Source organism: Arvicanthis niloticus, chromosome 26, assembly GCF_011762505.2.
Source record: "Arvicanthis niloticus isolate mArvNil1 chromosome 26, mArvNil1.pat.X, whole genome shotgun sequence".
Lineage (NCBI taxonomy): Eukaryota > Metazoa > Chordata > Mammalia > Rodentia > Muridae > Arvicanthis > Arvicanthis niloticus.
The window spans coordinates 28,886,801-29,030,667 of record NC_133434.1 but is presented as its reverse complement, the minus strand read 5'-3'; the positions used below and the strand labels follow the sequence as shown (position 1 = coordinate 29,030,667).

The window sequence follows — 143,867 nt, the reverse complement described above, 5'->3', positions numbered from 1 at the left end:
TACCCCCACAATCTGTGAAAGATTGTTCCAGAGAGATAGCTACTAACTCAGAATTTCTCCAAAGGCATTTAGCTGGAGGTTATTGAAGGTACCCTGGGTTTACCTAACCATGAGCTCCACCACTGGAGGTAAAGAGCACTCCATCACTAGAGGCATCCAAGAAGAAACCAGCTATCAGGGGCTCTATGGGGGTGGGGAGGAGTCCCTGTGTTGAGAAGGATGCTGGACAGAACAGCTCCCTTAGCCCCCACCGTGTCTCAGACGCCATGGTTCAGAAATGCTGTGAATTTGATCTCGTGCTGGGTTGGCATGTCCCATTCAGAAATAACCAGACTAACTTAAAAAAAGAAATCTCTGTGCTTTATTCTATTTCTTTCAAACTCTTTAAATGTCAAGCTCCAGCCCAGTGCTCTGCCTTGCCGGGTGGTTGGATACCAAAGCCATGAGTGCCGGGTTTAGAATAGCGCCTGGCCGGAGGGGGAGGCCGACTCCATTCGTGTCTATTTTTACAGCCACGAGACGTGTTGCCTTCCCTCACTGTTCACATCAATATCACACAGGGACGCTGACACAGGGCCATCTGTCCTCACAGACTCGCTCTTTTGGGGAGGGGAAGCAGAGAGACAGTGAGGGGAGTATGCATTTTTGTTCTAAGTCTGAGAGTTTGGCTTGAGCTGTGATAGCTCCCAAAGCTAGCCAGAGAGGGCTGGGGCTTGGAGGCAGAGTGTCGGTATCCTGTCTTGTCAGCTCCTTCTGAAATTGAGACTTTATATAGGAGAGTCCATTCAAGTTCTCAGTCACAGGATCACTTGCCTGGGACATGCTAGTTCTAGGTCACATAATTCTTTCCCAAGCTGGACATCTCTGGGGGTTCTATGTACCTTGCAGGGGATGAGAAGGTGAGGAGGGACAGGAGCTGGCAGTGGACAGAGGGGACAAGGTTCTTCCAAGACTAGTTGGCATACCCAGGGTGGACCTGTTACTGAAGTTGTCATTGTCATACCTTAACCCCTGCAGCCATAAAAACCTGGGCTTGGGCCACCTCTCCTCAATAGGCCAAGTAAAGACACAGTGAAAAGCAGAGGAGACAAAAGGTTGGCTCAGTGTGGCTACACTGGGAAAAGAGACAAAGTGGTACAGTGGCCCTCCCTCCCACCAAGTCCATCTTGCAGTCCTGGCACGAGGCTAAGGTTTCAATGAGGCAAGAAGTATGCATAGCTAAGTGGTCCTGGCCAAGGGGTGATGCTGCCCATCATCTGAGCTCCAGTCTGTCCTGCAAGGTGGTCTGACAAGGTATGGGAGCTGTGTGAAGTCTCTTCCTAGAAACAATGTCTCCTCTGGTTGGCAACAGCCTTCAGCCTCTTCCTTTTCCCTATGTGAGACTCCTGGAGAAATTTCAATTTTTTTTAGTAGTCTAATTTCCAAAATGAGGGACACAGGTGTCTCTTTAGAAGATCTGCATTCCAGCCCAGATGCTTCCATGCCCGACCCACAAATCCATCCCAGCAGAAGCAGCCCCTGAAGCAAGGGTCTCCAACTCCCACTGAGAGGGCTGAGTCCAGGCCTGAGAGGCCTGTGGGCCTACACAAAGAAGTGGGCCTGCGGGAGCCTACTCACTGGACACTTGCTATGGACTTTAATTCCCAATGTCTTTGTTTGGGCGCTGTGGTGGTTTGAATATGCTTGGCCCAGGGAGTGGCACTATTAGGAGGTGTGGCCTTATTGGAGTGAGTAGGTGTGGACTTGTTGCAAGAAGTGTGTCACTGTGGGGTGGACAATGAGACCTTCCTCCTAACCATGTGAGGGCCAGTCTTCTCCTAGCAGCCTTCAGATGAAGATATAGAACTCTCAGCTCTTCCTGTACCATGCCTGCCTGAACACTGCCATGCTCCCACCTTAATGATAATGGACTGAACCTCTGAACCTGTAAGCCAGCCCCAGTTAAATGTTGTCCTTATAAGAGTTGCCTTGGTTAAGAATGCTTGTTCACAGCAGTTGAACCCTGAGTCAGTGGCCTACCATATGTCTCCTTCTCCTCTTCCTTGACTTGTGGCCCTAAACCTTGCTGATGGTCTGGGGGTCTGTCAATCAGGATACACCACCACTCTCCTTGGTAAAAAATGTAGGTCTGGCCCCATCTCATTCAAATAGTCCCCTGAAGGGGGACATGGTAATGAATTCAGGAGACCCTGGTACTGTCAACATCGCCAATTGTCTTAGTTAGGGTTCAACTGCTATGAACACAGACACCACAACCAAAGCAACTCTTATAAGGACAACATTTAATTGGGGCTGGCTCACAGGTTCAGAGGTTCAGTCCATTATCATCAAGGTGGAAGCACGGCAGCATCCAGGCAGGCATGGTACAGGAAGAGTTGAGAGTTCTACATCTTCATCTGAAGGCTGCTAGCAGAAGACTGGCTTCCAGGCAGCTAGGATGAGGGTTTTAAAGTCCACACCCACAGTGATGCACCTACTCCAGCAAGGCCACATCTACTCCAACAGGGTCACATCTCCTAATAGTGCCACTCCCTGTCTTGGGAGTTTCCCATCATTACCAACCAGGAGATAACATCTCTTAGAAATCAGTGTATAATTGAGAGACCGAGACACCTAGTTCTATCTTTCTAGCTCAATGGGGGGTGGGGGGTGGGGGAACCTAGCCAAGGCCGGATAGGAATATGGCTCAGTTATGCTCTCCTAACATGCACGAAGCCCCAGGTCTGTCCCTAGCACAGTATAAAACTAGGGATGACGGCACAGAGCAGTAATCCCAGCGCTCAAACAGTAGATAAAGCAAGATCAGAAGTTCAAAGTCAGCCTTGGCCACATATTGAGTTGGAGGCCAGCCTGGGCTAGAAGAGAACCTTGGTGCTACCTCCATACCCAAAGAGAAAAAGGAAACACACACACACACTAGCTGTGATGCTTAAAGCCAGCCAGAAGCTACAGAAGGCAAAAGGCAAGAGAAGCCATTTAAAGTAGTGACTTCACGTCGGCTATAGCCATTTACGAATGCTGGTTATTTCCCTCTTGAACAAACTGGTCTTGAACTTACATGTTTCCTTGCTGATTGGACCAGATCCTTCTGGAGCAAGGTTTTGGCAACACTTAGATTCACCCCCAGAGGAAGGGGTGGGAATAGATCAAGAGCAATCTTGGGGTCTCTGCCCGGCCCCTCCCAGCCCTGCTCAGGCCTGACATTACACACTCCTGTCTGCAGCTTCAGCCAGTGAGACAGAGCACATCACAATCTTTGGATGTCCTTGCCTGGGGAGTCTAGGCCACTGAAGCATCTTCTGGGTCTAAGAGTGCTGTCACTCTACTATAGCTCTGGGGACATTGTGGACCAGGATCTTGTACTGTTCAAAAATATCTAGACACGTGGGGCCTCAGAGAAACAGGAGGCCCCTGGGAAATGGCGCCCAGGGAGGAGGCTCAGGCCTGTTCCACAATCCTCACTAAACAGGTATCACTGTGGGTTATGAAGCTGTCTACCTAGTTCTGCACAGCACAGGAGCTTCCTCAGAACCCCAGATCTGAGGGGAGGGAGCAGGGAAGATGACTACAGACAGATCTACGCAGTGACAGACTCTGTCTCAAAAACCAGCATGCAAGGCTGGAGACATTACAATGGTTAACAGCATCTGTCGCTCATACGGAGGACAAGGGTTCGGTTCCCAGCGCCCACATCAGGCAACTCACAACCATCTGTAACTCCAGTTTCAGAGGCTCCAGCACCCCTTTCTGTCCTCTGTGGGTAAGAGGCACACACAGTGTACATACGTATATGCCAGCAAAACATTCATGCGTATAAAAATAAATACCTCTTTTTAAAAAAAGTGGACATCACCAAGTAATGTCAACTGAGGTCCCCTTATGAACACATACATATAAATGTATGTGTATTTGCACATATATAAGCACATATGAATTCTCCAAACTGTACCCAGTCACCAGTGGTACAGGAACACTCCATAACCTGACAACCCCTCTCTGTGGGCCCTTTAGTCACAGGACTAAGAAAGTCACTCTGGGCCACCTTGGTGATGCCTACAAGCTGAAGCCACAGGGATGCTCAGGATCTCCAGCTGACCTGCGTGAGGTGGCTGGACATGGCAGAGCTCTGAGTGCAGGGTACAGGGATGTGTGTTAGGCAGAGGGAAGGAAGGGGTCAAATGCACATGCTGCGAGCTGATGGATCTTAAAGCCACAGGGGAAGGAAACACTCAGCCCGGAGACTGTGATTGGTAAGCCGTTGAAGATTCGAGGTGGATCGTTTTGTAAGAGTGTGTGCAAACAGGTTAATAAGAAAGCCTACCGGAATGGCTGCTGGAGGCGTGAAGGGGGATGGAAAGAGAGGGGTTAAGTGTGGTAAATGAATTAATAAACACAGGGACTTGTAGGAACCAGTCAGTCGCGGTGGAGCCTAGGGCAGGAAATTAAACTCAACCCTCTACACCTGAAGTGACAGGAAGCAGCCCTCTCTTCCACCTAGGTCACTTGGGGTGATACTGCCTACTTCACTGTAGCTTCTGAGGGAAGCTTCCTTCAGGATGACTGATTTGTGGGTGCTAGTGGCTGGTGCTTGGCTCTATTTTGTATACAGACTCATCTTCAGCTCTTCAGCTAGATATCTCTCTCTCTCTCTCTCTCTCTCTCTCTCTCTCTCTCTCTCTCCTGTCTCCTCTCTCTCTGTGTTTCTCTCTATGTCTCTCTCCTGTCTCTCTCTCTCTCCTGTCTCCTCTCTCTCTGTTTCTATGTCTCTCTCCTGTCTCTCTCTCTCTCCTGTCTCCTCTCTCTGTTTCTATGTCTCTCTCCTGTTTCTCTCTCCTGTCTCCCCTCTCTCTGTGTTTCTCTCTATGTCTCTCTCCTGTCTCTCTCTCTCTCCTGTCTCCTCTCTCTCTGTGTTTCTCTCTATGTCTCTCTCCTGTCTCTCTCTGTCTCTGTCTCTCTCTCCTGTCTCCTCTCTCTCTGTGTTTCTCTCTATGTCTCTCTCCTGTCTCTCTCTGTCTCTGTCTCTTTCTCTCCTGTCTCCTCTCTGTGTTTCTCTCTATGTCTCTCTCCTGTCTCTCTGTCTCTGTCTGTCTCTCTCTCTCTCTCTCTCGCTCTCGCTCTCTCCAGACTAGCCCCTGTATGGCACACACTGAGACCCATCCCCTTCCTCTCCAGATCTTCTGCAATAGACTGTCTCCCCAGGAAAACCCACCAGCGCTCAGCCATTCCAATGGCAGATCTCTGCTGCTTTCTCTGCCCTAGATCGACAAGGCCCTCTGGTTGAGATTTGCCACCACCTCCTACACAGATCAAGCTCTCTTGACTGTCAAGCAGGAATATGAAGGGCACTTACTCTTATATCAACTATGACTCTTCAAGTTGCACCAACAGCACACAAACAGTTCAAACGCACTGAAATGAAAAACAGTTGGACGCCTGAGCAAGCCTAGTTTCTAACTCCAGGCTCAGCTCCTGCCCACTTTGGGTGGGAACCGCCCAGCAAACCTCTCAGACACAGTGTCCTCTAGTGGTCACTTCAGGTCTTACACCCTCTGTGATGGCTAGCTTTGGTAAGATCAGAAATCAACTAAGGGCTGTGTCTTTGAGCGGGTGGGTCTATGAAAGCATTTCTGAGAATGATTGACAGCAGGGAGAAAAGACACTGTTCGAGTGGGTGGCGCCCGGATATGAGGCCGAGGTTGAGGGGAGAGCAATGACGCTGGTCTCCTGCCTTGCTTCCGGTTCATGAGTGCATCTACCTCACTGTCCTCGCAGCCGCCTATTGCTGATGTCAGAACTCAGCTTATTGGGTCTTCGGATGTGGTCTGATGACCAATGGCTGTCCAGGAATCCTCCAGGCAGTCCAGGCCAGATGAGTGCCGAGGCATGTAGCCTCATGGACTGATCAAGCCAATAGGCAGACAGTTTTGTCTTTTGTAATATCTATTCGTTCCATCATCCGTTCAGTTCCTCCTCAGCTTGCCATCCTTCAGGCAGAGAGTGATCTCGTTCTAAAACGTGACTTGTTCTCTTTGGGTCATATGACCATCCCAGAACCAACCACCTTGGCCAGGAAAATCTCTGATTGGCTGGGTCTGAATCCCACCTCACAGCTCCGCACAGGGGGTGGAGTCACGATACCTGAGAGTGGGGTCAAATGGAGCTCTCCTGACTCGAGGAATCAGGGAACGGTGAACACGAGAAGGGTATGTGAAACCCGGTGGCTCCGTGGGTGACAACCACCACCATGGTCATAGGACACAGTCAAATGGCATCCCTGACCTAAGGAAGCGCCTCAGCGCATCTGCCAATGGTTGCTTTGGGTCATCTGGCCGCTGCTGACATCAGCTCAGCAATGGTAAGTTTAGGGGTAAAACGGGGGGGCTAGAACATACTGTTTGTCTTTAAAAACTAGAAATTCGAAACCTCAGAAGCTCTGGTAAATGGGAACCCTCACAGTCCTCAAGAGTTCTTGTCAAAGGCGGGTCCTGCAGTCTGTGCACACACAGTTTTGTTTTGCTTTTATACACTGGAAAGGTTTGGGGTTTTGTTTTTGTTTGTTTGTTTGTTTGTTTTTGAGACAAGGTCTCACTGTGTAGCTCTTGCTGGCCTGGAACTCACTATGTAGACCAGGCTGACCTCGAACTCAGAGATCTGCCTGCCTCTGCCTCCCATGTGCTGGGATCAAAGGTATAAGCCACTGTGCTCACCTACTTCCAACTCTTTAATGAATGTACAATGTTTGCATCTCAGAGCAACTGTCTCAAATTAAAGATACTATGTAAGCTGATCAGATTCTAGTTCATCAGAAGTCCTGCTGGGTGTGTGTGTGTGTGTGTGTGTGTGTGTGTGTGTGTGTGTAAGAGCACATTTAGAGACCAGAGGTCAACATCTGTGTCTTCTGTGTCTTCTATTACTCCCCACCTTATTTTTGAGACAGGGTCTCTCATCAAACCTGGAGCTCCCCATTCAAGCTACACTGGCTGGCCACCTATTTTCATGCCTCTCCCCAGCCCTGAGAACTACAGAGAGATGCCACCACACCTGCCTTCTATATGGATACTGAAGACCGGAGTTCAGATTCTCACGCTTGTGCAGTAAGCACTTTGCCTACTGCCTTCCCGGCCCTGTCTCATTCTTGAAGTCCTTTGTATGTCCAGGTCTTCCCCAGTCATCCAAGATGGGTGTTCCAGAAGCCTGAACCCATCCACACATCTTTTGAGTCCCCCAAAGATGCCTGGGAGGGTTATCCCGCCAGCTGACCCACTGTCTGGCTGGCCGTCTGGCTGGCAGTGCAGCCTGGATCCCAGCAGTTGGCGGAGGTCCCATCTGTCTGCACATCCCACACCCCCAGCCCCACTGCCAACCAGGACTTACGCCCCACCATTAGAGACTTCGTTTGTGCCATTAACGGGAGCGTGGGTAACAGCTGCTAGAGCAGGTGCAAAGACAAACAGAGCCCAGCTCTGGAGAGAAATCTTTTGCTTGTTGGAGCCAGCTGTAGAGACAGTGTATGGGAGTGGGAATGGGAGTTCTTTCTGAAAGCCACAGAACAGAGTAAGTAAGTGTGGTCTGGGCCACTGTCATCTTGGAGTCAATCAGTCTGATGGGCCAGCTGGTTGTCCACACAATCACCCCAGAGCTGAATACCCTTATCAGAGCCTGGGATGTTCCCACCTGCTCTTGTCTTTCTACAAAGAAGCTCTGCCGCAAACCCCAAAATTTCATCCAGAAGTTTTCAGAACACGGACTCTCAGGCCCACCCCAGACTTCTGTGACCCAAGTTTACAGCTTAAGTTTTCCCTGACGCACACGAAGGGCCAAGAAGCACTTGTTAGGCAACCAAGAGTCTACTAGCTGCCTGGTGCTATTGCAACCACTGAGGGCACACTGGGGGTCACAGACACTCTTTAGGAGAAGGTTCCAGTTTATCAGAAGTCCTGCAGGACCCCTACGTGACCCCTGACACACACACCAGCTCAAACTCAAGTTCTTGGGGAGCCCAGTAAGGTCAAAGGAGGGACCCGCGCGATGGTTCAGTGGATAAAAGTGATGGATGTCAAGGATAGGACCCACGTAATGGAAGGAAAGAACCAACTTCCCCCAAACTATCCTTTGACCTCCCCATAGAAACTGTGTTTTACTCATGCCACCCCCACTCAAGAAATAAATAAATAAGTATATGTGCAATCTAACAGTGTCAAGGAAGTAAGCATGATGGTTCACGTCTGTGACTCTAACTCTTCAGAGGTGGAGGTAGAAAGATCCTGAATTCATAGGAAGAGCCTGTCTCAGAAAAAAAAAAAACCCACTAGTGAGCAATGAGTGAGAAGGAGGCGGGTATGAGGTATGGGGAGGGAGGGAATACTCAGCAGAGGGAAGGAGAGAAGGTAGCCAATGGTTCTGGCTTATCCAAGACTAAGGGAATTTCTGGGAGGTGAGACTTTCAGTTTGAAAACCAACACAGTGCCAGGCAAACCAGGACAGCGGTCACTCTGCAAAGGTGTAAGTAGATGGACTCAGACGACACGGAGGTGGCACCCGGCTGGCATCTCATTCCCCATGAGACTCTCCAGTTGCAGATTCACAGCCCTGAAGCTCACTGAAATGAAGACTCCTGGGCCCCTGCCAGATATCCTGAATCAGATACGCACCGTCACTAGATTCCTGGGGTTTCTTGTCTGCTTTGGCAAAGATTACTTTGAGGTGGTTAGGGTTTCATCAGGGAGAGAAATAACTGGGTGGAGGAAAGTTTTCTTTGGGCTCACAGGCTCAGAGGCGTCAGTCCGAGATCAGCTGGTCTCATTCTTTTTGGCCTGGGATGAAGCAACAGACACAGCATAAGCCATCTCAGGCCCCAATTGCTTTTTAAGTTATATATCTTCTCCATTTATGTGTGTGTGTGTGTGTGTGTGTGTGTGTGTGTGTGTGTGTGTGTGTGTGTGTGTATGCCATAGCACACATGTGACAACTCGCAGGAGTCACTTCTCTCCTTCCACCCTGTGAGTCCCAGGATTTGAACTCAGGTAATCGGGCTTGGCAGAAAGCACTTCCGCCTGCAGTCACTTTGTCAGTCCCTTTCCCCAGTAAATCACTTCTCAATAAAGGTACCAGCTGGGCACCGAGCCTTCAACTTCTGAGCCCCTTCATCTCCAAACCCCCTGAGTGAAATGGGCCTCTATCTCAGATGAAATGTTACAATGTTTAATAGGCTACCGACTCAGTCATAGCCTGAGAGAGAGGCCTGGGATACGCAGCTGAGGGGTAAGTGTAAGAGTGGCTGCTGGCCCAGCCTGCACACAAGAAAACAGAGGAAATACCGGGTGGTGGTGGCGGCGCACGCCTTTAATCCCAGCACTTGGGAGGCAGAGGCAGGTGGATTTCTGAGTTCGAGGCCAGCCTGGTCTACAGAGTGAGTTCCAGGACAGCCAAGGCTATACAGAGAAACCCTGTCTCGAAAAACCAAAAAAAAAAAAAGAAGAAAAAAGAAAAAAAAAAAAAGAAAACAGAGGAAATGACTGCACTCTAGATAATTCTCAGGGGCAGTGACGCCTTAGGGTTACAGTAAGGGGCACTTCCTCCTAACCCCAGCATCCTCATCTAAGTCACGTGTATCTACCCTGTCTTCCACCAACATATGGGCCTTACATATGGAAGTCCCCATGATGGAGGAATAGACGTGCCTTGGGGACCCATTGCCAAACCAGGTCACATAATGTTCTGTTGGACTCAGGAAGCCCAGGAGGATCAGAAAAGACGAGACTGAGGCAAGGATGGTACTCAGTTCCCAAAAGACCTGTCCTCACATCAAAACTAAATTCCAGTGAACGCAGAGTGACAGACATCCACTAAGAGAGATCCCTAGAGGACAAGAGTAAAGAGTACCCTGACCCACGTAGTCCTGCCAGAGCTCCCAGAGGCCACCTAAGGGCCTCCTCCCCTTGCCTCTTGGGACAAGCCTTGAGAGCCCTCTTCACTGATACCCAACCGTATCTTCTCAGTGAAATCACCCACTCTATTCCCACATTCACCTTTTCTCACCATGACACACCCAACTCCACCATGCCTCCACCCATGTCCTGCCCCAGAAGTAAGCTAGTCACCTTGCTCTGCAGCCTGCCTCTAAAGAGCTGCTACTCTAGTCCTTTCTCTGGCCACAGCCTCCCCACCCCCAATGACTCTGTGTGTGTGTGTATGTATGTGTGTGTACACATGCAGGTATGCATGTGCTTCCTTTTGGGACTGAATCCAGGTGCTCACTCTTGTTCAGCAATTACTTGACCAACTACGCTCTCTTCCCAGCCCCTCTCCCTCTTCTTATAGCAAGCATGGGGTCAAAGAGGTGTTTCCACCACAGCCCTCACACCTCTTCCAGACTCCCTCCAGAATGCTCCAGGACCTAGAAACCTGGAATTCCTGTGCATCTGGGACTTGTTCAGCCTCCTCTCCAGTAAAGCCTACTAAAGGAGGCCAGGTCATATTATAGCGAGGTCAGCTGCACACATGGGGCCGTGTTGGGGACAAGGACATCTTCACTGAAGCGTTTACAGAGAGAAGATTGAATCCGTGGTGGGAAGAGGAGCAATGGTCATGCCCATCGTTGCGAAGATCCTCAACTGAGGCCTGCCCTCTAGATTATTTGCCAGATCAGAGTGTTGAGATGAGCAGATAAGCCTATTTCTCAGGTCAGACTGCTAGTGAGTCCTGCTTTAGTGGATTTAGACATCTGTGCAGTGGCCTCCGTTTACACTTTCACCTTGGGCCTAACAGATGTTCTGGCCAGGTAAATGACACCACTGTGACCCTCTGTGGAATACACCACCCCTCCTCTCCTGGTCCCATCTGATCTGAAATCCAGTCAAAACCCACAGGGATCAGTAGCACGCTGCCTGTACTGGTCCTTTTCAGCTGTTGTCTGAAGCCTCATTTTCTGGAAGAGACTTGTTTGTGGTTTGGTATGACTGAGCTCCTAGTGGCCAGTCTGTTGGAAATGTCACAAAAGACGGCCCAGCACAGGAGGAGGAAAGCAGACCAGTCATGAACAAGGAGGGAAAAAGTCCCTCCCACCGCGCCCCCAAAGAACTCTGCACAAGCCTCTGGACCCAACCACACCAGAACCTCTTCCGCCTCTGAGCTTCCCAATTCCCCAAACCAGTTACCAGCTAGAGCTGAATTTCTAATAGCATCTGTGATTCATAGAATATGTAGGTTTCAGAGCCTGGGGGGGGACTTCAGAAACCTTCATTAAAACTTCAGGAGGCCTGGAGAGATAGCTCAGTGGTTAAACGCACTTTCTGCCTTTCTGTAGGACTCAGGCTTGGTTCCCAGAATACGCATGTCAACTTGCAGTCATCTGTAACTCCAATCCTAGGGCATCTGATGCCTTCCTCTGGCCTCCATAGGTACCAGGCATTCGACACCCATGCAGACAAAACATTCATACATATAAAAAAATGTTTTATTTCTTTTTTAATTCATTAGAAAAGTATTAGCCTTGCAAACACTCTTGAGGACCCAAATTGAAGTCCATGTTTAAAAAAACATCCCGGGGCCAGAGAGAGAGCTCAGCACTTAAGAACACTGGCTGCTCTTCCAGGTTCAATTCCCAGCACCCACATATATATGTGTATATAACCCGTGTGTGAAAAAGTAAAAATTATGGTTTGATCAGCCTATAGACAAACCGTGTTTCTTTGTGTCTTTGCCTGTTTTCCCCCCCACTCTCTTTCAGGTGACCTCCCCGGACCCCTGTTTAATTCCCTGCTGGACAGGACACAGCTCCAGGTCTCTCTCCTCACCATCCCAAGATAAGAGCCATCCTTTCCTTCCCACAACAGAAGATGGAGTGCCTTGACCCCAATCAGCCATTTCTTGTGTTACATTTCTGAAACCAGATCATCCACTGTGTCCCAAACAAGGGACAGCAGAGTTCACTCTATCCGTGATTCACAGGATCAGCCCCAGTCTGGGCACATGACAGGGGAGGAAGCGGGGCTTGCTAGATTTCAAAGCAGAGCCTCCATGTGTGACTGGCTAACCCTCCTCTTTTCCCATCTAACAGACATCTCTGAGATAATGTCTCTCAGCCTCTTTTATCTAACAAGCCATTTCCCAGGCTATTAGCAAAAACTCCAAGTAGCAGGAATGCTCGGAGGCTTCTCTCCGCCTCCATCTCCCTTTGTTTCCCGTGTTCTGCCCACGGTGCTCTTTCCCTCTCCATTCCCTTCTTCTTTCACAGCCCAAGTTGCTAAATTGCACATCGCCAGCTACTCCTGTGAGCTCGGCCCTTAAGTGTTACATGTCTGTAACAGATACCCCGCAAGCTGCACTTATCTTCAGGAGGGGCTGGTGAGGCGTGCGCTAAAATTACATTTCCATTTCGGTGCCTATGTTTTTAAGCTGTTATTTTAGCATTTCTGACTACTTCACAGTTGACACCTACTGATGGAAAATTAAATGAAACTTGGCCAAGAACAAGCCTTCCCTCTCCTCCTCAGGCTGGGATCTAGCTCGTTTTTATAAAGATACCCAGCTGTAGAGGGGCAGAAGGATGCTCAAACATGGAAAACAAGGGTTACCATGCAGTCCCAGCTCCTGCAACTAAAGTCTCCTGGGGCGAAGGTGGGGAGGGTTGCAGGCTACTTGAGCTCTGAATGGTGTCTTCTCACCTGTGGATTGAAACTACACGTGCCCCATAAGGTTTATGAGCTACAAGACACTGGACCATACAATAACTTGAATATTTATTTTCAAAATTGACCCAGCACATGCTAGGTCAATTATTTTTACTCTTATTTTTTTTTCCTCATGGGTGCTATAGGTCCATGTTCATGTGTGCACACATATGCACATGTATATGTGAAGACCAAAGTTCAATATTGGTGTCTTTGTCACTTGGTGCCTGGTGTTTGTTTGTTTGTTCATTTATTTGTTTTTTGAGGCAAGGTCTCACACTGAACTTGGAGCTCACTGGTTGGTGAGGCCGTGTGTCTAGGGGTCCTTTTTTTTCCCCTGCCCCAGCACTAGGGTTATAGACACATACTGCTACACCCAGCTTTTCCAAGGGCACTACAGACCTGACCCAAAGTCCTCATCTGCATGGGAGGCATTTTCCAGACTGAACCCTCCCCCCCCACCCCCAGCCCCTGTCTCTTTTTTCTTTACTATTACATCAGGCAGACAAGGGCTAGACAAGAGCATCAGGGTGGTTGTCAGGGAGAGGCATCTGGGACTGGCTTGTTGTCTAAACTTCTTAAGTGACCTCACAAAATAACTTCCTGCTTAACTTGACAGACTGTGCCTCAAATGCAGGCGACACCATGACCACATGGATGACCTCCACTGAGACCTTTAGCAGACTTCCTGAGAATAGTGCCCAGACTCCAGACAGACACACAGAAATAGAGGTGAGGCTCGGCAATACAGTGCTGGCCCAACATACTTCAGGTTCTGGATTCAACCCCCTGCAATAAAAGCAAGCACAGTTAAGTACTGCTGGGACTCCATGCAGCACACTCCAGCTCCCAGCATCCTCTCCTTCTGCCCACTTCTCCTGTCACACCCCCAAGTATGCTGTGGCAAAAGCAACTTCCCGCCTGCAACCTGGTGGCTCTTCTTCACACGAAGAAGCATTTTCTGTACCTGCTGTCTTTGCGCTTCCCCGACCTGGTGCTTCTCCCTGAGGTCCATCCTGACAGTCTTGTCTAGCTCTTGTCTGTCTGAAATGTCTCTGTGGTGTCACTACAGTTGTCCAGTGTTCCCTGTAGGGCTAGGTGAGCGCTTGTATGAACGTTGGAGGAGTTTGGGGACATACGCTTTTTAAAGCTATAGCAGGGGTAGAGAACAGGACTATGGGATGTGTCTCAACTGACAGAGTGTTTGCCTAGCATGCCAGAGGCCCTGGGCTCAATCTGTAACATCATATAAACCAGGTGGCTCCTGCCTGTAATCCCGTCACTCCGGAGGTAGAGGCAAGAGGATCAGAAGTTCAGGCTCATCCTTGTCTATATGGTCAGTTTGAGGCCATCTTGGGCTACAAACAAAACAAAACAACAACAACAAAAAAAAAACAAAAAACAAAACCCTGTCTCAAGACAAGAGGGAAAACATGAAATGGTGATTGTAATATGAGAAGTTAAGAGAGAGATTCAATATGTAAACACAGAAACTCCTTCAGTTATGTTTAAATATGTGTAAGTCTGTGGTGGTTTGAATGAAGACACCCCCATAGGTTCATATATTTGAATGCTCTGGTCCACATTTGGTGGAACTATTTGAGAAGGAATAGGAGGTACGGCCTTGTCGGAGGAGGTGTGTCACTAGGGATGGGTTTTGAGGTTTCAAATTCCCATATCCTTCAGCTACGGCCCCAGCACCATGCTTACCTGTCTACTGCCATGCTTCCCACCATGATGGTCATGGATTCTAACCCTCTGGAACCATAAACTCCCAAGTTAATCCTTCCTTTAATAAGTTGCCTTGGTCTTGGTGTTTTGTCACTGTAATAGAAAAGCAAGATAAATTCCAATCCAGATTACAGTGGGATATTTTTATGAAGCTTTAAAAGTTTCTAACTTGTAGGCTGTCTGATTTTGAAATGTAAATTCATGAAATGAACAAGAAAGTAATGCAATTTTTTTTTTGTCAACTTGACACAAACTAGAGTCCCCAGGAAGAGAGACCCTCAGTTGGTGAATTGCCTCTATCAGATTGCACTTAGGCAAATCTGTGAGGCATTTTCTTGATTGATAAATGATGGGGAGGCCCAGCGCATTGTGGATGAAGCCATCCCTGGGCAGGTGGTCCTGGGGTCTATAAGAAAGCAGGCTGAGCAAGCCATGGAGAGCAAGCCAGTAAGTAGTGCCCCTCCATGACCTCTGCATCAACTTCTGCCTCCAGGTTCCTGCCTTGAGTTCCAGCCTTGGCGTCCTTCAATAATGAACTGTAAACTAAATAAACCCTTTCCTTCCCAAGTTGGTTTTAAGTCAGGGTTTTATCACAGTAACAATGATAGATAGATAGATAGATAGATAGATAGATAGATAGATAGATACATACATACATACATACATACATAGATACATAGATAGATAGATAGATACATAGATACATAGATACATAGATAGATACATAGATACATAGATAGATAGATAGATACATACATACATACATACATACATACATAGCAAAAAACAGCATTAATAGTTGCTCTACTCAATATCAAAGTATGTCCATAATCATCATCAATTAAAACCGCTAATCTTGGAAGAAGGCACATCAGACAGATGGACTGGACCAAATGTACCAATGTACAATGGCCAGATGTACGACTGCCTCTGTGAGATGTGGCACAGGTGGCCACACATCTATCAGCAAGTAAGAGTAGCTACGGACAAACAGGTGGAGAGTCAACTTCCAGCTGTCTACATGGGAAAAGTAAAAGCCAGATGCCCTCAAGGGTCATGGAGGGCAGGACAGGCTACACTGCAGCCCCATCTCCAGTGTCCCCTTCCTCCCACAGTAGCAGGGGTGCCTGACCCCGCACAGTGTTTTTTCTTATACTGTATTTCTGTAACCAGCTCACCTTCTCCAGTGGGCAGTGTGTCCCGAAGGAAGACCACTAGGCTTCCCTCTCCTGCTGACCTCATGGCAACAGCACCACTCTGGGCAGACTCCCAGGAAGGACCAGGCCTTGCGGTAAGGGCTTTGAGAAACTTCCATGGACTCCTGGTTTGCGAGAGCATTGGGCTGAGGGGCCAGTATTGATCTTAGAACATTGTTGAGCTCGGGGTGAAGTGGAGACAGGGAAAGAGAAGCCCAAAGGGCAACAGAACTTGCAGCTGAGCCTGACTACCAGGGAACCCACTTGACGGGAAGAGAGAACCAATTTCTGTGTGTTGTCCTCTGACCCCCAGGCCTATGCTGTGACATGCACAAGCCTCCCCACCCTGTAAAATAAACAAGTGCCCATCAGAACAGGAGCCCATGGCAACTGAGGTGTTTCTAAGAAGTATAAGAAACCGATACAAGAGTTTGGCAACTGGGAACACAGGAGTAAATGGGGCAAGACATGCTGGCCCCTCCCCCCAGGCACCCAGACTAACCAACATGGAAAATACCCCTTCTCCACTACATAAAAATGGGGACCCTAGCCCTACAGGGATAAAGAGCATCAGTCGGCATAGACAAAATTCACCTTGGTCCCATGCCTGCCGGGTGACCTTGGCAACCTCCACTGCTCCCCCAACTCTTCCCCACCCCCCAGGCTTCAATTCTTGGGCTGTAAATTGAGCTCAACCTTTGATTCCCCTCTTGGCTGCCTTTTGAGGAGAGCACTAGAATTTTCCATGGGGCAGTAGCACAAAGGAGAGCCATTGAGAACTGGAGCTGATGCCTGGTTATGGGGACCCTGGACTGGGCTCTGTTCCTGGGAATGGCACAGGCTGCAGCTGGGGACTACAGGGACGCCTCTGGAGGCCCCACCAGTGGCACCGCCTGCCCAAGAGGCTCCGCTCTTGTCAGAATATTAACACCCTGGGTGCATTTGTGTGTCACTCATGATTGCGACCACGGTTCCAAAAGAATTATGCAGCATGCATATTTATGAGACAAGCCCAGACAAAGACTACCGCATTTTAAAAGATGCAATTATCTCTAAAAAGTTCGGCTTTATTTTCATGCTAATGAATACAATATTTTTAAGCAAACCTAATTGGTTTGCCTGGGCTGCTCTAAAGGCCCTCAACTCATTAGAGCTCCGAGGTCCCCTTCAGAAGGGGCTTTAGAAGGAACCAGGGAATCCAAAGGGGGCTGAGGCACAGTGTCCCAGCCCCCTTCCTGAGCCCTCTGTCTGGGTGACCAGGAGGCCTCCAGGAGGGCCACCCTGGTAGTCTGGGAATGAGGAGATCAGGGAAACTGAGGGGCAAAACGAATATCCTCCCTCCTCTGCAAGGTAGGAGAAGCCATACCACAGAACTTGGAACTCTGGCTTCCTAGCAGTCACTGGAATGATATCTAGAAAGGGAATCTTTTCCTACCAGGCTATCACCCAAGGGTGACATCACCCAAGGGTGGCTAGCCCAACCCGGAACCCTGATTTTTGTTGTCCATTTCTGGGCTGGAGTTGGTGCTAGCTAACTCCAGAGCCACTGTCTGCTGTGGAAGCCTGGCTCTGTGTTTTCTCATCACAGCCTAGTGAGGGTCAGGTTGCTTTCACTACTTTACAAATGAGGAGAAGGAGCCGATGAAACAACCTGCAGATCCTAGGTGTTCTCTGTGACAAGCCTAAATGACCACCCTGCTTCTTTCTGTGTCTCAGGCATCTTCCTGTAGTTTAAGCTGGGTCCTTTGCTTACACTCCTGCTCATGCCCATACCTGCAAATGAACACAGGGCACAATGCACAACTGTGCAGGCTATGCACTATGCAGGCCGTAACACCATGCAGGCTGTACACTGCAGTGCCCACACTGGTGTGGCCTCTGGAATCCCACAGCACCATCCCCAACTCAGCCGACTTTGCTTCCACTAGCTTCCTGTGGGGCCATTTGAGGATCATATGCCTGCAAGTTGTGCAGGAAAGATTTATGGGTCCAACCTGCACATTTCTGCCTGAACACTCCCCTTAACCACATCCTCGGGGCCAAAATCCAGGAGCCTAGTAACAGAATGCTGTTTAGGAAATGACAGACAGGCTGGGGAAGCCAGAAGGCCAAAAAAGTAGAAACCCAGGCAAGCATAGGCTGGGAACCGGGGGCAGGGCAGCCTCCAGCCTAGAGATGCAGAGAGACAGAACAGGCCTGGGGTAGGCCAGCTCCACCTCAGCTTTCCCATCTGCAAATGAGGAGCCTGGGCCTGCTGATCTCTGAGGTTCCGCTCTATGCAGACATCTTTCGTTTCTAGTAAGGCTTTGCACAGAAGAGTGGAGAGAAGAAGCAACATCTCAAAGCCAGAATCGAGCTGTAAAAAAACAAAAAAAAAGGGGGGGGGGTAGCAGGAAAACTGGTGCCAACTCCCAGAAGCTGCCCTTTGACCTCCTTGAGCATACACACACACACACATACACACACCCATTTTTTAAAAATAAAAAGGGAAAAAAAAAGAAACTTTTTATAAATAAGCCACCTATGGTATAATTCTACCCACCCCTGTTGGGGATGCATCCTCCATGTTTGCCTCATAGCTGCAGAACCTCCAGGGAGGGTTGATTCAGGAGAGGAAAAGTAGATGGATCTTAAAACCACAGTCACTGAGCAGTGAGAAGCAAGGAGGTCTCAGCCAGGGCTAGGTCCCAGCAGCACAGCCAAGACTGAGGCAGAAAGCCACAGGCCTGGTCAGACACTACAGAGCAAAGTTTCTGTGGTGCTTGCAATGGCCTAGAAGGGTCATTGCTACCTCAGAGGAAACGTCTCCCACTGTGTGAGGAAGTCACTGGAAAGCAAGAACATCAAGTGGCCGGTCTGAGGCTACCTCGAGACTATCATCTGCCTAACACTGCCTCCCTCCCGTTTGGTTATGGCTTTCACCAAATTACCACAGGCTAGAGAGAGCTACAGGACCTTGAACAAGGAGACGAAGATGCACCCTAGAGGGCTGAGCAGGGTAGAGCAGGCCTGTAATTCCAGCATTCGGGAAGCTGAAGCAGGAAGGTTATGGTGTCAAAGTCATCCGGGCCACGCAGAAAAAATGTCTCAAATAAGCAAGGGCTGGGAGGTGGCTTAGTCATCAAAGTGCTTGTTCCCCAAAATGCAAAGTCCTGAGTTTATATCCCCAGAAACCACACAATTAAAAGTCAGCCATTGCCGGGCAGTGGTGGCGTACGACTTTAATCCCAGCACTTGGGAGGCAGAGGCAGGCGGATTTCTGAGTTCGAGGCCAGCCTGGTCTACAGAGTGAGTTCCAGAACAGCCAGTGCTACACAGAGAAACCCTGTCTGGAAAAATAAATAAATAAATAAATAAATAAATAAATAAATAAATAAAAGTCAGCCATCGTGTTACTTGCCTGTAATCCCAGGCCTGGGGAGGCAGGGACAAGAAGATCCTTGGAATACATCAGCCTAGCTGAACTGGTGAGATCCAGGCTCAATGACTCTATCTCAAAAACACTAAGGTGGAACTCTAGCAACAAAGGCATGAGGGTTAACATACACAAGCACACACACACACACACACAAGCATGTACACACCTACACACATCTCTAAGCAAAGGAATGAACTGAAAACCCTGCTCTGAGAGTGTTTGCATCAGAGGCTGGCTGGGACAGCCTAGCCAGGGTGAACCTGAGTCTGAGTCTGTAGCCACAGGGTACAAGACTCTCTATACTTCTCTCTGTAGAAACTAGGCTTCCTGCTACCCACAGGGCCTTCCAATGGTCAAGTCTGTAAATCAGATGCATCAGGAGCTGGACTCCTGACCTAGGGGTGTCCCAGCAGGGACCTAACCAAAGCTCAGAGCCACCCCCAACCCCCAGAGTCTCTACACCCGCCTAATAAGCTTGGATTTATCAAAGTAATTTTTAAGGGGGAATTTTATATGAAAGTAATTATGCTCCACTGAACTAATTTTATTAAATAGTGCTGCCTTAATGACAAATAAATCTGTTATTAATTTGTAACTGAGCAGCTATTTCTTTCAATTTGTAGCGTCTGTAATGAGCCCTGTGGCCATTGCAGCCCAGAAGCACTGTTGTTTGGGGGAAGCAGCAAGGCCTGGGAGGAGACAGAACCTGGGGCCTGGCCCTAGTGCAGCTAAGGACACCATGTACCTCCAAAGGACCCTTCTCTCTTTGGGCTGTTTTTCTCTGCAAGATGAAAGACTGAGCCGGCAGCGCCCTGGGGATGTCTTCAGGACAGCATTAGGGGCTGACAGTGCTGGGTGGTGCCTCAAATCCCTGATCTACAAACCAGGGAGAACAACAGTGTCTATCAGCAAGTGCTGTGGGCCGAGCATGCTATAAGAGGAAAGTGTCACATAAATCCCTCTCCTCCTTCTCCCTACCTGGAGACTGGCCAGGTAGCTCAGCAGTTCAGAGTACACAGAGCTCTTGCACAGAGTTCAGTTCCCACACTAGATGATTTACAACCTACGTATAACTACAGCTCCAGCCGTCTCATACCCTCAAGCCCACACACTCTTTAAAAAAATAAATGAAATATTTTGAAGTAAAAGTACAGGGACCCAACTAGAGACAGAATGGATTGGAGCCTGTGCCTAACACCATAGTCCATTTTTGTCAACCTAACACAAACCTAAATATACCTGGGAAGAGCGATTCTCAGTTGATGAATTACCTCCATCAGATTGACCTACAGGCAAATCTGTGAGGTATTTTCTTGATTGATGTTTGATATGGGAGGGTCCAGCCCATTGTGGGTGGCACCACCCCTGGGCAGTGGTCCTGGGTCTGATAAGAAAGCAGGCTTAGCAAGATAAAGAAAATAAACCAGTAAGCTCCAAGAAGCCCTTTCCTTCCTATGTTGCTTCTGGCCATGGTTTTATCACAGCAGCAGCAACAGTAGCAGCAGCAGCAGCAACAATACTTAACACCTACCCAATGCTAGCACCTCCTAAATCTGGGTTTTCTTTCATCCACCCCCTTCCGGAGTTCAGAGCTCATCTCCGCTTCTAGAAGGACAACAGCCTTCAGCATAGGTAATAGTATGGAATTCAGCCCCAGCTTCCATCCTTCCCTCAGGTCGCCTTCGGGAGCTATGGCCTCAGCAGTTTTAGCTGTCCAAAGCAGATCATCCAGGCTGGCCTCTGTGTCACCACCATCCTAGGGGACAAACATAATTCGAAATGTGCCTGCGGCTAGAGACAACAAGAACTCCGATGGGAAAATGTGGTCCCCTTGCCCAATGCCCCCAGTGACTCAATCCTCCAGATATCTGCAGCGGGGTGCCCCCTGGAGAACCCCAGGCTCTCTGGAAGTTTTCTGCAGGGTGCTGTATCCTCCAACTGTGCTAGCTTAGAAAAAGGCTAAGAGCTGCATCTGGTGACATGCATCGTCAGGGAACATCTGCCAGCAGATCTCCAGGGTCAGACTCAGGAATGTGTGACTAGGGGTTGGAGCAGGACACAGAGCCAGCTCTGGTTTTAATGTTTTGTGTCTTCTATATAGGTGAGGATGGCTTGACCTCCTGGGCCTCTTGCCTCTACCTTGCAGTGCTGGAATTACAGGCGAGTGCTGCCATGCTTGGTTTATGTGGTGCTGGGGATCGTATCTAAGGCTTTGTTCATGCTAGGCAATCACTCTACCAACTGAGCTGCATCAAGAGAACAGAGCCCAGAGGCCCAATCCCCAGCCTAGAGACAGAGCCTCACTATCCGTGCCCAGGGCAACAGTGCCCCACCCAACTGAAGAAGAGGTCCCCAGCCCCACTTAACGACCTGCGCCTGATTTAATGTGAGCAGCTGATCACTCGGCTTCCATTGCTAGTTTAATTTGGTGGGAAAGCGAGTTGGGGAAGTTCTAATAACACGGAGCCGCAAATAATACCAAAGAGAGTTTGCATTACGATAACTTTCCAATTAAAATGGATTAATGGAGGGGAAACAACGGCGGCGGCGTCTAGACAACATATTACCAAGTCCTTGGAGAGGGACCCGGAAAGGAGTTGGGGGAACGCAGGATCCAAACAGGTGAACTTCAGAAGCCGGAAGAACGTCCCGTGATGTGGCGTTCTGAGGGACCAGCATGGGCACCCAAGCCTGGGTGTCCCATCCCATCCGCTACAGCGCCTGGCTTTCTGCCATTTGGGGGAGAGGTGATAATCAGCCCTTGAGGCCCTAGAGGCCTTTGGTCTCTTATTAAAATGCAAATAGTACTTTCACTCTGATGGCTAGCCCCCCCCCCTCCCCCAGTTGGGAGGAGCCTGCAGCTACCAGAGGGCACTTTCTGTAGGGGCAAAAGCTGTGGAGTCCGGAGTCTGCCTCTGAGTTTCATGGCAGGATCTTGAAGGATTCCCCACATCTGTACTGGAGTCTCCACATCGCTGAGGGATCCAAGAGGTCCACCCTTACTCCACCGAAGCCCCACCCCCTCTCCCTGGAACCTGAGTCTTTGGCCTGAGAGAGACACCAAGATCTGGCCACTAAAGCTTGGACTCCTTGAGGCAGTCACCATCAGGTTAATCAATTCTCCAGGCTATGGGGTGCTATGGCAACCAGGGTCCTCTCCTTTGCAGGCATCTTATTCATTCATTTATTTATCCACTTACTTACATTTATTTATTTATTTTGGTTTTTCGAGATAGGGTTTCTCTGTGTAGCCCTGTAGCCCTGGCTGTCCTGGAACTCACTCTGTAGACCAGGCTGGCCTCGAACTCAGAAATCCGCCTGCCTCTGCCTCCCAAGGGCTGGGATTAAAGACGTGCGCCACTACTGCCCAGCTATCCACTTACTTACTTTGAGCCAGGATCTCATATCTCCGTTGCTGGCCCCCAGCTCAGATGGGTAGCAAACGAAGTTTACCTTGCTTCCTTCCTTCAAGTGGTGGGATTACAGAGGAGTGTTTCACCACACCCCTGATTATGTACCGCTGAGAATTGAACCCAGGACTTCATGCATGCTGAGCAAGTACTCTACCGGTTGAACCACATTCCTGTCCACATGGCCAGGCATCTTCAGGTAGACTTTAGCTAATATGTCACATCTTTTCTGCAGAACTTAGTGTCAGTTGAACTGGCTGGCCTCTGCTTACCTTTCTGTAAATTGGGGACACACATGCCTCTCAGCAGCTTACCTCCTGTGTTGTCAAATGGGACATAAAAATTCCATCTCATTTAGGTCACACTCTTTGAAGAAGGAGATTTTAGTGGTGAGCCTAGGGGGCTGAGGAAAGAGGCTGGCTGGTCTACAGAGGCCAGGAGACCGTGAAGTCTAAGATCCTCCCATTTTCCCTACATCTCCATCCCACAGAACATCTCACCATCCCCAGCTCCTCCCTGAAGTCACCAGTCCCTAGGCCTGGGAAGGCTCTGGTTTCCAAGTAAAGCCCAAGAAGCAGTGAGCTAGTCCTCACCAGTGAAGCGCTGGCCTTGTGCTGCCCCCTGCAGGCCTTTGGTCCTCATTAAGTAGCCAAAGAATTGTGGGGAAAAACAAAACCAAACAAAAAAACAAAAACAAAAACAAAAAAAAACCAAAAAAACAAAAAACAAAACCAAGACTCCAGAGGTCTTTGCCTGGTCTGGATAACTCCTTCCCTGAACCTTAGCTTTCTCCCCTGTAAAACCTGTAAAACAAGGATGTCGGGCACCAGGGTCTCAAAGGCATTTTAGACAGAAGTGCAAGTAGACAGGAGTCACCGAAGTCTGTCTGGGCTGCAGTGAAGTTCACAGCAGCAGGTCGCATCCATCCCTGCTCTGTAGTATCCAGTCCAGGCCCAGAATTTCCCACAGCCAGGAAGCCTCCATTCTGCGCCTTTTAAAAAGTAACAAGTAACTTGGTTACAATTGTGATTATTACAGAATTACTCCTGTGTGGTCCACAAAGCACGTTCACAACTATCTCACTTTGCAGGGAAGAGGAGACTAAGCCCAGAGAACAACTGTCCCCACATCCCTAGCTAAGCTATAAAGTAGTGTGCCCGGTCGGGTCCAGCTGCCTCAGATGCTGGGTGCTCACCAATGAATAACCAGGTAGAGGAAATGGGATGAGAGAAGAAAGGGCCAGAAGAAACTCGCATCCTATATTGATTTAATATCGTTAATTGCAAGGTCTCATAAATGAACAACCATGGGGTGAACTCGGAGAGTAACAAATGGCACACTGACATTTGCAACAGCCCTGTTCTGCTCTGAAATGAAAGACCAATTCAGCCTTCCACTAGCCCTGGGTCTCTCTGTTGCTCAGTGAAGCCTGACTCCCTTCCTCAGTTGCATCCCTTTGCTGGTTGAGGACCCTCTTGAACCACCCCTAAACCCTACCACTCCCTTCTATGTAGACAGGAATGTTATGACTACAAGACAACAGTTTGTCAGAAAGTTAAATATAGAACCATCACACGACCCTCTGCAAGGGTATTTACCCCCAAAGATGAGAACATATGTCCAGGTAGCAACTGCTAAATGATTACTCGTGACAACACTTTCACTAGTTAAGATGTTACAAACAGCCGGGCGGTGGTGGCGCACGCCTTTAATCCCAGCACTTGGGAGGCAGAGGCAGGTGGATTTCTGAGCTCTTCTGAGTTCGAGGCCAGCCTGGTCTACAGAGTTAGTTCCAGGACAGCCAGGACTACACAGAGAAACCCTGTCTCGAAAAACCAAAAAAAAAAAAAAAAAAAAAAAAAAAAAAAAAAAAAGATGTTACAAACGACTTTAAGGTCCCTAAGTCAAGGAGTGGATAAACAAACTTTGATACATCCATTCAATTGAGTAGTATTCAACTAAACAAAAGAAAATATTGTCATATGCTACAAGGTAAATGAACATCAAAAACAGGATGCTGAGTGAGATAAGCCAGACACAGGAGGCCACATGTAATTCCTTCAAAGAAATACTCAGGAAACCCAAAGAAAGCAGGGAAGTGACAGCCAGAATCTGGTAGGGGAAGGCTGGCGGGGATGGAACATTCTATTGGGATAAAGAGTGTAAAATTGCACAGAAAGTGGAATTGCACATTACTGGGAATGTGCTGGGAGCCGCTGGGTTATACATGTTAAGATACTTGGCTATATATCACAGGAGCTCTGTTTCATCTCAATTTCCAAAAACTAAAACACCAAAAGTGACTGGCTGGCAAGACCTCAGACAGGTACTTGCCATCAAGGCTGACCGCCTGGGTTCAAACCCGAGAAACCACACAACAGAAGGTGGGAACAGACTTCCAATTGCCCTGACCCTAACATGCCTTCCCCAACACACACAATAAATACATGTGAAAAATTTAATAAAATATTGTTTTTGTTCAAAATAACCTAGGGCCAGTGAGATGGCTGCATGGGTAAAGACACTTGCTGCCAAGCCTGATGACCTGAATCTGATCCCTGGAACCTGTATGGGAGAGGAGAGGACAGACTTTAGAGTTGTCTTCTGACCTCCATATCCACACTATGGTCTAGTAGTGCATGAACACACACACACACACACACACAGAGTAAATAAATGTAATTTTATAAAAGACCTAGAGATAGCTAAGTCAAAACAGAAACAAGGATGGGGAGAGAGAGAGAGAGAGAGAGAGAGAGAGAGAGAGAGAGAGAGAGAGAGAAAGAGGGAGAGAGGGAGAGAGAGAGAGAGAGAAAGCAATGAACAGTCAGGACAAACCATAGCCCGTTACCAGAAATTTATTTGTGCTGTTCAGTCAGCGGGTTGCCAGCTAAATTTAATATGGATCTATATACAAAGAAAACTCCTTGTTCTACATAATGAATATTTAATCATGCATGGGTCAGGCAATTTCACAGAAGTAATTAAAAGCAGTCTTTTGTTTATTGCTCAAAAATGATAGCAACCTGCTGCCCCAAGCCGCAGACACACTGACATCCTGAAAACATTACCCACTGACACATGTTATTAAAGAAGAATTAAGGGTCACTTTTTTCCTATCCTCTCAGAAGGTAACGGTCCCAAGCCCTTCAGTCTGCTCATATGCAGAGTAGAGTTCCAAGGGAGGCCTTCCCCTAGACAAGGCTAGAGGCTAGGCCAGGCTCAACTGATCCACGCCTTCCCCAGACATAAATCAGAAGATATGTGAGGGACATTTAGGAAGCCAGCAGGAGAGTTGGGTGTGTTGCTCAGTTGGAAGTGTTTGCCTGGCAGGAATGACAATTTGGGCTCGATTCCCAACACTACACAGAAGCAGATATGGTACTGCACAGCTTCAAACCCATGAATGAGGTAGAGGAAGGCAGTCTAAAAGTCCAAGGTTATTCTTGGATACATACTGAGCCCAGTCTGAGCTACATAGGGTCCTGAAGAAGTGAACAACACACAGGGGTGGGGGTGGAGACTAGAACCCATTTCCCAGGTATCGTGGGAAATGAGAACAATCACCATCACACCGTATGACGGTTTAAATGAGATTCGCCCCTCATAGTCTTGGGCATTTGAACACTTGGTCTCCAGTTGGTGGCACTGTTTGGGGAGATTTAAGAGATGTGTCTTGCCTACTTCCTGTTTCTTACTTTCTGCTTCCAGCTTGTGACTCAAAATGTGAGCACCCAACTTCCTGTTCCTGTGTCCCCCCCCCCCCCCACCCACTGCTTGTTGCCATGGCTCTGCCCATCACCGTGGAACCATAAGCCAAAATAAACTCTCTTCCTCTAGTTGCTTTTGGTCATGGTGTTTTATCATGGCAACAGAAAGGCAACTTTGTACCACGCATACAGAAAGTGCGTCCCAGAATGCTAGCCTTTGCTGCTTTGTGCTTTCAATACTAGGGATGGACTCAGAGCCTTCTGCATGGCAGACCAATGCTGTACTACTGACCCACACTCATACCCTTGTGGTGGTTTGTTATTACTTCTTCAAAAAGGTGGAGCCTGATTCCTCTCCCCCCTCACTGTGCACCAGGCTCAGTGACAGGCCTCTGACAAATAGAATGGAGTAACTGACAGTGTGTAAGCTAATACCAGGTCGTGAAGGACAGCACTTCTTTCAGCTTACTCTCTTTTAGACGTTCACAGGAGCAGCTGGCTGTCATGTCATGGGCACACCCCAACAGCCTGGAGGGTGCTTAGGTTGGAGGTAACCAAGGTTGCCTGCCAATGACAGGTGCTAACTTGAAAGCTATGTGAACCCTGTCATGGAAGATGACACCCATGTTCTACTTGCATCTTCAGAGATGACCTCTCAGGGAGGCATCTTAACGATCTACCACCTGAGAACCCAACCAGCCACTGTGTCTCTTCTGAGCTCGTCTCTTGGCCTACAGAATCATACATGTGTTTCAAATGCAAAGATCTGAAGTGATTTTTTTTTAAGTGGAGAAACATAAATAATTCAGTCAACATTGGAAACATGAGAAACCAAATCCATTATCTTTAAATAATGTTCATGTTCTCCTGGAGAGCCATTCAGTTTAAGAGGCATTTGTTGGGGCCAGTGAGATGGTTCAGTGGGTGAAGGCACTTGCTGCCAAGCCCAATGACCTGAGTTTGATCACTGGGCCACATGATGGAAGGGGAAAACAGACTCCTGTAAGTGATTCTCTGACATCCACCTAAGTGCTGTGCCATCACCCTTACTTTCTTTATCAGGGTCACTGTTGCTGTGATGAAACACCACCATGACCAAAGCAGCTTGGGGAGGAAAGGAGGTTTTTTTTTTGTTTTTGTTTGTTTGTTTTTGGGTTTTTTTTGTTTTTGTTTTTGGTTTTGGGTTTTTTTTTTTTTTTTTTGGAGGGGTTTTTTGGTTTTTGTTTTGTTTTGTTTGTTTTTTGCTTACACTTCCACATCAGTGTTCACCATCAAAGGATGTCAGGACAGGAACTCAAGCAGGGCAGAACGTGGAGGCAGGAGCTGATGCAGAGGTGATGGAGGGGTGCTGCTTACTGCCTTGCTCCTCATGGCTTGGTCAGCCTGCTTTCTTATAGGCCTCAAACCACCACTTATAATCCCATCTCACAGGGAGCTGAGGCAGGAGGGTCACCAGTGTGAGCCCAGCCTAGGGTCAGAAAAAAAGATGAGGTTGTACTTGAATGGAGTGAGTCCTTAATTCAAATATGCCTACTGTGTGTGTGTGTGTGTGTGTGTGTGTGTGTGTGTGTATTCCTTAATCCAATATGCCTATTCTTTCATATATATATATATATATATATATATATATATATATATACATATATATATAGAGAGAGAGAGATTTATCTCGTTTTTAATTATATCAGGTATCTCTGTATTTGTGCATGTGCATATGAGTGTGGGTACCTGTGAGTTTCAGGTTTTTGTGAGACACTAGATATAGATGCCGGGAACCAAACCTAGGCCCTCTAGAAGACTAGCATGTGCTCTAACTTCTGAGCCATCTCTCCCACCCCACAGTGTTCTTAGAGAGAGAGGAGACTCCTACGACAGTCATCCCAGAGAAGAAACAGCCAGGAGACAGCAGAAGTAGAAGCTTCAAGGCCAGAGACACCAAATGCCACCAGGAGAAAGGGATGCAACCCGTTCTTCCCAGCAGCCTTTGTAGAAAACACAGCTCTATAGATGCCTTGACCTTGGACTTCCAGCCTTCCAGCTCCCAGAACCCCATGTCTGATTCAGGCAACAGTGGTCGTCATAGTACTGCACAGTCACAGTCGTCAGAAACCGACGTACTGCTGTCGGAAGCCGCTTCCCGGATTGTATTAGTTGAGTCCTTGCCTAACCTGTTTCAGAGGAAATGAGGTGGTGCAGATGACAAAGCCAGGCAGAACAAAAGGACGATGACAGGCAGAACTAGGGCAGTGGGCTTGGAAGGTGACAGTCTGAAAGCTGCGGAGACTCTTGAATGCCAGACTCAAAAGTCAGCAAGCCTGTCTGCATCCCAGGAGCCCGCTCTCAAAAATAGCCCTCTGTGGTGCAGAGAGTTCATCAAGGGACCATCTTGCCTCTGAACCAGCTCAGGTGAAACCTGTACTCCCCGAGGCAATGGCCACCCCCTTTACCCTCCAGGGCTGAGCATGTGACTATAATTGTTGTGCAGAGAGCCAGGTGACACCGGGAGCCCAGGTAGAAAAATTCTTCTGCACCCCACCTCCTGCTGAGCCCAGAGACCCGGGGAGATTTTGGCTCGAGCAGCAGGGCAATCAGGTCCTCATTGGACCGAGGCGCCATATGGCTGACCTTTCTGCTGGAAGCTCTCTCCTTTGCCTGGATGATACGCATAATTGAGATCTGTGAACAAAGAAAGATGAGACAGGACGGGACTTGAGCGAATGACACCCTGTGTGCTGGGGCAGGGCAGGGTTCACGCCCTCACTAGCAGAGCTGGCCCTCAGCCCAGTGTCTGCATGGTGAACATGAAAGCCACCAGTTCAATTATCTCAAAGGCCTTTTCTGCCTCAAATTTTTTTTCTCACTATAGGGGCTGTGCACCCTGCCAGGGGCCTTGTACTCCCTCCTGGTCTCCCAGCCCTTCATCCTAGCTCCCTCCCCTCTCCCAACCTGTGGTTAATGGCTGCCATGCTCCTCCCAGGTTGCATTCTGCTCAGCAACAGGCAACAAGGAAAGCTGATCAGGTGGGGAGAGGAGCCACAGAACCTCCCTTTAAGATGTTGCCAAAGGGCTCCACGCTGGAGAGGATGCGGGGTCTGGAAAGTGCTTGCCTTACGGTGGCATGCTCACGTAGTAATCCAGACTCCGAGGAGGCAGAGTCGGGTGGGTCCTGGCGACTCTCTGACCCGGCATCCTAGCCTAATCAATAAACCTCAGGGCTCAGTGATAGACTCTGCCTCATAAAACAAGGTGAGTGGCCAGGCAGTGGTACTTTAATCCCAGCCCTTGGGAGGCAGAGGCAGGTGGATTTCTGAGTTCGAGGCCAGCCTGGTCTACAGAGTGAGTTCCAGGACAGCCAGGGCTACACAGAGAAACCCTGTCTCTGGGAAAAAGGAAAGAAAGAAAGAAAGAAAGAAAGAAAGAAAGAAAGAAAGAAAGAAAGAAAGAAAGAAAGAAAGCAAACAAACAAGGCGAATGATTTCTAAGAAATGATGATCAGTACCAGGTAGACTCTTGTATTCACATACATACATGTGTGTGGAGGGAGGGAGGGAGGGAGGGAGAGAGAGAGAGAGAGAGAGAGAGAGAGAGCGCAGGGGACTGAGAGCAGGGACATATGTAGGAGCCCTTTTGTTCACTGAAGAAGCCCCATCGGCAATCACAGACCTGACCCACAGCAGGGGCTCAGTAGATATTTGCTCATGGACGAGAGACCCTTTCACTCACACTGCATCTGGACAACGCAAAACAGAAAAGGGAGCTGGGCTTCACAGTCTCTGTGGTAAGGGGTCAGTTTCCAGGCCTCAGTATGAATACCTAGTGTGCTCATTCTCAGGCGACCTCGCTCCTGCTCTAAGGAGCACCACAGTCCCAGAGACAAGGACATTGACACAACACTGAAGTCTGGCCCAAAACACGTGACTAGTGTGGCTGCTGACTTGCTCATTTTCTCAACAATCCGGGCTAAATATAAAACAGGAGAAATGAAAGGGGCTGTGGACAGGACACGCGGGAGATTGACCACGAGGAGGAATCAAGGGGAAGCCACCACCAGTCTGTTTGGTAAGACACAAGATAATCACAGAGGAAATTAAAAGTGAGTTTCCTTGAAGGAGCAGGGAGAGAAAGAATTATAATTGGTTCCCTCTGCTCTGCGTCACTGCCCACATTCATACACACACACTCACCCATGCACATATATACACACAAATCCATAAACACACATACACTCACACATGCACATATATACACACATCCATAAACACACACACTCACACATGCACATATACACACACACATCCATTAATACACACATGCACATATATACATAGGCACATCCATACACACACTCTCACACATGCACATATACGCACACACACATTCATAAACACACACACTCACACAGGCACATATACACACACATCCATACACACACACTCACACATGCACATATATACATAGGCACATTCATACACACACACATACATGCACATATATACACACACATATCCATAAACACACACACTCACACATGCACATACACACACATCCATACACACACACTCACACATGCACATATATGCACACACATCCATAAACACACACACACTCAAACATGCACATATATACACACCATCCATTAACACACACTCAAACATGCACATATACACATATCCATAAACACACATACACTCACACATGCATATATATATATATATATACATACATCCATACACACACACTCATATGCACATGTGACACATACACATATCCACAAACTCTTACACACACATGCATATATACATGCATGTACACACACTCACACATGCACATATATACACACACATATCCATAAACACACACTCACACATGCACATACATATATGCACACACATATCCATAAACACACACACTCAAACATGCACATATATACACACACATCCATTAACACACACTCAAACATGCACATATACACACACACATCCATAAACACACACACTCACACATGCATATATATATATATATATATATACCCACATCCATACACACACACTCACAACATGCACATTAACACACACATGTGACACATACACATATCCATAAACTCTCACACATGCATGCATATATACATGCATGTACACACACATGCACATAAATACATACATATATCCACACACACTCACATGCACATATACACATAAACACATCCATAAACTCATACACATATGCATATACACATACACATATCCATAAACACACATACATGCTAACACACACACACCAAAACCCCACATACTCACAAACACGTATACACATGCAATACACACGCTCCAGAGAAATTAAAGACATAAGAAAGAAAAAAAAATACTTCAAGGTTTTTGTTGCCTTTTGCTTTGTTCTGTGTTATTGGGCAGTTTTGTTGGGGTTTGTTTTGTTTTACATTATTTATTTGGGGACTGCACGTGCATGCCATAATGTGCATGTGGAGGTCAGAGGACCTAACTTGTGAGGGTCAGGTCTTTCCTTCCGCTGTGTGGATCCTGGAATAGAAAGCAGGTCAACAGGCTTGGCAGCAAGTCCCCTTACCCGCTGAGCCATCTCATTGGTCCCTGTGTTAGTGGGAGCTTTGTGTGGCCTTGTTTGCTTGTGTTTTGTTTCCAGATAGAGTCTCGTGCATCCAAACTTGGTCTCGAGCTCACAGTGTGGCGACCATTGCCCTCTTCTGCTCAGGACCTTCCTATGATCCCCTATGGCCTATTTGACAAAGCCCAGAGTACTGAAAAGAGCTAACTGTAACCTCACCTACCACCCTGACAAACCTTAAGTGACTCTTTGTGGCCTACTAGACAGGCCATCTGCTCCTCTTCCTGCCTGGGTTTGTGACACCCTATCTCCACCATCTCTCTTCTCTACCTCATCAGCCTCGTGCCCCTGTTAAGGTGGGTCATCCTGACTAGCATCCTCCTGCCTCCTACCTTCCAAGGCTCGAGTGTGGGGTCCCAGCATGCATCCCTTCCCTCCCTCCACTCCTTTGCTTTCTCCTGTCATTCATTCAGTCACATCTCAGGGCACAACACCAGCTTCTCCCCTATGCCTCAATCAAGACAAGCCACTTCCTGCCCAGAGCTGACAGCCACCCCTATATGACATCGGTCACCCCTCTGGCTTGTCCTGTATGCCAGTACACCATGGAGAGCTCCAGACTGAAGGGGAACAGCACTGCTTGCCCACTGGCATCGCTTTCTGGGGTTGCTTCCCGGCTTCTCTCCTCTCCATCTCTGCCAGGTCTAGCCGCTGGGACCATCTTTGAAGACATTCCACTAAGGTGGGAAAATTCACCGTGTCAGCTCCAGTGGCAGAAAGCTGGCCACAACTCCCAATGGGTGAATGCCCAAAGCCAAGCTCCTAGCTCCTCCCAGTTGCCATGCAGGCAGACAGCCAAAGGTCCCCAGAGGAGGACCCAGGGAAGATGCCATCATAGAAGAAGAAGGGGTAATGGAGAGTGAGGTTGGACAGCAGCCAGAGAGGGGAAGTCCTGTGTTGAATGGTCTAGAATGTTCTCACAGGGTGGGTCTGCCCAAAAGATAGCACAAAACCAGCTTATGAGGTGAGGGGTCAGAAGCAGGAGCCTCACCCCTGAACTCCCACAAGGCTGCAGGAGTCTCTCTCTCTCTCTCTCTCTCTCTCTCTCTCTCTCTCTCTCTCTCTCTCTCTCTCTCTCTCTCTCTGTGTGTGTGTGTGTGTGTGTGTGTTTATGTCTGCATCCAGCCTACACATCCTGCAGTGAGCATGTGGAGATCAGAGAACAGCCTTCGGTATTGGACCCTGCCCTCCACCGTTTTTGAGACACGGTCTACAAAAATTCTTACTGCTCCATGCTCCAGGCTAGCTGGCCTGTGATCTTCTAGAGAGTCTCCTGTTTCTCCCTCCCATTTCACGGTGGGGTCATTGAGATTACAGATGCACACTGTCCACAGCTGGCTTTATGTGGGTTCTGGACATCTGAATTCAGGTGCTCAGGCCTACATAGCAAGTGCCTTATCAACTAAGCCTTCACCCTAGGCCAGCTTTTAATCTTTCTGAGGACTTTTTTTTTTTCTTTACATATGAGATTTATTATTTGTGTCCCCTGCTCTCCTACGAATGTGATGGGGAAAGAGCACAGGTGTCATGGGCTCAGGTATCACAGAGTCTGGAGATCAGACCACACTTGTGAAGTCAGGCTCTCCTTCCACTTCATGTGATTCTAGGAGTCAAACTGAGGTCCCCAAGGTTTTTCAGTAAGGGCACCTACCCACTGAGCCTTCTCTTGGCCCGTGGCAATCCCTTCATGTAGCACGATCCCTCTCTCTGGAGTCTTTTTGCCTGGGGAGCTCCCAAAAGATGTTCTTAATTTTTTTTTTATTATTTTATGTACGTAGGTGTTTTGCCTGTATATATATCTGCGAACCCCATGAACACCTAGTGCCTGGCCAGAGTCCAAAAGAGGGCTTTGAATCCCCTGAAACTGAAGGATTGTCACGAGCAGCCATGTGTGTGCTGGGAGCTGAATCCAGGCCCTCTAGAACAACAACCAGTGCTTTTAGCCACCGAGATGCCTCCCCAGCCCCTCCTGGCAGGGTTTGATATGTGTACTTGCCGGCTGCCACAGCTGAACTGTGCTGTGAAATAGGAGGGGAAGGAATTTGACATCCAAAGCAGGGAAGGGAAGTACATCCAAAAAACAAACAAAACAGGAGACGTCAATGGGAGAAGGGAAAGTTGAGAGTGTCCGGCCAGAGGGAGAGATCCCAGCAGGATTCTCAGCCATGTTCACAGGCTTCTCTCAGTGCTTGGGAGAGTCCCCCACACAGGTGGATCTTGGATGTAAAAGAAAGCAAAGGGCTGATTCAACTCTGGGCCTCATCTGTACCTCAAGAGCTTGGGGACCCTCAGGGCTCCGCTGGAATCTGTGCATAAGTGAGGGGGGCTTCATCTTAGAGGTCCAGGATCATCAGCAGGTCTGAGGCATCCCCTGGTGACAGCATCCACACTGGTGGAACACTCAGCATCCCGTGAACTTAGAGGAAGCCATTGACCTTTATAAAAAGCATCCACACACTCTCGCACACCAAGGCTTTGCAAACAGAGATGGTGTGATGTGTAAGACACTCCTTCCTTACTCTTGGCCAGTGACCACAGCCACCCAGGGTTGGAAGCGTCCACAGAGAGCAAGGGAGGCAGGAAGGGGAAGTAACTTTCTGGAAAGTGCACAGCTTTGGTCGGGAGCACAAACCCACATCTCCTGACCCCTGGGTTCCAGCATTTTCCCCCTGAGTGTAGTAACCACCATGAGGGAGGTTGCAGGCAATATGGGTTTGAGGACATTCCTTCAGAGCGTGTCCTGAGAGTCAGGAGGAAAGACAATCAGGCCTTGTTCCCTAAGTGACTCCCATCGAACATTCCTGAATCCCTGCCACCATGCTGGAAGCCAGACTCCAAAAGTTATAAACGGGCTTTGTCTGTCTGCAAATAAGAGAGCCACAGAGTGATAGGGTCCAGAAGAGACAGGCTCTCGGCTGTCTCCCCTGCCAACTTCTGTACAGCCTAAGAATCTGAATTCTCGGCCAGACACTTTTGAGTTCTACTCATACATAATAACTGCCCTCAGCAGCTACTCCCTCACGGTAAATATTTTAAAATCTATCTGTACTTCCTTTATGAGGGAAAAACAACAATAGGCATTCAATGAACTGTAGTCAGTGTTTTATAAAATATTGAATTTATTCAACCCATCAAGAATCCATTTCTTCAAGAATGGCACACGACTGAGGGTTCCAGGAGTGTGTAGCTCAGTGGAGGAGTGCTGAGCCTAACATGTGAGAGGTGCCATGTTCAAGCCCCCAGCCTGGGAAGAGTGGGGAGGCAGAGGAGGTTGAGTGAATCATGGACATGTTATATCATTCTCTCTTTAGTTGTGTTTGTTTGTTTGTTTGTTTGTTTGTTTGAGATAGGATCTCTAGTCACCCAGGCTGGCCTTGGACTTGCTATCTAGTCAAGGATAACCTTGAACCTATGATCCTTCTGCTTCTACCTCCCAAGTGCTAGGATTATAGGCATGCTCTCCCACGTCCCATTAATACAGTGCTGGGAATGAAATCCAGGGTTTTGTTCATACTAAACAAACCTCTATTAACTGAACCACATCCCCACTCCACTGTGTGTGTGTGTGTGTGTGTGTGTGTGTGTGTGTGTATTTTAAGACAGCCTCTTTCATTAATATTTGTTTTTCTATTGATTAAAAAAGAAAAAGAAAAAAGGGGAAGGTTGACCTACATTGGACAGCTCACAACCATCTGTAACTCCAGCTCCAGGGGATATGGCACCGCCCTCTTCTGGCCTCCTTAGGCACATGTATTCATATGCACATACTAAGACACACACAAATACATACCTTTAATACCAGCACTCAGGAGGCAGAGGCAGGTGGATCTCTGTAAGTTCGAGACCAGCCTAGTCTATAGAGCAAGTTCCAGGACAGCCAAGGCTACAAAAAGAAACCCTGTCTTGAGAGGCAGATAGATAGATAATAGATAAGTGTAGAATGGAGCTTTGAGGGAGGGGTGCTGAGCACACAGAGGAACCTCACTAGGGCACTGTGGGAGGAGTTAAGGTGGGAGGAGTAAGGAGAGAAAGAGGAGGAGTAAAGAGAGGAGAAGGAAGAGGAGGAGCTAGGAGACAGACAGAGAACAAGAGAGGGGGACATGGAGGCTGATGTTCGCTTGTCTGTAGCAGTCAAAGGTAGTTGGTATATCTAGGTTGGATATTGGGTTACACTTCTGATTGTATGGGCATCTCGTTATTGATCATTACCAAATATATAAAGCCTTTGGCTAATTTAAGCATTAGGGTCTCATCTTCCTACTGGGCCAGCATGGATGGTGGGATGGTCTGGGCAATGCCCAGTCTTGTAGAGACAGTGTGGAAGATTGGCAGAGCCATCTCCCACGCTGTTGTCTTGTGGGTGGCAGGGCTGGTATTTCTGGCTGGCTGTTTCTAGCTGCAGCACACAAGTGGTCTCATGGCCTTGGAACATGGCGTCTGATCTAGGCAGAGACGCTGCAGCCTAGACAGTCAGATTGACAGGTGGCCGTTTTTAAATAATTATTACAACAGGGCACCATGAAGCAAGAAAAACTGGTAACGTGAGTGCAGAGCCCTGTTGCCCACTTTGCAATGATGTGACTCAAATTCACCTCACCACCATTTCATGTCCTACAAAAGGGGGATACCTCACCTGGAAGGCTGCTGGGGGAGTCTCAAAGATGACCATGTCTGGTTTAGCTTGGTGACACATGGCTGTAATCCCAATACTCTGGAGGCCAAAGCATTGTCATACAGGACTAGAATGAAGTCATAGCAAGACTCTGCTCCCAAGACAAGAACGTGCTGAAAAGTGCCTGGTCCATGGCACTCAGTAGGTACCAGCATCTGTCTTCCAAAGTCCCCCACTTCCCTCACTGTGACTTTGTCTCACTGTGGACCACATGCATGGACTTAATAGTTCTCTTATAGATTCCTTTCCTCTGACAACTTCATCATCCACAGAGAGCAAGCCAGCAGAGCTGGGGAAACTCGGATGACCTCTTTGGTCAGTGTGTATCAAGTGCTCAGCATGGCTGTTCTGAGAACCAGAAGGACAGCAGTGGTCCTTGGGCCTTTGCCCCCACAGAGTATAACTCAGCAGAGAGGTGGGGGACAAACAGAATATGAGTGTTACCCAGTGAAGATAAAGAATCGAGAGCAGGGCCACTCTGGAGACCCTGCTTCATAAGACAGGATGGAAATAAGCAACTTCACCCAAAGCACCTAAGGACTCAGCTTCAGGGTGACTTGCTAGCTTGGCCCCTCCCTGTGGCCACTCCAGATCAAACATTGTAGTCCTTACTGTTTACTCTTTTTCTAAAGAGAGATGCTCAAAGATTGTACAACTGGACTCCTGAGAGAGCTCAGAGGATAAAGACACTTATGCTAAGCCTAACAACTGGCATTCAATCCCCTGGGCCAACGTGTTGGGAAGGAAGACACAAAGCAACTCCCAAGATGGCCTCCATGTGCATGCCCTGGTGTGGCCTTCCATGTCCTGACTAACAGTAAGTGAAATATAAAGAGTGTTTTTAAACTGTTTAAACCCAGGCCTCACCAGGCCTCGCTTTGCTCCTGGCAGTCATGAAGGGCCTCTGAGATGTTGGCATTGGGACATAGACAGAGTAAACAGGAAGCAAATACTTCTGAGCCAAACTTTCTTGGATTTTGTTTGTTTGTTTGTTTGTTTTTAACTGTATGCTCTCTTTCCAAAACAGAACTCTCAAATTTTTGTTAACTGGGCCAGCAAAATGGCTCAGAGGGTGAAGTGTCTGTGGCACAAACCTGACAACCTGTGTTTGCTCTCTGGCACCACACAGGTAGAAGGAGAAAACCAACTCCACAAAAGATTTCCTCTGGCCTCCATCCACACCCACACCCACACCCACACACAATATCCATGCACATAATAGCAATAAATCTTAAGAAAGAAACTAACCATGAACTAAAGACAAGTGGGGGTCCTGGCCCTGGAGAGGCAGCCAAGAGATTCTAGAAGGCCTGGTCTCTCTGCTTGGGTGAATTAAAGGCTCCATTTGAATTGCTCTCTCGGGCCAGGCGTCAAAGTCAAGTTGGTCCCGGAATTCCTACATCTTGAAGGCCTGGCACTAAGCCAAAGCCAAAGCCAGGCCTGAGAAGCTGATCTGAGAAAGAGGTAAGAGAGATGAGAAGCCATGGAGGACGTGGGACTCCAGGGGTTGGACTCTGGAGGATGAAGAAGGACAGACAGACAGTATGAAGTGCTGATGAGGGCCTGGGACAACAGAAGTGCTTATCGCCTCTGAGAATGCAAAGGGGCACAGGGTTGTGGCAAACAGTCCTACTGTCTCTTTAAAACATGAGTCACAAGGCTAGTGGCTGAGGGCATCAAGGCCCCACACAAAGCCTGATGATCTGAGTTCTGTCCCCAGAATCCACATGCCAAGAGGAGAGAACAGACTCCCACAGGCTGTTCTACTGACCTCCACATGCACACCAAGGCACACCTGCACTTATGTGTACATGCACATACACAATAAATAAAATAAAATTAGACGAGTATGCAGCATACATCTGAGCATTCGCTGTCACTGGCAGTGTACCTCAGAGAACAACAGTCATCCCAAAATCCACACACAGAGATGAACAAAACCTTTATCCATAGCGGCCAAAAGATGAAAGGTGAGCCAGAAACAGCCCGACGGTCCACACTGAGGGTCTACCCATGAGCAGAGACTGCAAACACAAGCTCCGAAAGGCTGACACTCTGTCCCAAGTGTCATGAACACTACCCAGAAGGAGAAGTCGGGCACAGAAGAACTTAGCTGCACCCCTAGTTAGCAGAGCTCCCCCACAACAGGGCGGAAAGCAGATGGGAGGGAGGTGGGGGATGCTGACTGACAGGGGTATGGGGAAACTTTCTGGGGAGACCAAACTATCAGACACACATTTAGCAAAACCCATTGAGTTGTGTGCTTCAAATGAGTGTATTTTTCTATCTATGTTATAACCTTGGTAAAGTCAACAGAAAAGTCATACCAAACTGAGGTACCAGTGTGTACCTGTTGTCCCAACTCCTGGGGAGGCTGGGGTCACTGACTTGAAAGTGGGTGTGGGATAGTTCACACTGATAATCCTGGCATTTAGGAGGCTGAGAGGCAGGAGAATCACCACAAGTTTAAGCCCAGCCTGCGCTATAAACTGTCTCGTTAAAAACTAGCAAATTAGCGTACTGGATGTATATAAAGATAATGCAGCCATGAGTTCAAGAGCAGCCCAGGCATGATACAGGAGCCCCCCTCAAAGTGGAAACAAGCCCCCTAGGAAGAGTGTCTGAGGTCACATACATAGTGAGTTAGGACTATTAGCAACGAGTCCTGGTTTATTGCTGGAACTAGTGGTTTTATTGTGGGATGGGTGTCATGTATCCCAGTTGGCCTTAGAATTGCTATGTGGCAGAGGATAACCTTGAACTCCTGATCCTCCTGCCTCCCAAGTGCTGGGATTACAGGAGTGTACCAGCACCCCTAGTTTATGTGGTGCTGGGGGTCAAACCCAGAGCTTGCTTGTATATCAAGCAATCTCTCTACCACCTAGGCCACGTGCCCAGCTAGACAATGAGTAATTGAATGGCTCCTGGAATTCTTGCCCACAGCCTTTGGTTAGCAAGTGTCTTGGCTCTGGGCCATAGCAGCACGGCTGACATGGGATTAGACACCTACTGTAAGGCCCTAGACCATCAGAAGACATGGTCAAGATCACTCAGTGACCAACCTGCATGGACAGCTGCTGCCAGTGTGGGACTACAAGCTTTTTCCCTCTTCCCCCCACACCCTCCTCCAGGCAAAGGGCAGCTGGTAAATCCTGACTCCCCCTGTGCTCAGGGCCCAGCCGGGTGCTCCCCACAGGCAGAGGGAACTGAGAGGAGGACTCACAGGTTATTTGAGCTCTGAACGGCTGTGGGCTGACCACCATCACCTTTGGCATGGGGAAGTAGATGGAAGAGCAGGCCAAGCTTTGCTCAGAAAGATCTAGTTTCCCCTAGAAGCTTTTTCCAGCATAGCTGGCCAGCAGAGATTAAGATCTCAGAGACCAACGTGGCCGCTGGAAAAGGTGATTGGTCCGTTCTCCGGTGCTTGTCTCCCAAGAAAGGCAGTTTGTTTGAGATAGGACTCCAACCCGCAGGGCGGAACTATGCCAGGTCCCACTGGAGCTGACAAGAGGGGAGAGAGAGAAAGAGAGAGAGAGAGAAGGCCTCTGTGCAAATAGAGGCAAACAAGCCTCAGGCCAAGCCCAGGAGGACCTGGACTTCTGGGTCCCTAGAGGACCTCAATCTGTGCCTCAGGCTCTTCCTGCTGTTGGTGGGTCCTCTTGGGGGAGACTTGCAGCCTAGCTCATGCCTTGGGTCTACTGGAGCCAGTCTGTGTCGAGAGGAATCCAGTTGGGAAGGCTGGAGCCAGAGGGGAGGGGAGGGCAGAAGGGAGAGGAAGAGCCAGTAGAGCCTTGAAAGTAAAGTCTTAAAAGCTGCTGGACAGTGTTTTCCACAGTGAACCCCTCCTGCTGAGGCAGAAGACTCAGGACACCTCCACCATTACAGTGACCTTGGAGTGGGAGGGTCAAGGAGAAAGATCCAGGCCCGTATTCAGGCCCCGTATTTGGCTCAACTCTAGCAAAGAGATAATGAAAAGGTGGGGAACGAGAGCCAGGTCAGGCTGGCTAAAGGCAAAGTGGAAACTTAAGCTTTTCAGGAAGTTGTACCTTAAAGGACTTTGGGCTCCCCCAGAGCAGAAAATGAGGGGCCAGCCACTCCCATCTGACCTTTGGTGGCAGAGTACCTCCTGTGCAGGTCAGACTACCCCAAAGATGTAAAGGTGTAGTATGTGCCCAGCTGCTCAGTCATGAGCAGGCAAGACAAGCATACGAAAGAGGAAAGAGGAGACCGGAGCTTGGAAAAGAATAGAAATAGGGGATGAAAGAAGGGGGGAGAGCAAGAGCTGAGAGCTAGGGAGAGGACCGTGGGGGAGGGGGACTAACGGGCAAGGGGCTCAGCCTGTAAACTCAGGCCTGGCAGCCTGAGTTCAATCCCTTCCTTGCAGGAAAGAACCAACTTCACAAAGCCGCCCTCTGACCTCTGCATGCACACCTATGGTCCACACACAACAATACACCAAGGGATACGGAGAGGCTGAAAGCCTGCAAAGATCTGTGACAGAATGGAGCATACAGCTTCCAGTACTCGAAGACAGTATCCTCAGACTCTTTCCCTCTGTGCCCAGCTCATTCTGGATCGCTAAGACTCATACCTTCCAGTCCCTTGTACCCATGGCCTCTTGGCATCGCTCAAACCCTTCAGCTTCCCTCATCCAGCTAGCCTTGAGGCCACCAGCTTCAACCTGTCAGGTATCATCCACTAATTGCCCCCCCTCCCCCATCCAGCCCCTAATTCTCCAGCCCGAGAGGCTAAGAAGCAGGACCTGACTGGACACAATGTGTCTTAGAGGTCCAGTGGACTCCCTGCATCACAGATGGGGTGGGAAGACAGCACCCTGCCCAGTACCCTGAGCAGTGGCAGTTTCCAGGAGGAAGATTCCACAGAGCAGCCTCCTGCAGGGTATCCCCTGCTGCTTTAAGCATCTACCCTGTTCGTCCACTCCCAGAGAATGTTCTAGAGATAGGCATGACACAGAGCCTGAGCAAGCCATATAAGAGACCTACAGTGTCACACCGAAAGAACACTGAAAACACATTGTGGCTCTGTCAGAAGCCAGCAGCTCTGTTCTCCCCACTCGTGAGACAAACAAATGCACAGACAGGTTTCGAAGAGACCCTCAGACACACCCGAGGTCTGCTTGCACAGGCTCTGGGCTGACACCCGCACTCTGGCTTGCTCCCAGGAAAATGCCTATCTGGTCTGCAGCCTAAGCTTTGTAAACAACTAGCAGGTGTATTTACTGAGAGCCCTTGACCTTCCAAACGAACGCAGGAACAGGATCACAGTCAGCTCCTTGAGTGTAGCCGCCAGTGTCCATATGTGAAATGACTTGTCCAGTAAACCAGTCCAGTACCTTGCATTAATTAGCCCAGCCACTCCAGGGAAGACCTGAGGCCCTGACACAAAGTCCAGAGTCACCATCTATACCCAGGGAGCCTGACCTCCCAACTGAATCTTGCCACAGTCACCACATGCTCCAAGAAAAGTCCCCGTTCCTCTGCATCTCTTTCCAGTGCACTGAGTAAGGTCTTTCAGGTTTGAAAGGCATCAGTAGCATACGCTCCTCCTGTGCACAGAGCACAACCTCAGGTATAGCCTGCAGAAGCCTCCTGGTAGCACGCTCCCCTGGACCACTCTTCCCCACACTTCAGACATCTTCAGGAGCATACTTTGTGGGTATATGAGAACAACATGTTGCATGTGTATCCAAATTTCAATGTGCCCTTATTTCACTTTGCCCTTTATATTACACCTTATCTAGTGTGTGCCTGGACACGTGTGGAAATTAGAGGACAACCTAAGAGAATCAGTTCCCTCCTTCCATCATGTGGGTCCTGGAAATCGAACTCAGGTCCCTGACTTTTTGAGCCATCTTGCTAGTCCCAGTGCAATGCTTTTATTTTTAACAAAACAATGTTTAAGAGAGGGATGGAGGGACTTTCCTAAAACAATTAGTAGAATGAATTAAGTTGTATTCTAAATTACATGAAGGTGAGATGAAAGGAAAGGTGCCCTTGGCCATTGCTGACACAGAGTGGCAGAGTCCTGCGCAGAGTGACTGCTTGCTAATGTCCCTATTAGTCTTTCCGTGACCAGGAAGCAAAGCTATAAGCTTTTTACAGCCAGACATGATTGCGTGTAGCACATATAAACATGCTGGGTTTTTTTTATTAGATTTTGGGATATTGGTTAAGAGACTTGCTCTGACAAGTTACAATATAATTTCTCCCCTTTAAAAATAATAGAAAAGTGAGGTATGGTGACTAATACCCGTGACTCCAAAACTCTAGAAGTAGAGGCAGGAGAATCAGAAGTTCAAAGTCATCCTCAGGTACATAGTGAGTTTGAGGCCAATCTGGAATATATGAAAGTCTGTCTCAGATAAGATTTTCCTTGCTGAAACAAAGCAAGCCAAAACATTAAAAACGTAAGTTTTAAAGTATGAAACCAGGGGCTGTGGAGATGAGGCTTCAGTAAGTACTGGACCTGAGTAGTCCAGGTTCCCAGAACCAACTCAAAAGCCAAGCAGGGTTGTAAGCAGCTGTCACCCCAGCACTAGGAGGACAGAGACATTCCATGTGTTTGCTGGCCAACCAGCCTAGCCGAGTTTGTGAGCTCTGGGGTTCATGAACCCCAAAAACTCTATCCCCAAAACCCAGGTGCAGAACAATAGAGAGGGACACCAGATGGTGCAGATAGCCTCTGCGTCCACAGAACATCTTTGTCCCCTTGTTCACACGCATTCAGACCTCCATGGCCCGAATGAGCTCACATACTTCCAGGTCATCTAAGGACGGAGATTCGCACGGTATGTGCCTAGCTTTCACTTTCAACATTCATGGCCATGGGAATTCCAGACAAGTGAGGGCTGGAGAGATGGCTCTGTGGTCAAGAGCACTGGCTGCTCTTCCAGAGAGTCCTGGATTTGATTCCCAGCAACCACATGGCATTTCACAACCATCTGTAACTCCATTTTCGGGGGATCTGAGGCCCTCTTTTGGCCTCTGTGGGCACCAGGCACATATATGGTACGTAGACATTCATGTAGACAAAACACCTATAAATTATAAATATTTTTTTAAAAGAAAGAAAAGAAGTGAATAGCTTCTGAGGAACAACACCCAAGGTTGACCTCTGGCCTCTACAGACACTTTCACACATATACATGCATGAACACACACACACACACACACACACACACACACACACACACACACGTCGGGGCAGGAGGCAGGACAACAAAGCTTCAAGAGTTTAAAAGACTTACTCAGAGTCACAGACCAAGAAAGAGGAAAGAGGAGATTCCAAAGTACCTACCCTGTGAGCCTCTGGTCTGCAGCTCTTAGGCAGAATTCCCTCACTGGCTTCATTCAGGCTGAGTCTCTTTCCAGGGAGCCCATCCTTTCTCAGGGAAGCAGTGGTTCTCTGCTGGTGCCATGGCGCCCCCTGCTGCCCACTCTCATTCCCTCCTGCTGGATCCATTCCCATTGAAGTTCATGCTGTTCAAAACACTGGATACAGAAGCCCACTTTCTCACTTACCTAACCTTTACCCTCTTGAAATCCCTTCTGGAGCATGGGAGGAAAAAAAACTAAAAAACTAAAAAATACTAAAACTTGTTCTGAGAATTGTATATTGCAGAATACACAGCCTTGGTGTATCTACTCATCAAGTATACAGAGCAGACCTGCCCAAACCTCTGATGTCCTGGAATTCCATCTGGATTCAGTGAAGACACAGCATCAGAGGACTATCAACTTACTCTTCCCCTGACCCCTCTTCTAATATCTCAATGCCCGTAATCAGCCTGAAGAAGTTACAGAAGAGTCAGCGCCCCTATTCCCTGGGCTTGGGGACTAATGTGGTTAATAATGGTCTGTCTTTCTAGGGAAAAGTAGTGGTTTTGTTGGAACAGGGAGGATTAGCTAGGACTTATTGCACAGCCATAACCTATTGGTAGAAATCTGTATAATTATTATCAAGATGAAGTTATAATTTCTTAAATGGTACAAAATTTACTTTGATTTCAAATTTAAGGTTTTCATTGGTACGAGCTCCTTATTAATATAAAAGTGAGATGAATATTGATAAAAAAAACAAGGGAAAAATGCAGATATCTCTGGTCTTCCAGTCTATGACAAAAAAGGAACAAACACACCCTCATTCCCCGTTCCCACTCCGGTTACCAATAAGGAAAGAGGAACTCTGGATTCTGTCAGAGACTGCAAGGGCACCCTCACCTCCAGTTCTTCCTACTCTTCAGGCCTGGGTAAACTGAATCTTATGTTCCTCATCTGCAAATCAGGGGTATAAATTCCTGTCTCCCCATGTGTAGGAGACTGGGAGGAGGGTGATAAGACACTATGTGGCTAGTACCCAGAGTCTGGCAAGTACCAAGGACAGACCCTCTCTTCCCTGACCCACTTCCTCTTCTGGTAGTGCTAAACAGACACCATAGGCATCTATCTGGCTGTCACCTGCTTTCCCTCACTTAGTTATCACCCTATGATACAAGGCACAACAGAGAAACTGAGGCCCACGAACATCGAGCATTTTGCCTCAAGTCGTGTAGCTGGCAAAACCCATTGAGATTTCAACCCAGACAGCCTGATTCTAGTTACTAGACTCACGGCCACTGTCACAGGGTATTCCAACTGTGTGTCAACAGAAACCATGGTGTCTCATATACTGTCGAATGTGCAGAGTCCGTGCCAGGACGGGAAGGCAACATGAAGAATTCCCAGCACTGAAGAATTTACTATGATAAACAGGGTCATGGGTCCATCCCTGTGGGCATCCCAGAGAAGTCACATGCTGAACCAAATCTCAATTCAGCAGTTACGGAGATTTGTGGAACCAGCTGTCCTCCAGACAAATGTGTACCCAGAAAGGCTGACATCTCTCAATGTCACAGGATCCTGGAGGGGAAAAATGGCCGGCTGAGCCTGCTACATAATGAACACATGGGTGGTGCATCCACCCAGCCCAGGCACAGCGCCACGTCATCCTACTCTGACTGTAGCTGCCATTGCCACTGTAATGCCCTTGCACCCGAGGAAACAAGACATCTAAGTGGGTGGCTTTCCCAGGGCCTCACAGTTTTGAGTGAAAACGTAAAGGCAGGCAGCCCGGAGTCAGAGCCCTGTGCCGCATACATCAAAGCTGCATGTGACTCCCCTTCCTGGGTCCTCACTCTCCTTTCAGCTCCACATGGGTGGTCCACCTGGCCACTCTCCCTGGGGACTTCGCAAAACTCGATGAAAAAAAAAAAAAGTGAACTCCACCTCTTTCCCAGCCTTCAGAAAGAGCCGAAGAGCTTGGATTTTGAAGAAACCCCATCTGATCTGAACAAGGAGTCCCATGTCGCTGCTGCCCCCTGCTGCCCAAAAGGAGAACGCCACGGACTCAACCCTACAGAGTACCAGGGAGGCCACCTGTGGTAAAGGCACAGGTAGCCCTTGAATTTGCAATTTGTTTCTACCGTTATTCGACAGATGATAATGGTGTATATTTTCTTTCTTTCTTTTTTTTTTTTTTTTTTAGGTTTTTTGAGACATGGTTTCTCTGTGTCGCCCTGGCTGTCCTGGAACTCACTCTGTAGACCAGGCTGGCCTCGAACTCAGAAATCCGCCTGCCTCTGCCTCCCAAGTGCTGGGATCAAAGGTGTGCGCCACCACCGCCCGGCAATGGTGTATATTTTCAGTGTATCACGTAGCATGTGGTAACTGTAGAACAAGTGGAGATAAATAACCTATCCAGCGCCCACAATTCTTATTTTCCATGGTGAGAATGATTCATGCTCACACTCGGGCCGATTGAAGTATACAACAGCAGTTAGTGTTAACTCCGACCACCATGCCATGCAGAAGACCTCAGGAAATCTCATTCCTTCTGCCTGAATGATCCATAGAGACCAATTCTACTACCACTCGCCCTCCACTTCTGGTAAACACCATTCTACTACACTGCTTGTATATGCTCCATTCTGAACCCAGGTATGATGACACCTTCCTGTAAGCCAAACACTGGGGAGTCAGAGGCAGGAGGATCACCAGGAGTTTGAGGGCAGCCTGGTCTATGTAGTAAGTTGCAGGCTGCCTAGGGTTACATAGCAGGACCTTGTCTCAACTTCCTCCATCCCCACCAAAAATAACTCTGTTAAGGTTCACCGTTGCTGTTGTTAAGAACCTTGCTGATGGGAAGCTATGTTCTCAGTGGTGAGAAGGTGACTCTGTCACTGAACCGCGTCCTCACCTCAATTCAGCAGTTTCTCATGTCCACCCTTCTGTGTCTGTCACTGTCCATTCAGGCTGCTGTCATGAATGACAGGACTTCCTTCGTGAAGGCTGACAGCCCAATGTGTCCCCAGAAAACTTCCAACCGACTTTTAACTTTCTGTGTGTTGATTCCCTTTATTACTGGGCACACACACGCCATAGCATGCATGTGGAGGTCAGGGGGCAACACTGGTGCTGGGTCTCTCGTTCCACCTTTTTATCAGTCCTGGGGGGTCAAACTTAGGTCATCAGGTCTTATAGCAAATGCTTCTTATTTACTTCCATATCACCAACTTCCAATCTATTGAGAGTCGATGCTTTGTATAAAATAAAATAAAATAAAATAAAGATTAATTAGAGGAGGAGACAGGAATGTAACCGAGCATGAGGTCTGTAAATCCACCAATCAGAAAGGGGAAGCAGAGGAACAGACGTTCGGGGAAGCCTGGGATACAAACTGAGTTCAAAGCCAGCCTGGGAAAGTTATCAAGACCCTGTCTCAAAAGAAAAGCAGGTTGTTATACTCTGGTAGGACTCTTAACTGGAACCTGAAAGCAGCAAAGGGGGAGGAAAGTGAAAGGGAGAAAAGAGAGGAGAGTGCAGGGGAGGAGGGAGGACACAGAGGAGGAAAAGGGATGAGGAGGAGGAGGAGGAAAGGCTTTTGTATTCAGTAACTACTCACTGCACTCTTAGGCAGGTTTTGTGAGCCAGCATGTGTCCCCGGGCCACAGTGGTCCTAAGCACACAAAGAAAGTCAAAGGTTCCCTGGGCCAGCATGAGGGGTCCATCTCCTGAAGTCAGAGGCAGCAGGGCCCTCCTGGGCCACTCTTGTGACTCAGCTCTGGGTCAAAAGCAGAAGTGGAGATGTCTCAGGGGCCCAGGGTACAGCCCTGGGGACACCCAGTGCCCAGAGTAGCTGCAACTATAGGTGTGGCCCACAACCGCACTCACTGTAGGTTCTGTTAGTGAGGGAGGCAGGCCTGGGGCTTCAGGAGGCATGAGATGAGTTCACAGTACAAGGCTTGCCTGGGGTCAGGGCCAGGAGAATGTCTTGTCTTGTCTCCTCGATAGCCAAGGCAGGGCTCATAAGAGCACAGCACAGATGTGACCAGCACTATGAAGGGTGAGCAGGAAGCACTAACTAACTGGATGCCTCCTCCCCAGAGAGCAAGGTTTGCTTGAGTTTCAACACCAATACTATAAGAGGGATAGCTTGTCAAAGACCCCTCACCAACCCCACCCTCGGGAACCCATCGGCTGCTCTGAAAACCTTGCGACTGAAAAGATGGTTCATTGGTGGTTAAGAGCAATGGCTGCTGTTGCGGAGGACCCAGGCTCAAGCCTCAGCATCTACATGGAGGCTCAAAACCATCTGTGACTCCAGTTCCAGTCTGGCCTCCACAGCCACCAGGGTGCACAGAGCAACCAGACAAATGTCACAGCCACTAATCGGGAATCTTGATGCTGAGTTCTGTGGCCACAGAGCTGTGTGGTCTCCCTGAGTCCCACCTTCACAAATGTAAATGTCAGAAGGGCTGTACATAAGTCCCTCCTAGATGGAGAATGCTATGCTCCTCTCAGAGGTCTAGCAGCCGCCCTGTGTGGGAAGAGCTAGCCTAGTGCACGGCCAAGAGGAGAAACGAGGCAAACGGGCTTCATGGGGCTTCAGCCTGCAGAGAGGGGCAAGGATGATCCAGAGCCTGGGAGACAGGGAGATGCTGTGGAGAGGAGCCGAGCTAGTGGTTACCTGGCAACAGCATTGGCTGGCCCTAGCAGCATCCGAAGAGAAATGAACCACACTCCCCACAAGAGGCACCCTTAAGATCTGGCCCCTATCCCAGAGACCTGCTTCTATGTTTTCCTCACCAACACCTCAGCTTCCTGAAAGGAAGCAAATGCCTGTGGAATGAGAACCAAACGTTCCCCACCGTGGGGGTATGGAGTTCCTGCCGACAGAGAAAAGTAACCCGTTTTTCATTGCCCAGGGAAGCCAACAGGATGTCTTGGATGTCAACAGTTTCTGGGCAACAAAGACAAACCCAATACACAGGCGCCTCACCTGAAAAGACATTCCAGTTACAAGCACCTCCTGGGATAGAGAGGAGTCAGGCCAAGGCAGCAGAAGCCACCTCAGCCTCACATCTGAACCTGTGATACAGAACCTGTCAGACAATGGCCCAAGTGGAGCAGCCTTAGGGTGTGTTAAAGAGATCGGCCACTGTGATGTTCCTTCACTCAACAAATCATCTTGAATATTCCAGCACAAGGGCTCAAACTAGAGGAACACATTCAGATGACTGTCCCCCACCATAAAAACAGACACCGAGACCAGGTGTGGTGGTGCACATCTTTAATCCCAGCACTTGGTAAGCAGAGGCAGGCAAATCTCTGTAAATTTAAGGCCAGCCTGGTCTATATAAGGAGCTGTCCAGAACAGCAAGGAGCTACATAGTGAGACCTTGCCTAAATAGAACAAAAAAGAAAAAAAGAAGAGGAGGAGGAAGAAGAGGAGGAGACACTGAAAACCAGAGGAAGAAAGGGACTGTCCCAAGATCCCAGGGCCACTAAGGGGACAGCTGGAATTGAGCCCCACAGGCCAAGGGACTGGGAGTGTGCCATGGTCCCCAAATGTTGCAGAATCACATGTGGTCTTGTGAAGAAAAACCCAGGAGCCTTCTAGAGGCCTTCAGAAAAGTGCTCAGGTACTGAAACCCAGAACCTAAAGGAGAACATTGTGTTGTGCTACCAGGGTTGTTAGGACCAGACAGAGCCTAGGCCCTGGCAGTACTAGATAGCTATGCTTGGCCTCTCCCACCTTCAATAGGCCAGTCAAACAGGCTAGTCACAGTGAAGAGAAGAAAAGGGGGATTTAGTCAACATGGCTACACACTGGGGTGGGTGGGTAATGAAGCCCAGAAAATGCCCAAGTCCATTTTCTGGGTCTTGACACAAGATTTAGGCTTAGATAGCAAAAAGTACACATGGCCAAGCTGTGTTCCTGCCTGTCGCTGTCTCAGCTCCCCTCCAGCTGGCACCAGGTCTGACTTCCTTCTCCCTTCACAGAATTCTGGGGAAAATTCGAACTTCTTGGGGTCCACTGTTTCAATAGTGTAAAAGTCAAAGTGGGGGCAAAAGTGTCTCTTTAGGATGTCCTCATTCTTGCCAGGACAGTTACAAGTTGGAATCTCTTCTGTGTGTACAGTATTATTTTTACCTCAAGGGGTGATTCAAACCAAAACAGAAAGCATGGCCCTTTCCAGGCAAGTTCTTAGCACTGTGTCAGGCCTGTGCTCCCAGGCTGGCTCCTGTGTTTGTGTTACCCAGTGAATGTCAACGAAGGCTCAAGAAAAAGTCAACATGAGTCTCCCTGTATATGCCAAGGCTTGTTAGCAGAGTAAACGGTATGCTTAGCCTGTCTTAGAAGAATCTTTGCTAAGTAAACAGAAGGAAGGGTTTGCTTGAGAATAAACAGAGCAAGGAGCTGAGGTGGCCCTGGGGCAGGAAGGTGACTCCACCACCCAAGCCAGAGAGAGGGAAGCCAAGACTGGAGTCCTTTAAAGTCCTTGGTGCAAAGGCCAGAAGGTTGTGGTCCAGGGAAGTACTCAGGCTGACCAATGTAACGCCACAGCTCCCTGAAGGAAAAGAAAGCCTCTCTCTTGCACACAATCTCCACTCTCCCTGTTTCCCACTCCAGGAGCCAGCTCTTCTGGTGGGCAGGCAAAAACCCAGACCCTGACAGGATCCTACAGAAAGGAGACCAGAATCAACCTCATTGGCTCTGAAATCAGCCTTACGACGACACCGATGTCTTGACCTCCCCAGGAGAGTGTATTTCAAGAGGGCTCCAAGGAAACCAAGCTCTAGCTTTGTAATCCCAGCACTTGGTAGGAGTTGGCGTTTACAGCAAGGTTAAGGCCAGCCTGGGCTTCATGAATCCCTGTCTCCAAAACAAAAAGCTGTAATGGAGGTAGCTTCGACCCAGGAGAGGTAGGGGTGGCGGCATGGCTTGGTCAAGAGTGTCTAATATACAGGACACTCTGGGTTCCATCCCAGATACCATATAAATCGGGTGTGGGGGTGCAGGCCTGTAGTCTCAGTATTCAGAGGGAGGCAACAGGATAGGAGGTTCAAGGTTATCTCAGCTACATAGGGGGTTCAAGGACATGGGCTGTGTGAAACCCTGTCTCCAAAAAATAGGATGAAAAACAAGGCAGAAGTAGGAACATATTTTTAAAGATATTTATTTTGTACTATGTACACATGTACACATGTCTGCATGCCGTGGCACAACTGTGGAGGTCAGAGGACGTGTAACGTACAGGAGCCAGTCCTCTCTTAGGAGAGGGTTCCCGGGATGAAACTCAAGTGGGAAGACTTGGCAGCAAGTACCTTGACCCACTGAGCCATCTTGCCTGCCTGAGATTTTTGATTCCAATAAACCACCAGTGTTTTGTCTTTAAGCGTTTATACTGACCGGGGCGGGGGGGGGGGTATTGTTAGAGGGATTGTGAATAAGGAAACAAGCCTTAACAGCACCGGATCTCATAACACACCTTCCCATTTCCTCCTTGGCCTCATTCACACGAGGTTCTCATTTCCCCAAGTAAAGAGACACCTCAGTCTGAAACCTTTGGCCCATATAACCCTGTCAGTCTTAAAACTAACTCGGATCCAACCACCGGCTACCATCGTCTCAAAGAACTTATTGTCACTGCAACACACAGAACCTTTCAGTGTTTCAATTCCCATTTAATTTACGGAGAACTCCATCCTCGCTCACAAAGGAACTTAAAGGCTTAGATCAAAGTACAGATATGCAGCCAAGTCAATGGAAGAGCCAAGTAAATCAACCAAGAAAAATCGGCATCAAGGAGAAGGAAACAGAGACGTTGTCTGTGTGGATCACTTCTGCCATCAACCCTCCAGATGAATTTCCCAGCATCTAAGAGACTAAGTCACAAAGCGCCTGTCATTCTAAAAAGGGACGGGGCTGGCAAGATGGCTGACTCCTGAAAAATGAAGACTGAGTTCAGATTCTCAGAACCCACAGAAAGGTAAAAGGAGAAAGGACTGACCCTGCCAAGCTGTTGTGCTCCAACTTCCACATGCGTGTCCTTGGACACCCACACCATGAGACAGGAATTCAAAAATAAAAATGAAGCAACCAAAAGGGTTTTGGAGAGACGGCTCAGAGGTTAGAAGTGGTTCCTGGTCTTCAGAGGACTAGAATTCAGTTTGAGGCCAGCATAATCTAAAAAGCAAGTTCTAGAACAGCCAGGATTACACAGAGAAACCCTGTCTCCAAAAACACAAAAACCTAAATAAATAAATAAATAAATAAATAAATAAATAAATGTCAGACCTGGAGGCACAGGCTTTTTACCTCAGCACTTGAGAGGAAGATACAGATGGATCTCAGTGAGTTCACGGGCAGGCTGGTCTAAATAGTGAGATTCATATATTCTCTCATATTCTCATTCATTCTCATATTCTCATTCATATTCATTCATTCTCTCTCTCTCTCTCTCTCTCTCTCTCTCTCTCTCTCTCTCTCTTTCTCGGAGGGGCGGGACGGGGACCACAAAGCTAAACACAATAACAAAAGTTAAAGATGGCAATTATAACAACCAGTTTTCCAGATGACAAACTTTGTCCCAAGTCTCCATCTCATAAGAACTTATTTACAGAACATTTCAGAATATTTCTGAAAGTTCATGGCAAAAGCAGAACCAGTCCTCACATGGCTTTCTTCCAAGGAGCTGGGAGGGGCACAGGGCACGCCAGTTTGCCGGATGGCCCAGCCGCATCCTTGGCTCAGCCCAGAGGGGAATCTGAGAGTACAAAGCCAAGTTTGTGAGAGTAAATTACAAAGGAGATAAAACCGAAATCCTGCCTTCCTTAATCCTGAAATCTCTGTATCTGACTTTCCTCATAGTTATACAAACTAACAAAGCTCCTGCAAATTACTTCTCTAATTTCCTTTTTAATAATTTAAGTCACGTTTACCATTAATTTGGAGGGGGCTGTACATAGTGTGACACCAAATGCAAGTCAAGAGCAAAAACCGTGGGGTCACTTCTCCCTTTATGTGGGTCCCGGGATCAAACTCACACCATCAGGTGTGGCAGAAGCCATTTTTTTGAAAATTTATTTACTTATTCACTTTATATCCCAACTATCAGCCTCCCTCTCCTCCTAGTACCTCCTCACACAGAACCTTCTTTCCATTCCTCCCTCCCCTTTTCCTTTGAGAAAGGGGAGTATTACCCCCACCACCACTACCATTCTCCAGTCCTCCATCCCTCCACCCTAGCACATCAAGTCACTATGGGACTAGGTGCACCTTCTCCCACTGTGGGCAGACAAGGAAAAAGGGATCCACAGGCAGGCAGGAGAGAGGAGAGGCCCCACTCCTGTTGTTGGGTTACCTGCATGCTACACACATGCAGGGACCTAGGTCCAGCCCATGCTCACTTTTTGATTGATAACTCTGTCTTTGGGAGCCCTCAAGGGTCCAATTTAGTTGACTGTTGGTCTTCCTGTAAAGTCCCTGCCCTCTTCTGGTCCCTCAATCCTTCCCCCAACTCTTCCACAAGACTCCCCAAGTTCCATCTAATGTTTGGCTGTGGGTCTCTACAACTCTTTCCACTGGCTGCTGGGTGGAGCCTCTCAGGACAGTTATGCTAGGCTCCTGTCTGCAAGCATAACAAGAGTTAATAGTGTCAGAAATTGGTTCTTGCCCATGGGATGGGTCTCAATTTGGAGCAGTCATTGGTTGGCCATTCTTTCCGTCTCTGCTCTTTGTCCCTGCACAACTTGAAGGCAGAACACATTTTGGGTCAAAGGTTTTGTGGGTAGGTCACTGTCCTTATCCCTCCACTGGGAGTCCTGCCTGGCTACAGGAAGTGGTCACTCCAGGATCCATAATCCCCACTGCTAGGAGTCTAAGCTAGAATTGTATCCATAGACCCCTTGGGGGTTCCCACCATCCCAAGGTCTCTGGCAAGTCCTAGAGACTGCCCCACCCCATAACCTATTCCCATTCTCTCCCCTGCTCTCCCCACATCTGATATCCTACCTTTCTCCCCTCCCCATCCCCTCTCACCCAGTTCCCTCCTTCCATCATCTCTGGTATCTATTTTATTTCCCCTCCTGAGAAAGACTCCAACATCCTCCCTTGGGACCCCTGTTATCTGGCTTCTTTGGGTCTGTTGATCACAGCATGGTTATCCTGTACTTTGTGGCTAATACCCAGTTGTGAGTACCTACCATGCATGTCCTTTTGGGTCTGTGTTACATACTCAAGATATTTTCTAGTTCCATCCATTTGCTGACAGCAGGCAACTTTACTCTCTGAGCCATCTTGCTTGCTCATTCATTCATTCATTCATTTGAAACAGAGTCTCACTGTGTAGCCCTGGCTGACCTGGCACTCTATGTAGACCAGGCTGGCCTCAAATTCACAGCAATCATCTTGCCTGTTTCCAGAGTGCTTCCAGAGTTTAAAGTGTAGTCCACAACATAAGTCCTGCGCAGACTTATTTTATTTGTAATTTAATGTAGACGGTGGGGATGGACAAGAGGCTTCAGATACCTCCTAGAGCTGGAATCACAGGTGGCTGTGATGGATGACAGGAACCGAACCTGGGTTTCCCAAATGGCAGTATGAACTCTTAACCACTGAACCATCTCTGCACCCGGCCCTCCCTTTCTACCATGTGGGTGCAGGACTGCATTTAAGTCATCAGGCTTTAGGTAAAAGCAAGGGCCTTTACCTGATGAGCCATCTCAACAGCATGAGACCACATATCCATCCCTTCATGCATTCTTTCGATCAACAACTGCTATGCTTGGTCCACTCAGGAGGCACACTGGGTAAAGCAGGAGCCCCGTCCGCCTTTACTTGTCCTGACGTTTCACTTGGGCCTGCAGAAAAGTCTAATGAGTAAAGGAGTAAGGGGGCCTGGCAGCCTTCACCTTGGTTCCACCACCTTCACTGTGGGACGGATTCCTGCTCGGTTCAGCCTGTCCTTCCATCTAATGCCCGTAACCTTTGTCCTTTAAGGCAGAAGTCACCGAGATAAGAGAAAATGAGGCGTAATGAACAGATCATCCACAGCCAGACTTACACAGACCCGTAGCACCTAAGTCATCTAAACCTTCCAGAAAGAGCTAGAGCTTGCAGGCAGATCACCCACAAAGAAGCTGTCCCTTTACTCAGGAGCACTTACCTCAGTGGAAAACAAATCGCCCATTCAGGGGAAAACTGCAATAACTCTTCCCAGGAGCTCCACAGAACCAGCCTTAGGGTAATTATCAGACTGAAGGTTGGTGACAGGCAAAGTCTCTTGGCCACACACATTCTTCCATGAGCAATCGTGCAGTGTTTTAGTCCTGAAACACTGGCTGGGAGCAGCTGCCCTTGATTTAGAGGCCAGTGGCCAGACAGACCCTACCTGCTGGGACCCTCTAAATCAAGCCTAGGACTACAATACACAGGGTTTGTTGTTCACTAGAAACGCTGGTCAAATATGAATCTCTGATGTAGGTGGTATGTACAGACTGTCTGCACCTTCTGAGAAGGCTGTCAATGGCTTGTAGAAGGGCCTAGGAAGCTGCCAAACAGTTCATTCTTTTTTGCCCCTTTGCTTTTAACAGCATCTCAGAGATCTTGGCTGAATATTGAACCTGAAGTTCAGCAAAGCAGTCATGTGTTGCAGAGCTACCAACCCAGCCACCTGGAAGTGGGAGGCAGGCAGGTTTCTGGCAGGCTCCCATCTACTCTAAGCTACATAGTGAGTTCCAGGCCAGCCTGGGATAGAGAAGAATGCACTAACAAAAATAAAAAATTTAAAGGCATCTTCTGTTTTCTCTGGGCAAAAGAAGGTGTTAGAACATCCAAGATGCACTTGCCCACAGTGCTGGAATTGACAGAACAGCAGACAGCAGGCTATCACCCATAAGACCCCAGGGTACCGTTTCTCACCTACCACCCAGCACAAATAGGACCATTATTTCTGGTTTAGATGTGTCCTGTCCCTGTCCTCGTGCTTGATGAAAACTGGTACATCTCATTTTATAAAAGAACAGGTCCCTTAACACAACAAAACCCCTTCAAAACAAAGGCTACAGACACCCATGAGTAACAGCAGGTCTACAAGTGCCCCTACGAGCACCCCTAGTGGTTGGCAGGTCTCAAAATCATTGAGAAGCGGCATGACTAGGCCACGACGCTCTGCCTCTCTCAACCAGCTTAGAGCCCAGAAGGTGCAAGCACCATTCCTAGCCAGCCAACCAAGCTCGAGGTTCAGACTTCAGGATTCAGCCTTCCCAGCATCTTCTCCCAAACCCTAGAGATGTACACAGGTCACCTTAGCCTCTAGAGGCCTGTGTGCAAAACAGTTTGCGGGTCCCCAAGTGCCATGCCTCTGCATCGTTTAAGAGCACCCCCATCGTCCCCCACAGCCCAGCTCCAGCATCTACTCGAGAATCTTCCAAGATGTTTCATGGCGGTAGCTAAGGCTTTTTTGAGTTAGAGCCGCTGGGCTGAGTGTGTGAGGGTGTTATGCTGAGACCAGACTTAGTACCAGTCTCAGGGCTTACTGACAGAGGCCTGTCCCTGACACACTTGATGGTGAGTGCTTCGAGCTAGGTGAATGGATGAGGAAGAAAGGCTTTGCCCACCTACCTGCCGCTTGTTACCATAAAGTGTAGTTGGTGCCCTTGGGTCCCAGTTATAGCTGGTGGGAGCAGTTCTCTCCAGACTGTAATTTGTAAAGGTAGAACTGAACTCTGATAACTACATATTCATGACCAACAATGAGCTACACTCTAATGACAGCAGTGGCCAGTACAGAGCACACATTATGAAGTCGGGGCAGACAAGCAATGACACATAGGTGTACTTAATGCCATCTTCCTATGGCAGTGGGCAGGGCTGGGGACAGAGCTCAGTTGGCACAGCACTTGCCTAATATGTCCATCTGCAAACCCAGATCATAACGGCCATTCTTTAATACATAGTGAGTTCAAGGCCAGCTGTCCATATAAAACGGGGAATTTAGAGCAGTAAAGTTAATCCAGCCTGAGGTGGGCCTCCTGAACGTAGTTTGAGGAGCGTTTTGGTTTTAACTGTCAAACTCAACAGTAGGTTCTCATCCACACTAGATCAACATGGTAACAGCAGTATTTACCTGTGTCTAAGGCCTGTGTGGCGACTCCTCTCTGGAAATTTCAGCTTTGGGCCTGACAGCGTCATAGACCCTGAGTCCCCACCTCTGCGGTGCTTGATTTCCAGATCTCTCAGGCTATTCTTCAGTTGCCACCTTGATGGCAAGTGACACCTCCCAACAGGAGCCTTTAAGCTAACAGTGGGAAAAAGACAAGCTGAGTCCTGCCTCCCGACCTGACTACACTCTGCTGACCATGGAGTCCCACGCATTTTTCCAAAGGTGAGGTGCTCACTCTACACATTTGCCATCTATTGGATTTATTTTCCAGATTCAGGCTGTGCTTCCTTAATGCCTAGGCCTTGCTTGTCTCCACCAGACAGTTAAGCATCTCCCAGCTCAGGAGGCCCCACTACTGCCAAGCAGCAGCACACTGCTGGGGAAATCCACGTCTGGTATTGGCCAGGTGCCCACGCTCCTTTACAGCATCTGCGTTTAAGTGTATAAATGCACGTGCCACAGCACATTTGTGGTCAGGAACTGGACCAGGCTTGCCAGAGCACCTTCACTCTCTGATCTATCTCACCAGATCCAGTGCTATACCCCAGGTTAGACAGCCAGAATTCCCAATCCTATCTCCGCTCTCAGACAAGGAAGGGTTACAGTTCGATAAAGAATTAAGAACTAACCAGTGCACCCATTAAATTGCAAAGGCAGGTGATTTCTGAGGTTAGCCAGGTCTACACAGGAAACTCCAGGCTAACCAAGGCTAAACAGATAAGACCCTTCCTCAGCCACCCAACTCCACAAAAGGTTACCTTGAGAAGACAATGTCCCATCAAGAGGGAGGTTAACAAGTCCTAAGAATCAAAACAAGACTTCCATTTTAACTGGGCAATATAACACTCAGTACTGCACAAGTCAGAAGTGTAAACGCAGCACATCAAACTGAGCAGACCTGGAGGCCCAGAACTATTTGAGGCAAACTAAAATAACAGCCTATGTCCTGCCATGCTGTGCTCACCGTCCTGCGGGGTAGGGATGTTCCAGGGTCACAATTCTGTCACTGGGCCATATCAGTTCTTAATTTTGATACAACTAAAACCATACATATAAAATTTATCTATTTTGTAGTTCAGGCTGGCCTTGAATCCACTCCCTGCCTCTTCACTAAGGTGGAAGCAATGGGGAACCTGGCTTCTTACCTAGAGCTGTCACAAAGTCAGCCTCAGGCTCTGGTCCTAAGGACTGAGATGCCCATATGAAGTTGTAGTCACACACCAAGCCTTGCTGCATGCCTTAATCCTTTTAGCTGCTGTTTTATCAAAGGTACAACAATGGACAGGTAGGTTGCCCTGCCCTTCTAGATGCTGCTGTCCCATCCTGTGTAATCCTGGATGTCAGGGTGCTTACTTATCACAGCTTCTACTGAGATCCTCTCATGACCCTCGTGAAGTTCTTTACACATGACCATTGGGAGACTCAGTTATTTTGCCATCTTGGACAGTAAGAGTTAGCTTTCAGTCCTGTTAAGCACTTCCACGGCTTAAGTTTTCAAATGGCTGGCACTAAACAGGTGCTCTGAACCTAACAGTCACTTGAAGGGGCCTTTCTGGAGATAGACCCACCCGTCCACTCTACCCAGATGGTCCAGTTCTTAGGTAACTGACCCAGGCCTTATTTTTCATATAAGTAACTCATGCTGGCTTTGATCTCAAGACCCTCCTTCCCTGACATTTTCTGGGACCTGTTACCATCTCTGAAACAAGAGCTTTGTGGCACACAAGTGAGACCAGCCCACCTACAGGTTCAGCTCCTTATTGGACATGTCAACAAAAGCAGTTTAGTCAAAAAGACCAAAGCCCATGTCATCCTCCGACTCCTCGGATTCTTCTTTCTTTGCTTCCACTTTCTTCTCCTCAGCTGGGGCAGCAGCGGTGGATGGAGCAGGCCCACCAGCAGGTGCAGCTCCAGCTGCCGGAGCAGGCCCACCAGCACCTACATTGCATATGAGGCTCCCAATGTTGACATTGGCCAGAGCCTACAACACAAGGATACAGAAAAGGTCTTTAGTCATGTGCTTCAGGATTTAATGATTCAGTTCAGATTTTTTTCACCAGGGACCAGATCAATGTCCAGGACTACAGTAAATCAGTACACAATCAAGACCGACATTTCATGCAGAGAGACTGGTCCTGTATCTGGTACAAGAAAAAAATTCCTCCTATGTATGGGAAAATTGTTCTAAATAACCCAAAGAACCAAGTGATGAACATATTTTCAAAGTTTCTAAACTCTTTGAAACCAGCCCCACCAGGCGGTTGACCCCACTTGCCAGAAATAAAGCTATTTGTGTAAATAAAATGTAGCTTTCCATTTTGCAAAAATCTCACTGTTTCAAATGCCCAAACTTAAGAGGCAACCAAACCATGGACTGTTAGAAACCAGGGCCCGACATAAAAGCCACACCAACAAGTACAAACTAAGATACGAAACTCAAGAATGGCGGTGGAAATCATACATTAGCAAGCCTAACCCAAAACTTACCTTTGCAAACAAGCCAGGCCAGAAAGGTTCAACACTGACACCAGCTGCTTTAATGAGGGCATTGATCTTATCCTCCTGGAACACAAACGCCAACCCATCAGAAGGATCGGAATGCAGTTAGAACTAAGTCACAGAAGTCGCTTATACAGAGTTATGTTCCCTATTTGGTCTGAAGTGGACCTTATAAAGACAACGGCCAGGTTTGATGTCTCAGCGGCTACTGGGACTGTCCCATATGCCTGACGACCTGAGTTCGACGCCTAAAACTCAGAGGTAAAACCCACTTTAAACCCTTGACCTAACAAGTGCGCTCGGGACCGGCATTCACACGTCTAAGGTTAGACCGCGCGCGCAGGACAGAGCGCATGCGCCCCAAGGGCCTCCAAGTCACCCAGTGCTCCAGAATGTGATGAGTCGGGACGGAGCCCGGTGGCCGCCCCGTGGTTACACACGCACTTACCGTGACCGTCACCTCGTCATCGTGCAGGATGAGGGCGGAGTAGATGCAGGCGAGCTCGGAGACAGAAGCCATGTTGTGGACTGCTGGCACGGTGCTAGTCGCCGGATGAAGTGAGGGCCTCACCCCAACGCGGCCTTAGCTTCCTCGGAAGAACAGAGGACCTGGGCTTCAAATGATGACGTCATATGCGCCTGCACGCCGTTACTTATGGAGCCGCGCGAACCAATCGATGCCCGGATCAGGCGGAAGGGGCAGAGCTAAAAAAACCAAGAGGAGGCGGTGTCTGCTGAACTCAGTTCCGGACTTGCGCGTTCGGTTTCCGCTTCGATAGGCTGTTGGGGCTTGCCAATATTACCAGTGCTCAACTTTAGAGTTTATCATGGGAAGACGTACTGGTCCGGTCCACTGCTTAAACTGGCAGGAGCGTTCCCACGGCTTGGGTACACCGAAAAGTCGCTGTCCGTCTCAAGCCCTGTGGGTCACGTGGTGGACTCACCCCCTCCTAAATCTCCCTAACCCTCCGCTCTGGCGTGCGGGCCAGAGTAACACAGTGTCTATGGTGACGTAGGAAAATACCCCGAGGGGTCGGAGTTTCGAATCAAGTGCAGTATAACAAGTTAGTTCATTAATGAACTCTAATTCATTGCATTGAGAAAGCAGAGAGGGGCGGAAGCCACCTTGCAGCACTCAGGTTCGGTTCCAGCACCCCCAAAAGTGCCTCGAAATCCAGATCCAGTTCTACGGGATCTGAACCTGGCAGACAGGCTCAGGTACAGATAAAAAGTAAACACACGCGGTATGGTGGCGGGGGGGGGGGGGGGCGGGGGGGGCGGGGGGGGCGGGGGGGAACAGAAGGAAGTAGGAGATCACGTGATAAAATGCGGCAACTAATTATATAGACCCCCTAGAAAACTAGCAGAGTAACTTTGATGAACAGACATCTAAAGCAAGTATCAATAGGACAAACGTTTTCCTTTGCCCCTGTTTTAGTGCATGGTGCTTTGTCACGGCAATAGAAACCCTAAGTGCTCATAAACACAATTAACTTAAATAAAAACACACTGCCAGGTTAGGGTACAGCTTGTGAACAACTTGTGTAGAGGTGGCCTTGGGTAGAAGCTATGAAACAGTTATCAAGAGGAACCTAAGTAGAGCCTAAAATGGATGCTTTTCTCCAAATAATATTGTTCCAATTGAAAGATAGAAAAATCATAAGTTGATCCCCTGAACCCTACTCTTAAAAGCAAAGACATAAAAACCTGTAAGTCAAACACTGTGTTGCCTCAGTCCCAGGAAATTAGCTGACCATTTGAACAGATGGCCCTAACTAAACAAACCTTAAGATTCATGGTGTCAGGATGCTATGGGCCCGAGATTAGCTTGGCCGGGCTTTGAACTAACAGCCCTGAGACAGTTGGTGCCAGGATGCTAAAAGTTTGAGATAAGCCTGACCCCCTTGAACTGGAGCTCATGATATATAGTGTGAAACTAGTTCGAAATAGCCAATTATAAAGTGACACACCATCCATCTTAGGAATTTGAGATCAAATGTATCGATGACCTAGTGACCTGTTCCCCCTCCTTCCCCCTTCCCTAACTCCACTCTCAGCCTTCCCTCTTCCCTAACTCCACCCCCACCTGGTTTGTAGATTCCCCCTTAAAAGCTGTAAACTTCTTTTGTTCTTTTGCTGAATTCCGCTGCTTGAAGGAAAGACAGCCCTGGCTAGCCAGTAAACCTCTTGCGATTTGCATCAAGTTGTGTTTCTCGTGAGTGATTTGGGGTGCGTCTGCAGTTCTCCACGGATCGGTGAGGTCCTTTTCATTTGGGTTTTACACAATCAAAATTCTATTCATGATCTCAATTGAATTTGACAAGATGGCCTCCGATCTTCACACACAGACACACAAACCCAACGGGTTGTCATGTACCCCAGCTGGCCTTGAACTTGCCATGTAGCTGAGGCTATCTCAGAATGTCTGATCTTCCTCCGCCTGCCTGGGATTGATTTTAAGTGTGCAATACTACACTAAAACCGAGTTCATGCAGTGCTAGGGATGGACTCCAGGGCCTGGTCTACCCTGTGCACTTCACCCACTCAACTGCATCTCAGACCCCCTTAAACTTTGAGATACGACCTTACTATACAACCCAAGCTGGTCTGAAAGAAGTCCAGGTGGGCCTTGAATTTGTGGTAATGCTTGTCTCAGCCTGCTGAGTGCTGGGATTAGAGGCTTATACCACCACACCAAGCCCTAGGTGCCATTGGCAATGCAAATAGATTTGTAGGCAAGAATAGAGCACATAGGCACACCCTCATGCTACTGAGAACTTGATAATGTCAGTAGAAAGTTGAGATCCAGGGAGAGGAGAATGGGTGGCTCAAAACAAAGTTCTACAAAGAATGGGCATGGCTCTGGTGGTAGAAGTCCTCTGCACACTGAGGCTCTGGAATTAATCCCTACCATCACAGGTAAAGGTGCCATAAAATAGAAAAGTCATGGGCAGGGAAATCCAAAGTTTCAAACTGCAGAGGATATGTAAAGTCCCCCACACGCACAAACTTACTTAGTAGTTTTATTGCAAGGAAGGACTCTTGTATTCTCATGGCTTACAATTTGGAAATACTCATTAAATCAGTGAGATCCTATATCATATCCATCAGTTCATACAAGGTAACTCTGACACCAAGACAGGATGATGGGGACTGAAGAGCTGCTAGTGAGAATGGTAAGCTGGCAAAAGAACAAATTTGTAAAACCCAGGTTAAAGCTGGGTGTGCACACAGCCTACAAGCAGCACTTCTAGTCATGGTCTCCACCCTCAACAGTCCAGCGTGTGTGCACAAGGGGTAAAGCACAAGGCTATTCTCTGCAGTGTAAGAACTACACTCTTGAGGGGAAAGGAAGAACATAAAACATCCTGCGGTCACCGTGAAATGTGTCAGTCAGTGTGTGCCATCTCAGAACTGAGTGACGGAGCACACTGAAAAAGAAATCCTGCTAAACTATCTAAGCTCCTTCTAAGGCTTTGATTTTGAGCACTTTCATTCCCAGGATGTTGCCAAACAAAATTAGCCATTAGGAGCTAAGAAGTGTCCAACAAAGACAAAGTGTAAAGATCAGACAAACACATGGTACTTCTGACATCAGACTTGGCTCTTATAAGTCAACTCTGGGGTCCATGAGCAAAATCTTAGCCTGTTTCATACCCCATAAAGGCAATAGTCTTCACAGCCATGTTTCTTTCTCTTCTCCAGTGATCTCTTTTATCGTAGCCCACAAATACCAAGCACTAGATAAACAGAACACTCTAGATGCTGGGGAGCATGCCGAGTGAATGGCCACCACACAACTTTGTGATTCTTAGTGCTTTTTTATTTCAGTTGAAAGTGAATATATACATACAAAATTCTAACTAACTTCCTAAAATGATTTTACCATTGGCCAATCGCCATCTTTGTTGCGCCAAAAATGTTGAGGCCCGAGCTGCCGCTCCGGTCTGTGGGTCAGAGTCTAGAGAGAGAGAGAGAGAGAGAGAGAGAGAGAGAGAGAGAGAGAGAGGACGGACTCGAAGAATGGAGACCAGACAGAGTGTGATTCAATCCCATTTATTCTTCAGTCTCTCTTCCTAGTCCAAGTCCCAAGTCTTGAGTTCCTAGTTCCTTGTTGTTCTCTTCTGAGTGTCTAATGTCTACTCCTACTCCTAGTGTCTGAATCTCTGTTACTCCAAATTGTTCTCAACTCTCCTGTCTGCCTCTCACCTTTTATATGTCTCACTTCTAAGCCATGCCTTTTGGTCACGCCTTTAAGTCATGCCCTTAGGTCTTATCTCTAAATCTGATCTCTGAGTCACACCTAAGTCACACACCTTTAATCTCACACACCCAAGGAAAGTCCTGGGTATCTAAAGCAAGATGTTATCAGAGTGTGCTCAGCTGTTGTAGGCTAATGCAATCAAGTCTCTGGTCAGGATATATGGCTCAAGATGGCTGCAAAGCTGATAGCCGCTTTCTGCTAAAAGTCGGCTCCCAACACATCTTTATTTTGAAAGTCTTTATTTTGTTAAATAAGTATAAAGTGCATTTTTTGATGCTAATCAATATCAGCATTTGATTTTTTATAAAACCTTAGAAAATATTCAAAACAGTTGGAAAAGTCACAATAAAAAGGCAACGTGATCTAGATACATTCTTCTGAAAAATGACTCAGACACTGCATCTGGCACAGCTTTGGATAAATCACCAACAGGAGTGAAAACAGTCTTCTGGTGCCAGGGCTGTCAGTTCAAGGTTTCTTGCGCCTAAAACAAAACCATTTGGTATTGCATTCTACACTTCTCAACATAGTCTGGAAAATGGCTCTTTAGAAATATTATGTGAATTCCTTTTAGCAGAAGAAAATTTTAGTCTTTGGAGCAAACAAGTAGCTTATAGAATATAACAGGAGGTACCTCAGCTCCCCTGTTCTGCGCCTACTAAAGCCATCTTCCTCATTTCCAAGGGAATTAACCCAAGGTTAAAATTTAGAGAAAGATGTGTAAAGATTGGTTTTATGAAATATGGAAAAAGAATAGGCCGGCTCCCTAGGGTGGGTTTAACAGAAGAGCAAATGAATGGTGTGCTTCCTTCAACACAAATTCTGGCATTCAGCTTCACCTATCTTTAGAACACGTAACCCCTGGCTGGGCAGTAGTGTGTCACACACCTTTAATCTCAGCACTCAGGAGGCTGAGGCAGACAAATCTGTAAGATTGAGGTCAGCCTGGTCTACAGAGTGAGTTCCAGGATAGCCAGGGACACAGAGAAACCCTGTCTCAAAAAAAAAAAAAAAAAAAAAAAACAAGACAAATACAACAAAAAGAACATATACTTACCCCTATCCAAACTCTTAAGACCCAGGTAAGAGTGACACAAAATGCTGTCATCCTTAAAGTCTGTGGAATCTTGCAGCCAAGCCTTGTCTATGATTCCAAAAGAGCTAGCATTAAACATGTTTTGTGTATTATATGCCTTGTCGTATTTAAGAGTAAGACAGCCTCAGTTCATCTCTTTCCATGTGCTCTCAGCTCAGCCTGAAAAAGATTTAGAAATGGGTCAGTGTGAGCAAGAGCTGCCAATGTGCTGACATCTCCTCCAGCAACTCTCACAGCACTCTGGAGAGCTGGGCGCTACAGAGGCTGGCCACAGACTGTCAGTAGGGCCTGGGGAAAAAAAAATCAGAGAGTGAGGAAAGGCTGGGCCAGGAGTGGTGGTAGAAAGCCTGGGAGAGGGAGGACAAAGCAGGGCTGGCCATAGTGGGTTGTTCGTGGAGCTGATATCCGGGTCCCAGCTGAGATCCTGCCCTCATTTCAACAGCAACAGAACACTAGAGGAGAGTGACAGGAGAGGAAAGGTCAGCTCCCATGATCCAGAAGCATACATCCATTTAGATGGGCTCTACTGCAATGAAATCCAAAACTGCTCTAGTTCAGCGAAGACACCTAGGTTAAACCACTAGTCACACACTTACGATTCATTTCTGCACTGGCAACACAAGCAAGAAGGGCCTGGAGATTATCCAGGTATATTTTCATTTTAGATAAGGAGAAAGGGTATACCTGAAGAAGCTGGTGGCCAGGGCCTTGCCCCTAGAGTCTTCTCCCCCTAGAGGTCTTCCCTCAGAAGCAGTCGTTAGAGGGAGCACTGGGCACTGCTGCAAGTTAGTCCATCTGCTGTGATTTGCATTAGTCTGGAGCAATACCCCATTCTCAAACCCTGCCCCCACCCCCTACACACACACACACACACACACACACACACACAGAGGACCTTTAATATAGAGCAGACCTAAAGATAAGCAAGTGCCCTACCAGAATGTTAGTTACAGGCTTCCAGGCTGCATGGGTACTCTGTGGCTTTGCCTCAGCATCTTCAAAGAGCATTAAGTGCTACAGCACTATGTAGCTAATATTAGCAAGCAAGTCTTTAATTTTCCCCCTACCCTTGTTTCTACATCGGTCCATTCAGACTCTGTACCATCTGGTTGGGCAGGTGCTAGTGTGGACGATCTTCGTTTTCGACTACTGAAAAAGGGGAAACATGGTGCAACAATCACTTTTACATCTGGGAATGAAAAACAATAGAAGGGGGGAACCACCTACACCCCTGCAGAGAAGTAAAGATAAACCTCACAGGATATTCGGTCCCTAAGAACAAAAGGCTGAGAAACAGCCCTTTACAGATATATTTGTGACCAACACTCACCCAGTTGGCGATTCTTGTTTTAAAGTCTCGGTATCAGTAAACTGAACTGATTGTCCACCACCTCTCGTCTTATAAACATCACCCTAAATCCAAGAGAAAAATGTCAGTTACACTTGATACATCCAAATGATAGGCAAACCGATCTGAAACTGATCCAAGATTCTTATCCATATATCCAAAAGACCCTTGAATTTACAGATCAAATTCTTCAGAGACTTTAGTCCATCTCTCATTAACAAGATGGTCACCACAGATAATCAGCAACAGTCTTAGCTGTGGGGAATATATTTTATTGCACCTATATCTTTAAAACCTGAACTGCAACAAGGGTCAGTAACCAAGCCCACATTTCAGTGTCGTCCTTGCACGACCTGCAATGACTCCCACCCATCACTGTCTTTTTATCTTGTAGCCCTGATTTTTTCCACTGGCTGTATGATCAAAAGAAAAATATCCTATAGGCAGGAAAGGCTCCTGCCTGCCTGCCTTAGCCTCCCAAGTGCTAGGGTTCAAGCAGATTGTCAATATAGTTCTGGGTTTACTTTTGAAACATAAGTTTTAGCTAAAACTTTACTACTGTAGTAACTAAAAACAGCAAGAAAAAATTATTTTGGGAAGGGGAACCAAAAAGAAAGAAAGAAAGAAAGAAACAGACAGACAGACAGACAGAAAGAAAGAAAGAAAGAAAGAAAGAAAGAGAGAAAGAAGAAAAAAGAAAAAAGGAAGGAAGGGGAAAATATAGTCTCGTACATTCGTATTTGGTCTGGGGGAAATTATCGCTCATTGATAGAATAATTACTTAGCATGCTGAGACCCTAGGTTTGATCTCCAGCAACAAGGGGGAAAAAAGAAGAAGAGGAAGAATAGAAATGAGAGGGAGAGAGGGAGTAAGACACTCATGTTCTCTGATTCTCTGCAAAGCCTTGTGTCATGCAAGCAGTCTACTCTAGGGGGAGCCATGCTGGCTGGCACTCACAGCTCACAGACACATGCTTCTGCTTTCTCACATCTTAGCTGATGGCAGGGAGGCTGTCAGAAAAGTCAGAGCTTCTTCAGTTTGGAGCCCACCCACCTTTCCATTGAACTTCCAGAATCAAGTTACAAAGAGCAGAGGAAAGGAAGTCTATCACTACAAGGCTTTAAAGAACGCTGGACTAACCCTGCGGCAATGGTCCTCTTCTATGCCTATGTCACTGCTGAATGTAGGGACCATCTCCCTGCCTTCAGTCCAGCACATCCCTCGCCTTCTGTCTGACACGACACACGATTTACTTTGTCCTGGTTCCTGCTGCCTATGCCTTGCAAGAGAGGTGACATTGACAGGTGTGCTGAATGGAGATAGTTTCTGCTCCCATTCCGAAATACAGGAAGCTACAGAAATGCTGCTGCAAGAGTTAAAGCGTCTGTGGAGCTGTGGCTGGCTCATGAGTTGCTGGCTGTTGGAAAGCTGAGCAATATTGTTACTAGAAAGCTAAAAAAATTGGAGAAAGATTAATGAATAAGACTGAAAAACTGAGAAACAATATTACTTTTCTACAATTTTACTATGTGATGATTCAACATTTTAAGAAACTGTTTGCAGTCATTAATTTTTTTGTGACATGCTTTTTTTGAGAAAGTCTCCGTATGTAGCCTTGGTTAGTTTGAAATCCTGTGTAAACCAGGCTGGCCTTAAACTCACCAAAGGTCTACATGCCTTGGCCTCCCAAATGCTGGGACTTAAGGCATATGCCACGATGCCAGGCCCATTTGTGCTAACTTTTAAAAGTAGAAGCTTAAAAAATATAACATGAAACAAAACAATTCTCACGAAGAAACATCCCTCAAATTGGAACAAATTTTCTCTAGCACTAATCTAGACACAGCTGCAAACACTTACAGGCACAGGCGAAGGAGAGACAGATCTCTGAATGATTTTCTCCCTGTCCCGCTCCCGGGAAGGTCTCTCTGGTTTCTCAGGTTTGGGTTCAGTCACAATGGCCTTCAGCTGTTTGAGCTTTTCATCTTTGACCCAGAGTTTATTCTGCATCTCTAGCTGGGTGGCTGCCACCCGACGCTCCTACAGGGAGAAATGACAAATTACAGTCTACTTTAGTCACACTGTATCATCCGCTTTATTGCTTAAAAAACGACAGTTCCCTATTTCCAGAGATCAGCAGATACCAAAGCTCTGCAACAAGCACAGAAACGGAAAATATTTAACCTAAAAACAACACTCACACATTCCTTCTGCCACTTCATCGACGTTTCTGTCACCATGCCTTGTAACCTGGCTTCTAATCTGCGCTTGTCAGAAACCTGCCGCTGAAGCTTCTGATTCTGGCTTTCAAGTTCCTGCTGCAGACTGCGTTTATCTTCTTCATAGATTGTAGTTGTTTTCTCCAAAATCTCAATCTGCAAAGGAGACCACTGTGCTCAGCATCTGGTGTGCAAACATTTCACCTAACTGTAGAATAAAAAACCCTTAAATTGCTCACAAAAGCAAACTGTGGAAACACACACCCGCACATGGACGCACCCACACACAAAACCATATTACTGCTCTATCTCATCTGAATCCTCAGTTCTACTCCAACCCAGAAAGAAGTCATTCAACAAGCCCCTCTTCAAGCTAAGCTCTATTCCTAAGCTTAAAAGACCACAGTCTCTTCCTCCCTTTCAGGCCCCTCCCAGCAGTGACACGCACATGAGCTGTTTTGGGAGCACTGCTGAACGGCTAGCACACAGGATAAAATATGACCACAAACCTTGTACTCCAAAGTTTTGTTTTTCTTCTCCAGTCGCTCTATTTCCGATTTCTGTCCCAAGATCAATTTTTCTTTTTCATTTAGTTTTTCCTGAATGTAGTTTTCTTTATTTGATAGAGAACTGTCAAGTGTTTTTAGTAAGGCTTTGAAAGCTACACCTATAACAGAGCATACAGACTCTACTGTTACTGAGGGTACAAGATTAAAACCAACAAAAGCAGCTTCCATTGATAGACACTTCAGCAAATCCCTCTGTGGCATTTGGACACAAGAGAAGGCTGGGAATGCAACTGCCTGCACGTGTCTGCTTTGTATATGCATGAGGCCCTGAGCTCAATACCAAAAAAATGAAAAAGAAAACAAGTTTGGAAAGAAATTAGGAGTTTGATTCACAGACCTATGGGAGATGTTCATAGAAGTATTCTGTAAGCTCTCCCTAACACTTACAATAAAGCTTGATTACAACTGCAAAAAGAGAAATAATCCTGTAGTTGAGATCAGCTGAACCTAGCAGAAGACCCTGGCCTACCAGGGCCACTCAGAGGCAGTCATTCCCATGACGTGACTGTTCAGTTGTTCCACACACTTTTTCAAACACTATTTCATCTTTCTCTACACCATCTTGAGGTACAAGTTATAAATGAATTACAAACAAGGAAAAACTATAAAATAGCAGCTTGTATCCATCACTATTAAAAATTATAAAAGGCAGGGAGGCACCCGTTTTTTCTTCTTGCATTCTTTAAAAGTAGAGCTGGTGAGGAAAAACCTTGCCATTCAGATTAAACAATGCCTTGAGACCACGACAAAGCCAAGAAACAAGTCTTCTTGAGAGATGTCTCAACAGATGGCGTCACTAAAACCTGTTTCTGCCTCTGAAGTCACAGCAGCTGTGACCAGCTCAGCCCTTACATCGTTTGTTAAGGTCCTCAATCGATAGTTGTCGTTGGTGATGCCGTTTCTCCAAAGCGTCAATCATGTTTGGAAAGGTCTCCTCATCATTGATATCCAAAAGCTTGCAAGGGGGCAGTGGTGGGAAGCTCTGTAGAATCACTTCAGTCATCAAAGGTTCTGAATTGAATTGAAAAATTATGAAAGAACTTAGGTAAGTCTGATGCTATGAGCAAAGCCCATGAACTAGTAACCACAGAATTTATTATTATTATTATTATTATTATTATTATTATTATTATTGCTTTAGCTTACTTAGTGATAGAGTTACAGGTATGCTTCACTATGCCCTGCTTTAGGTATGGAATTTTTCAAAAATTAGACAAAATATAAAACAAAAGAAACCTTATATTTTAGTTCAAAGTTTCTTGCATTTGGTCCTTGAGAAGATTTTTTTTTTTTAAGTTATAAAAAGACAAGCAAATGAACAATGATATAACAGCAAACCGTACCATCTCCAACTGGGCCTCCCTGAGGCAGGTTTCTGTACCGACTCCCCGGTGTCAGGCCACATATCACCTTGTCTACTGGTCTTGCTACTTCGACTTCTTGCGTTACTTCAGCAAATCTCATGACTTGCTGAAAATACAAAACAGAATCTGTAATAGCAAGCCTACCTGTCCTTCTTTATGGATGGCTAAGTGGTTTGTCTGCATATCCAGTGACCCTGTACAGATCTACAAAATGTGCAGAATGCCATTCTTCACATCCAAGTAGCTGCTTTCCCTAGAGAAACCAAACTGTATAGGACAAAAAAACACTTAAATTACCAAGCTTTCTTCATAGTCCTCAGCCCTTGGATTCACACACACGATCATCCGAACCTTCCCCTCCCCATCGAAGTAGTTCTTGAATAGATGGGTTAGCTTTGAATCTCGATATGGAACCATCTATAAAGACACCCAAAAGCTAAGCATATTAGACAGTAAAATTCAGTAAAATGAGACACAGGCTCTCAGTCTGTAGCCCCAACTGGGCTGGAGCTCTCAGCAATCTGCCTGCTAGGCTCCAGGATGCTGGGACTGCATGCATGCACCTCTGTGAACGTTCAGCACTCACTTGACTTTCCATTTAAGTTCTGTTTATTCATCTACAAATACATGATCTTCAACACAAACAGAAATTCCAGAGTTACCAAACCCAAATCTACACCTCACAATGGTCAGATGCAAAGATGCATTAAATCAAAATTAATTTAGGCTAAAATATTAAACTGTACAGTAATCTCTTCACTGTGGTGCACAAATAAAATTGTAACAACATAAAAACCTCTCTAAATAGCTGAAAAAGCCATTAAATTCTTTAGAATTGGATGTCATTTCAAACAGCCAGCTCAGGTGGGCGTGGTGGCACACATTTGTAATCCCAGCACTTGGAGGGGAGAGGAGCTTTGAGGAACACCTGTCCAGCTGTGCTCACAGCAGGTGGTACAGTTGGGAACCAGATAGCCTAGTGGCAGTGGGGTGGTGGTACTCCCCTTTTCAGGAAGAGGTATTAACTAAATTGAGTTATTCTACACTAGTCTCTATGAACTTTGAGTATGGGGCTCTCCTTAAGAATGTGTAAGTTACTAGGTACAGGTGAAGAGGGCTAAGACCCGAGAAGAAAGTTTCCATCTCATCCCAAAGAGTGGGAGAGACCATTTAACTTTTCAGATCTAATTAGTGATAGCAGGTTTGCAGTCAAGAACTAAAAAGTTACAGTTAATCCTGTAGAGAAAGCACACTTTCTAGCTAAAACCAGTTTTATACAACTTAGTGCATTGATTTAACTGTGTGTTCTCCAAAACCCAACTTGCATATCGCTTTCCTCTCCTTTCAAGCACACACAAGACAGAAATGGACTAAACACACACACACACACACACACACACACACACACACACTGAGAGAGAGAGAGAGAGAGAGAGAGAGAGAGAGAGAGAGATTACCTCAACTGGATCTTTAAGGTTTGTCTGAGATCCTTTTTTTATTACAGGTTTCCTGGGCATCTTAGCCTTCCTGGTTAAGAAGGAAAACAAAGAAAAAAGAAAAACCAAACAAATATAAATTTCAATTCAATATTAACATAGAAGACATCACGAATTCTAACAATGGTGAACTTCCAAAGGCTTAAAAAATCATTTCCCAGCAATCCCAAAATACTGTACAGCAAATAACATGAATATAAACAATAATAAACTGCATGAGAGAAGTGTGGTACATGTAATCTAACTCCTTAAACTGTGATTGGGAAAATACACTTTTGATACCAGAAGTACCCAGGGGGACTTTTGTTTGATTTCATTTTTTTTCCAAGTTGGAGAACAAATTCAGGGATTTGCTCATACTGGGCAGGAAGAGTAGATTATTCACAATGCTGAAATTTCTTGCTATTTTAAGTAAACAATATAAAAAATTTTTGATTTGTTTCAACATTCTTTATTGTTTAACTTTTTTCTTTCTCATTTATAGGCTACAAGACTATTTAACCCAAATTGAATCAGAAGATTCGTAGGCCAGTGGAATACTCACGCCGACTTCATGACCGAAGGCTCCGTGCTGTGCTGACGCGCGCGCGGGACATCGGGCTCCGACCGAGCAGGGCTGGCGGGGACCAAGCGGTGCAGACGGCGGCCGCGGGGACCCGGACTCAAGCAGAGGAGAGCCAGGCGGCGACGCTGCGAGCCCAAGAGTGCGCCCGCCCGCCCCGCACAGTTCAAACAGGCAGAGGGGCGGGGCCTCGGGGAGCTGTCACGGCCAACAGGTGCGCTCGCTCGTCTCCTTGGCCAATCAGCGACCGTCTGCGGCGAGGGGGCGGGGCCTCGAGGAGCTCTGGCGCTGCTAGGTGCGCTCGCTCTCCTCCTTGGCAACCCGTGGACCCAGTGGGAGCTCGGAGGAGGTAAAGCCGTGGCCGGGCACGTTCTCTACTCTTAGGGTGGCCGGTTGGCTTCCAAGTCACACACAATCTTATTCATTTCATATTTTATTTTTACTTTGACACGTAGTTCTCGTTTACATTTTATATTACTTTTGATACTTAATTTAAGACAAGGGTCTCTTGTAGCCCAGGCTGGCCTCAAACTTACTGTGTATCCCCCAGGATGATCTTGAAGTCTATACCAACTTGGCAGTTAACCTTTTGTAAGTTCCCTTCTCTTCTCTTTTCTCTTCTCTTCTCTTCTCTTCTCTTCTCTTCTCTTCTCCTCTCCCCTCTCTCTCCTCCCCCTCTCCCCTCCTCTCCCCTCTCCCCCCTTCCCTCTCCCCTCTTCCTCCTCCCCCCTCCCCCCTCCCCCTCCCCCTCCCCCCTCCCCCTCCCCCTCCCCCTCCCCCTCCCCCCTCCCCCCTCCCCCTCCCCCTCCCCCCTCTCCCCCTCTCCCCCTCTCCCCCTCTCCCCCTCTCCCCCTCTCCCCCTCTCCCCCTCTCCCCCTCTCCCCTCTCCCCCCTCCCCCCTCCACCCTCTCTGTGTTTGCACGCGCGCACCCTCTCGCTCGCAGGGGCGATCAGGATCAAACCTAGAGCCTCACAATGCTAGGTAAAAAGTGTTACCACTAAGCTACAGATCGTTAACCGTAAAATTTTTGATTTTGATGTTTCCTGGATATACGGAGGTGAATAAAATCTGCCCACTGCGCTTGTGCGACCACCAGAATCTACCCTTTGTCTTCCACAAATTGATTCTATCTCACTGAATCCCTGCCCCTGCTGATCTCTGAGGATGATGTATCCACACCTGCTTCTGTGACTCAAGCTCCACTTCCTTAAGGCCGACAATGATAAGGATAGTCAGTTTAGTATCCAGTTAAATGTCCATATTACTGGATATCAGTCTTTCCAGTATTTACTGTTGCAAAATGCTACAGTGAATAAACCTGAAAATGCATCCTTGTGTAGGTGAGATACATTTCCAGAAGCAGATAGAAAGCTAACAGGCTTTGCTACCATCACCTTTCAAACAGTCCCATTTGACAGCACTCTCGCCTCTAAATCACAGGACCCATTATGTCACCTTTCACCTGTCCCAAACCTAAGACACATGCTTGGAACGTATCTGTCCCCACACTCAAGTCTCTCTTATGTCTCTCAGTCTTCCTTTCCTCTGAGAATCCCTCACTTTCTCTGGATCCTGGAGCCCCTGCCGCCATCACTGCAGCATTGATTTCAGCATCACCCCCCAGAGCCTAGCCCCTATTTACTGAGTCCTCTCCCAGCATATCCCCCTCAGCCTCGCTAGATGGCACTGTTGCATGCTCAGCGCTTATCAGTATGGGCTTGGCCCGAAGCCTTGAAAGGCTGATGGAGGCTCTCACTGAAGGCTCTCCCATGTTCCATCTGTAGCTTTTCCTCAGGCTGGGTTCTCTCTCTTGCTCCTGTCCATCCACAGTAAGGCTCTCTACCTCATTCATTTTCTTACAAGTACAGTCACTGCAGCCCTGAAAGATGTGTACTTCTCTCTAGAATTATTGATGGAGACTATATTTTTAGAGATACAATCTCACGTATCCAAGGATGGTCCCAAACTCACTAAGTATGCAAGGATGGGTTTAAACTTCTGATCCTCTGATTCTGCCTCCCTGGTGCTGGAATTATAGGCATGAGCCACAGGACCAAGTTCTGCTGTGCTGAGGATCAAAACCAGGGCTTCAGTGTAGTGGCACACACCTTTAATCCCAGCAATCAGGAGTCAGAGGCAGGCGTATCTCTGTGAGTTCAAAGCCAGCCTGGTCTACATAGTAAATTTTAGGACATCCCAAGCTACATAGTGAGACCCTGTCTCAAACAAACAAACAAACAAACAACCCAAAATAAATAAAGAAAAACAGGACTGTGTATATTCTAGGCAAGTATTTACCAACTGGGCTACACCACCAGTCCCTAAACACCCCATTTTAAATAAACTTAAAACTTAATATTTATCCTTATTCGGGACTCATGCCCACATGCTTCTTGTTACAGAACACACACAGAATCCGTGCATGTGTAGAGAACTCTGCCCAGTTAAATCCTTTTTTGATATGAACCCATTAAAAAATGTCAAGACATCATTTGCTACGAATGCTTTTGGCCACTCTCAGCCAGCACCACACCAACTACTTAACACCGAAGTCTGGCACATTCTGAAATCACGTTTCCTTTTCATGTAATTCAGGCTCAGGGGTCCGATACAGGGCAGCTGAGAAATAAATAATGTTGCTGAGGCTGAAGATGATGCACAGAATCATGGCCGCTGCTATCTGAGGCAAAGAGAAGGGTCTGGAGGTGGCCAAGAGCCACTCCTTCCTCAGGGTCTTGTCCAGAAGGATGGCTACCATCTGCAAGTGTGTGGCCAGGATGACGCACACGTGAAACAGCTGGTGACTGTGGCCTTGTAGAGTGAAAAATTATAAAGGCCATTTTATGAAATATGTGTAAATTTTTCGCCTTAGACCTTGGGCAGAAAAGCACCTGCCAGCAGGTTTGGGCCCATCTAATTGGTTACAGAGGAGGGGGAGTTACAAGACAAAGGCCTGTTAAAAACATCCCAGAAACTGACTGGCCAAGGGAAGAACCCCCATGGTACGGCCTACTAGTGTTCAAAAAAGGTAAAACAACCAATCCTGTGCACCCGCGCGAAAGTTCGCTTTTTCCCTACCCCGCCCATATATAAGCACTAGACCCCTGAGCCACGAGGTCAGTCCCTCTATCCCCTATGTGAGATATGGGGATATGGGCTGGCCCAGAGCTCTGATTTAATAAACCACCTCATGTGTTTTACAGCAAGACGGTCTCTCGTGTGTCCTTTGGGTGCGTGCTATCCTGTGACTTAAGTGGACCTCCTTTCTGGAGAGTCCCGGACCTTTCAGCCTGTGACAAACAGAAAAGGCCATCAAGATTACCAATCAGAACCAGAGAAACGCCTCAGTGGGTGAAGACTCCTGCTGCCAAGCCTGATAATCTGAGCGCCACCCTGGCGACCCTCAGGAGAGTAGCCAGTCCAACTATTGTCCTCTGACCTCTGCATGTCATGGCTTGTGCACACCCATACATACACACATATATATGTAAATTAAGTGCTAAGGAGTCATCAGTTAAAAGGTATATGCACACAGGCTGTGCTATGCGTGCTAACATGGGAAGGCAAAAAGCCAGCCAAGAGATCCTGTGTATGATTGTGTTTGTTTGGCCTCACTGATATTTTGAGACCGGGTCTCATGTTATCCAGGCTCAACTTCAACTCACTGTGTAGCTGAGGATAACTTTGAATCTCTGATCTCCTTGCCTCCACCTCCTGAGTGCTGGGATTACATGGTACAGAAAGAACTACACCAGTTTTCTAATTTCATTTGTAAGAAGTGCTTAGAAAGGACCTGGGAGATGGCTCAGTGTATAAGACTGCTGGCTGTGCAAACATGAAGACCTGAGTTCAAATCCTTAGCACTTACATGAAATATCAGGCATGGTCATGCATGCCTCTAATTCCAGTGCTATGGAGGGTGGAGACAGGAGGATTGCTGGGGCTTACTGTTTGCCAGCTGAACCCCAGGTTTGGTGAAATATTAAGGCAACAAGGCAGAGAGTGATAAAGCATGAGATCTGCCATCTTCCTCTAGCCTCAGAATGCAAATGTACATGCATTCACACACCTACACACATGTACACGCACACAGATGCATACATCCACACACATGCACCATGCACACATATACCAACCCCCTCCACCCACACATATCATTTTTAAATTTAAAAATGTTCAGAATAGGTGAAGCCATGGCAGGGGTAGATATTGGAATCCTCACTGCTTGTCAGATAATCCAAATGGATTTAACTTTGGTACATTTACTGGAGGTATTATAACACCGTTTTTACTTGTAGAAGTTTCTGGCTATGGAGCTCAGGCTAGCCTTGAACTCACTAACTAGCATGGTGGTCCTTTTCCTCCAGCCTTTAAAGCCCTGGGACTGCAGGTGTGCCTGTCCCTAGATGTGGAAATCAGTACTGAATTGTGACTTCACAGTGGGGCTGGTGAGCTCAGTCCAGCAATGACATCCTAGAAGGAGAGACCTCAGTCAAGGCTCTCATTAGCCAGATAAGAAATAGTCAGACATACTTGTGGCACCTGATCTTAATTATGAATTTGTTTGGATTTAGAGTCAGCCTTGGCACCAGCACTACTCCTCGTGTGTGTGTCTGTGAGTCAGTGTGTATGTGTGTGTGTGTTCAGAGAGACTTAACTGCAGAAGAAAACCTGCCCTCTGAGTGGCATCTTCCAAAGAACAGTGAAAAAGAAACAGAAAAGGTGGTATCCCCTGCCTCCTTCCTCAGCAAGAACATCTCTTGCTCCTGCCACCATCCTCCCCTGCCTTCAGACCCCAGCTTCTTCACCCTTGCAGCATGGACTGATTACTACCAACTCCTCAGGGTTCCATGAGGCCTCTAGTCCTAGTTTTGAACTGTTGGTGCATCCAGCTTTGTAAGCTGAACAGCTATAGCAGCTTCTCTGCCTCTCCAGCGTGCTGCCAGGCATTGTTGGACTACCTAAACCCAATCTAGTAAATCATATATCATAGATATGCATCTATATATTGAGTTCATGTGTGTGTGTGTATGTGTGACTTCTAGAGAACCCTGCCTAATAACACTTTATTTTTAGGAATCAATACGAGAAAATTATGAAGACTAAATGTAGCCGCCTGCGGCCACAAGTCGAGTGGGTTCACCTGAAAGGGGGGCTGGGAATGAAAGGGGACGGAGGGCGAGAAGAGAAGAAGCCAAGACAAAGTTCTCTGATCAAGGCTTGAAATTTAATAATTTGCTTTCACATATAAAGGGGAAGCCCCACCCTCCAGAGTCTCTTCTTGGTTCAGCCCAGGGGCTGGGCAAAGAGATAGCAGTCCGGAAGGTGTCAAGGCTAGCTCAGCAGGCAGTCCATTCTTCTTAGCTCAGGTAGCAGGCTCCAAGGCCCAAGGCTGGTAATGCAATGCCTCTCCTAGGTCCTACAATTGCTTGATCTAGTGTGGTAAAAGACTTGCAGGCCTTCTCAGGCCTGGGGAAAGGGCACAACTAAATAAACAAAAGTCCTCTTCTAAAGCAATTTTTTCATCAACCCCATTTTCCAAAGGAAATTGTTGGGCCCCCTGCTCTCCCAGGGCTAACTCTGATGTCAGCAGCATGGGACCAGCCAGCCAAGTTTTCTATCTGCCTCTTCTCACGTGTCTTTGTTTCAACTTCTGGCTAAACAGAGACATGACCAGGGGCTCTCCTTCTGGGATGCCATGCTGGCCTGAGCTCACCAGCCCCACAGTGGTGGATAGGAGCACAAGCAGGAGGGACAGGAGTAGGCAGGGTCATGAGAAAGGAGTCCAGGGTTAGGGACTTGGACACAAAAGGCAGGACAAAAAGATGGCACTTTCCATGACTGAACTGTGACTCTGAGCCATTTACCTCTGAGCCATTTATATGTGGAAGTCCACCCAGTGGCTATCTTTGGAGGGATAGTTAAATTCCAGTGAGGTCAGTGGGGGTGGCCCTAATCCACTGTGCATGGACAGGATCTACACCGAGGAAGAATCCCATGAAGACTATGAGAAGGTCCTTCTCCACAGGCCAAGGAAAGAGGAGGAAGACACCATCCCACTGAGACCTCCTTGTCAACTGTCAGCCTTCTGAGTGTGCTTCCCTTGTGTGTGGGAACTGCAGACCTAGCAAACCATTACAACATGATAGTTAAATTTCAATTCACTTAGAGTATATGTGTTGGCACATATGTACCATGATATCTATGTATATATAGGTCAGAAGACAACTTCACTTCTCTAACTGTCTACCATATAGATTCCAGGGACCAGGCCTGGGTCCCCAGTGCCCTTGGTGGTCCAGCTGGATACATGTACTGCCACGTCTTCAGGTTTTAACTTTTCCTTTTCTCCTGAAATATTTAACCTGCTACTACTCAGACATTGTTCAGACATTCCACTTCAGACATTGTTCTTCCTTTACAGAAGTTCTACTTCCATTGTCCTTGGCATGTTCCTGTTTTCCTCTGTTTTCTTGAACACATGAAGCACATTTGTAAGAGCTGTCTTCATGTCCAGATCTGACAATCCCATCACATGTTGCTTCTCTCTTTTACTGGTTGATTTTTGTCCTCACTTAGGATCATATTTTTCTGCCTTTTCACATGTCTGATAATTTTGTGTTAAGTAGTATATTTCCCCAATTAGTCATGAATTTGTTTATCTTGTATGCCTTACTTCAGTGTTCAGTAATATGTTGTATTTTTAAAAAGCAGTTACTATTCATAGTACACATGAATGAAAATGTCCTCACTGCATTTTACCCTCCTGAGTCACGTGTACAGCACAGAACTTGTTACATGTAAATACACAAAGCCTTTTATTCTTGTATAACCTAGCCCATGCCAACTCCTGCTTTCGTTTTGTAAGTCTGACCATTTTAAATGGCCTTTATATGGTACAATGGCAAAGCATCTATCCCGCTTTTTAAAATAAGGACCCAAATCCATTTCAAGAGGGTTCTGACATCGAGAATAATGACCTCCTAAAGGCTCCCACATTCGAAATAACTATTTATTTAGCGTATTTCATACAGTTAAGTTTTAGGTGATGATAAAAATCTTGGAGACAGAAACTTCTTGAATACTACTTATGAATCTAAAAAACAAGAGAGTATAAATGTTGACAAAATGAACAGAGAACAAGGGTTATGGTATAAGACCACCATAATGTCTATCAATATGGACTGTAGAAGTTGTGGAAGAGAAAGAAAGGGGCAGAGATTGTATGGGAAAGAAAATATAGCTCCAAATACCCCAAATTTGTTGAACAATGAATAGAAACATCCAGAAAGCACCATGAACTCCATGTAGAAAGAACTTAGAGCTTAGCCACCACAGTAGAAAGCAGATTCTCTATGGCCTAACACCTCTGTACTTCAGTATTCTCCTCAAAGAACTGAAGCATGGTCACAAAGTTCTATCTGTACACCCACACTGATGGCAGCACTGTTCATGCAGGTGGCCCATATGCCCAATGATGGATGAATAGGAGAGGTGGCCCAGCCCCTTGCTAGCTACAGCACATGGGAGAGCAGCCACACCTTGACTGGGCAGCACAGTAGAGCTGGCTCAGGTGGCACAGGTGCAGGTGGGCGGGGCCTGAGGGCATGAGAGCAGAACTGCTGACCCTGCCCCTTGCCAGCTGTAGCACTGGGGCAGTACTGGAGAGCTTACCCTGGTGGTGTGGATTCAGGAGAGCTAGCGGGCTGACCAGCTCAGTTATTACTTAGGCCAGACATCCAGGGCTTTGAGTTAGTCTACCCCAACATCTACCTCAACTACAAACTGCTAGAGCAGTTCTGTAGAACAAAGCTGCAGGATCTCCATGACACAGGGCAACAGCAGGATATGAAGAGGAGTCCTGGTGAGGATCCAGTATTGATGGTGTAGCAGAAGCCAGAGGCCTGGAAACAGACCAATGACTCACTGCAATGAACACTCGCAAGTAAAGACATGTGGGCAAAAGGGTAAATATTGTGGGACACATTGTGCCACCCTACAGCTTCCACAACGAGATTTTTTTATACTTTTTTTTTTCTTTTGAGGGAGAGGTTGCTACGGTAGGGGGGAATATGAAGGGACGTGGAGATGACTCGGATTGGGATACATGGCATGAAACTCACAAAGAATCAATACAAAGTTTTAAAAAATATAATTACAAATGCTTTCAATTTCTAGCTTTAACTCTTTAAAAGTTTTAAATTTGTTCTCTGAGAACAAAGCAAACAGAAACGTCACATCCAAACCTATTTTAAACCAAATACTCTCTCAGGCTAGGTGTCACATATATGTTTCATTTCCAATGGTTTTTTTTTTTTTTTTTTTTAAACACACTGAAAATAACAGAAAGTTTATTTTTAATAAGTTACCCAGAATGAGTTCCCTCCAAATCCTTATTTTCCCCTTCAGGTTTTGGTGTCTAAAACAGGCATTTCTTATATAGAAGTTGGAAATGCATTATGATTTCTACACAGATTATTATATGCTTTTATTTTTTCTTTAGCCTTTTAGAGAATGTTGAGAAGCACAGCACGTATCGTACTCAACTCAGATTTTAATTTTTTCTTCTAATGTTTCTGAACATCCATAATTTTAGAAATAACATTAAATTAGATCTAGTACCCAAGAACATAAAAAGCTGTGTGCTGATGTCCTTTTTGTAAACTAGCACACTACCTTCACGAAACCTCCATAAATCCTCCCCCTATAAGTCACCCCCAGATTACTCACACACCAACTGTTAGAATACAAATGCTTTGTTGGTAGTTGTTATACTGTATTGTTTAGGGAATTACTATAAGGAAATAAAGTTTATATAGTTTTTATTGCAGACATCTTTAGGTTGATGTTGATCAAATCCACCAATATGGAACTTGCTGAGATGGAAGACCAACCACATTAAATTCACACTTTAGAGGGAAATGTAATTCCTGTTTAAACTGCTACACGTTTTTATATTATTATTGTTATTATTATTTAAGACCATTATTAACAGATCCTTGCAGTTTTTTTGACTTTTTTGAAAAAAATCAAGTTGTAAACTTTATTACAAATTAAAAATGAATTCTTAAAAATCTCAACTGGACTAGATCTGAAACGATTTAAAAATTGATAAAGGTGTCTTGAGAAAAAACAGGCCTTATTTTTCTCTTAAAAAAAAAAAATGTTTGTCATTACCAAAAAAAAAAAAAAAAAAAAAAAAAAACCATCTTTAGGTAAAAATATTAAAAACCCCATGCTGCCTCTGCAGCGCCCAGCTCTCTGGAGTGCTGTGAGAATTGCTGGAGGAGACGTCAGCACATTGGCAGCTCTTGCTCACACTGGCCTGATTCTAAATCTTTTTCAGGATGAGCTGAGAGCACATGGAAAGAGATGAAGTGGGGCTGTCTTACTCTTAAATATGTCAGGGTAAACATGCTGAATGCTAGCTGTTTTTGGAATCATAGACAAGGCTTGGCTCTCTGCAAGATACTTCAGACTCTAGAAATGACAGCATTTTGTGTTATCTTACCTAATGGGTCTTATGAGTTTGTATAGGGGTAAGTATATGTTCTTTTTGTTGTATTTGTTTGTTTGTTTTTTGTTTTTCATTTGTTTTTTTTTTGTTTTGTTTCGTTTTTTTTGTTTGTTTGGTTTTTTTTTTTTTTTTTTTTTTTTTTTGAGACAGGGTTTCTCTGTGTAACAGCCCTGCCTGTCCTGGAACTCACTCTGTAGACCAGGCTGACCTCAGTCTTACAGATTTGTCTGCCTCAGCCTCCTGAGTGATGAGATTAAAGGTGTGTGACACTACTGCCCAGCCAGGGGTTACGTGTTCTAAAGATAGGTGAAGCCAAATGCCAGAATTTGTGTTGAAGGAAGCACACCATTCATTTGCTCTTCTGTTAAACCCACCCTAGGGAGCCGGCCTATTCTTTTTCCATATTTCATAAAACCAATCTTTACACATCTTTCTCTAAATTTTAACCTTGGGTTAATTCCCTTGGAAATGAGGAAGATGGCTTTAGTAGGCGCAGAACAGGGGAGCTGAGGTACCTCCTGCTTTATTCTATAAGCTACTCGTTTGCTCCAAGGACTTAAATTTTCTTCTGCTAAAAGGAATTCACATAATATTTCTAAAGAGCCATTTTCTGGACTATGTTGAGAAGTGTAGAATGCAATACCAAATGTTGGTTTTGTGTTTTAGGCACAAGAAACCTTGAACGGACAGCCCTGGCACCAGAAGATTATTTTCACTCCTGTTGGTGATTTATCCAAAGCTGTGCCAGATGCAGTGTCTGAGTCATTTTTCAGAAGAATGTATCTAGATCACGTTGCCTTTTTATTGTGACTTTTTCAACTGTTCTAAATATTTTCTAAGGTTTTATAAAAATCAAATGCTGATATTGACTAGCTGCAAAAAATACATTTTATACTTATTTAACAATTAAGAATTTAAAAGTAAAGATGGCAACTGTCCAATGGTAAAAACATTTTAGGAAGTTAGTTAGAATTTTGTATGTATATATTCACTTTTTTTTTTTTTTTTTTTTTTTTTTTTTTGTTTTTTCGAGACAGGGTTTCTCTGTGTAAGCCTGGGTGTCCTGGAACTCACTCTGTAGACCAGGCTGGCCTCGAACTCAGAGATCCACCTGCCTCTGCCTCCCAAATGCTGGGATTAAAGGCGTGCACTACCACTGCCCCGCATTCACTTTCAACTGAAATGAAAAAGCACTAAGAATCACAAAGTTGTGTGGTGGCCGTTCACTTGGCATGCTCCCTAGCATCTAGAGTGTTCTGTTTATCTGGTACATCTGTGGCTGTGGCAGAGATAGACTGGCACTCAGTGTGACCTGATGCCTGTCCTTCTCCCAGAAGAGCCAAAGGCTCTGAGTGTCTCCCGGTAGTGATGTGGTTCTGAGTCTATGCAGGTACAACATTCCCTGGCAGCACTAATGCTGTGAATCCCGTTGTATTCTGAGACATCTTCCCTAAAACTATAGACACCTCTGCTTTCCCAGTGCATGTACTTCTTGTTGTTAGGAGCAGGGTAGGTGCTGTAACAGGGCTGGCAAGACAGTGTTCATAACCACTTGATAACTGAGTGAAGCCATTTTTGACCAATCAGTGTGCAGCAAGAGTCCCAGAGATGAGCTGACATGTTCATGTGTGTGACCTTTGATATATATCCTCATCACATCCGTCTGTCCCTTGCAGGTTCTTCCGACAGCCCATGGATTGAGCGTGAAATCTGGATCTTCCTGCAGGAGTGGGAAGTGGTTGAGTATAAAATCGGGCACTCAGGCGAGAAGACGAAGAAGAAAGCCAAGTCTCTCTGCAGGCGCCTCTATAAGCGGGGTCTGAGGAAGAGCTGGGATAGCTGCCTTCAACTGATGCTGAACATGAAGGATCTGCACAGAACTCTTTGTACTGAGAGGCCGGGGACTGAACGCTTAGCTTCTCCTTATGCATGGGACCTGTACAAGATCTTGGGTCACAGAGGCCAAGTCCCAGGTGAGTCTCTTGTGTAAAGAAGACTCTTCAGGTCCCAGAGTGTAGCATCACCTGTGTATAGAGCAGAGCACACAACTGAGGGAAGTCCTTTTCCCATAGGCCTTTACTTCACATAGCAGCCTGCTCTGTGTGTCTAACTTCCTCTGTCACCTCATGGCAATAAAATTTGGGCTTGTCCTTAGTTTACTTCTGAACCAGAGACAAGGCAACTACTTGCAGACCCTCAGGGAGAGTGAGGGTGCCATGTTTATGCACTCTGTATTTCTCTTCTCAGGTGCTCTGTTTGATTGGTCTGATAACCCTCTGCTTTCCATGGACCCCTGGGATTCTGATGTGTCTGCATCTTCTGGACAGCTTCATGGGAACTCATCACTGATGATGTCCAGTCAGATTCACTAGCTCCCAGATCGGAAGCCTGGAATGCCACCTATCCACTGACAGTTCCACATGTACTTCCTGCCTGCGTCCCTGGAGATACCAACCTTCAGGTGCCATGGTCAACTTGGGATGACAGTTCATGTCCTCAGTGAAGACTTGTGTAGACTGGTTTATTACTCTATAAACCTCAGAATCATATAGCATTACATGGATACTCAATTTCTCTATCTTATTGGAGGGTAAATATGAAATTAAATAAATTTCCATGATGCACCTGTCTTCTCAGAGGCATCAAAATTAACATAGAAAAGAACACATTTGGCAGAGAGACACTGAGAGCCCATCCCTACTGGGGTACACATAGCAAACAGAGCATGTGCAAGAAGGCTATTGTAGAAGGAGGTGGGTGCTACAGGAATAATCTACAAAGGACCAGAACTCATGTGTCACGTGCTTTTGAATGTCTATCTGGCCGGGTTCCTAGCCCACTTCCAGACTCAGGAGAGCCTTGTTTCTTTCTTTACATAAACTGCTTCTATTTCTATTGCTGTCCTCATACACCTGTACGATACAAGGTTCTGAGACCCAAGAAGTCTGCAGTCTCAATGGCTAATCTCCAGAATCCAAACCATGCCCTTACCATTTGACTAGCAGCTGCTTAAACATCTCAAGACACAATCAACAGATGTCTTTGCAGTTATTTTCAAACCCATATCTAGGATCTATTTTTTCAATATTCTTCTCTAAATAATAATAATAACAACAACAACAACAATAATAAGTTCAACTCTCTCCCTATCTACCATCAAGTCCATTCCAAGATCCATCCAGCTAAGTCTGAATCTTTTACTGATGGGCTAGCTGGCATTCACCAGTGAGCCATGCAGGTCTGGTTAGTGAAGGTGCAATACAGCTAGTTAAATTTGAATTTCAGATAAATCACTCAGTAAGTAGGACCCACTCAACATTTGGAACATATTTATAATTCAAAGATAGTTCACTGTTTATCAGTTTACGTAAGTTTAGCTGGGCATCATGAGTTCTAAGGCAACCTCCAGTCACCATCATGGCAGGGAAAATTCCTGATGCCCGGGAACAGCTGGAAGAAGCTGGGAGTCCCCAGCTGTCAGCTCATTCTACACAGATTAACAGCACTCTGGTCCTGCCCCTCTGGATAAGGAGACAGGAAAGGGGTCAGGAGGGGTGCCTCTGTACAATACACAAGGTCTACTCTTCTCTACTTAACGTAGTTGGCAAAATACCAACACAGGGACTTAGGAGGAGGCTCAGCAGTAAAAAACACTTGCTACCCTTACAGAAGATTGTTCAGTTCCCAACACCCACACTGAGTAGCTCACCACGGCCTATAACCCCAGTTCCAAGGGATCTGGCAGTCTCCAGCCTCTTTCATGGACACCCATGCTCACACATACATATACCCACACAGAGACCCAGGCAAGCATACACTTAACTAAAAATAAAAATAATTTTTAAAGATTCCCAAATGACTAAAGAGACCCATAGTTGATAGTTTCACAATTTAAAACTTTTACTTCTTTATTTTCTCTACATGTGGGGAAACTGAGGCTCCTGACCCTGCAGTCAAGGCCCTGGTAAAGAAGGTGCCATACAACAATTTCTCCATGATCCTGCCTTCTGCCAGTCACCTTCTTCCTTACTATCAAGTCTCTATGGCAACCCAGAGCTCATCCCCCAGAAGTAAATGGAGTCTGGCATGAAGCTTTGACAAAGCTAGTCCTGAAAAACCAGAATCCACACCACCCCACTTACCACCTGCCACTCTACTGGGGCCCCACCTCCTAAGACATGCTATCCCCAAAGCTTCCACTGAGAAATTAAGCCACTTGGCTTCAGGTCTTGAAAGCAAATGCTCTCTGACACATTGGTGGTATTTTTTTTTTTTTTCAGACTGCTAGAAAGTTTAAAACTCAGCACATGCGATCATATATCAAAATCAGTTATTGCTTTTCCTACACATCACAAGCCAATTTCCCCCAAAATGGCAGAACTTAGACATTGAAAAGGAATGGGGAAAGAACCCAGTTGTCTGGGAAAAATCTGCAAATAAACCTCTCTCTCTCTCTCTCTCTCTCTCTCTCTCTCTCTCTCTTTCTCTCTCTCTCTCTGTCTCTTTTTTTCTCTCTCTCTGTCTCTCTCTGACAAGGGGCCACTAGACAGATAAAGGAGAACCTGGAAATAAATGCTCGTCTTATCTTCTAACAGCATAAGTTGCACTGTAAAATGTCAAATTAGGTCAGAGTTTGGGTTGTAGTGGGAAACTTTGAAAACACTTTTCAGTAGATCTGTGGCTCTTTAAAGCCCCCTTTCTACTGTTTTATAACAGTAAAATCTGTAGGCCATGGAAAATAAAAAATAAATTCCTTGGGAGTTTCTTAAGATTTATTTATTTTTAATTATGTGTGTGTGCGCACACATACACATGCTCTTGCATGCATGTGTACGGATGTGCTGTGTGTGGTGCAGGTCTCAGATCTCCATGGAGCTGGAGTTATCAGTAGCTGTGAACCATTTAATAATGGGGCTTTGACCACAACTCAGGTTCTCTGTAAGAGTTCTTATCCACTGGTCCATCTCTCTGGCCCTCAGCAGCACTCTCTGATTCAAATCCTGTAGCACAGGATTGAAGCATGCTTGTCTTTTATCATCCTATGCATCTCAGAAATAGTTAACATGCCATCTCCGTGATGAGTGATTCCCCACAGGGTTGAGAAAAGAACACATGACCGAGAGTACACTAAGGGGACAACCAACATTCAGACACTAAGCCAAGGGCAGAGGCAAAGCTCAGGCAGCTCGCACAGGACCAGGTGACAAGACTGCACACTTTAAAACATGTGCATCTGAGGACCTTGGTAACTGATACCAACCACCACGCATTGGTCTGTACCTCTTCAAGGGCAGCTAGTCAGTCGCAGGAAACTGACTCTCCAGTACCTTTGGCCCCTACGGCAAATGCATCTTCCAGAACTTCCTTGGGCTGACCTTGAGCACAGGGTCTAACACAGTCTACATTTTTGCAGGTCTATGCAGCACTCATTAGGCCCAATGAGAGTCAGCCCGGTTCTGTCCCACTTTCATTCAAGTCCACATTTGGAACCTGTTGGAAATGCAGGCTCCTGTCCCTCTCTCTAACGGATTCTGATGCAATGACAGCAAGCCCTGGGGCTGGGCTTTAGAAACTCAGCCCTAGCCCAAAGTCCTAGATAGAGTTCCTACTGCTATGATGAAACACCATGACCAACGGCAAGTTAAGGAAGAAAGGGTTTATTTGCCTAACTCTTCCACATCATTGCTCATTATTGAAGGAAGTCAGGGTAGGATCTGGAGAAAGGAGCTGATGCTGAGGCCACGGAGGGATGCTACTTACTGGCTTGCTCCTTATGGTCTATGACCCAGCTTTCTCATAGACGTGAGCATCATAAGCCCAGGAGTGGATTCACTCACTGTGGGCCGGGACCTTCCCCATCAATTACCAGTTAAGAAAATGTCCTGGAGACCTGTCTACAGCCTGACTTTATGGAGGCATTTTCTCAGTTGAGGTTCCCTCCTCTCTGATAACTCGAGTTTGTGTCAAATTGACGTAAAACTAGCAGCACATTCACTAAGAGTCAGAAATGTCCAAGGTCTTCTATTTTGGTGTCACAAGCCCCTTGCAGTAGCATGTCAGAAATGGTGCCATTGTAAACCCTTGTGAAGCTGCATACAATTGGACCCAAATTGGAAATATGTGTTAGTGAGGAGGAGTGGGGAACCGAGTCCCTCTGAGTCCCTGGGTTGACTCTGCCCCAAAAGTGTTGCTGGGAGATGACCTGTGAGGCTTGAGCAAATGTCTTAGCTCCATTCCACACTCCTGTCTTGGCAACTCAGGGAATCCCCATAAACCCCCTCCCCATCCTCTACATCTGTGTAAGGAGTGTTGGCCTCGGAGATGTGGATGGGATTCCTTTCTCTCACAGTTGCTTGCCTTGTTGCTGTAACCAAATAAATACCTGACAGAAACAACTTCAGGACGGAAGGGTGTGGTGGGGCTCACTGTGGTGCAGAACACCAGGGCAGAGAAGTCATGACAGCAGGGACACAAAGCTCCTGGCCACACTGCCACACTCAGGAAGTAGAGAGATGAATGCTGGTGCAAACTTGCTTCTAAAGTCCCACCTTCCACCCCACCCTTTCACCTCTCCACCCCCGCCCCATGATCAATAACTGTTTTATTAGAATTTAACAGAAAAACAGAACAAGTACACTGGAAAGCCTGCACATGAAGGAGGAGGGAGACAGAGAAAGTTCTGCCTTTTAAGTGGGCCTAGATGGTGGAGAAGCAGTGAGAAGCACCCGGGCTCAGGGCAGGTATTCACTGCTTCTCTGTTAGGCTCATGAAGGCAGACGGGCTCCTGAGGCGGCTCTGTAGGGGTTTCAGGGACTCTCCAAAGCCCAGTCACTGTTTCCTTTGTATGCAGTGCAAGGCTTCAGCTGGACAGTGTTCTACCCACCTCAATAATGCCAATCAAGAAACGGTCACAAATGTCTCTCCTGGACAATCCTAGATCCATCAAGTTCCCCTGTCCTTCCAAGCTAAAACCACCTCAGCTCCTATTTTTAACTTTTGCTGAGTGGGTTTGGGTTTGTTTCTTTCTATTCTTACTTCTGAAACAAAGTGTCAACATGAAGCACTAACTAGTCAGGTGTTCAAGGACCTACCGTCCAACCGCTGAAATTAAAGATGATTTTCAACTTTTACTTTTAAGATTTTTTTTTTCTTTTTGATTTATATTGAGACAGGGTCATGTGTAGCTTCGGGTAGCCTGGAACTTGCTATGTAGACCAGGCTAACCTCCAATTCACAGAGATCCACCTACTTCTACCTCCTAAATGCTGGGGTTAAAAGCCTTTTTAAAGACTTTCTTTTCCATTAGATGTCTATATGTGGTAGGGCAGTATGCGCATGTGTGGTAGAGTTGTCCGTGGGATCCAGAAAAGGCTCTCTGATACCCTGGGGCTGGAGTTCCAGGTTGTTAGGAGCCACCTGATGTGGCTGCCAGAAATCAAACTCTGGTCCAGTGAAGAGCAGCAAACAGTCTTAAGTACTAAACCAGCTCTCCAACCCCATTTTCAACTCAACACACCCACCCTTCTCCTAACTTCCCAAGATAATTCCATTCAACCAGCAAACAGGCATGGTTTAAAAGAAAAGGAGGCCCCCTGAACAAAGTCTTAGGGACCAACGATTAGGTACATGCATATTCACAAAGGAGATCCGTTTATTAAAGCATTGAAAAAGGCCCATGATAAATAATCTGCTTAACTTTCTTTAACCCGACATTTTCTAAACTCAGTGAATCTAGAAACCCAGTCCTGCGGAACTGGTGACCCGGGAAAATGATTTATTCTATTTAACAAGCAACCAATTGCCCCATGGCTGACTTGAGGGGCTACTTAACCTAGTGCAACCTAACTCTAAGCACTAAGATTAGCTGTCATGAGATATCAGACCAGGGAGCACACTCTGCATATCTTTGAACTTCCTTCTGCCCTAGTCCACTCCTTACCTAGTAGAGATACCCAAAAACTCTTCTAATTTGGAAGTGCCAGATCTGAGAATGAGAAATTCAGATATGTCTTAGTGAGTGTGAGCACATGTGCATCTAGCTGGATATAGATCTGTGAGGAGCAGGTGCGGCGAAGCAGCCAGCTAAAATGGCGCCTGCAGAGTTTTGAGCGCCATTTCTTGGCGGTTTACATGCCACCCTCCTTTCCCTGACAGAGCCACGTCTGCAGAACTACTGCGCAGACTCACTGCCACGCACAATCAGGCCATTTGACATGCACCAATGAGGCAGGCCCACGTGGGAGATATACAGTGGCTTAGACCCTATCTCTCATTGTCTAATAAACAATTTACAGCCATTATATGATATTTTACCAGGTGATTCAGACCTCAACTCCCCTAGACATTTAACTAATGAAGCTAGAGCGGCATTAACATTAGTGGAAAAGGGCATACAAGATGCAGCCTTGAGGCATAGAGATGAATCCCAGGATATTACATTATGCATATTGCCAACTGAATCTCAGCCTACAGGAGTATTATGGCAAGGGGCCCCTTTACTTTGGGTGCATCTGAAAATTTCTCCTGCTCAGACACTCACTCATTATCCAACTGCAGTAGCCCAATTAGCCATGCTGGGAATTCATCAGAGTGTTCAACACTTGGCATCCAACCTAATTGTACCATATACAGCCACTCAACTTGAAGTATTGATGGCCACTGTGGGTGATTGGGCAATTTTGAGATGTACTTTTAATGGCACAGTGGATAATCATTTTCCAAAGGACCCTATATTACAATTGATTAATGCTCATCCTGTGGTCTTTCCACAGATCACCCATAGAAAGCCTTTGTTAAATTGCCCTACTATTTTTACAGATGGTTCTAAGACAGGATGTAGACCATTTTTGGTTGCAGGATCGTTGCCTGTAACTATCCAATTTCCTCCAGCGTCCCCTCAAGTTATAGAATTACAGATTGTGATAAAGGTTTTTGAATGATTTTCTCGTTCCTTTAATTTGATATCTGATAGTCAATATGTAGTAAATGCTATTAAACAATTGGAAATTGTAGGTAAAATAAACCTAAAGTCCACCATAGGAGAGTTACTTACCCAATTGCAATTTCTTATTTGGAATAGGGAACAACCCTTTTTTGTTCAACATATTCGTGCCCATACTGGTTTACCTGGTCCATTGACTGAAGGAAATGATATTGTTGATAAATCTTCAAAGACCTGTTTTAATGTTGCAAATTTTGCACTCTATGATTCCCTGGAGTTAGCAAGACATTCCATAGCCAGCTTCATGTAAATTCTAAAACCCTATCATCTCACTTTGGCATTTCTCGTGCTGATGCTAGAGATATAGTGAAAGCTTGTCAAGCTTGTGCCCCATTGTTTCCCCAGATGGGAATAGGGGCTAATCCCCAGGCCTATGCCCCCTACATTTATGGCAAATGGATGTCACCCATTTCCCTGAGTTTGGAAGATTAAAATATATTCATGTATCTATAGATACTGCTTCTGGAATTATGTTTGCCTCCCTGCATTCTGGGGAGAAGGCTTGCCATGTCATTGCTCATTGTTTTGAAGCCTGGGGAGCCTGGGGCATGCCTAAATGTTTAAAGACAGATAATGGACCGGTGTACACCTCTACTTCCTTTGTGTCCTTTTGTAACACCATGGAAGTTCACCTTAACCATGGTTTGCCTTATAATCCTCAGGGGCAGGGCATTGCTGAGCAGGCACACCACACCCTAAAGGAATGTCTTCTTAAACAAAGAGGGAGAAAAACCTCCAGCCACACACCTAGAGAGAGAATGGCTATAGCCCTATTTACCCTAAATTTTTTGACTCTGGATAAGCAGGGATGGTCTGCAGCTGATCGCCATGCTGATCCCAATGCTGATCCCAATGCTACCCATAAAGGCATGGTAATATGGAGACATATTGACAGAAAAATGGAGTGGCCCTAACCCAGTATTGGTGTGGACGAGAGGGTCTGTTTGTGTGTTTCCTCAGGATCAACATCAGCCAATTGAGGTTCCAGAAAGACTTACCAGGGTTATACAGCAAGAAGACAGGAATGGAGATACTAAGGAAGACTCTTCTGCTGATGTGGATGCTACCAGCGACAAGGAGCAATGCTAGTTTTTGTTATGGAAGTCTCACCTTTGAAAGCTCAGTACAAATTTTAAGTTCAGGACAAAATATTTCTTTTCAACCCACACCGGTATGTGTGTGTAGCCTACTTTTACATTTGTAGTATAAAATAATAGTTTTAATGGTAGTGTTTTAATAGTTGTTTTTATTCATTATGTTGGAATGTTTCTAAATATCATTTTGCTATGGTTGCCCGTGTACCTCGATATCTTCCTTGGCCTGTGAAAGCCCCTTAAGTCATAATTTTATTTAGATCTAAAAGCAATTTTGGCATTACTACAGCAATACTTACAGCCATTGCTGTTTCAGCCACCGCGCCCAAAGTGGCCGATATTTCATTGAATAACACAGTCCAGACTGCAGCTGTTTTGAATAATATGTCTGCAGCAGTTGCCAAGGCCTTGGATACTCAAGGAAATATTAATAATCATTTGAAAGCAGGCATTCTATTGCTTTATCAAAGAGTTGATCTTGTCCAGGAACAGGTAGATGTATTGATGGAGTTGGCTCAATTGGGTTGCCAATGGAAAAATACAGGTATATGTGTTACCGCCATGCTTTTTCAGAATATAAGCCATGCTAGTAATCTTACCAAAAGCCTTTCTCAGTTCCTTACAGGAAATTGGTTGAGAGATTCGAGGGAATGTTGAGAGAATTACGACGGTCCATTTTTCACATTAAATTGAGCAGAGTGGACGCCTCTCTGGCCTCTGAATTGACCAGCTGGATTCTTCAAGCAATGTCCCACATCAAGGAGTGGGTGGGAATTGGGGAGGTTGCTATGTGCCTGGTCCTCATCAGTTACCTTGCCTTTTGGTGCATGCGTCAGATGAAAGCCCGACAGAAAACATCTCAGGCCTTGATTGTACAAGCATTTGCAGCAGTGGAGATGGGACAGTCTCCTCAAGTGTGGCTTGGCATGCTAGAGAGGTAGTCAATGACAGGTAAGACTCCTTGGGCATGTTACCAACCTAAGACAGGGACCAAACCAAAGCTGTTTGACTCCCCATGATGGGTAAGGAGTGTTGCTTGAAAGTGGCAACCTAAGACAGGCACTCTCTCTGCCAAAATTAATAAATAAGGGGGAATTGTGAGGAGCAGGTGTGGCGGCGCAGCCAGCTAAAATGGCGCCTGCAGAGTTTCCAGCACCGTTTCTTGGTGCTCCGCCCTCCTTTCCCTGACAGAGTCACATCTGCAGAACTACTGTGCAGACGTGCTGCCACGCAGAATTGGGCCATTTGACATGCACCAATGAGGCATGCCCACATGGCAGGTTCTGAATGGGACAGGCATGGGGATAAAAGGACTGCCGTTAAGGGGATTGGGGGCTTCCAGAGAGAAGATTGTAAAGGGTTCCTGAATACACTGTGTTGAGAAGAACTCCGAGTTGCTTCATTCCTGTCTGCTGGTCGGATAAAGAAGCAACATAGATCAAGCTGCTTTTGAACTAACAGAGATCTCCCATGCCCAGCATGTCTTGGATATTATTTTAAAATGCCAAGCAATGGAAAAAATCAAAATTCTGTTCATTTAAAAACAAAAAACAAAAAGCATACACATGTGTTTCTGTGTGTGGGTGCCCCTGGAAGCCAAAAGAAGATGTCAGATCCCCTGGGTTCTGGGAACTGGATGGTGGTCATCAAAGCAGGAAACACCCTTAACCACTGAGCCACCTCTTCACTCACCCATACATCTTATATATGAGTGTGTGTGCATGTGTACATACATGTGTGTAAATGAAAATTGAAGCTGAGAGATGTGTAACAGATTGCCTAACGTCATGAAAGTCAGTACCAGAACCATGATCAGAACCTATGTGAGTTTCTACCTAGTACTTCTTCTGAGACTTAAATACACTCCCTCCTCTCCTCCAATCCCACAACCTGAGTTTGGTTTTCCAACAGATCTTAAGGGAACAGGTATCCTGGTGACTTGAATATCACAGAGTACAGACGGAGAAGTGAAGTTAGAAAGATCTGAGAAATACCAGATCTCAGCTCAGTAGGACCTAAAACAATAAGAAGTTTCCAGAATGCTTGTTAGAGACTTACAGCTTCAGTGTTCAGTATGAGGAATGTGAGAAAAAACTATGATAGGTGTTGTTTGTAGACCTGAGTAAGGCACTTACTCAGTTCAACAAAGACTCCCCCACTGCTGCTATGCACAGCTCGGCATTCTCTTGTGCCAGAATTCCACCTGTACAGCTGACACTGGGCATTCCACCCAGCAGCTTCCTAGGCAGAAGAAATAACTATCACAATTGTATTCAAGCATAGGTCCTGTTCTTTGTACTCTTATTTCATCACCAGTGGAACTCAATCAACCAAAAGACATATGTAAACCACAATACTAACCACTAACCACAGGCAAAGCTGCACAGGGGCACTTTCCCTCAGCAGCACTCAAGAGACATGCAGCCTCAGCAGCAGCTAACCCTGGGTCTGGTCTACGCACTATTCACAGTTTACAAGACATGGAAATGAGAAGCAGTCTTACTGTGAGGATAACACTGCTTCCATCTTCTGTAAAGAAAGTCACACACAATGTTTAGTGCCTTTCACGGGTAATTAGTAACAAATTACTTCACGGCAACTCACAACTGGCAAGACCTGTTGGTGAACCAGGACACTGTGCTGTGTTCCGCGTGCCTCCCGTGTCCACTTTCGCCCGTGGAAGAGAGACACGAGAGGCAGAATTCGGATGGTTACCACAGCGAGGCTTTAATCTTGTATAAGCAGAAGTGAAGACCGCAGAAGGGCACTGCTATATGTACCCTAGAGTGGCATTTTTAGTTCTGATTGGCTGTTCACTCATCACCCCATATTACGCCCCGGGATGGGCAGTGACTTTGGTGCCTTTCTGCCTTTTGCATCTGCGCTGTCAGTTGTTTACTAGTGGGAGGACAGGATGCCCGCGCCATCTTGTAATGGCTAATGCTGACACGTGCACTGCGGCTCCCAACATCTCCCCCATCTATATATTTAAGATGGAACAGCCTATTGCCTATCAAGCGCAGCACCAACTCAGTGAGGGAAAGCAGAGGCCTGATCCCCTGTGCAAAATGAGATATTGTAATGGGTTTACTTCCCATACCCATCTTGATGCCTTTTGACGGGGAAAGGGAGCCTCCACCCTGGGGCGCCACCAGGGGAGGTTTCTTAGCATCAAACCTTTGTGCAATCAGGCATACTTTCGGGAAATCTATCCACACTTGTGGAACATTCCCTGTCGAGTACCCACTCGCAAACACCTCTAGATATTCAGGTACCAGTTATTCAGGCAAGGGCTGGCTGGACTTAGACCTCTCATCGACCCAGTGCAATGGGCTGAACCCTTGGGGTGCATTGACTGAGGGTCTCAGTCATCAGCTACTTTCTTAGCCTAGATAGCCAAATTTCAGGGGGAGATCCTTGCTCCAAGGCTGCGAGTGCTTGGGCGATAGCGGCCTTGTCACGTTTTTGTTGGGTTCTGAGCTTACAGACCAACCATCATGAACACCATTCCACAACATAGGGCTGCATCAAACAGACCTATCCCCACCCTTTAAGAAAGAAGGAAAAGGCAGAAGAAATTCAAGAGGTAAAATCGCCAAGGGAAACAGGGTCCATCCGCGCTCCATCAAGGCTCGAAATCCGGATCTGCAATTGCTGCTGCACCTGGTCCAACTCCCCAGTCCAATTCCCTTTTAAATAAGCAGAAAGATTATGGCTTTGAATAAATGTATCATTCACAAATCTCAGAGGTGTAATACCTGAACGTGGGGTTGCTGACACGCAGCTTATTTGAACCACATCCGTGAGCTGCTCCACATGGGTTTGGAGCAAATCAACTCTCTGATTGACCAACAGGATGCCTGATATGCATCCACTTTCTGTAAAATGGTCAAAGCCTCAGAAGTCTTTTCTGAGATTTGATTAACAACAGTAGCTGCTGTAACTTGATTAACCATGGCTAGGTCTAGTGATCCATTTCAGCATTGTGCCAAAAGGCATGTAACATTCTTACAATCCAAGATATCAGAATTATTTTGAATGTTGGATAACATAAAGAAAAATGGGGGGTCCACACACACCGACACCGGTTGTGCAGATGCATTCCTAAACACCTTATTAATTTTAATGTTATTCAAATGGCTAGAGATATTAGATCGTGTAGCTGAAACATTTTGTACTTCATGAAACATACCATTCAACAAGACAAAGGCAGATATACCTTTTTTAACATTCTAAACAGTGGCTACAACACATAATTTAATTGTGTTGAAGCAGGGTAAACTCAAGAAAATACACATATGATTTAATTACATATATTGTCTTCTCAATAGATGAGGCATCTGTAAATATAGTAAATATAGCAAACATCTTTTCTATGGTCTGCATGCATAGTAAATTTTAGGAAATATAAAAGCATGTATAGAGAAAAACTGTAACATATGATTATCAAATTTGTCTAAAATATTTGTCATGTAATAGGCCAAATTTAATAATTCAATAACCAATTTAATTGTTATGTGGAATAAAGAATAAACCTTTTATCTAAAATGTTTTTAGGATTTATCATATAAACTTTATTTGTAAATGAAGAAAGACAAATCCATATTAATGGTTTCTTTTGTCAAAGGGCTGTTGTGGACATATGAGTAGTAATAACACAAATAGCCAACAATTTATTATACTCTATATAATTTATCTATTGATAACTAACAGCTTACATTATTTTCAGCAAAGCTATCTATCTTTTATTAGTTAATTGTCAAGGGGAATTAGGACTTGCATCCCTTTGAAAATATCAAACAGAGGTTTAAATCCTCCTATGGTAAGCTTAAGATGAGGTTTTAGCTAATTAATATCTCTAAACAACTTTTAAAAATCACCAAGAGCAAATCAAGATTAAAAGTAAACCATTTTCTTTTTGCATGTACACTCAGAAGCCAGAAGATGGCGTTAGATCCCCACCACAAATGGTTGTGAGCCACCATGTGGTTGCTGGGAATTGAACTCTTATATTTTTGGTTGTGAGCCTAGCCTTTAACGGCTGAGCCATCTCTCCAGCCCCAACTATCTATTTTTATTAGAATTTTCTGTGTCACAATCTGATTAGGATATAACTGAGGTCTCAAATATTGAAAGACACTGTCTTTGAATCTTTTTTGGAGCAACAAATACTCTAAAAAAATTTTTTTTAAAGCTCGTTATATTGGAGCAAAGGCTTGTGGAAAAAACTTCTTTAGAGAAATCCACTAATAAAGTATCACACAATGAATAATATACACTAAAAGATTTAACCTCTTAATTTTTTGTATTAAAGGAACAACAATATTTATATATATAAAATGTAAAACAATTAACCATTTTCTGAAGCAATTATTTCTAACAAATATCGCTTCATGGGCTCTTAAAAATTATGAATAAATTTACTGACTGTAAACCTCTCACCTTTACCAGAAATGTAAAGGGATGATATAAAAACATCTTTTATATCTATAATAATTCTATAAGCATTTACTGAAATGGCAGCTGGAGTAGGCAAGTTAGGCTGTATAAATCTTAAATTTGAACTTTATTTTGGATTAATTTAATAACCAATCTTTTTTGTCCAATGAATATATCGGATAAAAGCCAACCTTATTCTCTAATAATTGTTACATATATTAGAGGAATCCAAAGCATCTCATTTTTAACAACTTTGAATATAAAGGAATTAAAACAATTTGAACAATATTTTATCAGCAGGTACAGTTATACTCATGGAGGGAAATAGATATAATTTTAATGTCTCCAGCATAATCATAACTTTTAGCCCACAGACTGTTGTAAAGTCTTTGGGTCTTAGATTTATCCCTCTTCTCACGAGAAACAATGAAGACAAAAGAGGAATTCCGGTAAACACATTTCTAGGACCTGGTCGTGAAGACCCAGGACAAAAGGAACTTTTGGCACCTGAGCTGCAGAGCTCAGTCTGCATTGCCTTAATTCAAATGTAAATGCACTTAACCTCCCTCCGGCCTGTTCTTTGAGGCTTGGCTAGGCCTGAACTGTGCGATTTTGACTTTAACTTTAACTTTAAACCTTAAATTTAAACTGTAAACCTTAAAAGACACATGTTGTATCTTTTCTCTATAAACATAGGCAAATCAAAAATTTCCAAACTCTCGGTTGAACTACCACCTGTAGCCAGTGGAATATTGGCAGTTTAACTATGTTTTTAAGCCTCTTTTGTAATATTAGAGTATAACCATATTTTTGAAAAACAAAACCAATCTTTAACGATGTAAGCAATCTATTTTCTCTAAAATCAACACCAAGTAGATTACCTTTATGCTATAAAGTTTTGCTGCCACAAAACAAAGTGTAAAATTTAATGGAAAATTTGTAGCATTATATAACTCAGGCTGCTGGCGGGTATGCCGTGAGGACGGGGCAACCAAGTAACACTCAATAGCTGTAAACAACGGCAGCACTGCAGAATTTGAATGTCCTGGCATGGGAACAGGCCAAGATCTAACTATGGCCCATAGTGGTATACTTATCACCAAATCGAACATCAGTATCAGGAGAATCGGAGCCGTCATCTTGCAATCTAGCTTCATTCTTCACAATCTGCACCAGCCGCATAGGGACCCAAATTGGATTGTCTTCACCTGTGGAATAAACACAAACAGCTCCCCTCCCCGGCCATGGCGGGTCCTATCACGTCCCTGACCTTGGAGAAGGGCCGCAGCCATTTCTAAGTTTGCTGCTGCAAGTCCTGCCTTAGTGAGGAGGCCTCCCAGGCCGCAACAGGCACTCAGCCAGTCTTGTAGCCCCTTGTTCCTACGAGGGACAATGGCTGCATGGCATTCATCTGTGGCATTTTCAAAGATCATCTGTTCTATCCCTGGCATTGCTTGCTCTGGTTCCCCAAAGATTCTGTCATAGAGGGGGGGGGGTCCTTTTGTCCTCCACTCTCTCTCCACCAACCGGTGGAGGGTCCTTAACCTTAATAGGCTCTGCAGTAGCCCTTGTTTCTTTTGAGTACTCTTTTCTTTCTCCAGGCTCTTTGGCCTGATCCCCAGGCTCCTTGGCCTGATCTCCAGACTTCTTGGCCTGATGCCGGCTAACACGCTCTGGTTCTGGTATGCTAGGGTGGCCCTCTCCTGAAACCTCTTGACTTGCACCAATAGCTGAAAGCAAAAGCAACACAAACAAGAGGCTAGCTAGTGGAGCGGCGGAGGTGAGTGAAAGTCCGCTCGCAACGAAGGCTTCCACCCCAGGCATATCTCTCAGAGACGTATCTCATTCTAAAAGAAAATTTTATGGGTCCCATGAAAAACATATATAAAAGGGCCTTATAGATTCTTTCTCCCTAGCCTGAGTAGCTAAAGTCGCCCCTCTGGTTTGCCAACCAGAAGCCAGTTAATCCGTAAACAAAGAATGCAGAGTTACAGGACAATGGGCTACCGCATCATCCCAGGAATGAAGATAAGAGATAAACATCCGCCTGCAGGAACTGCTCCCCGCCCCCATGGACCGGTTTGGCCAGATGTTCAAAAATTGGAAAACAACCAATCGTGTGCACCCGCGCGAAAGTTTCTCCTTTTCCCCACCCCGAGCTTATATTAACCCTAAACCCTGGAGCCACGAGGTCGATGCCCCTGTCTCCTACATTGAGACACGTGTCGGCCCGGAACGTTCCGCCATTAAACTACCTCATGTTCTTGCAGCAAGTTGGTTTTCCGCGTGTCCTTTGGGTGCGTGCCATCCTGTGACTCGAGTGGGGTCCCCTTTGGGGGCTTCCCAAGCCTTACATCTTGGTGCATGGGCCGGGAAGCTCGTTCAGGTTTTGCGCGATCACCTAGGACCTCCGAAGACCTCTTGGAGGTGGGTTTAAGTCTGTGTGTCTGTGTGTCTGTGTGTCTGTGAGTGAGGTGTATTTGAGTGCGGTGTTTGGGTCTGGCTTCTGGCTTCTGGCTCTGGTTTAGGTTCTGACAGCTGCCGTTGTGTGACCATGAGGTCCAACGGTCTGAGGCTGAAAAATCTGGGAGATGTCCCAAGTGGAAGGGAGTCAGGATAGCCTGACTGCCCATTTTTTGAATGAAGGAGACGAAGCACTCCTCCTACAGGGGAAGGTACGAGGACCTGCCCCATCGGAACTTGCATTTCGCTGACTATATAAGACTAAACGTGGGCGAGTGTGTTTGGTGGTGATAGGGTTTTGTGTTCTTATCCTGATTTTATGTTTTCTGGTTGACAAGATGGGACAGGCTGTGACAACCCCTTTGTCTTTGTCTATGGACCATTGGTCGGACGTTAGGGACAGAGGACGCTTATTGTCAGTAGTTGTAAAAAAGGGGCCTTGGCGGACCCTTTGCACCTCTGAGTGGCCAACTTTCAATGTGGGATGGCCACCTCGAGGGACTTTTGATTTACCCACCATTAGATCCGTTAGGGCAGTTGTTTTTCAGGAATGACCAGGGTCGCATCCAGATCATCAACCATACATCACTGTGTGGGAAAACTTGGCTCGTTATCCACCCCTGTGGGTGGAGCCTTTCCTCCCACCTCGCCAACCAAGCTCCCGGGTCTTGGCTGTGCGAGAGGGCTCCACAGAAGGAAGACCGAAACCACGTCAGAATGAAGAAGGCGAGCCCAGCACCCCGCCGGTGTCTGTTTCAAAGATATACCTTGATATAGAAGAGCCCCCTGAATGGCCCACTCTCCTGCCCCCGCCTTACCCCCCAGCTCCCCAACCTGCACCCCTGCCCTCAGCCCCCGCACTGGCCCCAGCCTCCGGGGCCACAGGGGGGCCCTCAGCAGGTACTAGGAGCCGACGTGGAGCCACTCCTGTAGGACCTGACTCCACCGTGGCGCTGCCCCTTAGGGCTATTGGGCCGCCCCCAACTGGCGAGAACGAGCTGCAGCTCCTGCAGTATTGGCCTTTTTCCTCCTCTGATCTCTATAATTGGAAAGGTAACCATTCCCCTTTTTCAGAAAATCCTGTAGGACTCACAGGCCTGATAGAGTCCCTGATGTTTTCCCACCAACCCACGTGGGATGACTGTCAGCAGCTCCTACAGACACTGTTCACTACCAAAGAGAGGGAGAGGATTCTCCTTGAGGCTCAGAAAAATATCCGTTATAATCAAGGACACCCGCCACTCAGGCTGCTATAGACGAGGGGTTTCCCTTGACCCGTCCTCCGTGGGATTATCACACGGCAGCAGGTAGGGAACGGCTGTCCATTTACCGCTGGGCTCTCGTGGCTGGTCTCAGGGGTGCAGTGAGAAAACCCACCAATTTGGCAAAGGTAAGAGAGGTTATGCAAGGAGCGACTGAAACCCCCTTTGTGTTCCTAGAGAGGCTCATGGAGGCTTACCATAGGTACACTCCTTTTGACCCTATGTCAGAGGGGCAGCGAGCTTCTGTAATCATGGCTTTCATTGGACAGTCCGCCCCGGACATTAGAAGGAGGTTACAGTGTATTGAGGGATTGCAAGATTATACTATCAGAGATGTGGTGAAGGAGGCTGAGAAAGTGTATCATAAGACAGAGACAGAGGAAGAGAAACAGGAGAGAGAAAAGAAAGAAAGGGCTGAGGATAAAGATAGAAGGGAAAAGAGACAAGAAGAGAACCTAACAAGGATACTGGCCGCAGTGGTAGGAGAAGGAAGGCGTCAGGGAACTGGAACGGCTAGACAGACAGGGAACCTGGGTGACGGCAGAAGGCAGGGGCCAAGGAGACCCAAAAGAGACCAGCTGTTACTAGAGAGAGATCAGTGTGCATACTGCAAAGAGAAGGGCCATTGGGCCCTAGAGTGTCCTAAAAAGAAAGAGACCAAAGTGCTGTCCTGAGATAATGAAGATTAGGGAAGTCGGGGTTCGGTTCCCCTCTCCTAGCCTAGGGTAACTCTGAAAATAGAGGGGACCCCTATAGATTTCTTGGTGGACACGGGAGCAGAATATTCTGTGCTTAAAAAACTCTGGGAAAGATACAAGATAAAAAGACGCTGGTGATTGGGGCGACAGGACAAAAACCGCATCCGTGGACTACTTCTCGTACAGTGGATCCTGGAAGAAACCAGGTATCCCACTCATTTTTAGTAACACCAGAGTGCCCTGCGCCCTTACTTGGTAGAGACTTGTTAACCAAACTAAAGGCCCAGATAAAATTTGCCCCCTCTGGACCGGAACTGTCATGGGAACTGAGACACCCCAAACGTTAATATTGTCCCTTCAGCTAGAAGAAGAATACCGGCTATACCAAGAGAGAGAGAAGCCCCCCGAGGAGCTTCAGGACTGGTTACTTCGATTTCCTCAGGCGTGGGCTGAGACAGGGGGCACGGGAATGGCTAGACAGGCCCCCCCTGTGGTGATTGAGCTCAAGTCTGGAGCCACCCCCATTGGGGTCCGACAGTACCCCATGAGCAAGGAAGCTAGAGAGGGCATACGCCCCCACATTAAGAGACTGTTAGAACAGGGGATTTTAGTCCCTTGCAGGTCCCCTTGGAACACCCCCTTATTGCCAGTAAAAAAAATGGGGACAAACGACTATCGTCCGGTACAGGATCTTAGAGAAGTCAACAAGAGGGTACAAGATGTCCACCCTACAGTGCCCAACCCCTACAACTTGCTCAGTACATTGCCACCCACTTGAACCTGGTATACCGTCTTAGATTTAAAAGATGCCTTCTTCTGTCTGAGGTTACATCCAAACAGCCAGCCCCTGTTTGCTTTCGAGTGGCGGGGCCCTGAGAGTGGGAGAACCGGACAACTCACGTGGACGAGGTTACCCCAAGGATTCAAAAACTCCCCAACACTATTTGATGAAGCTCTATATCGGGACCTTGTTCCCTTCTGCACTAATAACCCCCAGGTGACTCTTATCATTTATATTGATGACATTTTGCTGGCCACAGAGACCCAAGAAGATTGAGAACTGGGGACTCAGAAGATCCTGGCTGAGTTAGGTGAGTTGGGGTATCGGGTCTCTGCTAAGAAAGCACAGCTATGTCGAACTGAGGTGACATACTTGGGATATACGCTAAAAAATGGACAGCAGTGGCTCACAGAAGCCAGAAAACGGACAGTCACACAAATCCCAACCCCAACCACCCCTCGCCAGGTAAGGGAACTCCTGGGGACCGCGGGATTTTGTAGGCTTTGGATTCCAGGATTCGCCACTTTGGCAGCCCCATTATATCCCTTGACAAAAGAAAAAGGGAAGTTCATCTGGACAAGAGAACACCAGGTGGCTTTCGAAACTCTTAAAAAGACACTGCTACAGGCCCCTGCCCTAGCGCTGCCAGATTTAAGCAAGCCTTTTACCCTATATATTGATGAGAGAAAGGGGGTCGCCAGAGGGGTCCTCACCCAAGCTCTAGGACCTTGGAAGTGTCCGGTGGCTTATCTGTCAAAAAAACTAGATCCTGTGGCTAGCAGATGGCCCTCTTGCCTGCAAGCGATAGCTGTAACAGCCACACTGATAAAAGATGCTGATAAGCTAACTCTGGGCCAGAAAGTGACAGTAGTGGCCCCCCATGCCCTCGAAAACATCATCAGACAACCGCCAGACCGCTGGATAACCAACGCTAGAATCACCCATTACCAGAGCTTGTTACTAACAGAGTGAGTGACTTTCACTCCACCTGCCATCCTCAACCCCGCTACCCTGCTACCTGAAGCTGATGAGACCCCAGTACATCAGTGTGAAGAGATACTGGCTGAAGAAACAGGGACCTGGTCAGATTTGACTGACCAGCCGTGGCCTGGGGCGGAGACCTGGTTCACTGACGGAAGTAGCTTCGTGAAAGAAGGTAAGCAAAGGGCTGGGGCAGCGGTAGTAGATGGAAGGACTGTCATTTGGGCTAGCAGCCTGCCTGAAGGAACTTCGGCGCAAAAAGCAGAACTTATTGCTCTGATCCAAGCCCTAAAACTGGCAGAAGGGAAGTCTGTAAACATTTATACTGATAGCCGATACGCTTTTGCAACAGCCCATGTTCATGGGGCAATTTACAGACAGCGTGGGTTGCTGACGTCTGCAGGCAGAGACATTAAAAATAAAAAGGAGATTCTTGATTTACTAGAGGCTATCCACTTGCCATGAAAGGTGGCAATCATCCACTGCCCAGGACACCAGAAGGGGACTGGCCCTATCGAAAAGGGAAACCAGATGGCAGATCAGATGGCTAAAGAGGCGGCACAAGGACCAATGACTCTAATAGCCAAAGTGGGGCCCCAACAGGATGAGAGGGCCCTCGAAAAGAGAGTCCTCACAGAAGAAGAGGGGCTAGAATACCTGACCAGTATGCACCGCCTCACCCACCTGGGGGCCAGAAAAATGATAGAACTATCCAACAAATCTCCTTACCACATTCCTAGGCTCCAAAAGACAGCTGAAGATCTGGTAAGAAACTGCAGGGCATGTGCCCTCACTAATGCCGGATCCAGCAGACATAGTGGGGGAAAGCACCTATAGGGAGATCGACCTGGAACTTATTGGGAGGTCGATTTCACAGAAGTCAAACCTGCCCGATACGGCAACAAATATCTTCTAGTTTTCATAGACACTTTTTCAGGGTGGGTTGAAGCATTTCCCACCAGGAAAGAAACAGCAAATGTAGTGGCCAAGAAGATACTGGAAGACATCCTTCCCCGATTTGGAGTACCTAAGGTAATTGGGTCAGACAATGGGCTTGCCTTCGTCGCCCAGGTAAGTCAGACAACTGGGGATAAATTGGAAGTTACATTGTGCTTACCAACCCCAGAGCTCAGGGCAGGTAGAAAGAATGAATAGAACTATTAAAGAGACCCTTACGAAATTATTGATTGAGACCGATGGGAGTGACTGGACAGCCCTTCTCTCCCTAGCCCTGTTCCGGGTCCGGAACACACCCGGACCTTTGGGACTAACACCCTTTGAGATACTGTTCGGTGCACCTCCGCCTCTGTTTGAAACCCTAGATAGTGTGGCACGCCCTGATGACAATAATTTTATACCTTAATCCCACCTTTTAGCCCGTTTAAAGGCCCTTGAGACGATCAGGAGAGATATTTGGGAACAGCTGAAAGACACTTACACCGCCGGAGACCCTGCAGTTCCCCATCAGTTTGAGATTGGAGACACTGTCCTGGTGCGGAGACACTGGACGGGAAATCTCAAGCTGTGCTGGAAAAGACCCTACCTGGTACTGTTGACAACCCCAACTGCCATTAAGGTGGAAGGGATCCCCACCTGGGTTCATGCTTCACATGTCAAAAGGGCCCCTCCCAAAACTAATCCAGATGAGTGGATTTTGGAAAAGACTAATAATCCTCTTAAGTTGCGTTTATGTCGTAAATGCAACCCTGAGTCAGGACAGCAACCCCCGTGCCCCGATGCAACAAACCTGGGAGGTGATTAATGAAGAAGGAAACGCTGTGTGGTCAATTACTGCTATACATCCTCCATGGACTTGGTGGCCAGATCTTACGCCTGATATCTGTAAGTTAGCAGCTGGATTGCTTACCTGGGATCTTCCAGACCACACAGACCTATCTAAACCACCCGCTGAAAGACAGTGTGTTTCTAATGGGATAGGGAGCACACTTGGGTGCTCAGGACAATTCTACCGGGCTAATCTCCGGTCCTCAGGATTTTATGTTTGCCCTGGTCAGGGCCACAATCGGAAGCTCCGACACAAGTGTGGGGGGACCTCTGATTTTTATTGCGCTACATGGGGATGTGAAACTACCGGTGAGGCCTACTGGAACCCTACTTCCACATGGAACTTGATTACGGTAAAGAGGAACAGCAGCTATGATAAGTCCAACCAAGGAGAGAGAGATAGTTCTAAATATCCTGAGAATGGGTGTGGATTTGAAAATAGTCCCAATGGAGCCTGTAAAAACAGCTACTGCAACCCCATAGTTATAAGATTCACTAATGCAGGGAAACGAGACCATTGGAGTTGGCTTAAGGGAAACAACTGGGGATTGTGTATAGATGCTGCTGGAAAAGACCTTGGGTTAATTTTTAAAATTAAGTTGACCCTAGAAACCCCCTCTCCAATGCCTATGGGACCTAACAAAGTCCTCCTTGATCAGGGGCCCCCTCCAAAGTCCCTTACTCAAACACCAGTGCAACCTGCACCAGTGACTGCTGGTCCTTATGATTTTACCCCCTCACAAGGCCCCAAGATCTTGACCACACCACCCGATCCTTTGACAGGACAGAGACTATTTAATTTGGTCATTGGAGCCTTCCACGCTCTAAATAATACAAGCCCAGACTCTACTGAGTCTTGCTGGCTATGTTTAACAACAACACCCCCATACTATGAGGGAATCACCATGAACGGTGCCTTTAATAACACCACTTCCCATCACTCCTGCACTTGGGGAACTGAGAGAAAACTAACTCTAACTGAAGTATCGGGGTCAGGTTCAGGACTCTGCCTAGGTGCCCCACCTGCCTCCCACAGACATCTGTGTAATCAGACAATCTCTCATCCTAAAACATCTATCACCTATTATTTGGTACCAGGGCCCAACCGATGGTGGGCTTGCAGTACAGGACTCACCCCTTGTGTGTCTACAAGTGTATTCAAACCAACTACAGACTTTTGTGTGCTTGTGCAGCTGGTACCCAGAATTTATTATCATGCTGTGGGTAGTTTCGAAGATAAATTCGATATTAGGCCAAAAATATACAAGAGAGAGCCAGTTTCCCTCACTTTAGCCATCTTACTGGGTGCAGGCATTACTGCTGGCATAGGAACAGGAGCTGCCGCACTGGCCACCGGCCAGCAAGGCCTTAATGCTCTCAGTACTGCTATTGATGAAGACCTAAAAATACTAGAAAAATCTGTTTCCAACTTAGAAAAATCTTTGACATCTCTATCAGAAGTAGTGCTCCAAAACAGACGAGGGCTCGATTTGTTGTTTTTAAAAGATAGTGGACTGTGTGCAGCCCTTAAAGAAGAGTGTTGCTTTTATGCTGACCATACTGGAGTAGTCAGAGACTCGATGCAGAGGCTTAGGGAAAGACTAGATAAGAGACAAAAAGATCGAGATGCCCAACAGGGCTGGTTCGAGTCCTGGTTCTCACGATCTCCCTGGATGACTACCTTGTTTTCTGCCTTGGCTGGACCGGTGATGATAATTTGCTTAATTTTGATTTTCGGCCCATGTGTGATAAATAGAGTTATGACCATCGTCAAAAATAGAGTTGATGCTGTCCAATTAATGGTGTTGAGACTACAGTGCCAACCACAGGAAGATCCTGATAAGGTAGAAAACGATTTTTAGAGCCTAGGCTAGATATTTTAAGGTTAAAATTATTCAGGAGAGGGAGAGGGAAAATAAAAGAAAATTTTATGGGTCCCATGAAAAACATATATAAAAGGGCCTTATAGATTCTTTCTCCCTAGCCTGAGTAGCTAAAGCCGCCCCTCTGGTTTGCCAACCAGAGGCCAGTTAATCCGTAAACAAAGAATGCAGAGTTACAAGACAATGGGCTACCGAGTCATCCCAGGAATGAAGATAAGAGATAAACATCTGCCTGCAGGAACTGCTCCCCGCCCCCATGGACCGGTTTGGCCAGATGTTCAAAAATTGGAAAACAACCAATCGTGTGCACCCGCGCGAAAGTTTCTCCTTTTCCCCACCCCGAGCTTATATTAACCCTAAACCCTGGAGCCACGAGGTCGATGCCCCTGTCTCCTACATTGAGACACGTGTCTGCCTGGAACGTTCCACCATTAAACTACCTCGTGTTCTTGCAGCAAGTTGGTTTTCCGAGTGTCCTTTGGGTGCGCGCCATCCTGTGACTCGAGTGGGGTCCCCTTTGGGGGCTTCCCGAGCCTTACAGTTCCTGTAGTCTTTTAACCCGCCCCGAGTCTCAGGGGTTCTTCCGCAGCACCTTGAAAATCCCGGGTTTCGACGCCAGATGTTCTGAGCCCCTCTGTGTCCCCTTCGCCCTCGAAAGAGACACGTGAGGCGGTGTTTGGGTGGTTACCACAGCGAGGCTTTATTCTTGTATCAGCAGAAGCGGAAAGACCCAAAGCCCGGAAAAGGCACTGCTTATATACACCCTAGAGTGACGTGTTCACTTCTGATTGGCTGTTCACTCATTACCCATAATACGCCCCGGGATGGGCAGTGACTTTGGCGTGCTTTTTGCCTTTTGCACCTGCGCAGTCAGTTGTTTACTAGTGGGAGGACAGGATGCCCGCGCCATCTTGTAATGGCGAATGTTGTCACGCTCACGTGGCTCCTAACAATAAAGAAGTCTCCCACATCAGGCTCATGCCCAATCCTGGTTTGACACTCATGGGACAGGGGTAGGGGTAGGCTTGGTTCAAGACACTACAGGCTACACACTCTAGAAGCCTTTCCCATGCCAATATCAACATGACTGAGAATCTGGTAACAGCCCTGCTTGGGGACAATGACAGGAAAAATCGTATCAAATGTGTCCCCAATATTTCCATTTTTGCCTTTTAAAAAACATTTCCTATGTTTTTATTTGATTTGTTCTGTGTGGTTCGTTGCATGAGTTTATGTGCATGGCATGTGCAGGAGCTCTTGGTGAGCAGATCTTCTGGTACCGGAGATACAGATGGCTGTGACCCACTGTGTGGGTGCTGAGAATTGAACCTTGGTCTTCTGGAAGAACACAATGTACCCTTAACTTGTGGGTCATATCTCCAGCCCCATTTGATCTTTCAATGTTTGTGCATGCATTGGTGCATATGCATGCAAGTGAACAGCATGTGGAGGCTGGGGACAGCCTGGGTATCATACCCTGGAACACTGTTGGTGTCCTCTGGGGCAAGGTCTCTCCCTGACCTGCAGCTCAGCCCTTACTCTAATCTGGCTAGCCTGTAAGCCCCAGCCTCCTGTTCCTGTCCCTACCACTGGGATTTGCACACAGCCATGCCCAGTATTTCCCAGGGCTCTTGAGGTCAAACCCAAGTCCTTGTGCTGTTGAGGAAAGCACTGTGCTAACCCCTAGCCCCCACATGGACCAGCCTCCAGTCAGCTGGACAGGAGCCTGTACATATGGGGGACCAACTGTCAAGGGATGGTGCTTAGCAGGGGAAGAAAAAGAGTCACAAAAGGTAGAGGACCCTCAGGGACAACTGGATTAGTAGGACCAAACTGCAAGGGGCCACAGTGAGCCCAGCCCAGTGACCAATGAGCCCATGCGGGCATAGACTGTAGACGGGGATGCATGAGGAAGAAAGACAGGTTTATAGTGTGGAGACACTGCACCACACTAAGGTGGCAGCCCAGGCTGTCTCACTGCTGCCCGCGTACATGGAGACCCAGCTCTGAGATGCATTGCACGCTTAGGTAAAGTGAGCAGAGCACACTGGCTTCAGTTATAACAGCACACTACTGTGCCACGAAGCAGAAGACACAAAGTTGACAGGAGGCACCTGAGAAGTCTGTTACCCTCTCAGTGCTCTCTGAACTGACACTGCTTGAAAAAAAAAATCCCAAAGAGTCTGGTGGTGGTGGAGGACACTTTAAATCCCAGAACTCGAGAGGCAGAGGCAGGTGGATCCCTGTGTGTTCTGAGGCCAACCTGTTCTACAAAATAAGTTCCAGGACAGCCAGGGCTACCAAGTGAGACCCTGCCTCAAAAAGAAAACAAAACAAAAGAAAAAAAAAAGACCAAAGTCCACTGGCACCAGCAATGTAGTTCAGTGGGTGAGGCACGAGGTGATCTGAGTTCCATCCCTGGGATCCACAGGAAGAGAAAACTAACCTCAGAAAGTTAAGTGAAAGTAAAAGTGACCTCTACAGTGCACTCTGTGGCACATATACACTTATAAAATTAATTGACTTTTAAAAAGTTGATTAATTAAAAAATTAAAATTAAAAAAAGAAGGGCTGGCAAGATGGCTCAAGTCCAGAGTCCCCAGGTTCAATTCCCAGAACCCTCATGGAGGCACACAACTGCCCATAACTTAGTTCCAGGGGATTTGATACCTCTGCTGGTTTTTGCAGGCACCAGGCACTGACATACATGTAATGCAAGCATAACACCCATGCATGCACATACATACACATACACATACATGTGGACACACAAGGAACAGCACACTTTTGCATACATGCACACATACACACCACACACATATACAGAGAAAAAAAAGCTTCCCTCTAAAAGAGAGAGAGACACAGAGAGGAGGAGATGGGGAGAGATAGTGACATGGAGAGAGGGAGGGAGGGAGGCAGGGAGGGAATGAGGAAGAAAGAGAAAGAAAGAGACAGAGAGAGGGAGGGAGAGGGAGAGGGAGAGGGAGAGAGAGAGAGAGAGAGAGAGAGAGAGAGAGAGAGAGAGAGAGAGAGAGAGAGATTAGAGCCAAGTGGAGCCATCGCTGGGACCTCAACTCCAGGGCTGTAGAGACCAGCCCATTGTCACCTCTGACCTTGATATACTATGACCTGAAACGTGTTGACCTCTTGTCTTAAAATGCCCACCGCTGGGCTCACTCACTCATCCCTTCTGTCACCCATGCACTGAAGGCTAGCCCACAGTGAAATCTTAATGTCTCCCATGGAATTTAGTTACTGGGGACCCTGGGCATTAGGCATAAGGTGAGGGATCTGAGGTGGTGTCTCCCCAATATGCTGTGGTACCACTTCCCTGCCGCTCCTGGGATGCCCTGTGGAGTTCAGCATGAGCACCCCAATCTGCTGGCCCAGGAACTGAAGGGCAGATGACCACCAAAGCCCCAGTACACTCATCTCCCGCTTTGGATGCTCTCAGACCTGAGGTCTGGCCTGGCCAAGCCTGGAGGCACAGCTTCCCTGGAGTTCTGTAAATGCCTCTGGGTAAAATTCACAACCCAAGGCTCCCCTCACATCCCAGCCACCTCAGGGCCAGGACCCCTGGAGGTAGCCTTGACAAAGCAAAGACATGGTCGGAATGGTTCTAAAGAGCCGACACTAAGCCTGCTGCCCGGCGTCATCCAACCAACTCCTGTGTGCACTTTCTCTGTGTGGAGCTAGGTGTGGAACCTGGGTGGCATACAAGCTCAGTGCACTCTGGGATGGACATGGGGTTTGCACATGCTCAGTGAGTGCTGGGAAGATCCCGGGCATCACACAGAGCCGGGACAACAGGCCAGCACTCCCCATCTCCTGCCCATCACCTCCAGACCCTGGTGCTCACCTCCAGCACAGGCCCTGCGCCCAGAATGGTCCTTTCGATGCCACTGGTGTAGCCCTTCTGGCTGAGCGTCGTGAGGCAGTGGATGAGGAAGTTGGTGCTTTGTGTCTTGCCATAGCCGCTCTCACCAGAGATGAGGATGCACTGGTCCACGTGCTTGCCCAGCATGGCTTAGTAGGCTACATCGGCCAGAGTGAACAAGTGCGCAAGTGCGGCTGGTCCAGCTTCATGAACTTGGGGTTGTAAATGGGCAGGAACTTAAGTGGGTTGACGGCCACCAGGATGCTGCCTGCGAATGTGTAGATCTTTTGCTGCAGGAAATGCAGCTTCGGGTTCTGCAGCAGGTTGGCTTCAGTCAGCTCCGGCAGGTTGCACAGGTCCTGAAAGTTGGCTTCAGGCCTTGGCAACAGCCCGCATTCTAACAGGCAACATGCAGCCATGGGCTGAGGCAGCAGCTGCATGTGCAGGTACTGAATGCTGCCATTGGCACTACGCTCCTGCAGCAGGAAGTAGTAGCCATCCTCCTGAGGGTGCTCATCCTGTGCTCGCCGGGGCCACAGTAGCAATGTGTACAGGTGAGTCGCTGGCATTCAACACCCACTCCTCCCCACTGACTCCTTCACCGCCACCAGCACCTAGTGCTTCGAGCCATCCAGGTATAGGCTGGTCACCATGTCTCGGATGACATCGCTTGTTGTACTGTCCTTAGTGGCAGTCACATGGAATGAGGCCTGGCTCCCAGCATTGGACAGCTGTGGGCAGATGTGCAGGTGGTAGGTGGCTGCTGACAGCCCGAGTTAACAGCCTCCCAGACTCAGTGTGCCTCACCGGCGGGTGCATACCTCCTGCAACTGGAAGGAAGGTTGGGGTTAGCCTGGTGATCGCAGTGGTACACAACTCCAGACCCACAGCAGAACCATCCAAGGTACCTCAGACCAGAAGCCACCATCTGCTCTTGTGTGAGGACCCAAGTGCCTCTCATTTACCTTCCTTGTGGTAAACATGATGGAACCCAAAGCCTCCTACGCATAAGGCAGGGCAATACCCCTGAGCCAAGACAAGACCCCCAGGGGCAGGGGGTGAATTTTAGGTAAGAGCTCTACCCAAGCCACGCCCCCAGCCCCTCACTGGGCAATTCTTAGCAGGGGCTCTGCTGGGGAGCTATGCCCCAGCCACGAAAAAGACTTTTTAATAAAATGCATTTACATCTAAAGCCTGAAAGAACAAGGAATATGAGTTGATGCTGGTAATAGCCTCAGTGGTATCTTGAAGCAAGCAGCACAACAGTATAGGTAAAGTGCATCAGATCACTGTATACCAGCTGAAGACAAATGAGGTCTTTGCTCAAAGATCAGCAGGAGAAGCTGGTCTGCAACCCCAACAGTGAATGAAAAACGGCAGGAATAATTAATTATCTTCAGGAGCTGAGAAGCTTTCAAAGGAGCGCTGGCTGACCTAAAAGAAGGACTCTGAAGGATGAAGAGGAGTTCGTTCATGAGTCTGGCCACTAAAAGAAGAGTGCGGTGTCTCACAGCCTGTTTTTATAAATGAAGTTTTATTCCAAGGCAGAAATACTGAGTGTGGTTGCTTTTGCTACAATACCAAAACAGAATGGTCACAAGAGAAACCGAGGGCTGACAAGGCTGCGATATTTGTCTCCAAGCCACTTCCAGACATTTGCTTCCTTCTGACTTTGCAGAAGGCACAAGTGTGACTCGGCAGCACAAGCCTAAAGGGCAGGAAACTAACACTCAAGTCAGCAAAGCCCAAACACACCCAGCCCCATAGTCAGAGCCACAATCTGCAGAAACACTCCTATCTGTGGATCAGTACCACCACATGCATAGTGCCCAAAGAGGCCACAAGAGGGCGCTGGATCCCCTGAAAATCCAGTTGCAGATGGTTGTGAGCAGCCATGGGTGCAGGGAACTAAACCTGGGTCCTTTGAAAGAGCAACCGGTGCTTTTAACATGTGAGCCAGTTCTTCAGCCTCTAATTCTGAGTGTCCTAACTACCAAAAGGAATGCAACTAACCAACAAACAAATCCAGCCATGGCTGCATGTGGTGTCCGAGTATTTGGGGAGTACAGACACTCAGAAGGAACCTGAGAGCTCAATGGCCAGCCAGCCTCACCCAACAGCAATTCTGATTCAAGAAGACAGTGTGTCTCAAGGAAACAGAGTAGAGAGGGACAGAGGACAGGGATGGCCTGCTCTGTACTCCACATGGATGAATACCTGCACACATATTCACAGCACATGAACTCAACACACATTGCACACACACACACACACACACACACACACACACACACACACACACACACACAGGCTGTTAACAGCAAGGCTGACTCCAAGAAAACACCAACTCTTGACCCATTCAAGAACAACATGAGGCCCCAGGTTGGAGATAAGGCTGAACCCGGGCAGCCGTTCTTCAGGCTCAAAGCATGCTAAGTCTCCTGCATGAAGAGCTGCCCTTGGAGCACCATTCTGGCAGCCACTCTGGGATTTACCAGAGAAGGAAGAGTGGGGACCCACAAAGAGCAGGGCAGCTGACTCGTGAGTTACATGAGGCCATGATTTGAAGCCACGTGTTTAGCAGATGAAATCATTCCCTGGCTAGAAGGAGAAAGCTCGCCTTAGGACAGGATGGGCTGAGAGGTGGGGGATCCTCCACAACCAGCCGTTTCTCTCTGTTCCCTGTGGCCCTCAGTTTCTTTTTCTATTTGTCTGTGTTTGTACCCTCTTCCCACCCCACAGACAGGGTCTGCCTATGGAGACCAGGCTGGTCTGGAACAGCCCATCCTCCTGCCTCTACCTCTAGAGGGGCTAGAATCACCGGCAGGCATCTACCACCACACCCATCACCTAATTACTATTTGGAAGCAGAATCCAAACTCGGCTGATGAATGACTGAAAGCACCTGATCTGACAGTTGCAGATGACACAGCTGGAGGAGTCTTCTCGGACAGCCCTGACCCAGACCCAGATCCACAGATAGAAGATGGTCCCAATGCAAAGGCCAACGGGAGTTAACAGAGCATCTCACAGCTCAGCTTCTAGGTGGATGGTCCAGTGTCCATAGGAGGAGCTCACAAGATGAATTCCCTCCCGCAAGTAGATATAGGCTGGGGGTGTGGCTCACGGGTAGACCCCGTGCCTAGAACCCTCCAGTGAGGAACTGTGGGGGTGTGGCCTAGGGCTACAGCACTTACCTCCCTTTCAGAAGGTCCTGGTTTCCATCCAAACACATTACAAAGAAAAAAAAAAAAAGTGGAGGTGGCCCTAGGAATGTATCATGGGTTGACTGAACTCCAGCCAAAGCCCAACAGGGAATCCCAGGATTGCTCCACAGTGACTCCTTACTTTCAGGTTCCAAAGGTGCTGAGTGGGCGGGGCGTCATCGAGTCTGAGAGGCGGAGCGTCTTGAGGTCACGCCCTGCCTGAAGACATGCAGAGAACGCTCCCTGCGGTTGTTCATTCTTTTTGCCTAGTGTTCTACAGCTGAGGAGGGTGCCAAGCTAGCCACGCCACTCTCCAGCAGTCTTCAGTGCACTCAGAGTGGTGCTTTGGGTCTGTCCAACTTCTAGAAGCTACACACCCACAGGACAGTGGCCGATTGATTGATTCATCAGAGCGAGGCGCAGAGTGAGTTCAGAGCGCAGCTGCGCGGAATTTAGGGGTGCCTGAGGCTTGACCAAGACCAGATCCTGGGCTGACAGGCAGCCAAGCTGGAGAACCAGCATTCTAAGAGTGACTGTCTGAACCCCTCCCAAACTGGAAGGTTTCTGTGTGTGTTTGTGAGCTGGGGTCCCAGATGCAGCTCAGAATTGGAGTTGTGCCTGGACTTGGGTGTTGGCTTAGCCTCAGAGTGCCTAAACGCCTCTGGTTTATGGTAAACATTTTCTGGTTTAGTTTTGAGACAGGGTGTCTTGTAGTCCAGACTCGCATTGGACACGCTGTAGTAAAAATAATAATAATAATATAATAATAATAACCTTGAATTCCAAATCTCCAACCCCTCCAGAATCCCGAGATGACCACCTTCAGCTGTGACCTTTTTATTGAAGCACAGGATGCATCTGTGTTACAGTGAGCTTTGGAAGCACTGGAACTCAGATTGTTCCTTAGAATTCAGATTTCCTCACTTCCTGAAAGGAGTTTTGTGACGTGATAAAGAGTCGGGAGTTACAAGATACTTACTTTAGAGTGACACCGGGGAGAGTTAACACTAGTGGCACCCACGTGTGCTCAGTGAAGGTAAGAGTGAAGCACCTCAGTCAAAGTGGGAGGACTCAGTTCAAGGACAGCCTGAGTTACCTATGATCCTATCTCAACAACATCAACAAAAAAAACCTTATTTTTTGTCTTATTTATCTTTGAGACAAGGTCTAACTTTGCAGCCATGGCTGTCCTGGAACGCCCTATGTAGACCTGCGAGCTGGCCTCGAACTCACAAAGATCCACCTGTCTCTGCCTCCCAAGCGATGGAATTAAAGGCATGTGCCGCCACGCCCAGCCATTAGTTAATTTTTAATTGAACATACTGGCACACACTGTTAATCCCAGTGCTCAAGAGGCAGAGGCAGGCAGATAGCTGGTTTCCAAGCCAGCCTGATCTACGGAGAGTGTTTCAGAACAGCCAGGGCTAAACAGAGAAACCCTGTCTCAAAAGATAAGCAATAAAAAATATTTTAAAAAAAAAATAGTGAAATGATTTAACAGATGGTTAGAAGAAGAGATCGAAGGGACAGTGGGCACTGCAGAGTCTGGCTTCTGAGCTGTGAGTGGACACCATGGGGGTTAGGGTGGGGATTCTCATCCAGGACTGGTAGTCAGAGGGTAGTCTCAGGGATGGAAGACTTGGTCATTAGTGAGAATTCTCAGTCAAAAGATGCTGTAGGATGATGTTGAGCAGTTCATGCTCCATGGAGCTGGGGGATGTCCTAGAAGCCAATGCGGCTGAGCTATGAGGAAGGCAGGTCTTCAGGAGAGAGAAATGATAGCCAGAGCCACTAAGAAATTCCTCAATCATAGCATCTGTTAACCATATATTTTATTTACTGAGAGGCTCTGAGTCACACAGAGGGATCTGAGGAGTGAGGGAAGCCCACAGTCAGTGTTCTGACTTGCAGGAAGGTGTGAGAAAGGTTGTGTTCATGCTGTGGAGCCTGTCCTGGGAGCAGCCCTCACCTAAGGCCCAGCTCCCACTGTAGAAGGAGGCAGCTGGCTCTGGTCTTTGCACAGCACTCTATCTGGATGAACAGCATCTCTCTCCTCTCTCTTTAAGAAGCCTGCAGATGCTGGTCCTGGTGTCATTCCTAAGATAAAGGGAGGGAGAGTACAAGGTGAGGGCTGCCAGGTATCTTTAAGGAAGTGTCTGGTTTTTTGTTTTTGTTTGTTTGCTTGTTTTTGTGGTTGTTGCTGTTGTAGTTGGTTTTTTTTATTGGATATCTTCTTTATTTACATTTCAAATGTTATCCCCTTTCCCAGTTTCCCACCCCCCACTCCCACCAGGAAACTCCCTATCCCATCCCTACTTCCCCTGCTTCTATATGGGTGTTCCCTCACCAACCCACCCACTCTGACCTCCCCACCCTGGCATTCCCCTACAGTAGGGCATCAAGCCTTCACAGGACCAAGGGCCTCTCCTATCATTGATGCCCCAAAAGGCCATCCTCTGCTACATTTGCAGCTAGAGCCATGGGTCCCTCCATGTGTACCCTTGGTTGGTGATTTAGTCCCTGGGAGCTCTGAGGGGGTCTAGTTGGTTGATATTGTTGTTCTTCCTATGGGGTTGCAAACCCCTTCAGCTTCTTCAGTTCTTCTCTAACTCCTCCAATGGGAACCCTGTGCTCCATCCAATGGTTGACTGCAAGCATCCACCTCTGTATTTCTCAGGCTCTGACAGAGTCTCTCAGAAGACAGCTATAACAGGCTCTTATGAGCATGCACTTCTTAGCATCCACAAGTGTCTGGGTTTGGTGACTGTATATGGGATGGATCCCCAGGTGGGGCAGTCTCTGGACGACCTTCCCTTCAGTCTCTACTCCACACTTAGTATTTCCTCCTGTATTTTGTTCCCCTTTCTAAGAAGGACCAAGGCACCCACACTTTGGTCTTCCTACTTCTTGAGCTTTGTGTGGTCTGTGAATTGTATCTTGGGTATTCTAAGCTTTTGGGCTAATATCCACTTATCAGTGAGTACATGCCATGTGTGTTCTTTTGTGATTGGGTTACCTCACTCAGGATGACATTTTCTAGTTCCATCCCTTTGCCTAAAAATTTCATGAAGTCATTGTTTTTAATAGCTCAGTAGTACTCCATTGTGTAAATGTACCACATTTTCTGTATCCATTCCTCTGTTGAAGGACATCTGAGTTGTTCTCAATTCTGGCTATTATAAATAAAGCTGCATATGAACATATGAAGCATGTGTCCTTGTTATATGTTGAAACATCTTTTGGGTATATGCCTACGAGGGTCATCAGGTAATGCTATGTCCAGTTTTCTGAGGAACTGTCAGACTGATTTCCAGAGTGGTTGTATCAGCTTGCAATCCCACCAACAATGGAGAAGTGTTCCTCTTTCTCCACATCCTTGCTAGCATCTGCTGTCACCTGAGTTTTTGATCTTAGCCATTCTGACTGGTGTGAGGTGGAATCTCAGGGTTGTTTTGATTTGCATTTCCCTGATGACTAAGGATGTTGAGCATTTCTTTAGGAGCTTCTTGGCCATTCGAGTTTCCTCAGTTGAGAATGCTTTGTTTAGCTCTGTACCCCATTTTTAAAATACGGTTATTTGGTTGTCTGGAGTCTAATTTCTCGAGTTCTTTGTATATATTGGATATTAGTCCTCTATCGGATGTGGGATTGGTAAAGATCTTTTCTAATCTGTTGGTTGCTGTTTTTTCCTATTGAAATGTCCTTTGCCTTAAAGCTTTGCAATCTTATGAGGTCCTATTTGGCTATTTTTGATCTTAGAGCATAAGCCATTGGTGTTCTGTTCAGGAAATATTCCCCTGTGCCTAAGTGGATCTTCCCCAAATTCTCTTCTATTAGTTTTAGTGTATCTGGTTCTATGTAGAGGTCCTTGATCTATTTAGACTTGAGCTTTGTACAAGGATATAAAAAAGGATCGATGTACATTCTTCTACATGCTGACTGTCAGGTGAACCAGTACCATTGGTTGAAAATGCTGTCTTTTGTTCACTGGATGATTTCAGTCCTTTGTCAAAGATCATGTGACCATAAGTGTATGGGTTTATTTCTGGGTCTTCAATTCTATTCCATTGATCTACCTGCCTGTCTCTGTACAAATACCACACAGTTTATATCACTATTGATCTGTAATACAGCTTGAAGTCAGGGATGGTGATTCCCCCAGAAGTTCTTTTTTTCTTCTTCTTTTTGAGAATAATTTTTGATATCCTGGGTTTTTGTTATTCAAAATGAATTTGCAAATTGCTCCTTCTATCTCTATGAAGAATTGAGTTGGAATTTTGATGGGGATTGCATTGAATTTGTAGATTGCTTATGGAAAGATGGCCATTTTTACTATATTAATCCTTCCAATGCATGAGCATGGGAGATCTTTTCATCTTCTGAGATCTTTGATTTCTTTCTTCAAGGACTTAAAAAGTGTTTTTGTCATAGAGATCTTTCACTTGCTTGGCTAGATTCACACCAAGGTATTTTATATTATATATGACTATTGTGAAGGGTGTCATGTCTTTATCAGCCTGTTTATCCTTTAAGTAGAGGAAGGCTACTGATTTGTTTGAGTTAATTTTATACCCAGTGACTTTTCTGAAGTTGTTTGTCAGATTTAGGAGTTCCCTGGTGGAATTTTTGGGAACACTTGAGTATAATACCATATTATCTACAAACAGTGATATTTTGACTTTTTCTTTCCAGTTTGTATCCCAATGACCTCCTTTTCTTGTCTAATTGCTCTGGCTAGGACTTCAAATACTATATAGAATAGGTAGGGAGAGAGTGCGCAGCATTGTCCAGTGCCTGATTTTAGTAGGATTGCTTCAAGTTTCTCTCCATTTAGTTTGATGTTGGCTACTGGCTTGCTGTATATTGCTTTTACTATGTTTAGGTATGTGCCTTGAATTCCTGATCTTTCCAAGACTTTTACCATGAAGGGATGTTGAATTTTGTCAAATGCTTTCTCTGCATCTAATGAGATGACCATGTGTTTTTCTTCCAAGTTTGTTTATATAGTGAATTATGTTGATGGATTTCCATATATTGTATAATCCCTGCATCCCTGGAATGAAGCCAACTTGATCATGATGGTGGATTGTTTTAATGTGTTCTTGAATTCAGTTTGTGAGAATTTTATTTAGTATTTTTGCATTGATATTTATAAGAGAAGTTGGTCTGAAGTTCTCTTTGTTGGATCTTTGTGTGGTTTAGGTATAACTGTAATTGTAGCTTCATAGAATGAATTGAGTAGTGTTGCTTCTTTTCTATCCTGTGGAATAATTTGAAGAGCATTGGTATTAGGTCTTCTTTGAAGGTCTGATAGAATTCTGCACTAAACCCATCTGGTCCTGTGTTTTTGGTTTGGACACTTTTAATGACCTTATATAAAGTCTCATTTCTTACTGATTAGACCATGGATATAGAATATGATATATAGATATGAATATAGATACAATGTATGGCAGTCGAGTGTTTGGGGTCATAAATAAGAGAAAGCTTTCAAATCACCTACACCAAGTACATCTAGCCACAAGAAGAAAAGACTAAAATTTTTCTTGAGTAAGGTGTGCAGTGACCAACTCAGATTTCACACAACACTTAAAGAGTCAGCTGTTAGGAGGTGCTCCCCTGCCCTCCTCCCAAAGCTCGATGATCCTTACCCTCCCCAATTGCTTCACATTTCCTCAGCTCCATCAAAGTGAAAGTCTAAAAAATTGAATTTTGTACCATGTTAAAATACGGTCTAGGATTTAACATGCCAATAATTCATGAATCTTCCAACCCCCGCCCCCCCAAAAAAACCCAATATTTGTGTGTTCTCCCTGAAACAAAGAAGCACAAAGCACATTTTTCAAAAATTCTCCCATTACTCAGAACCAGTGATGAAAAAGACAGTGCAGGCTTCTCCCTTGAAATCTTTCGATTTTCTAAACTCTCCCCTTCTCTCTTCAATGCATTCTGGGAAAGACACTATTATATAAAAATTATCAGAGAGAATGATACATGAGTTTGTAAGTTGTTCTATTTGAAGAGCAAATGTGTTACATTTTACAAAAACTAATATACTTTACATATTTGGCATTCTGATATGTGGAACTTCTATTCACTGTAGAGTTTAGACATGGTTTTAATATTCTCTCAGAAAAGAAAAATAGTCATATGGGCTTATGAAATGGTTATTATCATCCCCAACTAGGAGCCTGCTTAAGATTGCCCTTTCTTCTCCTGGAATCTATAAAACAGACTGCAAAAGGCTGTGAAAATGTGACTGGAAAAACAGGTGATGTAGCACTTGGCAGTCATCCTAGGACTAGAGAAGGGGAGGCAGGAAGATCAGGAGTTCAAGGTCATTCTTGACCACTTAGGAAGTTCAAGGCCAGCCTGGAACAGAAGAGGGATGAGACTGTGTCTCAATCAAGGAAAAGAAAAGCCATACTGTCTAGAACAATTCCAATACTTACCTTGTCAAGTTAAGTTGACTTTAGACCACATTGTTACTACAGAGTGAAGAGCTTCAGAGACCCTGGTCTTTTGGCTGCTTCCTCACTGTCTTAAGTTTGAGACAGAATGTCACTATGTAGCCTTGGCTAGCACAAAAGCTTGCCATGCAAGTGTTTGTTTATTTGTTTGTTTCTAGCAAGGAAGAAAGTGAGATTGGAGGCAGAGACAGGAGAATCACCGGGAAAACTCTGGGCCAGGAAATCTTAGGTACACAGCACAGCCACAGAGAAACAAGAACCTGCTCAAAAATGGGAGATGAGAACCAACTCCTGAAATTTGTTCTCTGACCTCCACAAGTGTGCTATGGTATGTGCATACACACATAGACACACACAGACACACACAGACACACACATTTAAATTAGTCAATAAACTAATTCTGTCTCTTTAGATATTCAGGATTTTAAATACTTTTATTTTAATTGTGTGTGTCACTCTCTGGACATGAATACATGATGATTGTACACGCCTGATTTATTGAAGCCAAAGTCTTAGAGGATGGAGCTGCCTGACATGGTTCCTAGGAAGCAGATTAAGGTCCTCTGCAAGAGCAGTTCACACACTCATCCACAGATCCATGTTTCCAGCTCCCTGGTGTGTGGGTGGGTGGGCTGCTTGGTTAGTTGGTTTGTTATTTCTAAAAGAAGGGCCTCATTGCATAGCCCTTGCTTGCCTAGAACTTAAGGTATAGACTGGGTGGCCTAGAATTTTCTAAATAGACCAGTCTGGTCTTGAACTCACAGAGATCTCAGGATTCTGGCTCTGGAATGGTGGAATTAAAGATATATACCACCATACTTGGAACTGGCTCTCTATTTCAATACAAAAAAAGTTTTAATAATAATAATATTTATTATTATCATTATATTTTCATGAAACGTTCCACCATACAAAGATACTGTGGTTCAGGTTTAAACTGTAAAAAAAGTGACTTTTATAATCTGAGCATCAGAAGGCAGAGGCAGACTCAGAGAGATTTCTGTGAATGGCAGGAAAGCCTGGTGTTTAGGCATCAGATCAACTTTAATTTTTAAATAACATATTATTGTTATGTAGAGAATAATCTTTCAAAGTCTACCCTACATGGAATGGATTTTTCATAAAGAAAATAAGATGGTTAGATCACATGTATCTCTTTAATTATATTCAATTTTATACATTAAGCCACCAACTGGGAAATGTAAAGGAATACAAGCAGAAAACACATAGGTACTTTCCCTACAACTTGAGGGTGATAACCAGCAGCTCTGGGTCTATTTCTGACACATGTCCAGGACCACTGTGCTTTGCTTGTTTCTTTGAATCAGTTTGTTCCATGGTTGCCAGGATCCATTATGAGCAAGACAGGCTTCCTCCCAGAATAAAAGCAGTAACCTCTTCTAGAGGTTAGAGATTGGAGAAGTCATACTTAGGTCCAAATCAACTGTGGAAACTTTAACTATCTCCTTACATCTTATCCCTTCCCTCCAAGTAACAAGCTCCGGGGGCTTAGAAACTGCTGAGATAACATTCTTTTGTGGAGGGCCAGACCTAAACATAAAGGTGAGGTGAAGTCCTCTGAGTTCTGTATTCTGTCTTTCAGGCCTGGAAGCCCCTGGAGTTGCTGCTGGGCCAGAGTTCTAGCAGATCTGCCCTGTCACCATCCTGAATGTGCTGGTACTCTCTCCCAGCCTCACCTTCTACACCACCATTGGTGCAGGGACTTTTGAGATTCTTCAGCTTGCCTCAAAGGCTGACTTCTGCGTATTAGGTGTGTTACCACAAACTCAGAGGTTCCTACAGCTGTCAGGAAATCTTTACAAACTTTCTACAGTTGATCTGCTGCAGAATCTTGAAAAAAGCAGGTAAGGATGAGAGAAAATATGAACTCTGATAATTTATTTATTAATTTTAAGCATATGTGGTTCCTTTTAAAAATTATATATACAATTTAGATAGATAGATAGATAGATAGATAGATATAGATTATTTATTTTATATGAGTACACTGTAGCTGTCTTCAGACACACCAGAAGAGGACATCAGATCCCATTACAGATGGTTGTGAGCCACCTTGTGGTTGCTCAGAATTGAACTCAGGTTCTCTAGAAGAGCAGTCAGTGCTCTTAACTGCTGAGCCACCTCTCCGGCCCCTTTTATAATACTTTTATTAATTCTTTTGTAATTTCAAACATGCACACTATGCATTTTGGTCCTATTCACACAACCCCATATCTCTCCCCTCTCCTCCTCCCTGATCGTCCTCTTTCCCTCCATGCCCACCCAGCTTCCTGTCCTCTCCAATTGTTAAATCCATCTGCTTTCAATTTTATTCCCTGTTTTTGAGACTGAGTTTCTCTGTGTAGTACAGGCATACTCAAACTTAGGAGATCCCCAGCATCAGCTTTCCACGTGCTGAGAATAAAGGAATGCACCTCCACAGCTGACAGCCAGATACATTTCTAAAAGAATCAGAAAATAAAAGAACAAGTTGTGTTCTGACCCAGTGCTTTGTTTAAAAAAAAAAAAATCTTTATTTTATGTATGTATTGAAACACACCAGAAGAGGGCATTGGATCCTCTTCTATTACACATACACAAACCTAGACATAAGTTCATTTTTTTCTACTAACACTGAACCCTCTTCTACTCTGTAACTATATCTAGCACCACCATGTGGTTGCTGGGAATTGAACCCAGAATCTCTGGAAGAGCAGTCAGTGCTCCTAACCATTGAGACATCTCTCCAGCCTTGCTCATTGCTGTTATGCTGAAAACGGAAAGTAAAATGCTGGTGGATTGACACAAAAGCTTGTTTTGATACTGATGAATGCCTGACCCAACAGTTTATTTTACATGTATGATTTCCTTGCCTGTATGGACACCACATACATGCATTGTCAGCGGAGATTGGAAGAGAACATCAGATATGCTATACTTTCAGAGTCTGTGAGCTGCCATGTGGATGCTGGGAGTTGAGCCCTGAGGTCCTCTGCAAGAATAACAAGTGATGAGCCATCTCTCCAGACCTGACTCTTCACATTAGGCCTTGTGATACAGTGCTCACAGCACTGTCAGGCAGAGTAGCTCTGCTGAAGGGGGCCCTCAAATGCTCAGTCTCCTAGTCTCGGGTAAATGACAAAACTTCTGAAAAGTTAAAAATAAATCAGTGACACACAGATAGGAGGCTGACTTTAAAAAACTATTGTCTTTCCTTTTGGACACAATCTCTACCCATCACCTTCTGGAAGTGTACCTAATGGCTGTACTTCTCTCAGTCAAAGAGGGCTTGCGTAGTGTGTGAGAAGTCCTGGGTTCAAATGCAGCCACAAAATTATATTTGTAAGTCGCCTCTCTGTCTTTTGTCTTTTTTCCCCTGCTCTGAGATCCTTTCTCTCTTTTTCACTCTCTATATCTCTTCCATTCTCTTTTCTTTTTTCTTTCTTCCTTACTTTTCTTTCTTCCTTCTTTCCTTCCCTCCTTCCCTTCCTTTCCTTTCCTTTCCTTTCCTTTCCTTTCCTTTCCTTTCCTTTCCTTTCCTTTCCTTTGATTTAGGTTTCTCTATTATGTAGCTCTGGATATCCTGGAACTTGCTATGTGAATCAGAGATCCACCTGCCCCTGTCTCCAAAGTGCTGGGATTAGTTCAGGAGAGTGCTGTGTTAACCAGCTTCTTCAGTACCTTCTACCATATTCTACACATATACAAATCTAGACATACCTTCCTTTTTTCCTAGGAACAGTGAACCATCTTCTTCTTCTCCATTTGTTATTATTTCTTGATCGGTAGGCATTATTCTCAGGATAAGGTCAGGAAATTCTAGAACTATGTAAAAAAAAGTAAGCAGAATTGCAAAATATAAAATTATACAAATGAAACCAATCACCCAACTCCAACAATCTCAGAATATGTCATGTAACTCAATTCACTGACTTTTTGGTCTATTTGTGTGTCTCCTGGGTTTTTTGTTCTTTTTCAGACAAGGTCTCCCTATGTAGCCCAGGCTGACTCAGAAATCATTAGGGTAAATCAGGATAGCCTCAAATCTGTAATCCTCCTGCTTAGGTTCCCAAGTGCTGGGATTGCAAATGTGCACCAAACCTGCCTGAGTGTACATTTTCAAGCAAACTCGGGTCCCCTTTCATTTCACCTTTCTTCACCTAAATAGTCTTCTATGTCCCCTGTGAAAGTCTTCTTCAGTCTTCAAAGCTTCATAGCCTACTACAGGCTGGTATTCTATACCCCTCTTTGCCCAAACCCTGGATGCCAGAACTTCCAGAGACTTGACTCTCTGGCACACCCTTCCGGTTTGCACCACTTATGAATTAGCTTCAGTTGGAGTGTGGCTCTCTCTACTTCAGAGTAGAAACATAATGAACTTCCCACCCTGGTGAGCTTGTGCTAAGCACACCAGGTCATTGTGCATCCCTTTGTAAAAGAGAGTTGCCCTGCTGGCTTACTCTCACTTTGTTCATGTGTCCCTTCCTGTGACACTGGGAGCACCCCCAAATTATATTTTAAATGCCAAGCATTAGATTTGTTCCCCCAATTTCTTCCTTCCTGTCTGCCTTCATTTCTTTCTTTTCTTTCTTCTAGACATCTCATGCATCTCAGGCTGACTGGGATACTAACTTATAGTCAGTATGTATAGTCACTATAGATGACTTTGGATTTCTGATTCTCCTGCCTCCATCTCCCTCGGGCTGGGATTACAGGCATACAGTACCTTGTCTGACTCATGTAGTGCTGGATATGCAACCCGGGCTCCCAGTCTTCAGAGCAGGTATTCTACAGACTGAACTACACTCCCTGCCCTGATTTCTGTATCTCTTTAAGTCTTTTTATCTAAATACCCAGAGTAGACCATTTTCATTTTTCTACAGCTTTAAGTTGAAGAAAGCTTCTCACTGTAGTGTAGATGTACATGCTTAGGTTATAATAAAATTTAACTCACCATCCTCCTGTGCAAACTTGAAGCTGATTCGGTTGATTTGGTTCATGTGTGATTTGGAGACAAGCATACTTCAGAGCTGCTGTTTCACATCAGGGCCATATAATACCAAGGTGACAAAGTTTCAAAAACTGTATGTGTGTGTTTGTGTCTGTATAAAGTATAAATATTACATACATATAATATGTAAATATATAGGCAGGTTTTTGTGGTTGTTGGAGACAAGGTTTCTCTTTGTAGCAATGACTGTCCTAGAACTAGCTATGTAGACCAGGCTGACCTCCAACTCCCAGAGTTCCCCCTGCTTCTCCCTCCCTAGTGCTGGGATTAAAGTCATGCACCACCAACCTGGATCAGAATGGCTATATTAACCAGTGCATTCAGGAAGCATCATCCGATCTTTCCATTGCAGAATTCTCATGAGCTTTTCTGTGTTTTAAAGATGGAGTCTGGTCATGTAGCCTCAGTTTGCCTGGAACTCCCTATGAAAACCAGGCTGCCAGGCAGTGCTGTCACATGCCTTTAATCCTAGCACTTGGGAGGCAGAGGCAGGCGGATTTCTGAGTTCAAGGCAAGTCTGGTCTACAGAGTGAGTTCCAGGACAGCCAGGGATACACAGAGAAACCCTGTCTCAAAAAAAAAAAAAAACCCAAAAACAAAAAACAAACAACAACAACAACAACAACAAAAAAAAAACAAAAACAAAAAAAGAAAAAGGAAAAGGAAAAGGAAAAGAAAACCATGCTGGCCTTGAACTCAGAGCTCCACCTGTCTCTGCCTCTGGAGGCTTGGATTAAAGGCCTGTATCACCAACTCCCTGCCCCTCTCTTGACTTTTTTTTTTTTTTTTTTTTTTTTGAGACACGGTTTCTCTGTGTAGCCCTGGATGTCCTGGAACTCACTCTGTAGACCAGACTGGCCTCAAACTCAGAAATCCACCTGCCTCTGTCTCCCAAGTGCCAGGATTAAAGGTGTGCACCATCCCAACCTTTTTTTTTTTTTAGATTAATATTTTATTGGATATTTTTACATTTCAGATATTATCTCCCTTCCCCATTTCCCCCACCCTGAAAACCCCCTATTCCATCCTCCCTTCTCCTTCTATGACAATGTGCCCCAATGACCCACCCATTCCCTCCTCTCCACCCTCGAATTCCCCCACACTGGGGCTTCCAGACTTTACAGGACCAAGGACCTCCTCTCCCACCTATTCCTGACAAGGCCATCCTTCCCTACATATATAGCTGGAGGCATGAGTCCCTCCCTATGTGCTCCCAGGTTGGTGGTTTAGACCCTGGGAGCTCTGGTTGGTTGGTATTGTTGCTCTCCCAATGGGGCCACAAACCCTCTCTGCTCCTTCAGTCTTCTAACTCCTCCACTGGGAACTCCATGATCAGTTCTTTGGTCAGCTGTGAGCATCTGCCTCTGTATATGTTAGACTCTTGCAGACCTCTAAGGAGACATCTCTATCAGGCTCCTGTCAGCATCCACTTCCTGGCATTCCCATCAGTGTCTGCCTTTGGTGACTGCACATGGGATAAATACCCAGGTGGAGCAGTCTCAGGAAAGCCCCTCCTTCAGTTTCTGTCCCACACTTTGTCTCTATATTTGCTCCCATGTGTATTTTGTTACTCCTAAGGACTGAAGCACCCACACTTTGGTCTTCCTTCTTCATGAGCTTCACCTGCTCTGTGAGGTGTATCTTGGGTATTGTGAGCTTTTGGGCTAATAGCCAATTATCAGTGAGTACATACCATGTGTGTCCTTTTTTGATTGTGTTACCTCACTCAGGATGATATTTTCTAGCTCCATCCATTTGCCTAAGAATTTCATGAATTCATTGTTTTTAATAGCTGAGTAATACTCCATTGTATAAATGTACATTTTCTGTATCCATTCTCTGTTGGAGGACAGCTGGGTTCTTTCCAGCTTCTGGCTATTATAAATAAGGCTGCTATGAACATAGTGGAGCATGTGTCCTTGTTATATGTTGGAGTGTTCTAGGTATATGCCCAGGAGTGGTATACCTGGGTCCTCAGGTAATAATATGTCTAATATTCTGAGGAACTGCCAGAATGATTTCCAGAGTGGTTGTATCAGCTTGCAATCCCACCAACAATGGAGAAGTGTTCCTCTTTCTCCACATCCTTGCCAGCATCTGCTATCACCTGAGTTTTTGATCTTAGCTATTCTGACTGGTGTGAGGTGGAATCTCAGGGTTGTTTTGATTTGCATTTCCCTGATGACTAAGGATGTTGAGCATTTCTTTAGGTGCTTCTTGGCCATTCGAGTTTCCTCAGTTAAGAATTCTTTGTTTAGCTCTGGACCCCATTTTTAATAGGGTTATTTGATTGTCTGGAGTCTAATTTCTTGAGTTCTTTGTATATTAAATATTAGCCCTCTATTGGATGTAGAATTGGTAAAGGTCTTTTCCTAGTTTGTTGGTTGCTGTTTTATCCTATTGACAGTGTCCTTTACCTTACAGAAGCTTTGCAATTTTATTAGGTCCCATTTGTCAATTCTTGGTCTTAGAGCATAAGCCATTGGTGTTCTGTTCAGGAAAATTTCCCCTGTGCCCATGTGTTTAAGGGTCTTCCCCACTTTCTCTTCTATTAGTTTTAGTGTATCTGGTTTTATATGAAGGTCCTTTATCCACTTGAACTGGAGCTTTGTACAAGGAGAGAAGAATGGATTGATTTGCATTCTTCTACATGCTGACCTCCAGTTGAACCAGCACCATTTGTAGAAAATGCTGTCCTTTTCCCACTGGACAGTTTTAGCTCCTTTGTCAAAGATCAAGTGACCATAGGTGTGTGGGTTCATTTCTGGGTCTTCAATTCTATTTCATTGATCTTCCTGCTTGTCTCTGTACCAATACCATGCAGTTTTTATCACTATTGCTCTGTAGTACAGTTTGAGGTCAGGATGGTGATGCCCCCAGAAGTTCTTTTATTGTTAAGAATAGTTCTCACTATCCTGGTTTTGTTTTTTATTCCAAATGTATTTGCAAATGCTCTTCTATCTCTTTGAGTTAGAATTTTGATGGGGATTGCATTGAATTTGTAGATTGCTTTTGGAAAGATGGCCATTTTTACTATATTAATCCTGCCAATCTATGAGCATGGGAGACCTTTCCATTTTCTGAGATCTTCTTTGATTTCTTTCTTCAGAGACTTGAAGTTCTTATCATACAAGCTTCCACCTGCTTGGTTAGAGTCACACCAAGGTATTTTATATTATTTGTGACTATTGTGAAGGGTGTCATTGCCCTAATTTCTCAGCCTGTTCATCCTTCGAGTAGAGGAAGGATATTGATTTGTTTGAGTTGATTTTATATCCAGCGACTTCGCTGACGTTGTCTATCAGGTTTAGGAGTTCTCTGGTGGAAGTTTTAGGGTCACTTAAGTATACTATCATATCATCTGCAAATAGTGATATTTTGACTTCTTCCTTTCCTGTTTGTATCCCTTTGACTTCCTTTTGTTGTCTAATTGCTCTGGCTAGGACTCCCAGTACTATATTGAATAGGTAAGGGAAAGAGTAAGCAGCCTTGTCTAGTCCCTGATCTTAGTAGGATTGCTTCAAGTTTCTCTCCATTTAGTTTGATGTTGGCTACTGGCTTGCTGTATATTGCTTTTACTATCTTTATGTATGTGCCTTGAATTCCTGATCTTTCCAAGACTTTTACCATGAAGGGATGTTGAATTTTGTCAAATGCTTTCTCAGCATCTAGTGAGATGATCATGTGATTTTTTCCCTTTGTGTTTTATATAGTGGATTACGTTGATGGATTTCTATATATTGTATCATCCCTGCATCCCTGAAATAAAGCCTACTTGCTCATGATGGTTGAGTGTTTTGATGTGTTCTTGGATTCAGTTTGTGAGAATTTTATGAGTATTTTTGCATCAATATTCATAAAGGAAGTTGGTCTGAAGATTTCTTTCTTTGTTGTGTCTTTGTGTGGTTTAGGTATGAGCATAATTGTGGCTTTATAGAACAAATTGAGTTGTGTTCCTTCTGTTTCTATTTTGTGGAATAGTTTGAAGAGAATTGGTATTAGGTCTTCCTTGAAGGTCTGATAGAATTCTGCACTAAAACCATCTGGTCCTGGGCTTTTTTTTTTTTTTTTTTTTTTGTGGGGAGACTTTTAATGACTGCTTCTATTTCTTTAGGGGTTATGGGACTGTTCAGATGGTTTATCTGCTCCTGATTTAACTTTGGTACCTGGTATCTGTCTAGTAAATAGTCCATTTCATCCAGATTTTTCAGTTTTGTTGATTATAAGCTTTTGTAGTAGGATCTGATGATTTTTTTAAATTTCCTCAGTTTCTGTTGTTATGTCTCCCTTTTCAGTTCTGATTTATTAATTTGGATACTGTCTCTCTGCCCTCTGGTTAGTCTGGCTAAGGGTTTATCTATCTTGTTGATTTTCTCAAAGAACCAGCTCCTGGTTTTGTTGTTACTTTGTATAGTTTTTTTTTTGTTTCTACAAGGTTGATTTCAGCCCTGAGTTTGATTATTTCCTGCCTTCTACTCCTCTTGGGTGTCTTTGCTTCTTTTTGTTCTAGAGCTTTCAGGTGTGCTGTCAAATTGCTAGTGTATGCTCTCTCTAGTTCCTTTTTGTAAGCACTTAGAGCTGTGAGTTTTCCTCTTAGCGCTGCTTTCATTGTGTCCCAAAAGTTTTGGTATGAAGAGCCTTCATTTTCATTAAATTCTAAAAAGTCTTTAATTTCTTTATTTCTTGCTTGACCAAGTTATCATTGAGTAAAGCATTGTTGTTTCCATATGTATGTGGTCTTTCTGTTGTTTTTGTTATTATTTAAGACCAGCCTTAGTCCATAGTCATCTGATAGGATGCACAGGATTATTTCACTCTTCTTGTATATGTTGAGGCCTGGCTTATGAGCAATTATATGTTCAGTTTGGAGTAGGTACCATGAGTTGCTGAGAAAAAGGTATATTCTTTTGTTTTGGGATGAAATGTTCTATAGAGATCTGTTAAATACTTTTGGTTCATAACTTCTCTTAGTTTTACTGTGTGTCTGTTTAGTTTCTGTTTCCATGATCTGGCCATAGCTGAGAGTGAGGTGTTGAAGTCTCCCACCATTATTGTGTGAGGTGCATTGTGTGCTTTGAGCTTTAATAAAGTTTCTTTTTTGAATGTGGGTACCGTTGCATTTGGAGCATTGATGTTCAGAATTGAGAGTTCATCTTGGTAAATTTTTCTTTTGATAACTATGAAATGTCCTTCCTTTAAAAATAACTTTTGGTTGAAGTCTATTTTATTCAATATTGAAATGGACACTGCAGCTTATTTCTTGGGACCATTTGTTTGGAAATTTTTTTCCCAGTCTGTTACTCTGAGGTAGTGTCTGTCTTTGTGACTGATGTCTGTTTCCTGCAATCGGGAAAATGCTGGGTCCTTTTTATGTATCCAGTCTGTTAGCATATATCACTTTATTGTAGAATTGAGTTCATTGATGTTAAGAGAGATTAAGGAAAAGTGATTGTTCCCTCCTGTTATTTTTGTTGTTAGAAGTGGAATTATGTTTATGTGGCTATCTTCTTTTGGATTACTTTCTTGCTTTTTCTACCGTGTAGTTTCCCTCCTTGTGTTGGAGTTTTCCATCTATTTTCCTTTTTAGGGCTGGATTTGTGGAAAGACTTACGTAAATTTGGTTTTGTCATGGAATACCTTGGTTTCTCCATCTATGTTAAATCAGAGTTTTGCTGGGTATAGTAGCCTGTTTTGTGATCTCCTAGGGTGGTGGTGGGACAGATTCAACCAAACCAAAAAGCCTTATAAAGAACCACATTTGCACAGGATTCTTAGGGTTGCACAAATCCAGGGAAGTAAGCAGAGCTCTCTGTACACTCCAGAATCTTGTGAACACCAGGACACAGTGGATAATAGTTACCTCACTGTGTTCAGCAATGGAAGCTTAGGAGAGAAACTGCAGGTGTGTTGGGGGTAATTCACTCATGTTTTCTGTAGGATAGCTGGGATATTTTTGCCTCAACATATGGCTAAACATGGTTAACTACCTTGAATTTGAACCCATACCTGTAATTTGCAGAGATACAAGAACTAGATTTATTTTGTCCTTGGGTTTCTTGGTTTTAATTTATTGAGTCAGTGTCTTAATTACTCAAGGGCAGCGCACAACTAACTGTGTCTCCAAGAATGATGCTGAACTTGTGAGAATCCCCATATCTCTTAGGAGTGGATGGCATTATGGCCATCTGCCAGACACCCATGTTTTGTGATATAGGATAGGAAATTATAGTCTCACACAATTTTTCTGATACCTTATTATCTTTGAAGCAGAGCTGGAGTTTATTAGATTTTGAAAGGGAGTTTTACCCTCTAGATAATAAGGAGAAAGTGAAGTGGAGAGAGTGGCTGTGAGCCTCTCAAAGGAGAGGTGCTTCTGTTCCTTACCTTCCACATGATCAAGGGCATCTGCCCTGTTCACTCTAGACTCTCCTTGGTTTAACTGCACAGGCCAAGCTTTCCCGTTAGGCGGCAATGGAGCAGCACCTGTGGATGAGAAAGTAAGAGTCCACTGCTTAGCTAATGCAACAGAAGGCTGGTTCCTGGGGCCATTCACCTCTAAGAGACAGAGATTCCTGTAGCATGAAATATGTTTTAATATTCAATTTATTCATTTCTGCAGACAGAGATGCAAATCAAGCCCAAAGTGAGAAATAGCGAAGACGAAGTCAACAGGAGAAGGAGGTCACAGCAGGAAGGTCGAAGGTCCTCAGGTATTCAGGGTCAAATCTGTGCTAAATCCTAAACTCTGCTCCTTTGTTTCTTTGTTCTGTGACTGTGAGTAGATGCAAGAGCCCAGATGTGGACATCTATGGCCAGGATAGACTGGCACTCAGTGTTACTTGATGCAGTGTCTCCCAGTAGTGATGTGGTTCTGAGTCTATGCAGGTACAACATTCCCTGACAGCACTAATGCTGTGGATCCCGTTGTATTCTGAGACATCCTCCCTAAAACTGCAGGCACCTCTGCTTTCCCAGTGCATGTACTTCTTGCTGTTAGGAGCAGGGTAGGTGCTGTAACAGGGCTGGCAAGACAGTGTTCATAACCACCTGATAACTGAGTGAAGCCATTTTTGACCAATCTGTGCAGCAAGAGTCCCAGAGAAGAGCTGACATGTTCATGTGTGTGACCTTTGATATATATCCTCATCACGTCCATCTGTCCCTTGCAGGTTCTTTCGACAGCCCATGGATTGAGCGCGAAATCTGGATCTTCCTGCAGGAGTGGGAAGTGGTTGAGTATAAAATCGGGCACCCGGGCGAGAAGATGAAGAAGAAGGCCAAGTCTCTTTGCAGGCGCCTCTATAAGCGGGGTCTGAGGAAGAGCTGGCATAGCTGCCTTCAACTGATGCTGAACATGAAGGATCTGCACAGAACTCTTTGTACTGAGAGGCCGGGGACTGAACGCTTAGCTTCTCCTTATGCATGGGACCTGTACAAGATCTTGGGTCACAGAGGCCAAGTCCCAGGTGAGTCTCTTGTGTAAAGAGGACTCTTCAGGTCCCAGAGTGTAGCATCACCTGTGTATAGAGCAGAGCACACAACTGAGGGAAGTCCTTTTCCCACAGGCCTTTACTTCACATAGCAGCCTGCTCTGTGTGTCTAACTTCCTCTGTCACCTCATGGCAATAAAATTTGGGCTTGTCCTTAGTTTACCTCTGAACCAGAGACAAGGCAACTACTTGCAGACCCTCAGGGAGAGTGAGGGTGCCATGTTTATGCACTCTGTATTTCTCCTCTCAGGTACTCTCTTTGATTGGTCTGATAACCCTCTGCTTTCCATGGATCCCTGGGATTCTGATGTGTCTGCATCTTCTGGACAGCTTCATGGGAACTCATCACTGATGATGTCCAGTCAGATTCACTAGCTCCCAGATCGGAAGCCTGGAATGCCACCTATCCACTGACAGTTCCACATGTACTTCCTGCCTGCGTCCCTGGAGATACCAACCTTCAGGTGCCATGGTCAACTTGGGATGACAGTTCATGTCCTCAGTGAAGACTTGTGTAGACTGGTTTATTACTATATAAACTTCAGAATCATATAGCATTACAGGGATACCCAATTTCTCTCTTATTAAAGAGTAAATATGAAATTAAATAAATTTCCATGATGCACCTGTCTTCTCAGAGGCATCAAAATTAACATAGAAAAGAACATATTTGGCAGAGAGACACTGAGAGCCCATCCCTACTGGGCTATACATAGCAAACACAACATGTGCAAGAATGCTATTGCCTTCGTGGCATACACCTTTGATCCCATGATTCCAGAGGCAGAGGCAGGTAGATCTCTGTGAGTTCAAATCCAGCCTGGTCTATAGAGCAAGTTCCAGGACACACAGAGCTACACAGAGAAACCTTGTCTCAAACAACAACAAAAACAAAAAAGTTTCTGGGAAATTTTTGTTTTAAAGATTGAATGCTTTTTAATTGTGCCTATGTGTGTGGTTTGTGTACATGAGTACAGGTGCCCATGGTGTCCAAAAAACGTTATCCAACGCCCTGAAACTGAGTTACAGGTGGTAAGCTGGAGGTCCTAGGAACCAAATTTGCTTCTTCTACAAAAGCCACTGATCTGTCTCTGCATTCCCTTAAGAAGAGTTTGACCACAAGAGTAGGGCAAAGCCAGAGTCAACTGGGAAAAGAAAATGAGTGGGCAAGCACAGCATGGTGGCTCACGCCTTTGATCCCAGCACTTAGGAGACAGAGGTAGGCAAATCTCTTTAACTTCAAAGCCAGCCTGGTTTATATAGCAAGTTTGAGGCCAGCCAAGGAATACACAGTGAATGCAGAGGAAATAATAAATAAATGAATAATAAAACAGAGCCTGACAACTTCCAAAAGAAAAAAAAAAAAAAAAAACTGTTTGGCTGCAGGGCTGGGGAGATGGCTTTAGAGCATGTTTCCTCTTACTGAGGACCTGGGCTCAGTTTGCAGCACCCGCACAGTGGATCACAACCACCTGTAACTCCACTTCCAGGCAACCCAATGCCCTCTTCTGGCCTCCACAGGTACAAGGCACACAAATAGTGCACAGATGTGCAGGTATATAAAACACCCGAACACAGAAAATAAAAGGGGTTTTTCTTCTTTTTTAAATATATGCTAAGAAGGGAAAGCAAAGAAATGGGAGATAAATAAGCTAGGACACAAGGTAAGGGATGTCATTTGCTGCTGCTGCTTTTTGCCTAAGATGAAGATGTTACATCATCTCCTGTGAAGACAATCCATCAAAGAGGGACTCTGATGATGTGGAGGGGAAGGAGACAGCTGCAGAAGTGCAGACAGAATGAACTCCAGGGCTAATGCAGACTCCTCACTAGTGAGTCAGCTGACTCAGTACAGGAAGCCAGGGAGACCAGTGCCAGGTAAACCAAGTCACTGGCTGACAGCAATCTCACACGATCACGGCAGTGCAGATGGCCCAGTGACTTCTCCAGCCAGGCTCATTAGTGGGGAGGGGGGTCAGGGGGTTTAGCTCAGTGAAAGCAAAGCAGAGGGTGGGTCTAATCAAGGGCAGGTACTCAGCAAGGTGAGAGAAAGGGCGAGGATCACGAAGATTGAGGATGGTCAGGAACCAGAATTGGGTCCAGAGAACTGAGGACAGGAATGGGTCTACATGAAGTGAGGCTCCATTCTTCATTTGCTTTTCATATTTATGTATGAGTTTTGGTTTTAGTTTGGCTTGATAGATTTCTTCTTTACCAGAATGTATATATATATGTGTGTGTGTATGTATGTATGTATGTATGTATGTATGTATATGTGTGTGTGTGTGTGTGTGTGTGTGTGTGTGTGTGTGTGTGTGTATGTATGTATATATGTGCATATCTGGTACCACAGAGGCTAGAAGGAATCATATCAACCGGAAATGGAATTACAGAGAGGTGTGAGCTGCCACACAGGTTCTGGAACAACATCAGCAAGAGCAGCCCGGGCTCTTAACCTTTGAGCCACCCCTGCAGCCCAGCTTCAGTTCTGGGAGTTGCCTGGGCTCCCTTGGTGCATCCTTTGATTGCTCTGGGCTCCAGAACCCAGTCAATCACACTTATCTCCCCCACCTTATCTTCGAGATAAACACAAAACAAGAGCACTACCCTCTAGGGATAGGATGTGTGTGGTGAGGGCAGGGTTACTTACCAGAGCAGCAAGATAAACCCCCAAGAGCTTCTGCTGGACAAATGAATGGAAGACACAGAAGACTCTGTTTGTTAAGGTGGAAGAGTAAAAAGACAAAATAAAAGCTTGTGAGCTGCTCCAGGCTTTACACCAGTGTCAGTCTGTAGAAACGGAATTTTTGCTTAAGAACAAAACAAAATGTGGGGGCTGACACCGACTCTGAAAATCATCTGTAAAATGGGCTGCAAATGAGCCTGGTCTTAATTCATAGCTCAGGGCAACATGTGAAGAAAGGTTCTCAGGACTATGACTCTTATATTCAGCTTGTCCATCAATTGTCAGATAAATGACAAGTGCCAGGGAGTCAGAGATTTTCACTTCTGTTTTACCCTCTGGGACTGCCTCACCTTCTGAGTTGTGCCTGCTTGTTGGGAAGGGGAGCAGCAGGAACCTTTGGAAGAGCTCAACTTCAGGGAGAACCTCTGGTTAAGCAACCACTTCTCCCCATTATTCGTAATAGCTGTGTTTGGCTTACTTTTGAGCTAGCCTTGCTATTAAATAGAAAAGCAATCGGATTAAAAAGTTCTGGATGGGGTAAATACTGTAATTAAAAAGGCACCAGTTGGCTTTGTTAAACGAGAATTCTAGAAGGCTGGCCTCCTTTTTATGTTTTTCTTCTTGCCCTTAAACATTTTTTTATGCCTAATAAAAATTGTTTTGAATGATTTAACTGGTTTTAGTACTTCCTGTAAGTCAAACACCACCCAAAAGCCCCAAGAAAACATTCGGACTCAAAAATCCTGGAGCAAGAACGTCACACATCACAAGTCCCAGACACCATCCTAAGAGCCTGGGCATTCTGCATGCACACACCACCTGTCACATGGCCTGGTAAACTGATTGGCAACTTTCCAACCCACAAAAGCACTTTTCTAGACCTTTTGAAGTTACAAAGTCTTACTGGGGGGGTGGGGGGAACAGGCAGTTTGATCAAGCTATGAAGTTATGATGGTAAGAACCGGACAAGAGAGAGTAAAGCCTGGTTATAATACATGGAGAAAGAGGCATACAAAATTCAATGGACATTAAGGTGGTACAGTTGAGATTAAATATTAGAGGGCCTGAAATAAAGCATCTCTGGGGCTGATGAGAGGACACAGATGGTTGGTAAAGGGCACTGGCCACAAAGCCTAATGACCAGTATTTAATCCCAGGGAGCCACATAGTACAAAAGCTGACTCCTCTGATCTCTAAACAGGGTGGCCTGTGGCATCCCTGACCCATGCCCCCACACAAAAAATAGATAAACAGATAGACAAATGAGTATGATTTTAAATAACATTTTAAAAGCTCCTTTAATTTAATTTTCATTGCATCCAGTTTAAAAGCTGGGCAACAATATATGTGGTGCACATACTGACACAGCTGCTCAGGTAAAGGCACATACAGCTTTTGCAGAGGATACCTGCTTGTTCCCAGCATCTGAGTTGTGGTTCACAACCGCCTACAACTCCAGTTACCATGAAATCCAACCACCTCTTCTGGCCTGTGCACACATGGGGCAGGCACATGCATATAAAAATAAGTAAATTTAAAATGCCCTCAAGGGAACTATATTGGCAAACAACCCTGGACAGGGTGGATTTGAAACATACACATAGCCTACAACTGTTCTGAACAACTACTCCTGAGGATCAAGCTTGGAATGTTTTACTTCTATCTTGGAGATAGAAAGAAGTCTGAAACACAAAGCCAAAAGTGAGAGACCCTCAGGATCCCATAGAATTCCCTACACAACTGAAAAGGGGCACAAAGGCACAGGGTGGACAGTGGCTAAGAACCCTCTACTGATGGGATTCAGTGTGCCACCTCTGAGCTAAGCCTGGAAATGTCAAAGTAATTTAAAGAGGGGCTTTCAGCAGATAATTCTCTCACCAACATTGGCTATCCTAATTTTGGACAACTGTTATCTGGGATTTTCACCCGTCTAGTGTTCAACTTAAAGGGAGAAAAGCATTCCTGCATGCACTCCTGCACTGGCCTTCTCATGGCCACTGAACAGCCGCCCTTCCTTCTCACTTCCTGCATGGAGATCCCCATGGAGAAGAAAAAAGAAGGTACAGTCTTGTAAATTGAAAGGGCAACTTTCACACTGTGGCACTTAATGAAGGACATGGGCAACTGCTGATGTCAGGGCTGTATCTCCTTCATAAAAGTCTCTGCTGTCCCCAGACACACACCCATTAGATTTCTGTGGTCCTTCCTGAATCTTTTCCAATGATGAAGACCCCAAGTGCTGACAGGACCTCAAACAGTGACACTGTTTGATTAAGACACCAAGGAGGAAAGCTAACACATTCTTGCACTCAGCCAATCACAGGTCAGCAAACACACTCTGCCCCACCCCTTCACAAGAAAGTAGAGGTCACTATGTATGAACAAAAGTCAAGATTACCCCACGGGTCCACTTCTAAAAAGTCACTACATCCAGGAGCTAGAACACTGAGAATGACACTTCCCTCGCCCAAGAGCTATCAGAATCAAAACTGTCACTATGAGTACCAAGGTGCTCTTAATTAAGTGTTCCTGGGTGCCCGTAGGACCAAAACTTCAGCTCACTCCTCTTCCGGTTCTCTGGAAATAACCCGGACTTCGTTTTCATTAACACAGCCTCCTCTCATTCCATCTCTGCCCCATCACTTACAGCAAAAAACCAAGTTCTCTCACGTGTCACCTGAAACCCTGATTTCGGGAAACGCCCCCCTTTCCTCCTCCAGTCCCCTGCAAGAGGGAGCCCTGCACACAGCCACTAGTGCTACTACTCCTGTCGCCTCCACAAGCTAGGAGACAACAGGAGGCTACAGGCTGATCCATATAAGCCAGGCCCTTGGACCATCTACAAACCTAGTGGCTTCCTCTCCAGCCTGGAGTGATCCATGGCGCCAGGTGGAGCGCGCCAAGAGCCCCAGTGCTGGGGATGGTGAACTGAAAAAACTCAGCATCCCGCCAGGGCTAGGGAGAGGGGAACCTTGAGCATGGGTAGAGCACTGATGGTACAAGCTCGCTGGGTGGAAAAAGAGGGGCGTGTGCTCTGCGCCAAGCAGCCCCAAGCGCAAAGATCCCCTTGCTGTGACACCGGAGAGCCACATGCATCGGTCCCCTGCACCGCTATTGCTCCCCAGCCCCCAGACCCAGCCTAGCCAGACCTGGCTGTCGCGACGCAGTTGGCGCGCCCTTGTGGGGACAACCGCCTTTTAGTTCGCCCGGGCGCGCAAACTTTCCCAACCATGATCCCTCGGGCTTCCCCCGGGGGCTTCGGAAAGTGAGCGCCCCCTTAGCCTCTGTGAAAAAACAAAAAAAAAAACAAAAAACAAACAAACAAAAAAACAAAAAAAACAACCCCACTGAAAATATGGCGCCTTCGAAAGTCGTTCCTTGGGCCCCAAACGCCAGTTTCCAGATCCCTCCTGATTCCTGCGGCGCGAAATCTCAGCTCAGGAGGGTCAGGGAAGGAGACTAGAGGCCGCCAAGCTAGGTCCAAACCCTGCCCCGCGCTCTCCCTTTTCGATCCGCAGCCAGCAGCTGCTTGTTGGCGACACAGCCAAGGAAAGGGGGAGTCCTACAACCCGCAGGTCTCAGAGTCGGGGGCTAGGAAGCAGCCCGGGGTGTCCTTCTCCACCAGCCGGGGCAGGAGACTTGTTTGCAAAGTGGTGCTTGAAGTCCGGGCAGCCAGTGCTGGAATGAAGCCGCTCCGCTCTCTGTCAACTCAGTCGCCGCCGGGGTCACCGACGGAGCCCAGGGGCCCCTCGGTACAGACCAAGCCGCTTTCCCGACCCCGTTCCCGGAAACCCGAGGACGGAGCCGGGGAGGGGACCAGCTGCCTAAGACTAGGGATCAGCTCTCGGGCTCCGGCTGCAAGACTGTTTGCAAACCCCGGCAACCCGCTAGAGTGAGAAGAAACCTACATGTGCAATAGACAGGTGCATTCGTTGCAATTTATTTTTCTTTTCTTGTATATATATATTTAAAAAACCGTCCTAGGCAATGACATCTAGAAGCTTGACAGGGTTTTTCTACATTGACATCACTTAGGAGACATAACCCCGAGAAGAAAACCACCCACATATTCCTTCTGGAGAGGGGAGGGAAAGGCACTGGAAATCCCTGCAGCGCGCATGCAGGCTTGGAGAGCTGGGCAGCGCCACGCGCCGCGCCTTACCGCGGGGATGCAGCTACTGTCTCATTGCGGAGCGCCAGCCCCCGAGTGCAGCCAGCTCCGCTCCCGCTGCGCCGCCGCCGCCACCGCCGCCGCCGCTGCTGGCTCCCGGCGCGGAACCGGAGCCGAGGGCGAGCGCGAGCGCACGGCCCGCGAGCGCCGGGAGGGCAGGAAGCGCGTCATCACTGGGGGACGGCGCGGCGGAGCTCACCACCCGGCTCCGGGGTGTCCGCACCCGGGGCGCGGGATGGGGGCTGGCGTGGAGCTGTGCTGGGACCCCCGTGGGAGAGGCGCAAGGGACACCGCCGGCTGTCCCAGAAACTGATGTATAGAGAGATGCAGAGAGGACAGATAGAATAAACTAAATGAGAAGTTCACCCGTGTGTCCCGGTGGTTGGTGAAATTGTGGCTTGCTTTCTATTTCTGCTTAGTTCTACTTTTATTTTTCTTTTATACTTTTAAAAATTAAAAGAAAAGGCTCAGATGGTTATTTTTTTCTCAGTCCAATACAGAGTGACCATGATAGACGTCCTAAGAAGCAGATTCAGTTCCTCAAATGCAACTCTAGCAATGTTAGTGTCTGTCAGCTTGAAATGGCAGTCATTGTGCATCCAAGAGCGAATCAACATTGTAACATGAAACTATCTTCAAGGGGTCTTTGGGGCCTTGAATAAGCCTGGCAGAATGTGAAAACATTTTAGTCTTAGACCAGTGTGTGCAGACTTCTGAATGGGGAGGGATTGGGGGCTGCTGGCAAACTTTCTCAGGGGTCACATACCAGATATCTTACATATAAGATATTTACGTTGTAATGTATAACAGGTTAAAATTACCTTATAGAGTAGGAACAAAAATAGTTTTTTTGGTTGGGGGTCAACACAACGTGAGGACCTGTATTAACGGGTCACTGCATTAAGAAGGTTGAGAAACAAGGTCTTAAGAGTAAAACATTGTAACTTACTTCCTTTGCAGAGAATGCACTTCATACATCAAAATCTGTACTCAGAAAACAAATTACTGGGCCATGTGAGGCAGTCCTAAAAGTTGAAGGACAGACTTTTCCCGGCCACAGAATCTTTTAGACATTGGCTAGGTTAGCAGAAGAGAGGTGACAAGCTATCTCAAGGCCTGTCAAAGAAAATGTGTACTGATTTCATTAAGACCTGGTAAGAAGCCCATTAAATTGTTGCTTGCTAAATTGCCCCTTAATTTACTGAAAATGACAACCATGTTTTTTGTAGTTCAAATCCAGGTTTCCATAAGAAGGAAGAATGAGGGTAAACTGGTCACAACTACAGTTATTTCCCTCTCCCATCTCCCTCCCACTTCTCAGAGCCCAATAACTTTCCATCAAAGCATTCATTTTTTTTTTTTCCAGACAGGGTTTTCTCTGTTTAATTCTGGCTGTCCTGGAACACACTCTGTAGACAAGGCTAGCCTGGAACTCAGAGCTCCTCCACCTGCTTCTGCTTCCAAAGTGCTTGGATTAAAGGCCTGCACCACCATTGCCACCTCCATTAATTATCTCAAAACCATTTAGTTTGCCTTTCCCCAAACATGGATTTCAGGATGTCTATCCTGTAACACATCTTTGCTGAGTATCTCCAGTTTCCAGACCCTAGCAGTGAGGTGTTATTCAGTAGTATAAGGCAAGCTCAGAGAGCATGGGGCCTGTCTACATCCCTGACTAAAAGCCATTTGGTGGTATACAGTGGGTACTCAATAAATGCATGTTCCATAAAGCTACTCTCTCTGTTTATTAAAAACAAAACAAAAAACAAACAAACAAAAAAGAACGGGTCTTACTATGTAGCCTTGGCTGGCCTAGAACTCACTGTATAAAACAAAGTAGTGTTGAAATGCTACTCTTCCTGATTCAGCCTCCCAAGTCCTGGGATTGCAGGAAAGTGCTACCACACACAGCTAAAACCAGTAAGTTTTCTCTTTTTGAAATAGCAGGTAAGGTGTTGTAAGACCCCCCCACCCAAGGGGACCCTCACCCAAGTCCAGACCTGCGCGCCCCAAGGACACAAGAGAGACCTTCTTGATGCAATTGCAGAGGAGGTTTAATGACGAGGGCCCTTGGGCTGGAACATATCTCACACAGGAGATAGAGGTTCCGGCCCTGGACCCAGGGAACTTGGGATATTTATCGGTAGGGGTTGGGGAGAGCGGGAAAATTTGGCGCGGTTACATATGATTGGATATTTCAAACATCAGCAACTTGCAGAACTGGCAGAACTTGTAGAAACTCGGACCTCCCAGAAAAGGGAGGGAGAGAGAAGTAAACACCAGATAACCCATTACTCACTTGGGCTTGTTTGGACTTGTCTGGGCACGCCCTTGCATGCCTTTATTTTTTGTCACCCTGCCTCTGCAGGGGCTTAATATTTTTATTATGACTATATTTAACAAATTGTTGGTGGTCTTTGCTGACCATGAATTTTTGTTATTGTTACAATGCTGCTTTCAAATTTTGTTCTCACAGTGTAAAGAGATATGTCAGCAGTTAGACATGCATTCTGCTTGTTAGGTCTCAAGGAAAACAGGGACAAATCTCACTAAGTACCTGTGGCTTCTCCCAGCACTTCTAACCCCACCCTCACCCCAAATTCTTCACCTCAGGGGTTGGGTTTCCCTTTCCCAACTTCTCTCATCAGCCATTTTGGGCTACAAGGCTCTCTTGGTTCCCACATGCTCTCTTGTCCTCTTGGTCTGCTTGCCCCATCCTCTTCTCTTCTCTCACTCTTTCCTCTCATGTTCCTGTCTGCTCTGCTAGCCATGTTCAGTCTGGACCCTTCCAGATGCCTCTGTGCTTCCACTCAGCCATACCTAGGAATGGTCCTCTCCTCATTTTCATTCACTGCTCTTGAAGAGGACCTTAGTTAAGTTCCCAGCATCTGTATCAGGTAACTGATAGCTGCCTTCCTCTCTGATCCAAATGCAACTCATTCACATGAACACACACACACACACACACACACACACACACAGAGAGAGAGAGAGAGAGAGAGAGAGAGAGAGAGAGAGAGAGAGAATATTTCAATAAAAACATTACAGCAGCTGACTCCTGCCTGAAGTATAGATATGAGAATATTTATAAGACTCTAATCAGATGGATGCTCGCTATTCCACAGCCCTCTGCCATCAGTTAAATACCCTTTTCTAGAGAGAATTAGCATTTCTCCTAGAATTCTTCACTGTAGTTTGTTTCACACTAATTTTTTTTTTTTAGAAATTACCATGACACTGACGACTATAATATTTCTATAAAAACTCTCACTACTTCAAAGCCACACACTGTTTTCTTTTTCAGTAAAGCCATCTAGCCATACATTGTCATGTATTCATATATTGTTCAACAATTTCACCAGTGAACCAAAATAGATTCTGTTTATGGTAATCTCTCTAAAACTTAGACTCCTCCTACTGGGTCTGAAGAGATACATGTTTATATATCTGTAAACTGAAAGTGACCTGTAAGAGTGTTCTGTCTTTGCAGGCAGCCCTAATTCCTGGAGGACCACTAAAATAACAAGAAAACAACAATTACATATTGAAGCTTTTCATGCATCCAGCAGATGAAAATGTGAAGAAAACACTCTTCTATCTGAGCAATGTCTAAGACCTTATATAGAGTCTCATTTCTTACTGGTGAGACCATAGATAACTGAATATAGATACAATGTA

At 46.2% G+C, this 143,867-nt stretch overlaps 4 protein-coding genes and 1 long non-coding RNA gene across 11 annotated transcripts; 2 read left to right on the top strand and 3 right to left on the bottom strand.

Moving 5' to 3' along the window:
• Positions 1-58,681: 58,681 nt before the first annotated feature.
• Positions 58,682-60,077, bottom strand: LOC143439284 (large ribosomal subunit protein P1). The gene is made up of 3 exons (XM_076925425.1): positions 59,902-60,077; positions 59,442-59,516; positions 58,682-58,935 (listed from the first exon to the last, which is right to left on the bottom strand). The coding sequence occupies exons 1-3, from the start codon at positions 59,971-59,973 to the stop codon at positions 58,738-58,740; spliced, it is 345 nt and encodes a 114-aa protein (XP_076781540.1). The 5' UTR covers positions 59,974-60,077; the 3' UTR covers positions 58,682-58,737.
• Positions 60,078-64,942: 4,865 nt separating this feature from the next.
• Positions 64,943-70,731, bottom strand: LOC143438764 (kinesin-like protein KIF23). Its single transcript, XM_076924462.1, has 11 exons — positions 70,612-70,731; positions 70,294-70,420; positions 69,803-69,961; positions 68,891-69,048; positions 68,364-68,537; positions 68,023-68,202; positions 67,303-67,614; positions 66,144-66,226; positions 65,881-65,962; positions 65,191-65,265; positions 64,943-64,972 (listed from the first exon to the last, which is right to left on the bottom strand). The coding sequence occupies exons 1-11, from the start codon at positions 70,729-70,731 to the stop codon at positions 64,943-64,945; spliced, it is 1,500 nt and encodes a 499-aa protein (XP_076780577.1).
• Positions 70,732-71,368: 637 nt separating this feature from the next.
• Positions 71,369-102,904, top strand: LOC143438763 (uncharacterized). Its single transcript, XM_076924461.1, is given in 7 exon segments — positions 71,369-71,403; positions 72,374-72,546; positions 72,617-72,721; positions 83,567-83,863; positions 100,713-100,940; positions 101,956-102,170; positions 102,173-102,904. Coding segments are annotated over 7 exon segments (1,785 nt in total).
• A 5,067-nt stretch (positions 102,905-107,971) lies between these two features.
• On the bottom strand, positions 107,972-140,350 carry LOC143439283 (uncharacterized). 7 transcript variants are annotated; one of them, XR_013107584.1, is made up of 6 exons: positions 140,181-140,350; positions 132,227-132,325; positions 125,786-125,933; positions 124,552-124,656; positions 116,860-119,620; positions 116,175-116,457 (listed from the first exon to the last, which is right to left on the bottom strand). It is a non-coding gene; the product is annotated as an uncharacterized LOC143439283 (long non-coding RNA). The 7 variants fall into 7 exon arrangements; XR_013107587.1 differs by lacking the exons at positions 116,175-116,457; positions 116,860-119,620 and adding an exon at positions 107,972-111,984; XR_013107586.1 differs by lacking the exon at positions 116,860-119,620.
• On the top strand, positions 122,306-133,356 carry LOC143439282 (uncharacterized protein MSANTD5-like). The gene is made up of 3 exons (XM_076925423.1): positions 122,306-122,696; positions 132,462-132,552; positions 133,012-133,356. The coding sequence occupies exons 2-3, from the start codon at positions 132,468-132,470 to the stop codon at positions 133,323-133,325; spliced, it is 399 nt and encodes a 132-aa protein (XP_076781538.1). The 5' UTR covers positions 122,306-122,696; positions 132,462-132,467; the 3' UTR covers positions 133,326-133,356.
• Positions 140,351-143,867: the final 3,517 nt, after the last annotated feature.

Coding starts and splice junctions, on each gene's coding strand:
- LOC143438764 (XM_076924462.1), bottom strand. CDS start 70,731: ATGGTTCCATATCGAGATTCAAAGCTAACCCATCTATTCAAGAACTAC. Junction 69,962..70,293: donor GGGAGGCCCAGTTGGAGATG/GTACGGTTTGCT, acceptor AATTCAATTCAG/AACCTTTGATGACTGAAGTG. Junction 67,615..68,022: donor TCTCTCCTTCGCCTGTGCCT/GTAAGTGTTTGC, acceptor CAATTTTTTTAG/CTTTCTAGTAACAATATTGC.
- LOC143439282 (XM_076925423.1), top strand. CDS start 132,468: ATGCAAATCAAGCCCAAAGTGAGAAATAGCGAAGACGAAGTCAACAGG. Junction 132,553..133,011: donor GGAAGGTCGAAGGTCCTCAG/GTATTCAGGGTC, acceptor TGTCCCTTGCAG/GTTCTTTCGACAGCCCATGG.
- LOC143439284 (XM_076925425.1), bottom strand. CDS start 59,973: ATGGCTTCTGTCTCCGAGCTCGCCTGCATCTACTCCGCCCTCATCCTG. Junction 59,517..59,901: donor ATGACGAGGTGACGGTCACG/GTAAGTGCGTGT, acceptor TTTGTGTTCCAG/GAGGATAAGATCAATGCCCT. Junction 58,936..59,441: donor GGCCTGGCTTGTTTGCAAAG/GTAAGTTTTGGG, acceptor CTTGTGTTGTAG/GCTCTGGCCAATGTCAACAT.